Source organism: Ambystoma mexicanum, chromosome 6p (genome assembly GCF_040938575.1).
Source record: "Ambystoma mexicanum isolate Mex_15411 chromosome 6p, UKY_AmexF1_1, whole genome shotgun sequence".
NCBI classification, from domain to species: domain Eukaryota; kingdom Metazoa; phylum Chordata; class Amphibia; order Caudata; family Ambystomatidae; genus Ambystoma; species Ambystoma mexicanum.
Window position 1 is genome coordinate 78,950,159 of NC_090935.1, and position 144,179 is coordinate 79,094,337.

Sequence of the window (144,179 nt, forward strand, 5' to 3'; positions counted from 1 at the left end):
CACCGAGAAGATAATGCCGTCAAGCCTTGAAGGCTGATTTGATGGCTAACAACTCTTTATCGGTAACCGCATAGTTTAATTCGGGGGCTGAGAATTTTCTGGACCAAAATGCTACTGGATGAAGTTGACCGTTTTCTGGATCCTTCTGGGACAGGACAGCCCCCATGGCTAAACTGGATGCATCAGTTTCAACTATGTATGGGAGCTCGGGGCGTGGATGCTTTAAGACAGGTGCTGACGTGAATTTCAATTTCATTTCTTGGAAGGCTTTTTCAGCCCCTTCGGTCCTCAAGAAGTGTTTGTTTTTTCGTAAAAGTGCTGTGATGGGGTGTACAACATATGAGAAGTCAGGAATAAATCTGCGGTAGAAATTAGCAAATCCAAGCATGCTTTGCACCCCTTTAACTGAACTGGGTGATGGCCACTTGAGAATTGCATCCACCTTTCGAGAGTCCATTCAGACTCCTTTTGAAGTTAGGATAAATCCAAGGAATTCAACTTCTGTAGCATGAAAAGCACATTTTTCCAATTTTGCATATAACTTGTACTGGCGTAGTTTCTCAAGGACTGCACGAACGGGCTTAACATGGTCTGATTGTGAGGAGGAGTACACTAGAATATTGTCTATGTATACGACAACACAGACGTCAATGAGTTAACGAAGGACATCGTTCATAAAATACTGGAAGGCTGCTGGTGCATTGCACAACCCGAAGGGCATCACCTGATATTTGAATAATCCGTACTTGGTGCGAAAAGCAGTCTTCCATTCGTCGCCCTTCTTTATACGTACCAGATGATATGCCCCTCGGAGATCTAATTTAGAGTAGATGCAAGCATCTTTTACTTGGTCTAGTAGTTCGGGGATCAGAGGCAATGGATATCGGTTCTTCACCGTGATCTGGTTTAATGCGCGGTAGTCTATGCACGTTCTGAGGTCACCTTCCTTTTTGGGCACGAAGAATAAAGCTGAAGATGCAGGGGACTTAGATGGACGAATGAAGCCATTAGCAAGGTATTGGTCCAAGTATTGTCGTAGGTGACGGTTATCGGGTTCCATAAGGGCGTAGATTCTACTGCATGGAGGTTGTGCACCGGGTATGAGGTCGATTTGACAATCGTATGATCAATGAGGTGGTAAGGTGTTTGCCTGTTCTTTTTGGAAAACATTCTGGAATTCTTGATATTCCTGAGGTAACTGCATGATGGGATTAGCGACTGTGGCCAGGCTTTTGTTCAAGGTTTTTTCCGGGTAACAGGTGTGTGCACACTCCGGGAAGGTTACTCTCTTCTCTCGCCAATCAATACAAGAATTATGTGTTTCCAACCAAGGTATCCCCAGTATTATTTGGAACTGCGGGGCTTTGATTAAGTCAAACACAATAGTCTCTCGATGCCCATCTTGACCCAACAGTGTCATCTCTGTGGTGGAATGAGTTACAGGCCCAGAGGCAATTTCAGTTCCATCGACTGTGGTGATAACATCCGAAGTGGTCTTTTTGCAGAGAGGTAGATTCATCCTAGAAGCCAATTCGTGGTCCACATAGTTTCCTACGGCCCCGCTATCAATGTATGCCCTAACTGCGTGCATATGTGATGGCTGCCTTGGATCAATAAGGACCTTGGTATGATTAGGTGCGAGGTCTCAGTGTCCTTCTTTAAGCTCGGCAAGCGGACCTCTACGCTTGTCGGGCGTGGTCGTTTCCCGAATCAGGCTCTGTTTGATTTCTATCAGCAACTCCGACTACTTTCTTGGATGGTTTTATAGGTCAATCCCGTAGCAAATGTCCTGAGTCCCCATAGTACAGACACAACTGCATCTGTCGTCTCCTTTCTCTTTCTTTTTGAGTTAAGGGTCCCTTAACCCCCCCAATCTGCATTGGTTCTGATGCATCTGTTCCTTTGGGAGTAACATTGGGTTTAACCAATACCCGATTCTCAAACTTAGCTCGATCAGCTTTTCTATTCTGAAGTCGGTGGTCTAGCTGGACCACTAGGTCTATATATTCTGCGCAATCCTGAGGTGGGTTCACAACTTGGGCCAAAACATCTTTGAGTTCACCCCGAAGTCCACGATGAAACAATGTAATTCGCTTTACCTCGGGCCATCTGGTTTCCACCACCAACCTATTGAAGGTTGCGATATAAGTTAGCAGGTCCTGGTTTCCTTGTTGTAGGGATATAAGTTTGTTATCCATGGCCTGTCCCTGTGAACGTCTGGTGAATAATCTTTCCATGCTCAATTGAAAACCCTGAAAATCCTGAAGAAGAGGGTCATCCTGGTTGACTAATGGAATTGACCAATCCGCTGCACTGCCACTAAGGTATGACAGTACAAAGGCTATTTTGGCTGGGTCATTTGGAAAAGCTCCTGGTCTGCATAAAAAGTGCAAGCGACATTGGTTCATGAACACGGCGAACCTTTTCAGGTCCCCAGCAAAGCGTTCGGGTGGAGCTAAAGGAATGCTCCCTGGTAGAACCACTTGCACAGGGCTGTTCGATGAAACAGGGGTTGAATTCCCCCCAAGTCCAGGTAGTGGTGTTTGCCCGGCTTGGTTTTGCAGCAGTTGTCTGGCAAGATCATCAGTGCGCTCCTTTGACACACTCAGTTCTCTCCTGAGGGCATTAGTTTGTTGGCGCCCGGAGTGCACTTCTGCCCTAAGTTCTCCTAACAATTGAGCTAGTTGGTCGGTTTCTGAGGTCTCCATTACGCCCGGGTGGGGATTTGTATATAGGCTTTGCGTTCTGTTACGCTCACCTGGTTCCCACAGGGGCGTCGATCGGACCAGGACATCTGCGGTCTCCACCAACGTGATGCGTAGTGAAGAGATGACAGTCTGGACTGGCCCACCTGATCTTGTCTGCTGGACTCGTAGAAGTATTCTCCTGCAAGTGGAGAAAGGGATTTAGCCACCCGTGGACTTTAGTGATGGCCCCCAACAGTTCTCGTTCTCCCCACTAATCACCTCCGATATTCCCTTTTTGTAACCTCACCTTATGTTTTTAAATGATGAGCTCTCCATCCTGCATGGCATGCAGGGGCGCGTAGATACCAGTTACTTCACTGGGTTGAAGGTACTGGAGGAGTTCCGGAGGAATATTGACTCCAGTGTCTATAAATTTCAAAGAGTTCAATATGTCCGATGTTCACTCTTGTTCTATTCCCTCGTTAGGTTGCAGCTGGGTTCAAAAGAATATTGCCTGGAGGCAGCTGATGGCGTTCAGGTAAGAGTCTGTATTACCAAACACTGTCCGGTAAAAGTTGCATGAGTTTAACTTGCTGTTTTCTCTCCCTTTATAGGTGCGGCATAGGAAGATGCAGCAAATTAAAGAATAATACCTCTGGTGGTAAAGCAGGTAAGCCCATGGTGGCAAAGAGATTGTCCTTGTTGGTTTTCTCAGCTCACCTTGTTATTCCTTTTGTTTTCCCCCCAGGTGCTGGGTTTCGACTAAGAAAATGATGAAGGGAGCGCCGAGTCGAAAGATGCGGTGGACTGGTGAGTATAACACAGCGCTGCTGCTGGTGAAGCGACGCGTGCTGAAATAATGTCCTTTCAAGGCTCGGAAATGTGCTGGGTCCGGAATCAGGTAAGGAATCAAATAATGTCTGTGATCTAACCTCTTCTCCTTTCTTTGCCTTTTGTCTAGGAGCTCCGGATTCGAGGCGGGCGTGGCAGAAGACTGGATGCTGACTTGCAGACACGGTGAGCATCACGCTGCTGGCTGCAGAATAACGCAAAGGATGGGCTGCTGTTCGGGCATGGTTTAAATAGCCTGCAAAGTAGTCCCAGGTAAGAAGTTCCCCAGAACCACACCCGAGTGAAAAATAGTTCCCGTAATAAAATAGTCCCATCCAGGCCTCAAGCTGGCTTGGACTCATTTGCAGCATGGTCTGCATAAGGTAAGTAAAGTCTATGAGCCTGGCGCCTATGGCGCCAGGACTGATTTCTATGATGAGCCTGGTGCCTAAGACGCCAGGACTGAATCCAAACAGCCCCCAGCCGGGGCTGTTGGGGTTTTAATGAGTATCTGGATGCCTGCTCCCGGGGCTGATGGACTCGATCCGGATGCCCGGGGGTAGGCATCATGACACAAGTTAAGGTAGAAAAGAAACAAGCTAGTGGTGATCTATCAATAGTGGAAGAAGGGCGATTGTCACCAATGGATCTACAGGGAACCAGGCGAGGAAACAGTGGGGATCAGATCCCTGAGTCTCAGATATGGTGGGGAGTGGACGGTTTATGGGCCTATGTTTTAGGGAGTAGCTATTCCTTGAAGAGGGGGGTCAGATATTGAGGGGACGGAGGTTCCAAAGTCATGGAGCATAGACAGAGATGGCATGTCTTCTGTTTTTTTCCTTCTTACACCGAAAAATTTCAAGTCTGCCCATGTACTTACTTCTGGTGGATTGCAGGCCTCCGCAGATGATGAATTTATTATTGAGGTTGCTTGGGGATTTCACAGTGACAGCCTTGTAGATGATGCAAATAGATTTGACAATGTCAGTAGCTTGCAGTGGGATCTAGTTCAGTTTGATAAGGGTCTGGTGGTGTGGTCGAATTTGTGGAGTCCTGTGATGAGTCATGCTGCAGCATGCAGGACACATCTCATTGGAGCCAGGGTAGTCTCTGAAAGGTCTTCCAAATGGACATTGACGCTATCCAGGTGGGTGAGGACCTTCCTTGCTATATTTTGTTTGAAGGAGAAGTATACGTCAATGGAGGAATACATTTGTATAAACTGGTGGTGATTAGCAAGGTACACATTGAACCAGCTGAGGACGATCTCACTGATCTTCATGCAGAGATGTAGATTGTCGGTGAGTGTCTGGTGATATACTGTTTCAAATGCTGCTAGGAGGTCAAGGAGAATCAGTAGGCAAGGATGATACAATGCTAGACAATCAGGCTTCTTCATCAAACACAGCACAGCAGCAGCACTACTGGATATAAAAATCCAGATGGATAACATCCGTGACTTTAGTAACATAGGCATCTTACTTTTACTTGACCTGTCCACTGCGTTTGATTTGGTAGGCCATGACAATTTATTTCTTGCTTTCACCCAATATTTCCACCTCTCCCCAGAAGCCACTCTCTGGATCAAATTGTTTGTATAAGAACATTAGAGTGTTCATCGGTGATGAGGCAGCAGACCCTATTGCACTACCGTAAGGTGTCCCTCAAGTCTCTTGCCTCTCACCCATACTCTATGATATATACACAAAACTACTATTGATAGCTTTAGACACCATGGGCATTATCTACACAAACTTTGCAGATGACACCCAGATATCGATACCCATTACAGAGGACTACAAAAAGCACACCGCCACCGTCAATAAAATGTACGTGATCATCCAAAACTGGATGGCCGCCCATAGCCTATGTCTTAATGGTGAGAAAACTGAAATTCTCATTGTGGGCTCCCCTGCCCACTTTAAATCATTAGATATCAGCTATTCTGCCATAAACATCGATGGCACCACCATCTCAGTCCTGAAACAGATAAAAACGCTAGGCATCTACGTCAAGGCCAACCAATTCATGACTAGGCAAATAAATGAATTTTCATCTTCCACAGCCTACACCACAAAACGTATATCACTCAGCTGGAAATTCCTCTCACTCCAGAACTGTTTAACACTAGCACCCGCCTTGATCCTTTCAAAACTAAACTACTGCAACATTCTCTTGTTGGGCACCATGACAACATCCCTTGCCAAATTACAATTGTTCCGGAACAAAGTGTTACGTGCAGCATTCAGTCTAAATCACATCTCCCACATAGGAAAAGAAGTACATTGGCCGCCAGTCAAAGCAAGGATCCTCTTTAAAACCCCTACCCAGACCCACAAGTGCATTCAGAAGGATGCATTGCCTTACTTGAATAACAGTGTGACCCAAAATATGCTACCTCGAATTTTAAGATCTTGCAATAGCACACATTTGAATGGTCCTCACTATAAGAGTAAAAGGGTGGGTAGCTCCAGCTTCCCCATAGCTGCACCATCGCTTTGGACCACTCTGCTGGCACAGATTAGAAGCGAGCAATCTCACCAAACTTTCAAGAAAAAGATAAAAACTTGGCTCTTTGACAAATTTGACTAATGTCCAAATTTCACATTGTAACTGATATACTGTTTTTATGTGTTTTTCTGCCTCATGTAACCAAACTGTTTGCAATAAGTATTCTTGTGTAACTAACATTGTGATACATTCTGGGTTTGGGCATTTAACAAATTCAAGAAATAAATAAATGAATAAGTATATCCTAAGCAGGGGTGTAATATACAAATAAAAAAAATCCCTAATAAACCAGGAGAAGTCTTTAGACATCTAGTGCTTGGTGGAGATCTCCAGGAACACTTTACATATGACACCGACTAGGTAAGTACGTTTCAGTGTGACTTGTAGGAGTTCCAGAGTTGAGAGAAGTGTTCCATTGGAAAGAATAGTGAAGGTCAGGGATATCTGTGTCTATCCACATGTATACAGAAGATTGCAATCCACTCCAGGCGTAACAAGTGTAGACTCAGAAGATTAGATCCAGTGGAGGGTGACGACCAAGCAACCACAGGAGCAGAGAAGCAGAGCAGGATTTGACCATCAATCGTAACCAATCGGGAGATGCTGTAGAAGGGGACCTTAATGTTTGCTGGGTCAGGACTGCCTTCATCACTTGCCCATTAAATGTGAAAACAAATAAAATGATTCCTTGTAATTCGTATCACCAAGACCGGAGCATTGCTGATCGCCACCTTGAGTTCCTTAAAGCAAGTTGCCATTTCTTCAGACCACTCTATTGGACCCTCCACCTTCTGTGCTTCCTTAAGACCCTGCAGTAAGAGCCTCATGTAACTAGAATCAAAAATCCACAATCTAAAATAGTTACAGAACCCAAAAACCGCTGCATTTGTTTCACTGTGACAGGCTGAGGCATATTCTGAACTGTGCTGGCTCTCGCTGGCATTACCTTACCTGCGGTTGATCTCACTTGCCCCAAATAACCTACGTCTGTTTGGCAGTACTGCAATTGTTCTTTGTCCACTTTGTACTGCTTCTCCGCATGCAGTGTGAGCAGCGTTATTTAATCTCCTCGACACTGCTCCTCTGATGTGCTAATAGACGAAAATTGTCCATGTACTGAATTACGGTGCTGGACACATGTAAATTCCGAAATCCATTTCAACCACCCTGTTAAAGACACTCAGAGATTCACAGTGCGCTGTGAGTTACTGAGAAACAGGGTGTAAGGAGACTGATAAAAATGCATTTTTTTAAATCAATCACTGTGAAGTGGGTCGACCCAGTAGGATTGTTACAGAGAATGGTAGCAGGATTTGGTACAACCGGAAATTTAGCCTCAACAATGTCATTGAGGGGGCGAAAATCCTGGACCATCCTCTAGCTGGACCCCTCTGCTTTCTTCACAGGCTAGATGGCTGTGTTATATGGGGACACATAAGGTTGTATTATACATTAAAGGACTCGTAAATCCTTTCGTCTGCCGCTCTAGAAATGAGGTACTGCTTAACCCATTTTATTTGCACTGCTCCAACACCCTTTAGCAGCCCCACATCATGAGGATTGCTGATCGAGAAATGGTCTGGCACCTTTCCAAATCCTCCTTCCAATGTGGCGATGTATTTCTAACGATGAGCCTGATGAGTGGTAGTTCCCTTTGTTCTATCGCTGTCTGGAAAGGCACCTCAATCTCAAATATCATCACTCCTGTGCCTTCAGTGTATTCGAACAATAGCTCATCAGGCAAGTCCCATTAGCAATAAGGTTGGATCAATGCACAGCACTGTGCAACACCCTCTGCATTCCTCATCTGTGCCTGAGAGAACAACCCTGTTCTTCTTGATCACTACTGCCTCTAAAAGAATCATAACAATGGTGTCTGGAGTTACTTCCTGTGACACAAAAGGCCAAAACAAAAATTCAATCGGTACCCGCCATGTCTGTTTTATGATCGCTGAGACCCAACTCAACAAAACCACTAACATATAAAGAAAAAAAGTTGAATGCACAGGCACCCCACTGATCGCGCTATCACTACAATATGCATGCAAACGTTCTGCTTTCTTACCGGATACAAATCTCGAGTTGAGCATACTATACCTTCCTGTGTGAAGGCAATCGACATCCACAACATGCTCAAGAGGTCTCTACCCTGAATCTTGCCAGGGGACATGTGCAACAAAGGGGCAGATACATTTTGTGTACCTATCTTGATACGTAGATATTCAGTATAAGGAACCGACAGGATAGTCCCAGAGAATCCCTGTGTGTCCATCATTTTGTCTGTCAAGGGCAACTCACCTTCCTTCGTTTGTAGCCCATGTGTTGACCATGAATGAGAATATTTTGTCACCTGCCTGCACACCTATCCAGCAATCCTCTTCTGGATCAGTGGTAACAGACAGACTGGACACATCAGAGACCCCTGTGATCTGTCCTATCTCTGGTACATATGATCAACTGGGAGTGAAAAAGGACTTTCTTCAAAAACACTTGATCCAGTGTAATGATCAACTGCACTGTGGGGTAAAGTCTTTTTCTACCATGTCTGTGCCAGTGCATGTGCTGGCATGGTTGGTGGGATCGATTAGGTCTGTGCATTACCACTCGCTGGGTTCTGTTCAATCTATGCCTGCTGCGATTGCACAGAGCCTGGGGAATATGACGGGACTGTGATTGCATCTGTGGAACTCACATGTTAAACTACTGTGACCTGTCTCAACAATCTCTTGACACGTGTCCCAACCTTCTGCACAACCAAAACTGAATTCCATAGAACATCCAACATTATTTTCCATTGGCCCATTAAATCGGGGTCCTATTCCTCCATACCAGCCCAAATGACCCACTTCCTCACGGAAATCCTCCCCTGCCCCTCAGAAACCCTCTCATTTGCCTTGGACTGGGGGCTTACCCGTCTATCCAACCCTGAGTCATACCCAATTCACCCTGTCCCTGCTGTCCCAATTGCCTGTGCTGCCCCTCCATGGAGTTGGTTATTACTTACCCTTTTCGGAACAAGCTTGGCCTCTGTCTTTTGTGAAAGTTCTATACTATACAAGTGCTGGAGGGGGCTAGGGAGGTAAGTGCTACGGGGAGCCAGGAGGAGTCCTCAGACTAAGTGCTAGTGTGGGTGACTCTCAAGGATGTGATGTAGAGCCATCAGGCAGGGGCCCACAGGGGCAGTGCAGTGGTATCAGGTGCTGGTATCAACTGCATAAGGGCCTGGTATCCTGTGAGATTCATGAGGACCAGACCACTGATCTCAGCAGCAGTGGGGGTGATTAGCAGGGAAGGAGAAGAGGGAAAGAGGTAGAGAAGAGCAGAGTGTTGAGCAGTTTCCAGAACTTAAGGTGATCTGGCTCAAGTCTGATAGGGGCAGGAGGGTGTTCAAAAGGGAGGTTCCAGCTGAGGAGAGAGACCTGCCTGCCCATTCTCTGCTTGGAGAAGCGTTCGACAATCAAAGAGTTGGAGTTAGAGGAGCTGAGGGCTCTAGCAGGGGAGTATTTAGGGAGGGAGAGTTGGAGATAGCCTGGTCCCAAGTCTCAAAGAGCCTTGTGGAAGATGCAGAGAATCTTGAATTTGATACTTGCAGCCACTGTGAGCAAGTGAAGAGCTTTTAGGACTGGAGAGATACGGTCCTTTGGCTTGTGGCCAAGATTATGTCTTGCAGCCCCATTCTGGATTAGCTGGAGGGGGTGTAGGGAGGAAAGAGGGAGATTGCGAAAGAGGCTGTTATAGTCCAGCCTAGAGAGGACTAGAGTTCTGGAGACTTTGAGCTTCTGAGGGAAGGTGAGGAAAGGGAGAATGCCTCTGAGGAGGTGGAGCTGGACATGGGACTTCTTGGTAAGGTCAAAAATTTGAGGGGTGAAGGAGAGAGCGGGTTGAAGATGACCCCAAGGCTTTCTGCTTCACAGGATGGCAGATGTAGAGGTCCCAGAGAGGGTTACCAGACGGTAGGAGGAAAGGAGAACGCTGGCGTCCCAATGAGGAAGATCTCCATCTTACATGCATTAAGGCAGAGAGCTTAGCTGCACAACATGCCTGAATGTCAGACAGACAATCAGGGACGAAAGAGGAACAAGAGGAGGGAGTAGATGGAAGTTTGATGGAACGCTGTGTGTCATCAGCATAGCACTGGAAATGAGGAGAGAAGGGGTATCTGGATACATAATCCGCAAGTCGCCACATACCTGCTCCTTGTAATTATTAAAAGCTGCTCCATTGTGGGCATTTGTTTCCAACTGAACTCCTAAATCCCCCAATCTCCTCCAAAGCTCATCTGACCGCTCCCACATTAGGGCCGTGAATAAGCTCTTTATGTCACCTATGGCCAACATGACACTGGCAGTGTTTTTCTCTAATGCATAAATACACTTCCCTTCCCCTGCAGTGAGGGAAGGGAGTGTCTTCATCAAGTTATTATGGTCCATGTGTGACCACAGGATATAATACACCTTTCCCACACTCGTCTGGAGTAACTGAAACTGAGTTACACCCACTTTCACTGGGGTTTGCCTAATTCTCCCATTCACCTTTGTCTCCTACTCCTGTTATTCCTTCCCCTGACACTTCTACATGCATGGAAGCATACTCAGCACTACCATAGGGTCTTGGCTCCCATCCTCCCTGCTCAAATCCTGTACTCATGGAACTATTTCTGTTTTCCATGTCTACATTGACCTACTTGATAATCAATGTATCCAACCTAAGAAGAACTTGCCCATGCCTCCACCTTCCTCTACATCCTTTGCCTGCCTCTTCACTTCCCGCGCTTTATTTCTTTGCTGCCGTAGCGGCACTACCTCTTCTTCCGCTGACCTTGGCGCTTCTTTCATTTGTTTCACTCCTGTGTCTCTACCACCTTCACAGACTATCCTATCCTCTATCCTAGCAGGAAAAGTCCTAAACTCCTTCTCCCTCATTTTCAATCCTTCATTCACTCTTCTAGCTGCCTACCTTATCTAGCTGCCTACCTCACTCTCACTCACTCTTCCACCCTTAATTTCTCTGCTAATCTAGCAGTCTGGGGAGTTATTCCCTTTCCGCTCCCCATTCTCAGCCTTTCTGTATTCCTAACCATTGAAGGATTTACCCTTACCCTTTCCTTACTGTCCCATTTTCTAGGAGTCATAGCAGAATGAGCTATTACCTGTGTCCGTCTCGCAACCACTGGAGTGGCCACTGGGTTCAAACTCGCGGTCTGTATACCTTTCTGCAGGCGATAAAGGATAGCACCCATGTGGGGGCAGTGTGGAAGGAATCCCTGCATCCTTCTTGTCCATCCCTTCCTTTGAGTCTTTAACACTATGGGCCTTTCCGCCCTTTTCATACATCCTTCATACCTCTAACATGTTCAACCGCTTCTCTAATTTTGAGCCTCCTAGGTAAACAACTATGTAGGTTATCTTTTTAAAATTATTTTATTTATTGTTGTGCAGTTTGAATATAGATCTTTATCAAAAGAAATATCCAATGCCATAAATCCATGCAGTGTCATAATTCCATCCACAATATCCATCATGATCCAGAAGAAAACTACTTTAAAAGATCTGAGATATCAATTAATCAAAAAACCTCTTTCAATAAATGCATCAGAGAACTAGTGATTGAAAGACATTGAAAGACATTCCCCCCTGTCTAACAGTGACCAGAACTCTTTCTCATCCAGGGAGCCACATGATTCCACGACCTTGATCATATGTCTGGTCCTTAAGTCTGTCAGGCCCTGACAAAATAGCGTCACATGTTTTAATGATTCTTCAATCTCACCGTTATGACAGAATCAACACCCCTTTTCAGAAGTCTTTCTGTAGATCGTTAACAGCTGATTAGTGGGGTACAAGTCAAATCTAAATTGAAGAAACCGATCCATGCAGTTTTGGGGGTGATGGAAAGATACTTTGGGAGGACCCCATAAGATTTCACTTCCTCTGCTAAACAACCCGCCTGTGATGTGAGTTTATCTCCTCAATTGTACAGATCCAGTCACTACGCCATAATTTTTTCTTGACTTTGTTCAGGAAATTGCACAATTCGTCCCCTTCGGACTGTAGGTCACTCAGAATCTGATGACAACATTCACACCACTGTCTCATAAGTACTTTGTCAGCTCTTTCTTGTTGGACTTCAAGATTTTGTATGGGACTGCTGGCATGGTGATCAGGGTTTTCTGGAAGAGGAACAGATATTTCCAAGCCACTCTTCCCTTCATTGAGATAAGACCCAATTCATACCTTATCAAAGTATTCGAGATGATGTGTGGCAAATTCCCAATTTTCCTCCAAAAGGAAGCCTCTAGCAAAGAGCAAAGTCTCCATGGGATCAGTAAGAATGCCTGTGCTCCAAAGGTCAATGATGGTACAACCTTTAGGCTATAGAAGTCGACAATTGGCTTGATTGAAAATTTTCCATACTTACCCTGGATCCTTTTCCCCTGTCCCACCAAGCTCTTCAGCCTAGCTTTAAGCTGTATTTGTCTAGGCTGGTCACAAACGCAGTTATTAATCCAGGTACCCAGGTAAGTGATCTCTGTCGTGACTCCCAGTCTTTGGCCGTCAACAAACCATTTGCTAGTTGGTCTCCCAGCTAATTTTTTGGGGTCTAAAAGACATGATGCTTGTCTTCGAATGATTCATTCTGAGGCTGTTTTGAAGTAAAAGATTATTCAGAGCTATCAACAATCTCTGAATGCCAGTCAGTGTTTTGTCCATCAGCATAATGCCGTCCGCATACAGGAGCCTAGAATGCTCTGAACCCCCCTATCGACGGGGGGAAGACATGCACTGTTTTCAAGTGCTCACCTGGGTCCGAGATAAAAAGGCTAAATAAGGTTGCTGCTAGCAGGGAGCCCTGCTTTAAGCCCCTAAACATTGCAATAGTTTTAGTGAGGGTGCCCTCAGCATTAGCCGTATTTGGATGCTCGTAGAATCGTAGATAGACTTGACAGCCAATGACAAATGGGAGAGGCATTTCCAATGTTCCATCTTTCTCCACAGGAGCTGGCGGTCAACACTATCAAAGGATTTAGACAGATAGATCTTTGTCTTCCCATTAAATGCTCAAATGGGTAAAGACCGTGGTGTTCCGAAAGGGCATCTGGAAAAGTTAGGTACATAGTTAGTTGGATGGGGACGATTGCTCCTCCACACGTCCTCCACTAAAACATTCCCTTCTCTGCGAGTAAATAGCGTGGTTCAAGACTGATGTTGCTCTCATGGAGGTAGAGTCCCCCAGGATTTTGATTCTCATCTCATCTTTTTCCATTGCCACATCGGCCGGGTTCTTCACCACTGATGATTTACGTGGTCGCTTCAGTTGATAGTCACGTTTCTTCTTTGTAGTAGAATACGTATATATCGTTTCTGAATGAGAAAACTAGTTAGAGTGGTCTGCTGCACTGTTAATGTTTTGTTGATACGCCGCTTTGCCTGTCTCATCCGAAAAATCCACTGTGTCATAACCAATGGGCAAAAGCAGATGTGCTGCATCTAGCATAAGACGTTTCACACTGCTAATTTTCAAGTGTAGAATTACTGTGTCTAAACAGCCCTTTTTGGGGAGCTCCACAATACGAATGTCATCTGAGTTCAAAGAGTGAAGAGTGTGTAATTGATGTAGAACCAACACCACATTTGCATGATTGAGAACAAAGCAATCGTCGGCTGTCCAAAGTCTAGTCAATAGGACCGTGTGTGATGGTTTAGCCTCAGACTGGGTTTTCGAAATTCATCGTACTCTGGGTACCAGATTATTTTTTAGGCACCCTCTAATTGGGGGGGGTCATGGACCATTAGTTCGTCTTCAAAGCTTGCATTGTAGCTCTCTCTAACGGGCTCCCAGATGAAATTGGTTTGCCATTAGAGATAATTTTGTCACGTCTTTCCTCCAAAGTAAAAAATTGGGGTTGGGCCGCTCCATGACACAGATTCCCATTAAGAGGGACATTGGAGGGGAAAAAAAGCAAGATCCAGCTGTTGTACTGGAAGAGAAGACAGACGAGCATCCAAGTTTTTGCTTTGTTCTGTCTTGCTCATAATCTTGAGTTAGCCAGCTAGAGGAGAAGAATCTGCCTCGTCGGATTCTCCTTCCTCTACAGAGTAAGTGGTAAAGTCTGTGCGTTCCGTCACTGACTCATTGGCCTGTGAGGTTTCATACAAGTGATATTTCCACCTGTCCCCTTTCTTCGATGCTGTGGCATCATCTCTGGGTCCTGACACTTGATAGATGTATCATTCAAGCTATTCACATTGTTGTTATATGGGAGTGAGATCTGCGGCTTCTCCAACTGTGCTACCATTAAGGTGACTCTAAATAGAATTTAAAATAAATTAGCAGGCCTTCCTCAAAGTACCCCTAATTGTGCTCTGTGCTTAGAACCTAGTATTTCTAGTATAGTAGCCCAAGTGAAACTAAAGTATGTTTGTTACTTTCTAAAGGTATCCCTGGGATACTCGGAAAATTCCCCTTTGAAGAAGGTGATGGGGTAATGATGGGGTCCTCAAATACACTCGGCACAGGGATGGTGGTAAATTATTGGCCAGTTGGGGAATATTTAACACAGATCCCAATCTGCATTACTCTCGGCCCCACCTGAATAACATTGCGAAATAGAGAGCCCTACGGAACGACCAAGATCTCAGTATACAAAAAGTGAGCACTGTCCACCTTTAAACTCTATGCTGACCTACACGTCAATACAGCACTTGGTGATGAAATATCTATCTATATAAGTTGCACTAATAAAAACCTACGAAATGTAATGATTTTTTTTTTTTTAAGGGGATGTCATGGTTAAGTTGCACTAATAAAAACCTATGAAATTCAATGAAAAACCTTTGTTAAAGGGACGTTATGGTTACAAGTAAAACGACAAAAACCCTGAAATTCACTGGTTATCGGAAGCAAAGCAACCATAAATTGCGCCGCTACTGTGCCCTGCTAAGATTAACACCCAGGACATCAAAGATGACATCACAAATGTCCACGGGGAGCAAAGTTATAAGCCGCCGATGCCATGTAATAAAAGTGAACATTTGTGGGTGGCTGGGTTTCTGGCAAAGTGTTGTTTCTTACACAATTCCATATTGTTTCACCAATCTGCACCAAATTTTCTATAGTTACTTGTTAGGACCCTATGGACAATACTGGCTAAATGACATTTGGAAACCCCACCCCTTTCTCCAGGATTTCAGGACAAGTCAACATTTGTTTGTGAGTTTGTGAGTTTGTGGCTTGGCAAAGCATTGTTCCTTATACAATTCCACACCGTTTCTCCAATGTTCCCCAAATTTTTAATAGTTACCTGTTAGGACCCTCCAGACGTGACTGGCTACATAACATTTGGACACCCCACCTTTTACCTCAGATTTCAGCACCTTCACCCCTGATACAGTTGCATGAAATCGTCGAAACATCAGTGTGGCCGTAGATGGACCGGTCCCGACATGAGGAACAAAACTCGAGGTCCCATCATGTTTCAAGGCCATAGAATGCACGGCTGTATTGTATTGTATTGTATATGGATTTATAAAGTGCAACAAAGACCTGGTGGCATCAAGGTGCTAAATCCTGAGAGGGCAAGGCAGCGACCAACATCAAAACAGCAATGTTTTAAGCTGTTTACAAAAAGTGGAAAGAACAGGGATGCCCCGTAAATGAAGAGGAAGGGCATTCCACAGGGAAGGAGCCAGCACAGAGAAAGATCTCCTACCCGCACATACACGTTGGACGCGAGAAACAGACAGCAGAAACTGGTTAGATGAGCAAAGCGGTCTCTTTGATTGGTAGAGAGTTTAGCTTGGATAAATTCAGCCCCGGCAGAGTGAATAGAGTGAACAATACATACAATCTTAAAATTCACCCAGCTTTTAACTGACAGCCAGTGAAGGCAATGTAGGAGATCACAAGTATGAGACAGTCTGGGAGCATTAAGGGCAAGCCTGGCTGCTGCATTCTTAAGAGTCTGAAGGCACTGTCGTAGCGCCTTTGGCTGACCAAGATAGATTCCGTTGCAATAGTCTATTGACCCCATGATGGAAGCAGTCACAATTCTGGCCCTTGCCTCATTTGAGAGAAAAGGAAGAACCTTCTTCAAGATATTTAGTTTGGCAAAATCTGTTCTTGAGAAATGTGCACTGCAATGCACCCCAACGAACTGCACCATGCCAGGATGAGGCAACAGGTGGGGAGAGAGCACAGAAGGTCCCAGTATGGAGCAGCACACCAACTCGCGCCTCCTCCAATGCCTGCTCCGGGGTATGTCAGCCAGTCACTTGCGCCCATTCTCAGTACAGTTTACATTAGGGTGCACAGCACCTCAAGCGATAAGCAAATTGAAACAGCGACCTACAGGATCATTGATTTTCAACAACTGAACAGTGTTGTCATGTCTGTCTACAGAACCCGTTCGGAGAACGGGTACTTTTGCTAGTGTACTATAAAATCTGCAGAATGTAGGAGATTGGTACTGATGACCAGGCTGAACTTTAAAGTACAGAACAGATTGGGACCAGTCTTTGCTAGATTAAAAAGTTATTGTAACACAGGATCGTTTGAGAATAGCAGCCATTTCATAGTGTTTTGTACAAGCTACTCTGACCTGGTAGGGAATTTTTAAATCCTATCTTAGTAGAGACAGTGCTCATTTCTCTGCCTTGGGCTCCGCATCTTTAGAGGCACTCGACTTAATATTCTTCCTGCCAGCTCTGAAGCGGCTAATCTCGAGTATTCTTCTGATCATCTCCTATATGAAAAGAGAATCGTGTCTTTAATAGAATGAAGACTACCTGCGCCATGTGCTTGGGCAATCTTCATTCTATGTCAAGTCCGGAGGCAAGCATTATGCTTGTTCAAAGCTTTCTACCACAGCTGTGACAATATTAGACATTGGCTTAAAATAGAAAGTCCTGAAAACCGAGTCGCTTGACCAGTCTGCTGCCTTCATGATCTCCTGCAGTGGAAGTCCTGCTGCAAAGGTTAGGGAAGCCATAGCTCCTCCGGTCGAGTGAGCCCCAAAAAACTGAAATGTCTATTCCTGCTAGGGCCATTATCTCCTTTACCCATCTTTCTATGGTGGCTGGCGCTATTGCGTTATATGGTTTTCTGTGCGATATCAATAGTTGTTTGAAGCTCTGTGGTCTTACCGCTACTGTTGCTGTCCCATAGCACTTAATGCACTGCGCTACACATAGTTTTCTATTTCTTGACAAATATTGATATGAGATCACTTTGGAGTTAGTCTTTGTACGCTGTGCAATATTAAACGCTATACCCTCTGGGTAGAACACTTTTCTGTCACCCTCTAAGGCCTTTACATCTGACACTCTTCTACAGGATACTAGGCCAAGGAGCGTGGCTAACTTTCCTGATAGCTGTCTTTCCGAGAGAAGCTCGTTCCTTGCCCATTGTTCGAACAGCTGTAAGTTTCTGTTGACATCCTATAGGGATGAATATTTTGGTTGGGGAGGATTTCTAACTTTCACCCCCGTTATGAGCCTAGCTACTGCTGGATGCTCCCCCACTGTGGCTCCATCTACCAGCTCGTGTCCGGCTGAGATTAATGACCTATATACTCTGACTGTTCTGAAAGCTCTGCCTCGCTAGAAAATGTATCACTTGTACTGTAGGTGCTGAAAACCCCTCCTCCTGCATCATATCTCCCAGGCTTGCCAAGCGGAATTACAGTTCCGAACTTTGGAAGGGGCCCATGATACTTTGATAAGTTCTGCAGCCTCCTCTGAAAGTCCTGGCAAGCGTCATGTGCGCCTGAAACTCTGCAAGCTAGTAGTGTTAGCATTTGATCTTGTACCAGAGGATGCGGTGCTCCCGACGATCGGTTAAATCTGCCCTGTGAGAAATCCTCTGGGGAAATCCATGGCAAGTTCCATCCAACTAAGCTTGGGATTTCCATTCTGGTGTCACTATCACCAGCTTCTCTTTGTCTCTGCATACCTTTGCTAGTGCCTTCTCCAGCATCGCAAAGGGGGGAAAGGCATAATGAATCTGGTCTCACCATGTCACGATCTGTTAAGGAGAATTCTCCAATTGTGCTAATTTCCCTTACCTTTTGAGACCCCCAGCAACTTTTCTAGATTTCTAGGATTTGATTTTTTACCTGGAAAGAGTGGGAGTCTTTTATTTTCTTACTTTTCCATGTATTTTGTGTGTGTTTTACTTTTGTGTTCTTTGGTAATGGAGTTTTTAAAACAACCTCAATGGCATCATCTTTTTCTGTGTGTCACACAGCACCTTCAGTACAGTGGCACAGCGGTGTCTTTCAGACTCCCCAAGGTTTGAATACCTTTCCTGGTACTGACTACTGTCTCCCAGGGCATGTAACTTTAAATTGACTTTACTAGTCTCTTTAAATTTACTGACCCAGCACACCCTATTTTACTTTAGAGTGCTGGAGGGGTTGCTTAGTTTCCCCTGAGTCAAAACACGCATGTAACAGTAAAATGTTACCTTTTCCTATTTTAAATGGCTGGTGGCAGTGGCTTAGATCAACCACTGTGATTTTTCGTGACCGCTAACAATGGTAGCTCAAAATCAGGGGTAGCCATGTTTTTTAATATGGCGCCCCAGACTCCAGTCATCTTTTATCACCATTTCTTTTAGGAAAAGTCCTTCTTGTGTTTGTCTCTGCGTGCTAAACCAGGTTTGGTCCCTTTGTTCGTGCCCTTTGGTAGGCGTCACTGCCGAAGCACTTTTCTGGTGCCAGAGTGTCTGTGGTGGACAGGATGTGAGGGAGGTGCGTGAAACGCCCTGTGCTTAGTCTCCTAGGAGACCTAAAAGCACTCTGGTGTGATTGGCCGCTGGCTGTCTGGCAAGGATAGCCACCCTGCTGTGTGAGTGACAGCCAGGCTGAATGAATGGGGGGAAAACTGTTTAAAAGCAGGTCTCTGGGACTTGGAAAGCAGAGTTGACCACTGGAACGAAAGAACTCAAGCGGAGAGGAAGTAAGAGGACTGCTGCAACTCCTGGATGACCGTTCAAGTCCTGCTGCAGGTCCAATTGCCTGAAACTCTGACAACAGAGAAGCCCTTCAAATTTAACTTCTTCCCTTGTGTTTGGTGGGAACAACCAAATCGCAAGCCACCTGGACACTGTCCTATTCTGGTTGAATTTTACTATGCATATTACATACTACGCTGTTGATCTGAAAGGCAAGAAAGACACACATCAAAACACACGTGTACAATGTAAATAGCATGCACAGAACCTAAACAACGTGCTCACTTGTTGCAACAGAGATATTAAGAGACTGCAAAGTGCAAGGGACCTACTGCAGCGCACAAGAGACATTGTACAGCAAACACACTTACCTTCAGGCACCACGTGCACCGCTGCTGGTCTGGGCAACCCAATCCAGTGAAGAAACTGGAGAACAGAGCCTGTGCAACATCCTGCATACAGAGTGAATACGAAGGTGAGCAGGAGTCTAATATTGCCAGTCAGCCTACCCTGTGGGGGGTTACCACAGCAGGTGGGGGAGAGTAGCTGCACAGTCATTTACCCTATATTGTTCATCCTTAGGTTCACCCAGAGAGAGTCCTACATTCATCTCCATATCCCGAGAATCCACCAAATCAATCTCAACTAAGTATAGTCTTTCAGTACAACAGAGGGGAGAGAGTGGTTTGCATCTAGCAGCACTACAGTCACCTACTTCGGCGTTCTGGACCAGGCACTCCTGCAGGGCACCAGAGGTAAGTGTTACACCCCAGTTGTGCAGAAAGGCATTCATCCCTAGAGCCTCAGGGTCTAACCTCCAGCTGAAGTATTTTGCTAGTTGGGTGTTCAGTCTCGAGGCAAACAGGTCTGTGTGAAAAGGTCCCCATCTCTGTTGTAACCTCTCGAAGACTGACTTGTGTAGTTTCCAGTCACTCGAGTCTAGTAAATATCGGGAGTTCCACTCCGATATTGTATTCAGAGCTCCCGGAAGATATTCTGACCTGACTGATATATTTATCTCTAGGTAAAAATGTCAGAAATCCTTTTCTAGCTCTGCTTGCATCTTGCATTTCATGCATCCTAGCTAGTTTATGTATCTTACTGATGATATGTTGTCCATCCGCAGCAGAAGACAGCTTTGCGCCTCGACTTTGGTAAATGCATTCACTGCGAAGGAGCCCGCTAGCAGTTCTAGGCAGTTGATGTGCAGTTCTAGTTCCTCTTGGGACCATTTTCCTCCTGTCTCTGTCTGCTTGCATCTAGCTCCCCAGCCTGATCTGCTGGTGTCTGATTCTACAATGAGTTCTGGCACGTCTACGAAAATGGCCCTGCTGTTGCATGCCTCCATATTGTGGAGCCACCAGAGAAGCTGTGTCTTGTTGTCCTCGTCTAGTGGCATTAGTTGATGGTATCTCCAGCCTTTCTGTAGGTACTTGATCTTTAGCCACTGAAGGGCTCGATAGTGTAGGGGTCCGGGAAATATTGCCTGGATAGAAGCTGCTAGGAGTCCCACTATCCTGGCTAGATTCCAAAGCGATATAATCGGATTGTTGAGAGCTGCTCTCCGATCCTTCTTTATGGACCTCATCTTTGGCGCTGGGCGCTCTAGTGTCCATTTCCTTGTATCTATCTTGAAGCCTAAGAATTCTGTCCTCTTGCTCAGGGTCACGGCAGATTTATCCTTGTTGACCAACAGACCTAGTCTTGTTATTATAGACATTGCCCAGGGTATCTAATCTTTCTTTGTCTCCTGCCATGAATGGGATGTCGTCTAAATAGATGATCATCTGAATTCCCTGATCTTGGAGCGTGGCCGCTAGGGGTCTCATGAGCTTGGTGAAGGCCCACGGTGCCAACGCTAGGCTGAAAGGTAGACTCCTGAACTGCCATATCTCTGTCCTCCAGACAAATCTCAAGAAGGAACAGTATTCTGCTGCTATAGGTATCATTCGATATGTGTCTTTCAGATCTAGGTGTTCCAGCCGGTCGTCTTTTCTGAGTACATTTCCCAATAGATAGGTTCCCTCCATCTTGAAGTGTCTGTATACTAACCAACTGTTTAGTTCTTTTAGATTGATGACTGGTCGCTCTTTGCCTTTGCGGTGGACCAAGAACATGTTGCTCAGAAAATTTGCAGTGTGTGAGGTTGCATACTCTCTATGGCATTCTTCTACACTAGAGCTTTTATTTCTGCGTCTAACAATATGCTCTCTTGTTGTGAGATGTCCATGCGTGGTGGGGGGGTCTTTGCGTCTCGGGAGTCTCTAGGAACTCCAACTATGGATGGTTTGCAGAACCCATGCGTCAGAAGACAGCTTGCGCCAATTGTCTATGAAAAGTAATGTCCTCCCCCCTACTGAGGGTACATCACAATGCACTCTCTCCCCTGTGGTATTTCCTTGATGCCTGTAGTATCCGTGCACTCTGCGACCTCTGTAGCCTCTGCCTCTGTTGGGCAAAAAGGCGTCCTGTTGCCTTGATTCCCAGTATTGTGCTCTAGGGTGTTGGAGCCTTCTGTTTGAAATGAATCGGCCAATCAAACGGCCTCTGTATCGACCGGCCCCTGCTTTTGGGGAAGACTTTCCTGATGGAAGCTTGCGCTTCTCTAAGGCAGTGAATGTTCCTACAAATGTATTCATCTCTTTTACAAATGCGTCTCCAAAGAGCAAGCCTTGTGCTCCTTCCCCTGCCTTATAAGAGGCCAGGTCTCCTAACTAACAAGATTTTTAAGAGCATGGTTCTGCGTCTTTCAGATGAAATCACGCAGTTCGCATTCCAGCGCATGCATACTGCCCGTTGTGCCCAGCCTCCTATAATGTGTGGGTCTACAGGCCTCGTGTCCTTAGCTCTTTCTGCCGGGTCCTTGATTTTTGCAATGGGCCTGTCAGATCTAAGAACGTATCATGGCATGATCTCCAGGCGCGATCCATAGCTTTTCTGGCATCTTTCCCAGCCTTGGTAGCAAAGTTGAGCATTTTTGGATCCAGTTCCGGTATATCTGTCACTTTCCCCGTAAATTCAGGCCTTGGGCATTCTGCCCTGAGATAGAATCTAGTCTCCTTTTCTAAGGGTTTTTGCATTTTCTGTGCCATGTGTAATGCCACTCTTTGCGATAGGGCCCAATCAGTGGACCTGGTGTTAGGCAGAAACCTGTGCAGTTCCCTCTGGGACCACTGCAAAAGATTTAGGACTACAGGTGTTTGGCAGTAAACCCACTTGGTAGCAGTCTGTACCCCACAGATTCACTTGGTAGTTGTGGCTGAGCAGTCAGACTTCCCTCAAGAAGAGTTAGGCAGTTTGTGGAGTATACAAAATAGGGCAATTTACACAGTAGAACAAGCAAACACGGAACAGAGCTTCGGTGTAAAGATATATAGTTATTTATTTATAAAAACACATCTATGGAAAACACACTGGCACTAATACGGCAAACAACTTCAACCACAATTATTATAAGTAAATCAATCCCCCTAACAATAGTTCGACAAGTCTAGGTTCAACGGCACCACTTATTTGCAGACAGAGGTGAATGCTTTAACCTAGATGGCACTCTAGTATTCGTTAGGACGGGAGAGAAAAGGCAGGGTATGAAATCAACTCGGTACAAACACTTTTACGAACAAATGCAAGGCAAGTAAGGCAGGGTCTACTGTAGATCGCAAAGTTCAGAGGCCAGGCCCACTCGGGGAGAGGCAAGGCGAAATGTTCCAAAAAGTATCACAGTGGAAATGCACTTCGAGTCTTTGTCGCAAATTGTTATAGAAAGATGGGACCAGTTCAGAACAGAAAGTTAAGAAGGCTTGGAGGCGACCCAATGGAGAGGCGAGGATTAAGACACCTCACGCTAACCGACACAAGGGAAGCCAGGCGGACACGGTACCTTGTATGTGGAGAGACAGCTCCGGCGGGGGCAGTTGTTCCTGGTGGTGGATGCAAGTCGGGGCTTTGCCAAGAGAAGAGATGCTCTCGTCATCGAAGGAAAGTTGAAGATCGTTGCACCACCAGGGAAGAGACCAGCCGCGCAGTGCTCCGTCACAAGGCACCACCTTTTGGTTGCGGTACGGGTTAGTGTCTATCCGGTTGCCGGGGTACTCAGCACGGGCAATTCGACCACTATGCCCTGGAAGCGAAGAAAAAGCAAAGGGGACTGGTTGTTCACACCAGTCAGGGGAAGAAGACTCTCCAGCCGGGAGATCTCCTCTGTCGTTGGGAAGTGGTGAGTCGGTTCAGCAGGGCTCCACCGGAGGTGTCGTCGTTGCAGGTTGGCTCAGCTTTACCCTCGTCGGATTCTTAGGTCCTGTGGCGACTTCTGAAGATCCAGTCCCAAAAGCGCTGCTTTTATGCAGAAAACCCCCATTCATTCAGCCTAGCTGTCAATCAAAACACGCTAAGTGGTGAGCGGGGTGGCTCACCACTTGGGCCAATCACACCAGAGTGCGACTTGAGTTGGCAAGGCAACTCAGTCCAGGGTGCCTAAACCCCCTCCCACACCCCCTGTGGTACCCAGACAGAATGGCACCACTTTGGAGGGCCTCTGTGCAGAAGCCCGCCAAAAGTGGAACAAAGGGCTCAACCTTTGGTTTAGGAGTCACAGAGGCGAACACAGACGCCATTTTAAAAACCGAGTTCTGGCAGAAAATACCAACCGATAGATTTATATAAGATAAATAAACCGGTGGTATGATAGAGATTAACGAGAAAGAGTATTAACCTCCAACAATGGGAAGAATCCCATAGAGTTAAATTCGGGGTCGAATATAACAAGTAGTTTCCACTGCCACCAGCCAAAACTCGACGAGGGGGGCCGGGACAGTGCCCCCTCGAATAACAGACCCAGGAGTAATCGAATTACCCCTACTAGTACATCCACAATAGGATGGTTTGTACTGGTTCTGTTAGTAAATTTAGGTCTAGTAAAGCCAATGGTGACTTTACATGCCCTGGGAGACAGTAGTCAGTCCCAGGGTATGGAGTCTATGATGGGGATCCTCTAGGATTCCCCAGTGTTACGGCACGGAGGGTGCGGTGTAACACAAATAGCAAAACATATGAGACCCTATGGAGTAAAAGACCCCATAGAACACATTGACATTCAAAGGAATTAACCACATTCATGTCCAAGAGTGGGAGAAAAAGAGTCTCACTCTTGGCAGGATGGAAAAAACAAACTCCAGAAATCCAGCAAAGCTGCTGGGGGACTCACTAGGTTAGGAAATTCAGCCTAAACATAGAATTCTCCCTATACATCTGCATGCACATTGCATATTCCTGTCAGAGGAGATGGTTGGATAGAAATTGAATCTGGCTGATTTCTGCAACTGTAAAAATGTAAAAATAGCGGATTCCATGGAAATCAAAGTGAATGCTGTGCACGGTGTATGTAAATGTAGCGCAGCATTAACTAGTATGAACAAACATGCACATGTAAATAATGCACAGAAACCTCAGACTACTCAGTGTTGTGTGCATGAGTTCTACAGACACATGTGAACAATCAAAGTAGAACAGACGTGTAATCGTAATCAGTCCTCAATTTGCATCATGCCCACATTTAAAAATGGAAATCATTAGATATTCTTTTGTATCTGAACAGATGCCATCACCAGGACAACCCTAAGCCCCAGGCACCTATCGGAGACAACTCTGACACTGACATGCTTCCATCACACCCGCTGACGTCATGCCAGAGATATATGTATGAACAAATCAGGAGAAATCCACATGAAATCTGGAAATCGCCTCTAAAATGACGGCTTGCAAACACCTCATTATGGCATTTGGTGAAACAAGAGGGACTGCACAGGTTTATTTTTGCATTTTTAATTTATTTATTTTGCATTTTTAAGGCGCTAACACAGCCCACTGGCATCGAGGCGCTGTCACAGGAATTGTTTGTTTTTTAGATGTGTCATTTTTTTTTAAAATCTTAGTTGCATATTTATGACACGCTTAAACACTGTGTTGCTTCATGTCGTCTTGCTTCCAAGGCAAGCTCGTTGCCACTGAGCTATCCGCCTGGGACAGGAGTGAATCAGTTTATGTTTAGCTGTGACAAGACTCCATCCACTAATTCATTTTCAACTTAATCTACAGAAACGTCCAACTTTGACAAATCTGTTGTTTATCAATTTTTGCTGACTAATTAACCTCCACATTGTATCAGTGTAAACAATATCCCACTTGGAAGCTTGAACATCCCGGAACAACCCGTTTCCAAATCCATGATTAAGTCCTCCTAGCTCACCAGGACTCCCATATCACTGCCCTCATTCACTCCAAAGGCAAAGACTGACCTCATAATCTCTGACTTCCACTCGCTCACATGCCACGTTCTTTCTCCCCTGGACTAAACAGGCCATAACACTGTGCCTTGTTATTATTGAGTGTAAGGCTCATTCTCATCAGATTTAAACCTCAGCTCCTCTGCTACCTCCACCACCTCCATGAGGCTCACACCAAATCACTCACATGCCAGGTTCTGTCTCCCCTGGACTAAACAGACCATCACACTGGGCCTTTGTATTACTGAGCACAAGACTTATTCTCGTGAGCATTAAGCCTTGGTTCCTGCACTCCTTTCACTAACTCACTCACATGGCAGGTTCGGTCTACCCTAGAGTAAACAGGCATTTCCATTACCGAGCACAAGACTCACTCTCAGGAGCTTTCAAGCTCGGTCCCTCCTCTCTCTCCACTCCCTCCACTACCTTTATGGGGATCACACCACCTCTCTCCTGTTATTTTTCAGAAGCTCCTGCCCTTCCCCCAGCAGATTCATGACATCACAAACATTTGCACTTCCTACCCCGCATCCCCATGTGCATACATCTTCTAAACACACCACACAGGGTTTGGACCACTTTACCAATGATCTCACATAGTGTCTGGGTTAGTGCAGCCTCCTTGACTTGAACAGGTATTCATTGGCAAGATGCACATGTCATGTTTGCTCTGCAGCTGCTTCTGTGCTGAACACTATTTACCTTCCATGGCCTGCGTTCCTGACTTGGTCTCTCAGCAGCACTCGCAGCTCCAGGTCTAGGGTCAGAAAGATACATGTCATGTAAGGCGTGTGCCATTGCATAGACAGCCATGTAAACCCTGTGTGTGAATCGAAAGTTGAAGACATCATAGATGGGCGAGTCAAGACTTTGTAAGGTCTCATTTCCAGAGCAATAGGGAAGGTCTGATATATATTCAGCAGTATCTTGGTGCAGGTTTTCTCTATCCATCAATTTACACTTGAAAGCCTCCTCCCATAGATCATCAAAAACATCATAGTCTTGAAACATGGATAGTTTAATATCATAGAGAAACTCCTTAAATCCAACTAATTTTCCATTCTTGATTGAAAACGACAGGCTACCATTAAATATTTGCAGGTACTTTTCAAAATGATGCTCTTTAAATGACGACACAGTCACTGATGCAATCCAGGTTTTATGAGGCACATCCTCCCAATGACGATGTAGGAAATACTGCATCATTGATGTACCTGTGCCGGACAAAATGATCACCTGCGCTGTGGCCTTCCGAATGGCATTGATAATGATTTTCGTTCTTACCACACCAGCGTCATTCATCTCACTGTTAAACCTATAGGTAAACTCGACACAGCCTCCAGTCTGGGTAATCACCTTCCTCAGTTCTTGCACTGCTCTCTCCCCGCTGTCATCATCAGAGGTCAGGATCCCAACCCAGGTCCAGCCAAAATGTTCTAACACCTGGCCGATTCCAGCGTAATGTGAGCGCTCATTGGGGACAGTCCGGTAAAATGATGGAAACCCATTGTTCTCAGTAAGGAGAGGATCCAGCGCCCCATAACTGATCTGCTGGAAAGAGGAAATAGTTAAAGAAACGAGGGCCTGAGATATGTGGACAATTAAAATAGAACAACCGTCCTCTGCAGATTGACAATTATAAAATGATACCCAGAGTTTTAGCAAACCTGAGTCATGGCAAAAAGGAAACACAACATCTAAGTTTGCAGAACACGGTATGGACACAATCTTTATTAATACATTAGACTTAACATGTTGCATATTCTAACCTCTGAAATATGAATAGAGCAGGAAAGCAAGCAAAAGATAAAGGTGCTCTGTTCTCAAAACACGTGAAAATCCTCATAATCACAGAAGGATGACGGCTGCTTCTTGGAGATATTTAAAAATGTAGAGAACAGAGACATGGAATAGAAATAGCCATACATGCAATCACCTTTCTTCATCAGGCACAACAAATAGTGCGTGTCCTTTTCATAAATATGGCAAGAATGTGCACTGAAGTCCTTTCTCTATTCCTCTTGCCTCCAGTCAATATCATTTGAGCAGTCAAAGCAGTTGATAGCTGTATGTCCTCTCAAGATACTTTGGGCAAGAGAATACATTTTGATAACTAACACATGTAAACCCAACTGTTTGGGCTTTTGTATCGCAGCATTGCTTTCTCTCTATTCAATTATGAATGTCAAAAGTGCTCATCCAATGCCAGGAAGTCAGGTCACCATATGCCAGGTATTCACATCAAATGGCGGTCACTGTTTGGGCTTTTGTATCTCAGCATTGCTTTCTCTCTTTTCAATTATGAATGTCAAAAGTGCTCATCCAATGCCAGGAAGTCAGGTCACCATATGCCAGGTATAAACATCAAATGGCGGTCACTCAGATGATGCTATGCCATGTAGTCCACTCTAATGCTCGGAAATTCACCATTTGCCATGTATTCACATCATATGCTAGGTACTGGGATGGTCATATGCAATGTCTTCACATCAAACGCTTGGCACTGAGACATTAATATGCCATGTATTGGTATCAAATGGCAGGTACACAGACAATAATATGCCAATTTTCCACAAAAATGAAAGGTACTCACATCATCACATGCCGTGTATCCCCATGGCATACTAGTTACTGAGATGATCATATGTCATGTAGTCTCATCAAATGTCATCTATGCAGAGGGTCATATGCCATTTATTTCCATGTAATGGCCAAGTGCTCGGATTATTTGCTAAGTCTTGTCACCAGGTACACCAGCAACTCATGTTGGTGTGGCATTTGGATTTGTAGAGCACATACTTCAGAGGAGGTATATTGCTGTCAGGAGCAAAACATGTATGACTAGAATGACACAAAGATGGCAGGAGCTGAAAGCAAGTGGTAGGGACAAGGGAGCGGGAAAGTGTTCATTTTAAAGCTGCACATAAAATGATCTGTAGGTGTTCTAAGGCCTATGAAGATCAGAGTCTAAATGATTGCCACCAGGCTGGGGAAAGCTCTTCGGCACCCGCTGACTGCTCTGGATATTGGGATGAAAGTATGTGCTGGGGGGTAGATCTCAGCTTTCCGGACGCTGAAAGGATGGCAGCCCAAAAACGGAGAAAAAAACAATAAAAATGACAAAATAACCACTACACCTCTCTGCAGGGAAAAGCAAGGTTTATTACATGCAAAAATGGTCTCAGGAGGTCCCATAGAACCAAACTGACATCGAGCTTGTCTTATATCAAGACATTACACCTTATATAGCAGAACAAACTCAGATTAACATAATAATGAGGACAGCATAATCCCACCACCCTCATTGGCTACCACCTAGGGAACATGCTAATTCCCCCTATAGTTCCTTGACTGATTGGCCATATCTACACTACCCCATCCCCTAGATACGTGGTCCCCTACATCCTCACCGTAAAACCCTGTTATATGATTAGTGCGTTCTTATCAAAAGGTTCAAAAATTTGGGACCATCACTTGATGTGCACCCTCCTGTTCCAGAAGCGATATAAGTACCTTGGCGAGGCCAAGCCCTGCTTTTAATGAGGCATTGAGGCTTTCTCATTAAGCCAGATGCCATGCCCCACACAAATTGCACCCCTGACCTTGTTCTAAATGTATTGGCATTTCATTCCTCCTTCTGTCCCGATTCACAAGACCTTTCAGACACAGCTCCACCGTGATCTCCTGCCAACCCCAGGTGCCCAGGGATGACGTGACCAGGGCACCACTCTTGAGTCTGAATTCTGAGGATTTGTTTGCTTAAATTCTGTGTCTATGTGTAATTCCCATGGGGTGTCCGCCCCAGGATGAGGGCAGTAGTGTTCTAAATCTTTGCCTGGCTCAATGGCATCACAGAGCCTCTTGCCCTATTCCCATGAATGTGTCCTTCAAAGGGTATATCCCTTCCTGCTCTTTCACCAACTAACATTCTATTCCCATCGCATCCAGATCACACAGCTGGATCAAATGAGTGCTTATCTGTGCACCATGGGTGCCTCTGACCTCGGTTTCTCTCCCGGGGAAGAGGAAAAGGAATTTGTTTTTGGAGCTGAACTAACAGCCACAGCTCCACACCAAAGCCTGCATTATCATCTATTCATTGTGTGCTCGGAGTTAACATTGAGAATCGCATTACTCCTGTCACTTGTACCACACTGACCTCGCTTCTACCACACTACCTTACTGATTCCATCTTTCACCTCTGTCTGCTTTTCCCCCATATCGCATATCAAAACATACTAATTATACAACAACTAAACACTGGGTCTAAAATGCTGCCCTATCTATACCCTCTGCAACCGCAAAATTAATACATGTGTTGCTCTTTCTGTGTTGCTATATATGGGTATCTAAATGACTTAACTAAGACAATGTATACGCTGTCTGCATTACACCTTTCACTCTGCTCCCACAAGGTTGCTCTCTAATAGGCTTTCCTCAACCTGAACCTTTTTGCCTGGTTTGACGCTGTACGCGTATCCCATCAACGGCATACACTGCCTAAACCTATTCTTCAAAATGGGAGGTTCTTGGTGACACATTGTCTGATGGACTGTGCACAGGGCCTTTATTTTAATTATATTAGCCACTGTCATTCAATTCAAGGGGCCACAGATCCAGGAGGGTGTAGAAATCCATATTGTTAATAGTCTTGGGGAACCTCTATTATATTATATTGAATACGTCAGTCGGCTTGCAATGAAAGTATCAATCAACTAGACAACTCATCCTTCATCTGACCTCCTCCAAACGGTAGAGAGTGTTGCACTGAAACGTACATAGCCACATTCTATGCCTGGTATTTCCCTGAAATACCAGGTTATGGCATCATGTACCCGGCATTTTAATCAAAATATACAAACCTTATCATGTGACATTTATTTTCATCAAATGTCTAGGCGCTCAAATCAAATCAGATATTTCTATGAATTGCCCAAGTATATGGATCAATGCCAGGGCTTAACATTGTTCCTATCGACTACCAAGAAGTGCTATTATCAAAAAGTACAAATTCTGAATTCCAAATAGTCATCCTCTGCCATGAATTGCTGCATAATACCTACTTACATATCTCAGTCCCATTCAATTCCCAGTCACTCACCAAATTTGACAGAATAGCATGACATATAAAGGCAATTTCCCCTCTTACTCCTTTCAAAGTTATATCTATCAAATAGCAAGGCCCTCACCACTGTCAAAGATTGCGATCCAATGCCCAGGAAATGCCCACATAATTAGGTACTGATCCCATTTTTATATATTAGTATAAACTGCTAAGGAACAAACCATATTCCCAGCCATCACCATCACATTCTGAAGTACACTGTCTGTTTGGTGAGAGTGACATCAAATATTTCTATTGAACATTTTCCAAAGTCATCCCTCACTACAAAGGTGCCAGGTTCTATACAATAGCATTGTTATGTCATTCCATGTTATTAGGATTTATGCCAGGCACTGCTGCCAGATGCATGGTCTCCAGGCACCCTTGTGAATCTGAAGAGAGTGGGTGCATTTGGTTAGTTGGGTGAAGAAGGAAAATTAAAGATAGATGTTGATTTATGTTTATGTATGCAGACGTGACGTACCCTTAGATATGGATACATGTGAGTTTATTAGGTGTTTTAGGTCAAGAACCTGGAGGTTTAGTACATACATTGCTTTTAGAGGTGTATTAAGAAGTTGTATATAAGTGGCTTGGTGCTATTGCATGTGTTGGGTTTGAGCGCAATGTGGTAAGTGTGCAGTGTGTGGATAGTCTGTCGGGTCAGTGAAGGATGAAGTGACACATAGTAGAGCACATACACTTTCTATATTTTATGGCCATCCAGGGATCAGTCACATCTTGGTGCAGTATACAGCACAATAAGTGGGTGAGACATGCATGTGATTTGGGGTTGAGATAGGTTGGCACCCATAGTGCTGTCTGCTCTGTTTGGTGGTGATAGAGTCTGCATTGCCGGCCCATTAGATATTGTATTTTAGGAGTGATGCTGCTGTTATGTTTGTACCAATTAAGGTTTGCATGCCCATAGCCGCTAGCAAGTTGGTGCTGAGTTTCAAAGGTCCCTGTTAACCCGATGGTCTGCACTAATCCTTGGTTGACCAATGCAATGAACCGGAGGGAATGGGGGAGAAGCCAAATCAAGATGAATTGCGCAGATGTTCTGCTGAACTTGCAAAGCTTCTAGACTCTTTGAGCGCAGTCACACAGGCCTTCTACTAGCTATGAGCGGATGACTATCCTGGTGCCATTTCTGCTGGAACTGGTTGGTCCAACTTAGTTGCAAGCCACCAATGCCTTGAGACAACAGACTATGATCTGTTCAAGATCCTGGCATGAAAAGGCCAGGACATTGGACAACAGAGGGTGAAGAGTGCCAGGGTCCACAAGCTGTGCCTGTGCATTCAATCATCTGAGGAGCTACCAAGATTCTCAACACCCCGGAGGGTCCATCACCTGGTTCCTGCATGAACTAATGTAGCCCCTTCTATTGCTCTCCTGCAAGTAGAACCTGCATAGAGTGATACACGTACCCCTGTGAGTGCATTAACAGTTAGAAGGAATTTTTGGTGACTTTTGTTGCCATAGAGACATGAACTGTGTAGATAATTTGGCCAGGTTGGAATATCTGAGGAAAATCTACCTGGGAGGTTCTTCTGTGCAGCACTGATCCTTTTCTGAAGACCTAGCTTACCTGCTGAATTCCTACCTCCCGAAATGTATCGGAACACTGCAGCTGCCATATCTGAATATACATTGAAGGCATGGGCTTAAACTGGACAGGGATACTAACAGTGAGGTTAACACAGGTTTTCATTAAATAGGCCCAATAGTTGAATGGTGTTGCTAATGAAACTTTCAACATAGGATTTTCTGCTGCCTCTGAACATTTAACGTTTACTAAGGGAGCTTTGAAGCTAATATGAGCAAATTTTAACTGTCACTATCAAGAGGCAGAACAGAGAGTACCTTAACGAAACAAGGAGGAAAGGGCACATGCCCCATATAGGGAACCGTTGTGGAAAACCAGTACTCAGTTAAACATCCTAAAATTGTGTCCTGTGAGCGTGGGTGGGACATGTGGTTGCCATTTTTGGTAATGGATTGTGCCTGACTTTGAGACTGAGACTGTATAGCCGAAACCAGTTATGATTGGTTCTTCAATGATATCTAGATGGTGTCCGGGTGATTTTTACTTTGGATCCAATGACCGAGGAAGCTTAAATTCAGCAGCCCTTATGTTATTTGGTGTCTGCCAACAGCTTAGAGATACAACCATGTGTTTGGGAGGAATATCAGAACACAACTCTCAAGATTTCTATTTACATTTAAATGATTTTCTCTCATTAAGTTGACATGACTAGGCTCATGTCCCCACTCATATGGTCCAATCCCACACTTCTCGTAAAGGAACAGGTGGTCTCCAGGGGGGACACCACAATGTTAAATACTCATAAACTGATTTATTGTTTTTATTTATTTATTGTGTTATGTCTTGGAACACGAGTACAAACATAGATGGCATTATACAGGATTTGTGCAAATTGAGTTGAAAACAAAGTGCAGAAATGCGGAAAGTATTCAAACTATTCAATCACGACAGTACACAGCCTTTGCATTGTATCAATAGATAACAAATTGATCAAATTTGACAGAGTTCAAGATATTCATAAAATTGTTAAAAGTATTAAGAAATTGCAGTAGACATGGCAAGTAGCTTTTAAAAACTAGTATGAAATAGCAATAGCAAGAATATTGACACAACTAATATTAGAAATGTTATTTCCTTTTACAATCCTGTGCCAGAATTCGGCTGGTGTTAGGTGTTAGTGGACAAAAAACATGTATAATATGTGAAAATCAATTCTGCCATACTTATACTAAAAAAGCAGCAAACCAACAGATGTTTTAAAGATTTAATCTCTTATTCTCACAGAATCTACTGTACTTCTTCGATCTCGGATGAGAAACTTCCTGATTCTCAAGATTTTATTGGTGGGAAGAATATTTAATCTAAATTAATAAGCAGTCGCCTTTTAGGGCCAGGAAATCTATTAAAGTATTTCTGAGTTACAACAAGGTGTTTCTCTATACAAGTGCTACATTTAAAAAAGCTTGAATTTTGAGCACTCTTCTATGGTGATACAGTAATCTTGTAACCATCATGTCTTCTTTAAGGACAATGATTGGTTAATTAGACATTGCTCTGTTCCATTTAGTTCACTAAATTACAGAATTGCTTTCATTCCTTTAGGGTCTGGTCAGGAAGTTCATGTTTCACGTTGCCGAACAATGTTCTATGGGGTAGATCTAAACATGTTCTCTAAAGTGACAAGATTTTCCATATGACTGTCAGCTCAATGGATAGAAGACCAGGTTCAAATGTAATAATATAGGCAGGGACTCGCTTCGGAATGTTACAGACGTACCTCCCGAATGTGCCCTTGACTTTCCTCCACTAGGTGCTTGGTAAAAGTAAATAAGTGGTAGCATGGAAAAGCTGCCGCATTTTCTATGCAATCTTTTAGCTTGGATTGCCAGCTCTAAGGTTTTAGCATGAGTTGTATCTTGTATTTAGCCTCCCACAGAAGACAAAGCCTAAGTAGGTAATCTGATTCACAACTTCCAGTTTTTCCTCTATCAAGACCAGACACATTTTTTTTTTAATTAGAACTAGATAACAACATGATTCCAGATTTTGTTGAATTGATTTCCAATTAATTTTTTTATGTAAGATTCCAGGTCTGTCAACTGGTGCTGACGCCCAATTGATGTATAGTCTAACACAACCAGATCATCTGCATAACTAGCCAAGAAACAGGGGAAGCCCTTCGTGTCAAAGGAAATGATCTATAAATGCTATATATACGGTTTGTTTTTTGGCCCTAGATCTATTTGGAAAATTGGATAACATGAAGCCATTCAGAGGTGTCCCCATTCCTTTCCTAAACTTCACTTTTTGGGAGTCCACCCATCCAGATTGTGTAGTCCATGTTTGTAGTTGTTTCAACAGAAAAACAGAAAAGATTTTACTGGAGACACTGAGTAGGGCTATCAGACGATAGTTTTTCGGGTCACAACTATCACCTTCGTTAAATATGGAAACCAGATGAGAGATCTTCCAAGAGGAGAGTGTGGGCCCTAACAATATAATGCATTCAAACAGATCAAATAAGATACAAGACTGTAGCCCATCCATTCCTGGAGCTCTTGACGGTTTTAGTTGCATAATTATTTGTAAGATGTCTTCCCTTGTGAAATCTAATTTCCACGTAGAGTTGACCAGATGTAATGAACAACTATTATCTGCTGACTGTATTGAATATACAGAGCTAAAATGGATCCAAACTCCCTTAAGTAAAAGGGTTAATTCTCTATTAACCATTTACCAGAAATTGGCCAAATTATTTGATATCAGGACTTCCAGCATTAATTCCAAGTCCTGCTGGACTAAATAGCACTTGTACGTTCTCATCCAGTTTGTGTATTTTTGCATGAATATCCTTTTCATTCTACTAGCCTCCCTGCTAGGCCGTAAAGACCCCACATATGGAAACTAAGGCACAATCACCTTATACTAGTGACACGACAGACACGAGGTTCGATTTTCCAAACAAGCCTGGTTTATTTCAAAGCATTCTCAGTCGGCCAACTGGGGTCTAACTTATCACAATGTGTGTACCCAGACCTTGTGAGACGCAAAAGGGGCGAGCAACGCTCAACCAACAATATATATATACATATCGTTTAATCTTTGAAGGCAATTCAAACTGCCCATAATGTATCTTTTTAGGCTAGGGTTCAGTGATTGACAATCATGACAATTATGACACATTATGACAAGTCCCTATTCAGTCTCAATATACTTATTCTAGGCAACAGTTGCAGAGATAGCTTTTTATTATGGAGAACATAAAGCTCTCACTTCAGCAAGGATATCATGTTCGTAGGAGAGAAAAATTCTGTTTCACGTTATCTAGGTGTCTTTATTCATGAACCAAGGGTCAGACAGTTTTGAGGCAGAAAATACCAGTCTCCGCGAAGGAGTACCGCTAAAAGAATATAATTCATACTTTAACTGCCTCTTGCTACAGCGTTTGTAAGACAGCCGGCACGTGGGTCGCTGATTAGATACAGCTTCTGCTCGCCTCCAAGGACTTTGTGAGGGAGGAAAACAATGTATTTTGGTATCGTCTAGCATTCCTGTCTGGGTTGATCTTTCAACATGCAGGTCGTGGCCTTGCACCGTTCATGAGTGTGAAACATAGAATACATTTTGCAAAGAGTTTTTATACAGAAAGTAAAAAAGCAAATTGCGGATATTTCACAAAATGGACATCCTTCGGTTGCATTGAGGATTCTGCGTTTGCGGTGTTTGTCACATGATGCGATTGGTTATACATACTATATATATTATAGGGTCTTTTCTGGTCTAACATCCCCAGGATGGATTCCCCAAAGCTTTCTAATGTCCTGCCTTAATTTTCTTTTAACCTCAGACTTTTTATCAAAACAACGGGTTGTATTGTTAGAATTAGTTTGTTTTACGTGTTTCAAAGTAAATGTACAAGGTTGAGTCAGATGGTATGATATGCGATCTCCCCTGTGGTTCAATGTGATGTTATCAGAGCTCTTAGGTCTAGGTATCTCTACTTTAGCTGTTACCCAGGAAAGGCAAAGAGCTTAATGATTACTTCTATTTCTATGCATAACTGCTACCCAGGAACAGCCTCTAGAAAAGAGGAAAATGGTAAACATGTAATCGAGTATAGCTGCCACAGACCCCCTACACCAAGTGTATTGCGAGGGCACACCACCCTTTAATTTACTGTTCAGTTTTTCAAAGCCCCGTACATTCATCAGTTGCAACCACGTTTCACCTCGATCACTGGAGTTTTTATGCTGGTGTGCAGGGTTACAATCATTGCTCCTGGAATTTTTGTTAAATAACAGTTACGGTCTCCTACCATCAACATGCTATTCCCATTCTCAATATATCTTCACTCCTCAAATACTTTGATACAATTCTCATATGAGTAAAGCTCTGCTACTAGCAGTGGATTCCAATAAACATCAATAAGTAAAGCTGGCCCTGTCCAGGGGTAAGAAGCTTTAACCAGTGTAGCTTAACCACTTGAACATAAGGGGAAGGCTCCGGGCATATAGGTGTGGCTAGTCTAATTCCATTATGTATTGCAATTAAGAGCCCACCATAAGGTCTTCCCTGGCAAACCTTCAAAGCTGGGTTCAGGAATACTGTGTACTAATCTTGGAGGGGTTTATCCCTTAACCAATCTTCCTGTAGCAACAGAATGGCCCTCATTACAACTCAGGCGTTAAGGGTTAACGCTACCGTTAACCCTTAACGCCTGATTCTGATTTTAACGCCTGCTTTTATCAGGCGTTAAAATCCATGGCGCTAACCCGCCATGGTGCTAATTACGCCGCCGTAATTTACGGCGGCGCAATTAGCGCCTTCCCCACTCCCATTATGCCCTATGGGGCAAAAATGGGAATGGGGAAGGGAAAATGGGAAATGGGGATTTACCGCCCCACTCACCTTGGAATGGGCCAGTAAATCCGCCATCCACCATGGTGTAAACGGAGTTTACACCATGGTCGTAAAGTTGGTGCACTTAGCACCAAGGTTGTAATGACCTCCCATATCTAATTTCCCCAGATGGAGGTCATCTAAATGAACCCCAAAGATGTTCCAGGAAAGGATTAATGAATTGTGCTTGCTAAAGACATGGACCTGTGTTGAGCACCATCGACATCGGCACATGCAATGCTTTTGTCAACCATTTCCAGTTTTGGGGATCGGGTGCAATGACATCCTCAGAGCTGGAGCCAAGTAACACTTTTCTACCAAAGGCTACATTGTTATCACAAGTTATTGCTAACAGCAATTTATTTGTTAACTTGAGAATGTAAGGCCGCATGTCATTTCTATCCTTAACTTCCACCAAATCATACACCAACACAAGTAAAGTAGGAGCAGCCAACAATAATGTGTCCACAATTATCTAGATCGTATATGAAGAATAACCTTGTCCATTTTGTAGCCCTGTACGAATTCCATCTAAACTATGTCACTAGATTGAAAAATCTCAAACAAGGAATTGTGTCTAATGATACTAGTGATCATATTATCAGTAGGTAAGTGTAGCGCAGAGAAGAAGAGAATGATTTGTGTTCCTTCGCCACAAATGTAGTTCCAGGTTCCTTTGCCAGTTTCTGCTAGGGTGTACACATCCTTTATATTCTCATATCCTAGACAAGTAATTGTTTTAACTCTCGGAATACTTTCCACGAAGCTAGATGGCAGAGTAACAAGTGCGTGTTCCTCAAGAAAGTAAATGGATAGATCATGAAGTAGATGGATACTGGCTGACAAGACCATGCATGATTATTCTACTAGAATGGTAGGATAGATATACGTGAAATAATCAAAGGTGGAAACACCACACCAGAATGTTGCCAAGTAGAAAGCTTTGCATTACCAAAATGTCAAATCCCGCTTTCTACCTACATGTGACCCCTGCTCCATACTTACCTTCGCTTACCTTTGCTTGTTGCCACTTAACTTCTCTCCCGTCCAATCCTCCTGATGCCCTTCCCCTTGCACTGTTTGCCTCCTACCGCTACTGCCTTGTGTGGCACTGTGACACAGTCCTTTTCTTTTGTTCAACTTATTGCTCGCTGCACTACTTCCGTAGGAAGTGGGGGACTCCCCCTGACGCCCAGCCCCTGAATTCCATTATATCGAACATGGGGAAGGTGGACACCACCGCAAGCTCCTGTTCATGAATGCACATTTATTGTGCATTCAGCATTTTCTATTCATCGTTTTCGGTCAATTGGGGCAGGATCTGTAGAAGGTCTTGCATGAACTGGTGGAATAGTTGTTGCCAATTTGTAGGATTTCTTTTGAGATTGGGGATCTTCTTTTACTCTTTGCCCCTTCATTTCTTTATGCTTAAATGAGGTTGCTCAACTACGAGCTCTTATTAAAATTTTGGGAGAGTGCTTTAATATTTGTAGACTTTTTCAATTGTGGTTGAGTCTGTTGACGAGAATCTTTGGTTTTGCCTTTTTGTTCAAACATTGCATGTACCTCTTTTGGTGAGATAATAGATTGAACTTGTGCCTCTAGGCTGAAATTCCTGGGCATCAAGGTAATCAAGCAGTTTAGCAAGGAAGGTATGAATTGCTTCACCAATACCAGTGATGTATCTATAACCGCCCTCCTGGTCAGACCATTGATTTGATTTAGGATATCAAAGCTGAGATCTGAAGTAGGCTCTTCCCCATGTTTATCAGTCTCCATATATGTGTTACTGCTTATAGCTTCACCTTTACTTCACTCCAAGCTTATAGCATCTTTTTTAGCACCACCTCCACGAGTGCTCCTGCTATAGTGGTCCACAAGCAGCAAAGTCACTGAAGCAAAGTGGCTTTGCAGATGACTGCACGTTACCGCAGCACTTCTGCTCTGAGCACCATGCTGAGTGCAACCTCCACCGAGTGCTCCTGCAATAGCGGTCCTCACACAACAAAGTCATTGAAGCAATTTTCCACCCGCACTTCCATGCCACACACTGCGCTGTGAGCAACTCTTCTAACACCACCTCCACAGAGTGATCCTCCAAAAGCGGTCTTCACGTAACAAAATGATTGAAGCAAAGTGGCCGTGCAGATGACTGCACATCCTGCTGCACTACTGCCCAGCAGCCCCAACCCCTGGAATCCTCCTGCCATTTAAATCACTGATTGTGATACTTGCAGATTTGAATTTATTGGGGATAACGCAAAATACCAAAATACAGTGGAATCTGGGCTAGATTACACCTGTGCCACCAGCAAGTGACAAGTGAAGATCTTTAGGGATTCATTAAGAGCAGAAGTATGAGCTACTCAGTTTAGTTTTCTGCAGGCATCTCAGCATTGCCCACAATTGCCTACCATTCCATTCCACCACATCTCGCAGCTATAGCAATGTGTGCATGCGTAATTGTCTGATGATGTGTGTACATATGTATGAAATGTGCTTGTGAAGTGTGTGTGTGTTTATATATGAGGAGATGCATGTATGTGAGTTGGGAGTGGAAGGGATGATGACTCTCTGATGGTGAGTGAGGGTGCAGAGACTGCTGCTAAAAGCATCTGTCACCTTCACTGCCCACCTTGTTCTTTATGGCTGTGCTTGGGTTGATCTTTAGGTGTAGTGAGGCAGATCTTGTGTCCCTGATGTGGGTGCACTTCCTGTTGCTTAGTGCAAAGTAATTGCCAGATTTTTGTTTAATAGCATCGTTAACAGGTTTGAAGATTATTCTTAGTTCTAAGGAAAGATATTGCAGTGCTTTCAAGGCAAGTGTGATGGGACACCAAAGCTTCAATAGGGAGATTAGTCTAACCACCTTATTTTTGCAGTAGTTGCAAGTGGTAAGTTACAATACCCTAGGAGTCATAGGATAAATGTAACCATCATGCAAGGGATGAAAAAAAGGATCCCTGGCGTGTGAAACCATGCCGGGGGTCACTGAACAAAAACAAAAAACTAGAGTAAAGTAACCTAGTACGTGATTAGGTGAGTGTCACTTTACTCTAGAAAACAGAAAATAAAATGTTAGAGGCATGAGCCGAGCGCTGTGTTCATAATGGTAAAAACCCCTTAAGGGTTTGCAGGTGCTCCACACCGCCACCGTCACTTCCCGGGCCTTCATTCTGGCACTCATCTGACTAACAGGGGAACGTCTGTGAACACTGCCAGCTTCCCAAGGTGTCCAACAGCTACGCTCCGTCCCCAGTCCCATTAAATGAATGGCGCTCCGCCACAGCAAAGGAGCGCTCAATGTGTTTAGCACTCCTGGACTGTGTATAAATTAAAGGGGCCCCCCTTGTCAGGCAGCCCACCAGAACTCCGTAGGCCAGACATGGCCCAGGTTGAATAGTGCTCTGGGGCCCCCACTGTTGCACACAACTCTGGGCTGCATCTGTCATACTCAGCCCGGCCAACTTAGAATAGGTTTGGGGACCATACACACTGTTGCTGCTGCTGCCGGAATTCCAGAGCCATCACCAGCTGAGAGAGCGTAAAGACCTAGAAAACAATAAATAATAAAACAGCAGCAGTGACATTTAGACAACATAGGTAAGGTTGCCTGAGAAGTAAGGTGTATATATACATATTGTTTTTTTTAATACAGTGCACTATATGGACTAGGCTTAGTTTGATTTGTATATAGTTTCTTGTGTTTTCCTTTTAAACATCTACTGGGAGAAGGCAGCATACGATTCAGAGACTTTGATGTCATTTGTCTCCAGGAGACGTGGCTGCTTGTCCAACCAACCATTGAGGGTTTTGTTGTCCTTATCAACCCAGCAACAAAAGGACCAAAGGGTAGACCAATGGCGGGCCTACCAACTGCAATTAAGGAAAGTTGTGGTATAAGAGTAGTATGGACAAAGAACATTTCATCATTAATCCAGGTCAACCTGCTGGCATATCAAACCGGTGAAGAGGATGCCATGAGGCGTATCCTTTTGTGTAGTCTGTACTGAAACTGTAACGACCCAGCAGCCAAGAACTTCATGGACCAGTTGTCGGAGAAGGTTGAAGCTGCTATGATTGACAACTTGTAATAACCTTATAAAAATTAAGCACTTTATCTTTTGGCAATTTTGAATGACACCTACCTTCTCTTCAATCAGCCCTCTCGGGATAGAAGCTAGAGGGAATTACCTGAAAATCCCTCTTAAACCCAGCCCAAAGGCTAGGCTGAAGTGGAATCTCCAGGGGAAACCCCGAAGGGAAAAAACCCTGTGATGTGCTGCTGGAGAGCGTGGATTCCTGTAACGACAGCTGAAGAAACACGCCTTTGGGAATGTTGTCTGTAGTCTTATCAGGTAAAGGTAAGTCTGGGTCCCGATTTCTAATCCAGAAGAAGGGAAGTAAAAGAGGAGGAGGCTTACCCTGAAGACCTATTCCTTTTTAGGCTTCTGTATTTCTATCTGATGGGAAATGCAGACCGGTTTCCTATTGCCAAATACAACAGATTTAGAGAATGTAATAAGATACCGTTCATAATAGAAGTTGTAAGAATTGGAATGGATCTTACCCACAGGAATTAGCCCCAGGGAGATAAGGATAAGCACAGAATGAGAGGCTAACACTAGTAGAAACCGAAGGCAGAATGTTGCGTTCTAATGGGCGTTTATACAAAAACAAGATAGAAAAATGAGAGACCTCCACAAGAAAGCCGGATTCAAAGTTAGAAAGAGAGGAATCACTACTGGTAAACGTAGCTGTGTAAACAGGAAGGTTTCGTCTACTCGATCCGGATGCAAGGATAGCGATGAAGATTTCTACAGTTCAGAACAAAGGAAGAAGTAAGTGAAAGTGAAAGTTGGAATCAGTAATCTATGATAGCTGAAAATAGGAGAGAGCAAACTCATGATGCGCAGCGCGACTCTAAGGAGAGAAGCAACGCGTAGGACCGAAGCTCCAGCTGCCGGATATTCTTTTCCGGAAGTCGGGGGCGGGGCTACCCGCGCGGTCCGGTGAACTCGAACAACTGGTGTGCTGCTTGCAGTTTCGGGTACATCCATGTTGGAAGTTCCGATTCCGAGTCGAACAGCGGGAAGTGAAACCTGGAGACAAGGAGCAGCGGTAACCAAGTGGACAGCTGTAACACAACTCCATCTTGAACGTGATCTTATGTGGGGATCTAAACATTCACTGTTTCAATAATTGTAGTGCTCTCATAAATCACTATGTGAGTAACTTACAAGAAGTTGAAAAGAGTGGATTGTCATTAATGAAGGAGTTCTAGTTGAGAAATATCTCATTATTAAATGGCATAAGACCGGGGGACACTCCGCTAAACCCCACTTGGAAGAGAGGGTCTGAATCCAACCTTCTATATTATTTCCTTGCCTCCAATAACTTTCATTCCAGAGTAGTGGCCTTGACGGTCATGGAACCCCCACAGAGAGACCACAACATGCTGAAATTAAGCCTTGAATTGGGTATGATTACAAAGTTTTCTCCAGATGGAGATACCCAGGATTTACAGCCAGGAAGGAATATACTGAGATTACTGAGTAATCATGTAACAAGATTATCAAGAGATCTAAGAGACAATGACAGGCCGGAAGACATAGATTATACGCAGTCTACAGTGAAAAATCTGGCCCAGGAAGACCTAAGAGATTCTGCCACAAATATAACTTTGACCCATAAGTTGATACAAGAAAAAGGGCACTAAAAAGACACAAAGAGCGCATAAGAAAAATCCTTCCCTGGTATCGTATTCAGCTGTCATGAAAGCTAGAACAGCGTACAATAACTGGTTGAAGCAGCACAGACAATCCCTAATGCAATTGAATGCAGAACATATGCTGCAACTGGTTGCACCCAAAAACTCAAGGGAAATGTGGCAAATCTTTAATATGTTGGATGGCCCTCAGCAGAGTCTAATCACCAACCCTATTTCAGCAAAGGATTGGATGGACCACTTCTCCAAGCTTTTCTCAAAGCCCAACTCACAAGCTATGAAGGCTGTAGAAAATTCATGTTTAAACTGGGAGTTTGAAACTGACAGGGACGATATCCTTGCCCTAATCAGACCGTCCAGCAATTCCAGAGCTGCAGGTCCTGATGGCTTTACAAACTTGACATTAAAACAACATCCAGAGGAATGGGCAACTTTTTCACAACTTGGACGAAATCTATCATTGTACTGATCTTCAAATCCTATTGGGAAGCTTTTTGCGGCCTGGATTTTGAATCATCTCACGGCCTGGAGTTGGGATTCCAAACTTCGGGATGGCTGGCAAGCTGGCTTTGACAAGGGAATTGGAACATTGTTGAACTTTTTTCTAATCAACTACCTGAAATTGAGAACTGTAAAAAAGAACAGTAAAAATATATATCTTGCATCAGTGGACTTGTCACAAGCCTTTGACTCAGTCAATAGAGAGAGGCTTTGGCAGAAGTTAAAGGACTAGGGTTGTCCTGCTGATTTACGCGAGGCTATGGAGGCCCTTCACAACAACACAAGTATACAGATCAAACTAAACCAAAAGGGTGACATGTCAAACTCCATTACTACAGGAGTGGGCCTCAAGCAAGGGTGTCGATTAGCCCCAGCTATCTTTAAATTGTATATCTCTGACATGGGTGATGCATTTACGGATATTAGGTGTTTTCCACCATGTATCGCGGGCTCCCCAATGAATAGATTGTTGTATGCAGATGATGTCATTCTTTTGGATGAAACTCCAATTGGGCTTCAGTGCCAATTGGATGCCTTGTCACTTTTTCTGTCTTCCAACGCTCTAAGAGTTAATGCTACCAACTCAACGGTGCTCATTTTGCGGAGGTCAAGGCGCAAATCCAGGAAGCTCTAGGGTTGTTACATAAACAGTGACCAGATTCGAGAGACAACAGAATTACTCTACTTAGGTATACAGATCCACGCAAGCTATAGTGAAGTAGTGCTGAGGCGTAAACTGAAGATGCAAACAGCCCAGGCAAGACTGATCAAAAACAGATGTAGCAAATTTACTTGGCACCCTTGCTCCGGTTTTACACCATGAAGGTAGTTCCTATTGTGACCTATGGGGCAGAGTGCTCTCTCCAGCCGAGTTGGAAGATATGGCAAATTCTAGAGGGTCTATTCTGGAGAGCTGTACTTGATCTCCCAAACTGTATGCCTATGGCGTTGAAAAGAAAAGAGTTTGGCGGTGATAAGAAAAGAGTTTGGACGGACTTCTCTCATCACTTATGTCAGCTGTAAAACTCTATACTTTTATCGCAAATGTTTGCTGCCTCTTAAAACAGAAAAAGAGCCTTTACTCATTGAATGGAGCACCAAATGCTTGGGATTGTTGGATTCAATCTACACTACAGAGAAATTACTCATTGAAAATCCAGATTTCGTGAAAAAACAGCTGTATGAGTATGACTGGATCGAGTCCTCTGAGCTGGTGCAGTCATCTAAACTTTATGGAAAATACTGTGTAGCTCTAAACAAGCGTGGTTTAACTCTGTTGTATTTGAGTATGTTTCCTTTGGCTATGTTGTGACAGCAAGTCTTTGCTTTAACATCTTTCCGACTAAAGAAATTCTTGAAGCCAGGAAACTGGAAAGTATGAGAAACTATGAATGCCGGCTCTGTGGTCACCCAATGGAAGCACTTTGCCACCTCATCAATAGCTGTTAGAGCATTAAGGACATTTGATGTAACCTATTAGGCAGATTTTTGGTAAACAATCGAACTCTAACAAAGAAAGATGTTTGGCTACAATTGCTACAGGGTTCAAGGCTATCTGTAATTTTGCCTTGTTAGAGATGGCATCAATCATTTTAAAAAAGCTTGACGGAGAGAAGTGACAAAGAAGTTTACTTTTGTATAATTGGACAGTAGGAGCCGCTAATTCTGTTCGGCTATAGTTTTTTTTCTTTCTTTTGTTCTTCTCTTATCTTCCACCTTCTTTTCTTTCTGTAGCAATTGGTTGAAATGGTTGTATCATATGCTTTTATTGTTATGGAATTTCTACTGAATTTAAACTGTAACTGGTAAAAAGCGTCTTTTGAAGCTAAATGCTAATAGAAAAATAAAAAAAACAAATTTGTGTCTTGTGTTTTCCCTTTTTTTTGAAAAAAAACATTTTTTAAAACACTACTGGTGTACCAGAAGTTAAAATATAACTTAGAGAACCGTACAACAGCATTCCTTTGTCTGATTTTCCTTTTGTGTGTCAGATACTATAACCATGTGTCTTTCTCCCCTTGGGGTATTTGGGGATACTGTTCTATCCTTCTAATTTGCCTACATTCATCACCTTCAGAGTAAGGCTCACCGGGGTGTTTTTGAACACAGGACCGTGGGGATTGGAGATAGTTAAGAGGTGAGTCAAATTATAAATAAGGCATACAAGATATATTGTGTGCCCCCATACACCTGTCTCCCAATAAGATGTGTAATGCATCACCCTGTTACATAATGGCTTTGGCTAATTAATTTTCAATCAACTTTTCCAGGTATGGCATTACTTATTTGATTATGCCATGTCCCAATTTTCCAAAACATTTTTATATAATGCCTTAAGCCACATAGTTAACTTCACTCATGAGAGTGAGTGGATGATTCCAGAAGATAATACATTATTAACACAACCTAATTATTTCAAAGCCCCTTACCTGTGGATATTTATAAAGTTTGACAAGTTGAGCTATTTCATAAGATGTTACTGATGAAATGTCTCCAATGAAACCAGCCAATATACTTTTTATGTGACAGCTGTAGTTTGGAACAGGTTCTCCTTTGTTTGAAAGTATGCTCAGAGTGCCCAGAATAGTACTAGTGACACTGGAGCAGGAGTCATATATTTCATAACCCAATGTGATGTTTGGTAAGATGTCAGGGTTGTGGTTGATCTCCTTTGTGGTGAAGACAAAAGCCATGAGGTGCCGAAGATAACTGAAGGATGGTCTGAAAGTTACAAGATTAGATATGTTGAATAAGTTAAAGAAGACACATATCCAGTCAGTTCAGTTTAGCCTGTAACAGGCAGTGGGATACACCATCATAGCAAGAATGCACAAGAAGTTTATCAACACAAGTGCTCTTCACTGGGTATTGTGTCTATACCATCATAATAAGGAGATTTCACATATACACTGTGCAGTCTTGTTTAACCAATTTTCATAGGTGCAATGTGCCCAGGCCCAGTTTACTGTGCCTTCCGGATATGAGAGGCCTTCCCCTCATTAATTGGCACAAAAAAAGATGTATTTACAAGCACTCTTTCATGACCAATCAGTTGCTAAGAAGGATATGATACCCAGTGAGTGTGCATTAATACAATGCTAATATGGCAATTCATGTGTCTACTTATTCCTGTGAACGGAATACATTCTTTAGTAAAGGATGTTCACATATATATGATTGTTCTTCTGTATCTGGTAGACTTTTCTCAATCAGAGACATAGAAGTTGAGTCACTTCAATGATCCAGAGATGAAAGTGAAACATAAAAACAAGTAGAGGTCCAGTGCCCCCCAAATTCTCTCCCTCGCTTCCATCACCAGTCTATGTATATCATCTTTCTTAGTAAAAAATACTTTTTTTGTGACTGGGGCGTGGGTAACGTCTTAGGACTTGGAGAAGTAGAGTGTTGTTGAACACTAATCTATTTTATTTTTTGTGACTCCTATATTGAGAACTGCAGCGATCAGGATTGACTTTGGAGCATAGTTTGCAGCTGCAAATTGCACTTCTAATTACTTGACTGATAAGTGTGTGTTGGATTGTCTTGCAGTGATAGGGGTATATAGAAGCAATTGCACCACTAGGGTCCCACCTTCCCAACACATCGGCCGTGGAATGATTACTCCATGAGTGACAGTAACTTTCACTCAGCCGTGTATATCAACATCAATTCAGGTATAGGGGAACATATTTTACCAGCATTTTTGAAGAAACATAAGAGGAATATATTGCATAAATCACATAGAGATGGTTATGTCAGCCCCCATGAATGGGGTAAATCAACATACAACCTTCTACATTCAAAAGTGTGTGATGTTAGTAACATTGGTGATTTAGGCAATCATGAGTCAATTTCTATTTATCATGACACGTCTGCACTTAATCGTGTTTCTGGGAGTAGAGAAACACGTAAGCGGGTTGATTCCTGATGTTAGTGTGTTATCAACCCCCATCTTCAGGACGCTATCAAACGTTAATACTAGGGTCGATGCACTGCCATTTCTACCTAGAAATACAAAATAAAAATAAACCCGACAGTTAGGATGTGGGTAAATGAAAATGACAGATGTATCATTTTGAAATGAAGACTAGAAGAGATAAATGAAGTTTCTCTTTGGTTTTCAGCTCTGGATTTATTCAGACGCATAATTTCTATGCATAGCAATTTTTGAACTCACTCCCACACCAGAAAGAAACTACAAGAGTAGCAGGTCAGTTGGATTATTACTCCCCTTGCTGTGTGCCATAGCAAATATTTCTATGAGTAATATACAGGTATCCAGGTTTTAAAATATGGTTTTTATTTTTATTTTTATTTTTATTTCTAGGTAGAAATGGCAGTGCACATGGTCCAGTGAAATTGCTTTTATATACATTTATCTCCTCAATCAAACTATTCCCTGAAAAAAAGCAGAAAAATCTCTGCTCAACACTTGAAAACCACATGCAGTGATAGGGGTAGAGGAAGGAGCTTATGACCTTGTAACTGCAAAACACTGTTTCATGTTAGATTGCACATTCCTGTGTTTGGGCACCACATTTCTAATAATAACAAAATGCATATCTAGTGTAAACCTGGGTTACTCATTTAAAAGTCATTTTGGCTAAGTGCTCCTCACTGAGCATTACTGACCCAGTATGAATACATTTCACCCCATTTCTAAAGTGTCTGACATAACAACACCCTCCCAAAGTGATGGACTTGCTCTGGCGATGGACTCTACTGCACTGAGCATTCTGTTAAGGAAGGAGGGGGCTAGTGCCATAACATTGGTCCTCGTATTGTCTATGCCACATACCCGAGCCCACCCACCTCCATTACTAAAAATGGCAGAATAATGTAATGGTTTAGCCTTCTTAATTCACTTCAAATGATGTATCCCCACAAGCAAACTCTAGATGAGCCTCAGTATTTGAATGAGGTACAAAGTCAAATTGCTTGAGCAGAGGGAACTTTTCACAGTTTTTGTGAAATCGCTCAAATTAAATGTTGGGAAAAAATGTAGTTTAATATTAAATACGGCCAATGAGTAGGATATATTAAATGATATTTGGGAATGTCCTCAGGTGCTCTGAGTAAAGGATAATAACTGGCTGGATGCCTCCCACATTATTCCCCAAATATGAATCTGTCAGTGGATCTCCTACATGTCTGGCCTGAGGAGTCTTTGGCTAAGACATTGTTACATTTGAAAAACAATCATTGTGAAAAAACGATGATAATTGCCTTCCTAGAAAAGAAGGTAAAGGTAGTGTGGCTATGACTCCTCTCCATTAAAGGTAGATACGTCAAAGCCTGAAAGTTAGGATGGAGTTGGAGCTAAGCACATTGCCTCCCGAATTTAAGAAAACACAGGAAGTAAAAGATCATCTGAATGTTGATTTTATTATTTACAATGCATACTAGACTCCACCAAAGATCCTGTGAATTATAAAGTTAGTGAAAGACTAGATTTTCCTACAATCAATCACAATACTATATTGCTGGGCATAAAGGGAGCCTTCATTAAGAATGAGTCTATTACACAGAAAAAGGAAGTCTGTGGGTCTTCCATTGATGGTCCTTCTGCCTCTTAGTTTATGACTGGTAACCAAAAGGGGGACGCGGTTACCAAATGCATTATGTTTGTATTAACACACCAGATGCAAAGAGAGAAAAAGAGAAATGTTAATAATTCATTTGAGAGTTTAAGTTAATGCAATCACCAATGTCATTCATAAAGTACAAGAAATGGCCTATCAGACCATTATTGAAGAAGTTGGAAAAATCAAAATCAAGAATGTTAAAAGTTGCAAGAACAAAGCATCATGTTTTGAAAACCCTAGGCAGAGTTGTTATAATACCTCCTTTGCAAGATTATAAGGACTCTAAAGAAAGAGGGATACATGAAAATATACTATGGTAACAGACTAGTTAAATCCTGATTCTTAAAGTGTTACTGGACTACTTGGATCCAACATACTTAAGACATCTGATACTGTGACATTATGTCAGGATTTGAAGCTGCTATACAATTGATGAGTTGATAACTAGTTCATTTGGACCCTTACTCAGTTTAAAATCTGGAGCATTTACCAGAATTATGTGATCCTCGTTGAGGGCAATAAACATGAATTATTTGCACAAGCTCAGCAGAGGAATCTAGGGTTATTTAGTGAAATCCTTCTAGAAAGTAATGTGTTACCATTAAATGATTAAATGGAAGCTTAGTGTTTAGGTATCTTCTCAGTACTCCTCTTGTGACAGTAATTATTACGGGCAACATTAATTTCTTATCAATGTTAGACAAGGATGTTGTATTTGTATTTGGCGATTTATATAGCGCATATCCCAAACAGAAACCTGGCAAAAAATTGCATCTGGGTGCAGGTGATATGTCGGCAAAGAAAATTACCAGAATAAGCTGCTATATCTTAAATAAACAGATAGGTTTTCTATTTTTCCTGAACTGCAGCAAAGATTTAGCTTTGCAGAGTTCATTTGGTAGGTCAGTCCAGGCCTTAAGCCTTAAGTTTTTTCTTAGATTAACACAAACACTGTTCAGGTTGATAAACTGTGGTTTTTGACCCCAGATATGTCGGGGCTGTACCTTGGATGTACCTAAAAGTCAAACAGAGGGTTTTGAACAACACCCTTTGTTGTACAGGCAGCCAATGGAGTTCTCTCCGGGATTGAGAAATATGAGAACGTCTGGACAGGGACAAAATCACCCTAATGGTTGCGTTTTGTGCAAACTGTAGGCGCTGCATTTGTTTCTTAGGAATACCCATTCACTAATCTATCCTGATAATAGGATCTTGTTTTATTATTCCTTAATTGTAGAGTTCATTTTGAATGTCTCTCATGCCATGAGGCACATGTAGCCCTTATATTGCAACATAAAGAGAGTAGTGTAAAGGATGTGTCCCTCAATCGTTCCTGGATGAGTGGCACTAGCTTGCAGTTGTTTCCTGTCCCAAAGAATACATTAAAAGAAGCAATTACTGCAGCTGGGGAATCTATTGGTTGCTCATCAGATAAGGGGCTATTATGGGCAACTAGCAGAGGGGAGAAGGTCCAAGTAAAGGGTGCTAGCTTGCCGCAGCCCTTCATGGCTCTTCAAAGCAATATTCTGACAAGCTTTTTCCAGAGGTTGTAAACTGTGTGAGCTGGGATATTCCAGAGACCAATAATGAATTAATCCAGCATGACATTGATAATCATTTTAGAATCTGCAGGCTAGGAACTTTTTTGTGGCTTACCCGGTGAAGGGCTAAGCATCATGGCATACAATAAAGAGGAAAGCAAAATGCCTGTACTGGACATGTGATTAGATCCTGCAATGGTGTCTTTAATGATGGTTAATTCTGTTGTGGGAAAGCTTGTGTATCAAATGCTGATTAGACTGCTTAGTTTATGTGGCTGTTACTAGAAGAGATTCTGATGTTTCACACTGAATAGCTCCAAGTACCGGTGATTCAGGAGGTGATTGTAATGGACAGATCTACCGACTTCTTGCACAGAAAGTCAAATGCATAGAGGGGATCACTGAGCCAGTGTTCCTAAACAGGAAATAGGAATAATGTTGATAGGGAGCATGGTAGAAAACACAATTTGTACTCTGGCAATATTCAGCAGTGTGGGTGAAAGCAGAGTCCCGGGGGTAACCCTGTGAAATGACATGCCTGATGGCGCGTCCTTTAACAACGTACAAGCAAAAGTGTGGGATGCCTTGTAGAGAACCTTCCCAGATACCCCCGATTTACACTTCGTAATGCAATGCACTATGGGGGATGAGGAAGATGCTGCACAGTACACTCTTCGGGTGCAGGAGATGTGGCGGCGGAGACAGGCACAGCTTGGGACCAATCCACCTCTCTTTTTTACTTCATCATCAAAAGAAGCCTCCCAAAGGAGGTACAGAAGGCACTTTATAACATAACTGGGATAGAAGCCAAGGGCTGGCCAGAAATAGAAAGCATTATAGTACATCATTGCAGGAGGATCAACGAAAGGGAAAAAGAAACGGAACAGAGGAGGTTGGCAGAGGAGGTGAAATTAGTACAGAGCAAGTTTGTGAAGGTCGCAGCAGTTACAACAACGCCATCCCCGGAGCAGCAGAGAGAAGAAAGGGAGGTGTCTGTTGAGATCCAAGCTAGAATGGCAGCAGCATGGGGAGACAATGGCCAGGAACAGTGGGGCGGAGAGGAACGGTACGTTGGACCCCACTGACAATGAAGACCAGCAACAGGAAGAGGTGGGTACAGAGTACAGCAGGGAGGAGGAGGAGAATATGGCAGACAACGGCCCAGAGAGGGTGCTCTGGGACAGTTCTGGTCATGTGGGAGGTGGGGTCATTTTGCAAGGGAGTGTTGGAGTAGGCCTATGGGACATTACCAAAACAACACAAGATATGGCAATGACCAGCAGCCCGTATGGTCTACCAATGGGGAGCAATGGGAGTGGCAAGCAGCAAGATAGCAGAACCCCACTAGGGTAGAGCACGTTCGGACACCCTCTGCATTGTATGCAGAACCGCCCAACACAGCAAAACCAAATAGCACACACGCATGCAAATAGATTCGCCACTTGCACTAATGGCACCCCATCTCCATATCAGGGAACGTGCATGCTCAGTGACCACCTCTTCACGTGCCCCGGGAACACATACCGACCCCAACTAGGACAGCCCACAGAGAGCACTTGCATGTCCCATACTATCTAATACCATACGACCAGATGAGGAACCCCTGGTGGGGGCAGAGATAGGGAACAAACAGTTCATCTTTATGGTGGACTCGGTAGCGTAAAAATATTGTTTGCACAAAGGCAATTTTCTGCTACTTGGCAAAAATCTCAAGATGCAAGGGTTCTCTGGGGCAGTGATCATGGTTCCATATACAAAAGATTTGGATGTCAGCATAGGGGGCAAAACGGTGCGAGCACCCCTATTGTATCATGAGTATTCTCCTATAAACTTACTGAGGTGAGACCTATTGTGTAAGTTGAATATGACCATTGCATTCACTGAAAGAGGAATAGTGTGTTCCACCCCAGGGATGTGTACACTCTGAGCAATGTTACTGATACAGACACTAACAAATGAAATTATCTTGCGAGGAGTACCTACGAATGTGGCCATGTTTATTTATGGAATACAAGTGTTAGCACGAGCAGTGCCCAAGATAACACATAAAGAATGGAAGGTACCTTCTGATTTTGTCTTTTGCTCAGTGGCCACACCTCAGATAGTGCCAGGGACAGTGATGTCACTCAATTTACAGGGAGAGCAAGTTTCAGCAAAACGAATTGTAGCGATTGGCATAGACACACATGGGTGCTAGTGGAGAACAGTATTGTGTATTGATCCAAACATTGCATTAAGGGAAATAACATATGAAGAGCTGTTCACTGACAACGACTCTGATGGAGAAATTATATTAGAGATTTGTATGCCATGTGATATCATGATTAAGAAAGAGAAGTGAAAAATCCCCTCATGGCTGTTGTCAGTGCACCACCATCTTTTTGTGACGCGGACTTGCAACACGTGCCATCACATTTGTAGACCACAAACCCACATGATGTAGGGTAACTGAGGGAAATTACCTCAATGAAAATAAAGTTGAAGCAAGGTGCCATGCTCCTAAGCATTAAACAGTACCCCTTGTCCAGAGAAGCAGAGGCAGGAATATGAATTAAAATACATGCCTTAATACAGCAGGATATTATTGTCCTCACTAATTCCCCAGGCAATACCGTGATTTATCCGATTAAAAAAGCAAAAGGAGGGGCTTGGCGTACGATCCAGGACCTCTGCCCCCTTAATGATATCGTCCAAAAGAGTTCCTTCTTGTCCCCAATCCTGCGTCCATTCTATGCAGCATCCCAAAAGAGGCAACACACTTCACAGTGGTGAACTTGAAAAATACCATTTTCTAAGTACCTGTCATGATTCCTGCCCCTCATGTCCCCAGCCCTTCAAGATGTCAGGCTGGAGCCAGGCCACAATCTCCTACATGGCCCTCAAGGGCCTCTCCATCCCTCCAAAGACCCACTTGAAGTCAGTCTTGGCGCTTGTGGCACCAGACCCACTCACTCCTATAAGATAACATTGGGGATTGGACTTGTAGTGCATTGTTGGGGACAAGATGGATGCCCCCACATATTTCGGTTCCCAGAACTGCATGTGCGGTCTAGTATTTTGGGTGTGGTTCAGCCCAGAGACACCTAGGATACCCAGAGACTATTTAAGCCACACCCAGGCTGAGAAACATGCTTTGCGTTTTCTGCACCTGCAGCGTGACACTCACCGTGTTTGGATCGGTCACCATTAGGCCTGCATCTTTCTTCTGCGCTCAGCTCCTGCAAGAACACCGTTAGGAACAGCCTTACCTTGCGGCGCTTCTGCCCATCATTCATCACTCCTCCTGTTCTGCGGACATCTTCGGTGGTGTCATTCCCATCCCAGCACGCCACTTCCTAAGGAAAAGGGAAAAGAACAGAAAAAAGGCATTAGTAAGCATTCTGCAAAACTTCGCTTATTTTTAAATACTGTACGAGCTTCAAACGCTTACCTGAATCTCAGCCGATCTGGGGGAACTCTGTCTCCGGAAATTCTCATCCATCTGCAAGAGGGAAAAGACACTCCAGGTTAGCGTGGAAACATCTAGAGGCGCCGCATACCGCGCTTACCCACTGCATTTGTTCTTCATAACCGGCATCTGCGCTAAAAACGTTGGGGCACCTAAAAGACACAGAAAAAGAACTCAGTTCAATGCAAATACTAAAGGGGTGCATGGCGTATCGCACTCTCACTCACCTTCAGCGCTACTCATCTCAGCAGCACGCCGCCATCCCCGGATGCTGTCCATCATCTAAGGAAGAAAAGGAACGAAGTTAGAGACCTGTTCAAAAGCCTCATTATACTTACCTGTCGGACTCTTGCCAGTGAAGTAACTAGGCAGCCACGAGCCCGCATCAAACAATGCGCCCCTGCACTGAAAGCAGGACGGAAAGCACACTATTCAAGAAAACAAGGTGAGCTGTGGATCAAAGGGAAGGGTTGGACCCCGGGGAAGAAGGGGTTCAAGCACACAGAGACAATAGGGAGTTAAACTCTACCAATCCTTTGTTTCAGGCCCAGTCTCCAGTCGAATAGCCTCCAGGGAAGGGTTTGAGGTCCTAAGAGGTCAGAACAGGCTGAGTGACGTCCCCGTGGATACCAGGTGAGCGTTACAGAAGGCAAAGCATCACATCAAAATCCACCTGGGCATCATGGAAACGTCAGAAACCGACCAGTTAGCCCACATGCATGTTGGGGCAGCTACGTTCCGAAGTACATGCCGCCAGACAGGAGACCAACACCCTGAGGAGAGAGCTGATAATAGCCAAAGAACGCACTGATGATTTAAGCCGGTAACTTCTCCAGTCACAAGCAGAGCATGCACCATTGCCGGGAAGCGTGCCCTCGATGCCAGCGCCATCAGCCAATTCCGTTCAGATAACCCTTCCTGGGGCAGTTCCGTGGCCCCACCCAAATGATTTACAGGGGATCCCAAAAAGTTTGCAACGTTCATGAACCAGTGCCGCCTGCACTTCCTTTGTAGGCCAGGGGCCTTTCCGAATGACCAATCACGGGTCGCTTTTGTGCTATCCTACCTGAATGGTAGTGCCGTGGACTGGTCTGTACCCTTTGTGGCCCAAGACGATCCTTTGCTGCATGACTTCAGGGGCTTTCAGCAGGAGATGGAAAAGCTGTTTGCCTGTCCTACTCATGGGCAGGCATTAGAAAACGAACTTCTGTCCCTACGCCAAGGGAATCAAGACCTATTAACATACATAGCCACGTTCAATAGACTTGTAGTTGAAGCAGAATGGCCAGTGGAGAAGTGAACCACGTTATTTCATCAGGGGTTGCGGGGGGAGCTCAAGGATGTTCTCGCACAAGTAGTGAACCCCCTGAAAGACTGCTCAGAATTCATTGACCTTGTTGTTCAACTGGATCATAGGTTGCAGGACCGAAGAACAGATCACACCAGACTGGACCCTCGCCCTATGTATGTGCGTTCAAAGGACAATACTGCCCGAACAACGGAAGGTTCAGAAGAACCAATGCAAATCGGGTGGTCAGATCCCCCTTGACTGAAGCAGAAAGGGATAAAAAGAGCAGTTATGTCTGTATTGTGGAAGGTCAGGTCATTTCCTTAAAGAGTGCCCTGTGAAGCCACCGAGGAGGACGGTAGGGGCCACGGACAAGGAAGATACCATCAAGGAATCGGAAAACTCCCCAGCCCGGCAAGTGTAGGGGTCCACTTGTTGAGCGAAGAAAGTGAACTACAGACCTCCCATTTTGTGGTCTTGATCAATCACCAACAACCATCTCGGATGCACGCAGTAAGAGCGTAAATAGACAGTGGAGTCATTGGGAATTACATCGGCCAGGATCTTGCGGCAAAGATGGGGCTTCCGTTACGTCCTAAATCAACCACTGACACTGTTCCACTGACGATGGCACGGAAATAGCTTCTGGTCCATTATCCCAATGCACTGCAGCTTTAACCCTTCTGTGCCAGGATGGACACCGACAATCTATCGTTTTCGACCTCATTAAGGCACCCCAGTTCCGGTTGATTTTGGGTATGCCATGGTTGGTAGCTCCCAATCCTCCAATCGATTGGCGAGCAAAAGAATTGGCCTCTCCCGAGACTTGCGCCCACATATGTTATCGCCAAGAGAAACAACCAATAGACACCAGAACCTCCACGCTTGCGACTTTCACATTCGGCACCCTACCAAGTGAATACCAGGACTTTCAAGATGCCTTTCAGAAAGAACGGGCTAATACCCTGCCACCGCATAGACCATACGATTGCCAAATTGACCTGCTACCCGGCACACAAATCCCTTGTGGGTGAATTTACGCACTCATGGAACCAGAAAACCAGCACCTGAAGGCCTATCTTGACCAATACCTGGCCAACGGGTTCATCTGTCCCTCGAAGTCTCCAACAGCCAGTCCTCTATTCTTCGTACCGAAAAACGAGGGGGACTTGAGAACATGCATCGACTATCGCGCACTGAACCAGATTACAGTAAAAAATTGCTACCCCCTGCCACTGATCCCTGAATTGCTTGATCAAGTCAAAGATGCCCAAATCTACACAAAACTAGACCTGAGGGGGGCATAGCACCTTGTTCGTGTAAAACAGGGGGACGAATGGAAAACCACTTTTTGCACCAAATACGGCTTGTGCGAATATCAAGTAATGCCCTATGGCCTTTGCAACGCGCCTGCTGCATTTCAATACTTCATGAACAATGTCCTATGGGAATTGATTGATGTCTGTGCTCTAGTGTACATCGACAATATCCTAGTATATTCTGCATAAAAGCAGGACCATGTTAAACACGTCCGATCCGTATTGGAGAAACTCCGTCAACACTAGCTCTACGCCAAGCTCGAAAAGTGCTCATTCCACGTCTCTGATGTGGAATTCCTGGGCTTTATTCTCATCCCGAATGGATGTACACAAGGTAGATGCTATACTGAACTGGCCATCCCCAAATTTATTCAAGGGGGTTCAAAGTATGCTGGGTTTTGCAAACTTCTACCGCGGGTTCATCCCAGGAATTTCACAAATCGTCCATCCCATCACGTCATTACTAAGGAAAAGCAACAAAAAGTTCCAGTGGACAACAGAAGCCGAGGAGGCTTTCCAGGAACTCAAAGCAAGATTCACATCTGCCCCAATCTTACTCCACCCTCGCCCTGATATCCAATACCTGGTGAAAACGGACGCCTCAAGCATGGCTAAGGGAGCCGTCCTCTCACAAAAGGACCCTGAAATGGCCCAGTTACACCCTGTTGCCTTCTGGTCACGTAAATTCACACCCCCTGAACTCAATTACGCTATCACAGACAAAGAACTCCTGGCCATTAAGTCAGCCTTTAAGGCATGGCTGCACTACCTCTTGGGCGCCAGACACACAATCACCGTAATAACTGACCACTGGAATCTCCAGTACCTAAAAACGGCAAAGGCCCAATCCTCACGACAAGTACGTTGGGCTCTTTTTTTTGCTGAATATGACTACATGATTACATTTTGACCAGGGGTGAAAAACGGGAAGGCCGATACCCTTTCCCATATGGGGGTTGAAAAGCAAGGGTATCAGACCTCTGACCCAATAGCAATCATCCCGATTGACAAGCTCCTAGGAATCACAGCAACCATAACTCAGAAAGAATTACATGAAGAAATCCAAAACCTGATGAGTCCGGAGCAATTACAAGCGTGGAGTGCACAAGGAGAACATTACATGATGAAAGATCAGTTGCCCTACTTCAGGAATTGTTTATTCTTACCAAACCAAGAACTGCAAGAACAAGTCATGTCTGGTTATCATGATTCCTTGATCGAGGGCAACCCCGGAATAGCTAAAACCCTAGCCAAGGTAAAACCAAATTATTGGTGGCCCACGTGGCGTAATGACATTATAAAATTCATCCTATCTTGTGGAGTGTGTCCTCAAAACAAGTCATCCAAGCGGAAACCGGCTGGGCTATTACAACCATTGGAAATCCCACCAGCACCCTGGCACACGTTGTCCCTCGATTTTATTACTGACTTACCACCCAGTCAAGGGTTTAATACTATTCTTGTGGTCGTGGACCTATTTTCAAAATGGCACATTTCATTCCTCTTAAGGGGTTGCCAAATGCTTCCACTCTGGCAAAGGTATTTCTTGAAGGCATCATACGGCCTCATGGGTTTCCTTCAGTTTTGGTCTCAGATGGAGGTACTCAATTTGTATCTAACTTCTGGAGAAAATGCTGCTCTATGGCCCAGATCGACATCCGGCTATCCACCAGTCACCATCCCCAAACGGATGGTCAAACTGAGAGGACAAATCAGACACTCGAGCAGTATCTGCGTTGCATGTTACATCAAGCTGAAGGAAGCTGGTTCGACCTATTATGGATAGCTGAATATGGTTATAATAATTCCCTACACACCAGCACTGGACAGACACCCTTTTATACCATGTATGGCAGGCACCCACGTACTTCTGAGTTGGACGTTCCTACAACCCTGGAAATGCCAGCAGTCAAAACCTTGCACACGACCATTTCTCAAACCTGTAAAAGGGCAGCTGAACACCTACTTCAAGCTAAGAATTACCAAAACAAGTTTTCTGATCAACACTGAGCAAAGGCCCCCAACTACCAAGTGGGAGACTCAGTCTGGCTGGCGTCTAAACACGTGTCCATTAAAGGAGCCTGAACTTTCCGTCCAAGATACCTGGGTCCATTCACCATCACCTCTGTGATAAATCCTGTGGCGGTCAGACTAGCTTTGCCGCCAAACATGCAGATTCATCCTGTGTTCCACGTGTCTTTCCTTAAACCTGTTCAACCTGGGACCCGGGTAGCAATGCCACCGCAGCCAGTAGTAGTCGCTGGGGAGCCAGAATTCGGAGTTAAGGACATCCTAGATTCAAAGTACGTCAGATCCAAATTATACTACTTATAAGACTGGAAGGGGTACGGTCCACAAGACAGGACATGGGAGCCTTATGAGTACATCTATGCACCTCGCTTGCTTAGACGATTTCATCAAAACCATCCAACCAAACCAGGACCAGACAGAAGAGCCACCTTGAGAGGGGCCTTGGGGGGAGTACTGTCATGATTCCTGCCCCTCATGTCCCCAGACCTCCAAGATGTCAGGCTGGAGCCAGGCCACAATCTCCTACATGGCCGTCAAGGGCCTCTCTATCCCTCCAAAGACCCACTTGGAGTCAGACTTGGCGCTTGTGGCACCAGACTCACTCACTCCCGTAGGATAACATTGGGGATTGGACTTGTAGTGCATTGATGGGGACAAGATGTATGCCCCCTACATATTTTCGTTCCCAGAACTGCATGTGCGGTCTACTCTTTTGGGTGTGGTTCAGCCCAGAGACAACTGGGATACCCAGAGACTATTTAAGCCACACCCAGGCTGAGAAACATGCTTTGCGTTTTCTGCACCTGCAGCGTGACACTCATCCGTGTTCGGATCGGTCTCCAGTAGGCCTGCATCTTTCTTCTGCGCTCAGCTCCTGCAAGAACAAGAACACTGTTAGGAACAGCCTTACCTTGCAGCGCTTCTGCCCATCATTCATCGCTCCTTCTGTTCTGCGGACATCTTCGGCGGTGTCATTCCCATCCCCGCACGCAGCTTCCTAGGGAATTATCCCCGGCCCCGTTTTTCTTTTTGTTTTTTTTTCTTTAGGTGCTACAATGGTGAAAAGGATGTCCTTAACTAATGAAATACCTCAGATAGATAGAAATAGAAGTAGAATAAGTGCAACAAGGGCCTACAGATATGACAGTGGGCTCTATTTTGTAGCTATTATATTTAGTATTGTAATGCTAGGATTAATGATATTTTGGGGAGTGTCTTTTATTGTGGGAGATAATAGAAAAGGGGGGCGGGAGAAAGCTAATTCAAGAAGGAGGACACCTATTATGGGACGGAATTAAGTTAATATGGAATAACACAATGCTCCCCCAACCAAAATAACCTCGACAGCAGAAAGAAATGTATTCAATGAAAGTATAAATGTATTTTATGAAGACGATGTCTCAGAACAACCAATAACGTTATTACAGCCTACCTCATAGCCGCACACTGTAACTACCTCATGGCTGGCTCAAATGTATAATGTGTTCCCTACAATTACTCCCTATGATATGCCAAATACCCCTTATTGGCAACAAACTACTGACCCTAGTTGAGAGGTGAAATTGAAATTAATTTTGTTCTATCGTCCCTTGTTGCCCAGTGCATGAAAGACATTGTTTACCTCAAGTAAAAGTTCTTTGGGTTGGAAATGTAACCACCAACAAAATAATAGAAACAAAAGGCAAACAAAACAATATAAATTGATATTGATATTGATATTTTATTTCTATCGCGCTCGTACACAAGTGTTTCAGAGCGCGACAAGGCAAGGGATGGCAACGGGGAGAACAACACATTGGTTTTACTAGGCCCAGTGACATTGAGAACATGCAAGTGCATGGGAGAGGGGGAGGGGAAAAGTGCAGGGAAGGGGGAGAAGTGGAAAGTGTGAAGCAGAGGAGAAACAGATAAATAACAATAAATAAATAACAAAGGCAACAAATGGTGGTAGTGCAGCCAGCAATTTTCAAGCACTAGGTTTAAGGCAGCAGACAGGGTAGGTCTGATAAGTGCAGGAAGAAAAACGGGGGGTTGTATGGGTACAGATACACACCCCAGTGCAAGGGGTGGCCCGGAGGCAGTGCGGGAGGGTGGCAGGATGAGCAGGTACCTGGGCCCGCAGGACAGAGGGAGGCCAGGTGCACGGTGCCAAGAGAGGACAGATCAGCAGGGGAGAGGGGGAGCAAAGGCAGAACAAAAGAGGAACGTCTTGAGGTGCTTCCCGAACCGGAGATGGTTTTCTTCAAGTTTTAGAGTGGCAGGGAGGCTGTTCCAGAGGGAGGCCCCAGCCAAAGACAGAGATCTACCCCAGCTCGTTTCTTTGAAAAACGACTGACCCTGAGGGAGTTGGAGGTAGAGGAGCAAAGAGCTCGAGAGGGGAGGTATTTGCATAGGGATAGCTGAAGGTATTTTGGACCCAGGACCCAGAAAGCCTTGTGGACAATGCAGGGGGTTTTGAATTTAATCCTTGTATCCACTGGGAGCCAATGGAGAGATTTCAGAGCTGGAGAGATAGGAACCCATGGCTTGAGGCCAAGGACAAGTCTCCCAGTCCTGTTCTGAATTAGTTGCAGAGGGCGGAGAGTAGAGGCAGGTAGATTTAGAAAGAGGCTGTTACAATAGTCCAAGCTAGAGAGAACCAGAGTTTGGGATATCATGACCTTCTGGGGGAAGGAGAGGAAAGGCAGAGTACCTCTGAGGAGGTGCAGTAGGAAATTCGACTTTTTAGAGACCTCAGAGATGTGGGCGGAGAAGGAACGTTTGGAGTCAAAGATGACCCCAAGGTTCTTAGCCTCGCAGGTGGGGGTAGGCAGAGGGCCAAGGGAGGCCGACCAGAGAGTGAGGGGAAAGGATGGTGAAGGTGTGCCGATGAGGAGGATTTCTGTCTTGATGGCATTCAGACAAAGATCATTGGCGGAACACCAATCTTGAATGGCAGTTAGGCAATCAGAGATGAGAGAGGGAGAGGAGGTGGCAGAGGGCAGCCTGAAAATGAGTTGGGTGTTGTAAGCGCAGCACTGGAAATTTGAGCAGAAAGTGGCAATGCAGTGGGCGAGAGTTGCCAGGTATTGGTTGAAAGGCCAGGGCGAGAGGTTAGACCCCTGAGGAACACCACAGGTAGAGAGGAAGATAGATGAAAGGAAGGACCCAAGTTGGACCTGGGAGGGTCGATCTGAGAGGAAAGAGGTCAGCCAGGCCAGAGCGTGATCAGTGATACCCAGGTTTTCACAGAGACGGTAGAGCAGGATGGTATGTTTGACCGTGTCAAAGGCAGAAGAGAGATCGAGGAGGATGAGGACAGAGGGAATATTAGAGTCAAGGTTGGAGAGCAGGTCTTCACGGATGTTCAGGAGAGCAGTTTCCGTGCTTCTGGCAGCTCTGAAGCCAGACTGGTGGTCATGGAGACAGCCAACAGAATTGGAATAAAGGTTAAGCTGAGAGATGGCCAACTTTTCCAGGAGTTTGCTCAGAAAGGGAGTAATGGAAAATGGGCGATAGTTAGCTGGAGAAGAAGGATCATCTGTGGGTTTCTTGAAATAGGATGCACAAAGGAGTGCTTCGGAGGGGAGGGGAAGGATCCCGAGGCAAAGGAGTGGTTGCAAAAATCAGCAAGAGAGGGTGTCAATGTGGTCCTTGATGGTTTTAGAGGAACAGGGATGAAGCTGTTTTGACGAGGCTTTCATAGATCGGACTTGTCTAGTGACCTCATCATGGGAGAAAAGAGGAAAGGACGAGAAGGATGGTGGAGGGTGGCTAAAGGAGGGTCAGCAAGCACAGATGGAGAGGTGAGAGGAGGGGTGTGGGTGGAGAGGGAGGGCAAGATGTCCTGGGTTTTTTAAATGAAGTGAGAGGCAAGGGCATTGCAAAGAGCCTTGGAGGCAACAGGAGGGGTAGTGTCACAACCCTTACCCTAGACCCCCTCTGGCATGTCCACTTGGCAGGTAAGGTCAGGGTTCGGGGCTCGATTAAGGCCTTGGAGGCCTGGCATCCATTCCCAAGACTCTCTTGGAGTCAGTCTTGGCACCGGGCTCATATTCATTGTGGAGAACATGTTTGAAGGGGAACTAAGCTATGCAGTATAGTGTTTTGGGTGTGGTGGCCTGGGACTACTTTACCTGGACTACTTTGTTGCGAGGCTATTTAATCCACACCCAAGCAACTGAGGACGCTTCGCGTTACTTTGCAGACTGCTCCCTGTGTCCTGTGATACCCGCAAGCTTCAGAGCAACGAGCCTTCAGAGGAGACAAAAGGAACATCATTGATAGAATCTTACCTGCAATCTCCATCCTGTCATCTGCTCTCCAGTAAACAGCTTCTTCTGGGCACTGCATACCTACCGGAACAAAGCAACCTGAAAAGGAAAAGGAGAAAGACAACATTAGAAAAGGCATACTCCGGCTTTGCTTAAGCAACGAACATCATAAGAAGCTTACCTGGCTTGTCACCTCACGGCCGGCATCACTCCGGAGTTCCACACCCGCTGGAGAAGGACTGCGACCTGTAAGGAATAGATGAGACACAGGTTAGCAACGGCAAGACAAAGCAGCATAGCAAATAGCACATTACTTACCGCATTACAGCGCACATCTCGCGCCATCATTTGCCGGTGGTGCTCAAACCAGCCAGTACGCTAAGCCGAATCTCCTGCATGCCTAGCGAGAAAGAAAGGACATTATTAATCACAAAAGAAAGGCAGGCAAGAACAAACAGCGCTATACAAAAACTGCTGCAATAAGACCTACCTTAAAGGCTCTTGAACGGGCACGCGCCAGTGAAGTAACTTGGTTGACCACACCCACTGAAGACTACTCACCCCTGCTAGAAGGTAGGCCGGAGAGTACGCCTAATAGCACAACAAGGTGAGGAGAGGGCCTAAGGGCTGAAGCCAAAGGGGTGGTGGGAGGATACTTACCTGAGTCAGCCAGTCTTTAACCCAGCCCTCCTGTGCTTTCAGGCTAGACTTCCTCCGAAGACACCATCCGGAAATCGGGAGAATGTTCCGGCGACCAACCAGCACTGAGTGGCATCCCTGTGGATACCAGGTGAGCTTAACAGGTAGAGACTGCAACAGGGTTGGCCAGTTCCTTGCAGATTTTAAAGAGTTCAACCTAGTTGTTAGATGCCGCAGAGACACAAGCTTCAATGTGGGCTCTCTTCTTGCTTGGTGAGGACAGAGAGTCGGTATTGCCTTTGTAGCAGGTTACAGGCCAGTTTGTCAGAGGATGAACAGGAAAGTCCTCCATTTCCTCTCAGCCATGCTACACTTACGTTTAAGTGTAGCTAGGTCAGAGTCATACCAGGAATTGCACTTGGCTTTGGAGTTCAAACGGATCCTCATGACAGGGGCAAGAGCATCAAGCGAATCAGAAATTGAAGAGTAGAGCAGAGACAGGGCTGTGTCAGGATGTGAGACAGCCAAAGGTGGAGGGGGGGGGAAAGTGGCGTCAAAAGCCTCAACTGACACACGCTTCATGGGCCGGATGTCCGAGAATGTAGGTGGTAGTGTTGGGGTAGGCTTGGCTTGGGGGGAAGAGAGGGAGAGATGAGAGGAGAGGAGGGAGTGATTGCTCCAAGAGAGAGGAGGGGTCGGAGGGATGGAGAGGGGGAGGTCAGAGGAGATCAAGACATCAAGTGTGTGCCCTGCAGACTGAGTCAGGCCAGAGGGGAGGATGGACAGGAGAGGGAGTCGCCGAGGTCACAGAAGAGTACAGATGAGGAGCAAGCAGAGTCTAAATGTATATTGAGGTCACCGTGGCGGAGGAGTTGAGTGGTAGAGGACAGGAGGGAGGAGGAGAGGTCTGCCCACTCAGAAAATAGGCCGGTAGATGGTAACCACAGTAAGAGAATGGGTAGGCGAGAGAGAAAGCCTACAGACAAGGCATTCAAAAGAGGAGTAGGTCTGAGTGGGAATTACAGAGGCAGGAATCCACTCAGGAAAGATCAGGGCTACCCTCCCACCAGACCGGTAGGATCTGGGTGCTGACAGGATCTTGTAGCCATCAGGCAGGAGAGTGTCAAAGCTCGTGACAGAGCTGGCCGTGAACCATGTCTCAGTAAGACCAAGGACATCAAGGTCTAGTTCTTCAAGGAGGTGGCAGATGTCAGAAGAGTGTTTGACAGCAGAGCGAAAGTTGAGATTGGCAATATGAAGAAGGTTGCCAGCCTTAAAAACCTTCTGGGGAGGGGTACAGATCCGAGGTATGCCCTGCGGAGGAGAAAGAGCCCTAGTAGGGGCAGAGGAGGAGCAGGAGAGAGGGGGCAAGGTAGCCAAGGGGGGAGAGGAGGGGAAAGCAGGAGATGAGAGGAAATTGATGAGGCGAGGGAAGCACTTATCAAAGAGGAGGAGATTGGCCTGAGGGCCTTGGACCAGGACAGTGCCATTTAGGTAGACATTAATGGTGACTTTAGGGGAGTCGAAGGAAGCCTTAAGAACTTCCCAGCGAGTGCCACTATTAATGGGTGAGGAGGAGATAGGGCAGAGCACAGAGACCTTATGAGGGGTCCATAGATCTGGTGAAGGAACGACAAAGAGGATGTCGGTAAAGGTCTGTCTGGCGGAAGCATTGGAGTAGGTGTCGGCAATAGGACGACCAGGGTTAGAGGCCAAGATATCCTTTTTGAACTTCTTCCTACCAGACTTAGTGAGAAGGGAAGGATAGTAAATGGAGAAGCAGTTGGAAAAGATAGGAGAAACAGAAAGTGCCATTGGGGTGGAAGCGAGGATAGGATGGAGGTACTGGGGGGCTAAGGCAGGTAGGTGTGGGACAAAAGAGAGTGGTGAGATCACTGGGCTGGAAAGTTACAGAGAAGAAACAGTATAAAAGAAAAATACAGAGAATTTCGCAATGGGCAGCAAGATTTGACTTTTTAGCACAAAGCAAAAACAGCAAGATTTGACTTTTTAAAACGAAGCAAAAACACCAAGATTTGACTTTTTAGAACAAAGCAAAAACAGCAAGATTTGACTTTCTAGCACAAAGCAAAAACAGCATGACTTTTCAATCTTGGAATCGGACGTTAGCAAAGGGTTTTAGGAAGCACTGCATATCAGTATAACAACATGGGAGTAACAAGCAGAAACAACAGTGATAGTCAAAAGCAGTAGGAGTGAGTCCATAAGGAGGGAACTAACCCATAGTTCTGGAGGAAGCAAAGTCAATGCAGTCCGGATGTCTTAGAGGAGTGAGGTGGCAGCATCGTTGTGGTTAAGCTGCAGGGAGGACCCCAATTAGCGTTCCGGAAGCAGACAGGGTGCAGACAGGGGCCTTAGAGTGGGCTTTTACTGAGAGGGCCAGCTAAAGCCTGCCGGTCCCTGATTGGATGGAAGAAAACACTCAGCAACCAATGGGAGTGTAGCACAGGAAGAGGTGGGTCAGCACAGCCTGCCTACACAACAAAGATAACCACGGTGGCCCTCTTGGACGGGCCAGAAACAGTCAAATAAGCAGGCAATAGTGAGAAAAAACATGTGCTTTCAAAATAGCAAAGCAGCTCCAGGTATTAAAAAGCTCAAAAAATGGTTGCACAATGAAAATGGCAAATTAAACAGTCCTTTCCAACAATTGTATGCAAATTTGTTTTTTTTGTTTGTTTTCCTTCTCTTTTTTTCTAATTTCGATTTTTCAGGTTCAATAATCCCCCTGGAGGTGCAGTAATGCACAGAAAGTGCACCTACCTAATGCAATGGTCAGCAGCCAGGCACAAACTCCACATGTGCAATAAAACAACAGATGGCCACGAGGGTGGAAACAGGACCTCACTCTCAGTGAGAAGCAGATGAAAAACAATATGATGCTTATAATGGGTTGGGGTTGGACAGAATGTAAAACGTACGTCATCCAGGACAGTCGAATAAATGGTACATTGACATGAGTGCAACTGGGCGACAAGTAACGAATGGGAGCTATTATGTTTGCTCCCTGATCTCTCACGCATCGGGGACACCTAAGATTTTAGTACCTCATGAAACCCCCATTGTGGAAGCACAATGTCTCGTTCATCTTGCACTATGTAGGATAAAAGCACTTATCAGGCACACACAATATATATGAAACTTCTTCCACCTGATTTCAGAATAGGCAAAAAAGGAACTCCACCAGAAAAATGTTTTAAGGAACGCTTCCTGGTAATAGAAGGAATGGGATTTGCAGAAAATAAATAGCAACAATCTTACATTCATGTGCAAGGCAGAGGGTTGTTGGGCTTATCAAACAAGTATGGACTGTTCATGTCTCAAAGCTAACATGGGTCACTACCCTGGAGAAGCCAGATCCAGTATGAGCAGAAATATAAACTTTGCTTTAAGATGTACCTATGGGCTCTAACACACATTGCAACAGAACTCTTGTCCTTGCTGATCTAAAGAAAGGAAGGTGGCTCTGATGGACCAATACTGGGTATGCGGCAAACAGGCCTACCTGCATCTCTGCCAGCATGGAACAGTGATTGTGCTCTGGTTACGCTAGATTCTGCACTATTGGTCGTCCCTGAAAAACATATAGTAGGGGACACGGTGCAACATAAACTGTCACTCCCTGAGTACAAACTCTTCAATTCAGCAGAGACATTCTTTGAATCACTGATCCCCACTATCCAGGCCCGCGCAAACGCCAAACGGCTTCAAATCGTGAGCTGGGAACTAATGCAACTGGCAGATGACACTGAAGAAGGGTTCAATACCATCAAGTTGGAGTTAAGAGCACTGAGACTAATGACAATGTAGAACAGATATGTGCAAACCTACTCACAGCAATGGAAGGTGGTCTTTGCCGAAAAATCAGGAGTGCATGTTGCACATTCGTGCCTTTGTCTGACGCTGAGAATGGAACCCTTTCGCATGTCATACAAGCAGTGCAGGAACTAGGTGTAAGAATGAAAACATAAGGCAGTGTGCAACCGACAGACTGGTTTACCTCGGCATCCAAATGGGTTTCTTCCTGGCGTGGGACTGTGATTAAGATGCTGACCCCCTCATCATTTTCCTATTATTGATATTTTGTGTGTGGCTTTTGACATGGGTGATCATCCTCACCTTCTAGCCTCTCTCTCTTCATTTGGGATCTCTGGCTCTGTCCTAAACTTGCTCCATTCCTATTTCTCTGATCGCTCTTTCTCTATTTTGTTTCATGGTAAAACCTTACCCCCTGCTCCTCTGCACCATGGTGTGCCGCAAGGCTCAGCCCTTCGGCCTCTTTTCTTTTCCTTGTACACTGTTCCTCTTGCTGAAATCCTTAAACCCTTTCACCTCTCGTGCGACTTCGATGCTAGTGATACGCAGATCTTCTTGCCTTTTTCTACTTTATCTGATGCGGTACACAGCAACATCTAAGCCTGTCTCCAGGCTGTACAATCATGGATGCACTCCTGCTTTTTTCATCTCAATCCGACTAAAGTAAACTATTTTGTCCTTTCTTCCAGAAATTGAAAAAGGACGACTAAGCCGGAAAGGACACGGACATCCCAGACCCGAGAGGATAACTCCCACGGCACCTGGACGGGTGACACCGGATAGATTGGAACACAGGCGGCACGCACAGAGACTGAGTCATCCATCCCAGGCAATCCCACCAACACTTTTGCCCGCCCTTTAGTTACCGCCAGGTACCATAGTAGCGTGGAATTGTCAAGATATTGACTATCACCACACTACCTGAGAGGTTGACATAGGCAGCTGCACTAGCCACAGGAGTAGGAAGGGAGGACAAGGGGAGCTATGAGAGAGCATGTTAGAGGTGGGGCCAGAGGAGTAAGGAACCCTGTCTACCAGTCGGACCCAGATCAGGACAGAGCCGCATCAGGGGAGACTACGCAAGCCGAGTGCCTCAATTCAGGATAGAGACACAAACTAACCAACCCTAATGAACGATTTCCCTTTCTGCATACACCTCTCAAACTCCAAACCAAAAACAACCAACCTACAACACAACAAACTGCACAGACTTCACTACATTGCAACAACAAAACTAACACACACATAGTCTTGCACAACGTACACAACGACTACCGGCCGCAAACACCCCAGGCCCAACCAACGGACCCACCGGGTTGAGGCCGCCAACAGCACATCACTGCTCTCTTGCACTTTTTCCTGCTTTCTCCCACTAACTCAACCTCCCCTCCTCTTTCAGAGCCGCCAGAGCGCCAGGGGACCACTCCGGGGGTGATAGTGCGCGGTACAAATGTCCTTTAACATTAACATTTACCCCATTCTGTTTATCTCCTTTCCATATCTCCTCATCTCCGACTTCCTGGAATCTTAGGGGTCACTGTTGATCCTCCATTTCTTTCTCCTACATGTCCAACACAGCAAGGGCCTCACACTTCAAGCTGTTCAATATACACATAACATAACAAGTGTATTTGTAAAGCACAAGTTCATCCACAAAGGGGCATCTTGGTGCTTATAACAGGTTTTTATTGTTACCCAACTTAATGGTACTGATTTTATCAACCTCGAAAGGATGAAGGTCTGAGTGGGCCTGCCGGGGTTTGAACCTGTGACCATGAGGTCAAATACAGGCCCCTGCAGTGGATGCATTAATCAACTGAGCCGTATACATAAGGTTTGCTCATTAGTATCATTCCATGCCCCTAAACTTCTTATTTCGTCCCTCGTATTGTCAAGACAGAAAATACTGTTCATTTCTGCTTATAGGTCCTCCTGCTTACAGTCTTGCCACTTTGTGCTTGATCTAGAACTCTGGCATTTGTATCCTTTTTCTCCTTCCTATGCACTACACTCTATAGCCTGGCTATCGTTTGAATGCTGCTTGTTGTTCCACTTTCTGTGCATAGTGTTTAAATCCACGGCGGTCTGGTTTCCTCATTCTTAGCATCTTTGGTTTCCCTCTATGTTCCAATGCGCGCTCTACAATCTGAATCTCTTTTTCTTCTCACAAGTCCCAACCATCATTGTGAAACCTTCCATTTTCAATCTTTCTCTCTGCTTGCTGCTAAGTTCTGGAATGGTTTACTGCTTTCTATCCAACCCTTCTTCTCTGTCCTCCTTTCCCTTCTCTCACTCGAAGCTCATTGTGATGAATCTGATGGAGTCATCTCTGATTCCCAGCGTTGACCTCCTCCCATGTGACCGTGCAGCCACTACCTGATCCTGACCCTCAGGGTGGCTATACGAGGGAGGATTGCATGTATGGAGACAACTTCCTGGGAGATGTCATGGCTTCATCAGATGAGGCATGGTATTCCCCATTTTCTCTTGAAAATAATCCTCCGAACCTACACAGCAGGGACCCCCCATAGGCATTTCCTGCCCATCCCCTATGACTCCCCCTTCCATTTCTCCCCATCTCCTCGACAGATATGCTCACCACCTCCAACGCTGCAAAGCCTGAAACTGCTCAGGCGACATCTGCTCTGCCAACCTCGTCAAGATATGCGCATACCCCTTTGCCCCCACCATTGCTAAATTTATCAACGCATACTTCAATTCCTGCACAGTTCCCAATTCCATCAAAGAAGCCTGGGTCACACCTCTATTCAAAAAGCTTTCCCTTGACCCCACCCTTCCTACCAACTACCACCCAATCACAATGGCACCCTACTTCCTGAAAATCCTGGACTGCACCGCCTACTCTCAAATCCGAACCCATTTAGAAATAAACAACCTACTTGGCACCAGACAATCTGGTTTCAGGCCAAGACACAGCACTGAATCTGCTCTCCTCGACCTCAATTAGGAGCAGTTCATTCCGGCGGATGCAAATGGCCAATTACCGGGAACAGCAGGGCCGTAATGACCCAGTAATTGCCCATTCGCGGGTGCCAGAATTTTTCAAAGGTTTGGCGGCAGCCTACAGATTTTACCGCCAAACTTATAATGAGGCCCAATGTGTTTCAAAGCACTTCAAGGCTAGGGAGGGCCCAAGGTAAGATACAATGACATTCTTACAGGCAATGAACAGTAAGGATGTGAAATTAAATATTGTACTCGGCCTGACAACATTTCCGATAGTGCAAGAGCTAAGACATAGATAAGGAAGGGAGGAGGAGAGTGGGAAGGAAATGGAAACAGACAGGCGTATTAGGCCTGACGACTTTTCTGGAAGAGCCGGAGAAAACAAAAGGTGAGGGAGAGGGGTGCAGAAAGGGGGGGAGGAACAAAACAAGCGACTAACGTACTAGGCCTGACGACATTTCAGATAGTGCTGGAGGGGTGCGAGGGGTGGGAGAAACAAGTAAGATGAGGGGGGAGGAGACAGACGAGGTTGCTATCATAGTAGTTCCAGGGACAATTCTGATAGAGTAAGTGCATAGAAGAAAGTAAGGGGAGTGGACATGAGGGGATAGGAAAACAGAGAAAGGGATAGGAGGAGTCAAAAAGAGTGGAAAAGCAAGAGGGCAGAGTGAATACAATTGCAGAAGTCACTCGTAACACATAATGTTGCAAGCATGGATACAAGATGAAGATGGGAACAGCATGATTCAGGGCCACAGTGAATAAATGAAGTCCATAAAAATGAAATCCAGCATTGGCCAGCATTCCTCAGTGATGGTGAAACCAGAATGTATCAGGACATACTCCTGCAGAAGTATGCTAGAGGGGGTAGGACGAGCAGGGTAGAAGAATCAAGCAAAACAGGCAACACCTCTGTGCAAGAAGGGGGGGCACAAGGGAACATCACGGGGGACCAGAGGGGTGGGGATTGGCTGCGGGGACTGAGGAAGTAAACACATGTTGGTGCAAGCTTACCTGCTGCCTGGACAGGGGTTTAGGTCCTGGGTCCTCCTGGTCCAAACAGGTCCAAACAGGAATTGTCCTTTTCTTTGTCTGCCCTTCGCTTCGGACGCATGGGCGAGAGACGCCCTTGATCTAAGAGTTAAGAGCAGGAAGGCAGAGGTAGGGCTAAGAAGGTGAGTGGTGCTTAGGCCAGGTGACCAAAAATCCACTTGCACCTGCTCCCCATCTGCAAAGGAAAAGAGGCTGGAGGGCTCCTTACGTAGGGAAAAAGAGCACAACCAGGAAGGCACCAGCTGGGCGGGGCTTGCAAAGTGGGGAAAAAGAGCGGCAACCAGGAATGCACCAGGTGGGTGGGGCTTAGGCCAGGTGACCAAGATCCACTTGCACCTGCTCACCATCTGCAAGGGGCTGGAGGGCTCCTTAAGTAGGGAAAAAGAGCACAACCAGGAAGGCACCAGCTGGGCGGGGCTTGCAAAGTGGGGAAAAAGAGCGGCAACCAGGAATGCACCAGGTGGGTGGGGCTTAGGCCAGGTGACCAAGATCCACTTGCACCTGCTCACCATCTGCAAGGGGAAAGAGGCTGGAGGGCTCCTTAAGTAGGGAAAAAGAGCAGCAACCAGGAAGGCACCACGTGGGCAGGGCTTGATAAGTGGGGAAAAAGAGCGGCAACCAGGAAGTCACCAGGTGGGTGGGGCTTAGGCCAGGTGACCAAGATCCACTTGCACCTGCTCACCATCTACAAAGGAAAAGAGGATGGAGGGCTCCTTAGATATGCTACTAGTGTCCGGCAAAATGGCGGAAAATTACTAAAAAGGTGTGAAATGGAATATACATCTATCTGACCGCACGCCAGTGGAAATGCATCTAGGGCTTCGATTTAACACAAGTAAGAGTTGTTCGTGGAAGATAAATGTATTACTGTTGGAGGAGGATGAACTTGTTGAGATAATTGTCAGTGAGGCAAAACATTTTATTGAGGAGAATCATACATGGGATATAGATGCTAGAACAGTCTGGGAAGCCTTCAAGTGCACAAGGCGAGGTTTATTAATAAGTTTGCTGAGCAGCCGGGATATTGAGGTAGAGGCATTGGAAAAGAAGATTAACCCTTTAAGTGCCACCGACGATCCGGCTCATCGGTGGAAACCGCTCCAGGTTGCTCGTTGGTTTTGGCACTCTGTTTTGCTCGATCCCTGCAAGGCAGGGATCGAGCAAAACTGTAATCCAACCCCCGGGCTATGTGAGAGGGAGGTCCCCCCTCACTACCAGGGGGCTGGATTACCTTCAGTTTCACGTCGGCGTGCGTAAAGCACGTTGGCGTGAAACCGAAAGTAATTTTCACTGCATCAGCCATTTCGGGCTGCTGCAGTGAAAATACAAGGTGAGTCTTCACCTTTCTCTGCCTCCATCTCCGGCAGTATTTCAAGCTGGAGATCGAGGTGGGTATCGTTGGAAAGGGGAGATTCTCCCCTTTACAACGATACCCATTGTGTGGCATTGCTGCCCGCGGATTGGGCGCAGGGCGTGCAATTCGTGGGCAGCAATGCCACCGGATCAATGCAGATCCGTTTGTGATGCTGGGAGAGGACACCCGTGGGAATGCACAGAGGTCTGACTTGCGCGAAGCGGCCCAGAATTTATTACCCAGATGCCCAGACAAAGTGAACATTGTGTTTTTTCCTGGATTCCCACGGGTGTCCTCTTTTGGGAAATGCATGGGGTTCCCTGTTTTCCTTGCTGGCTTTGACACCCAAGCCCAAGTCTGTAGATTGCCCATATGAACAAAATGGTCAGTGGCAAAAGGCTTGGGTTTACCAGTGGGTTACCCTTTTCCTTTTGCGCCCCTGGTAGGTGCACCGACACATGTGAGGTACCGTTTTCATCGGGACCCACTGTCATCCACAGGATGGTCTGAGAGAGAGATCTGTCAGATCTCTCAGGAGTTTGATTGGAGCTCTCTGTGAGCCCAGAGAAGGAGGTGGGACTTTCTCCTGTCAAATCTGTTCTACAAATCCCTGACTACCTGTCAGTGGTCTGGGCCTTGCCATGTTTCACAGCTTGGCTAGGTAAACTATTCTCAAGGCTTTGGTGAACCTGGACAGGTTGCCATACAGTTTCCTGTGAATAGTATGGTGGATTTTATCTTGAGAGATAACATTGGACCCCTGCTTATGGCTATAGAGTGGGAGCCAGAGAAATCTGTGTGACTCCCTACCCTGTGTCAAAGCAGCCATTCAAATGGCTTCAGTGAGGATGGCCTAGTGTCTCCTCACCTGACCCCACATCAGCAAGGTGAGCTGGAGAGATTTGCTGAGGCAATCTCCCCTCTTGTGGTCACTGACAGCCTTTATAACTGGATGGTGGGAACCAGATTCTATACTGGGAATAAGTGAACCCACCAGGATTGGGTGATGTGGTGGTTCAGAACCAAGACAAAGTTCTGACAGTTGGTGTGAGATCCACCCTACGTTGGAACAAAGAGTGTCTGAGGATTCTAGCTGTCAAGAGTTCAGCTCTGAGGAATGGGAGGGATATACACGTAAAGCCAGTTTCAGATTAAGTATGGACACTATAGCTCTGGGTTCTGTCCCCAGTCAGATGCACACTCTTCAGTAAAGGGTAACTAACACCTTAGTGGGTCAGCTCTGCATTGAAAAGTACAGAGGCTGTTATGATCTCTCTGCAGGGTATGGCAACATATCCCTTTCAGTCTGTGCTGAGGAGGAGACAGCAGTTTCGGCCTTTTCAGAGCCCTACTTCAGTATAAGGTCTTCTGGATTGGTGGCTGCAACTGACACCTGTAAACTGAGCTTAGCCCCTGTTCTGAATGGGAAAATGGATCTCAGCAATACATGTCTGGATGACATGGCAGATTCAACCCCCACTTATGAGGAATTGGGTCTGACTCAAGAGACTGGGTGTCAGGACCTTCATCAGGCCAACGTGTTCAAAAAGACAGCCACGTCTCAAAATGAACAGGAGCCATTGGCCTTCCTCATGCATGAAGTTGGTGTATGTGGGGACAAGCTGCAACCTCTTGTCAGTCAAGTACAAGCCCAAGTTAGGACTTTCCTGGGTCTCACTGGGAAATACAGGAGTAAAGTGACAGCCTATAGAAATATAGCTGTCCCTCTGACTGCCCTCACTACTCAAAGGGGACCTAAAGATTTATTTTGACTCCTGAGTGTGAAAAGGCCTTCACTGGCCTGAAAGAATCCCTAGGTCAGGCCCCTGGTCTAAGGGCACCTGATTTAAAGAGAACTTTCATAGTGCAGACAGATGCATATGACACTGGGATAGTTGGAAGACTTTCACAGCTAAATGACAAAGGTGAGGAACACCCTATATGTCTAGTCAGCTACCAGTTTAGGAGTGGAGAACTCAGTTGGCTCCAGGTGGAAAGGAGTTGCTTTTCCATTGTATGGTGCCTTAGGAAGTTGAGGTCCTACCTCTATGGGACTCACTTCACTGTGTATGCTCCCCCTCAAACCTTGAAGTGGTTGATAGATGTTAAGGGAGAGAATCCAAAGTGGCTCAGGTGGATCATGAGTCTTCAGGCCTTGAACTTTACTATTGGGCATAGGCCAGATCCCAAATGTAGCAATGTTGATGGGCTGTCCAACAGGGTTAACCGACTGGAACAGAGGACCCATCCAGGGATGGATTAGTTCCCCCTGTCCCTTGGTCTGGGGGGGGGAGTGTGTTAGGAAAGATTCTCTTTACTGCACCTTTCCTTCCATCTTTATGGAACCTCCAAACTTTTTGCTTTTATTTTTCAATCTGACCTGTACTTTTTGCAGTACAGTGAAGCCTTAAGCTTCACTGTACTAGCCTTTGCTCACATGTTATGGGGAAACTGATATGTCCTTAAGGCTATCAGTACTGGGAAACAGTGTTTCGCTTAGTCTTGTGACTGTGTTGCTACTTGTGGTTACTTTTGTATCACATATGGCAACTTTTTATCATTGCATAGAGCAGCTTACACTGCAGTGCAATGGGGTTCATTTTGTTTTTCCCTAGACTAACACTCAAAGGATTTTCTGGTTATTCTGAGGTGCTTAAAAGATGGGCTGGTGGCAGCAGTGACTTTTCCCCACTATTTGGGGAATTTCGTTTTAGCTTAACTGTGTTTACCGTGTTTAACTACTTACTGTGGCTACTGGCCAAACATGGCCGTGCCACTAGGTTTTTCGCCCATTCTTTTTGCATCTTGCTGTTTAGCCTTCTTCCTGGCCACAGAGGTCAGAAAGATCCTTATAAGGACTTCGAGTGCCCGGGAAAGCAGGAGCTTTTGGCGGGCTACTGGAGGGCTTTGCGTGTTTGCAGGCAGGATGTGGGCTGGGTCAGTCTGACCCCAATACACATCCCGGTTTCTGTGTGTCTGAGTGGTATGCATGAGTGTTCCCGCCAGTGGACCTGATTGGACCACTGTGGGGTGTGGGCTAGATCTGCCATTGGCTAGTGGGAGTTTTGACTCCTACCTGGCTTTTAGGATAAGAAGAGGGCCCCTGCATGCAATTCTCAGAGATCCTGGAAGAACCTGAAGGAGGCAAGAATGAGTCCAGCTGAGAAGACCCGCAAAGAAACCTGTAACCTGTCTGAAGGAGGCCTGGCAACCAACTTCTGCTGTAGTCCTGGTGTAGCCCTGTCTGTCTCTTGATCTCCAGTAGGCCTGCGAAGGTGCTACAACCCCTGGATTGGAGGGACCATCCATTCCCGAAGCCTACTCGGTGCCCAGCACAAAAACCGCCTTCGGTAGTACCTGGGAATGATCCTGTGGCTGACCAGCTTTGTTTTTGGGCAACCGGGTTATCTTCGTTGCCGTTCCAAGTTTCTGCCTGAAACTTGCCACACCCTCAGCTGTCACTGCAAGGACACCCTCTGCGGAATGTTGGCATCCTAGCTCCAAGAGGACTCGAAAAAGACCAGAAAGTCAGAGCGCAGCTACTGAGTCCTGCTGCATCACTGTGAGCGGCGTGCACGGTCCAAAACCTGCGTTTCTGACCCTCCTCCTGTCCCGAGAACGGTGCTGCATTGTTTGTTTCTGCATTTCTTCATCAAGAGTCCTTGCACCAGCAAAAGATCCTTACCGGAGAATCACACAAACCTGCAACCCGTGAAACTCGTGGACTGCGGAATTTGGCAGGAAAAGCAAACCAGGACACCCTTGCTTTGTTCTGGAAAGTCTTGGGAAGATTTGGCATGAGAGGGGTAAGTTATTGAGCTTTTAACATACCCCTACACTCCCATTGTAAGTCAATGGACTTATAATATGCTTTATCTAAAACCTATTGGCTTTGCCAATACTTGCCTTGGCAAGACTTCTAACTGTTGTGGGACATTTTGGACATTGTCTATCTTGAAACCTGGCTCCAAGAATCCATCACTGGACCCCAGAGACCCTACCTACATTTTCTCCTGCCTACTGAGTGCTGTATCTTTGTATCCTGAACAATAGGGCACAAGGCCCCAGGCAACTTAGGGTTGGACAATATTAGTTAGGGGTTAATTCTCTGTGGAACTTTTTGTGTTTAATACTCATCTATTCATTCCCTCGCAGGAGTATCTTGAGTTGTATTATGCACTTGAACCTGTGATTGTATATATGTATTTTAGTTTGATGGTATTGGTTGAAAAGTCTACATGCTTGTGTTCATTTTTCTTATAGTGTATTTGGCCATAATTAAATAACTGTATTTTTATACAGCCTTTCTAAGGGTAATTTGAGACTCCGATTGTGTGACCTCATTGTGGACCCTTTACAATCTCACCCCTCTGAAGATCTTAGCCTAGACCGCCTGTCACTGCTACCTTAAACTGGTTTGGATACAGCTTCCCAGAGTTGCCCCTGTCACAATATAGGTTGGCCTTCTATACATCTTTCGACCAGGCCAGATTATAGGAAATCAGTCTTAACACTCCGGTCATCTTTTTTCGCCATTTCTTTTAATAAAGGTGCTTCTTGTGTTTGACTCTGCGCGCCAAACTTGTTTTGGTCCCTTTGTTTGTTGGCCTTTGGCGGGCTTCAGTGCTGAAGCCCTCCTCTCGCGCCAGGGTGTCTGGGATGGACAGGATGTGAGTGAGGTGCCTGAAACTCCCTGTGCTTAGTCTCCTAGGAGACCTGAATGCACTCTGGAGTGATAGGCCGGATGGCTGTCCGGCAAGGACAGCCACCCTGTTATGTGATTGACAGCCTGGCAGGAATTAATGTTGTAAAACTGTTTAAAAGCAGGTCTCTGGGACTTGGAAAGCAGAGTCAACCATTGGAACGAATGAACCGAAGACGAGCTGAAGGAAGAGGGCTGCTGCAACTCCTGGACAACCGGTGAAGCACTGCTGCAGGTCCGAATTGCCTGAAACTCCATTGACAGAGAAGCCCTTCCAGGTTAACTTCTTCCCTTGAGTTTGGTGGGAACAACCAACTCGCAAGCCACCTAGACACTGTCCCCATCTGTTTGAATTTTCATCAGAGTGCTGTTGAAAACAGGATAGCCAGAGGGAAGGAAACCAGCTCATGGACTTTAAGGCACTCACACCTTAAACCGACGTCTTGCTAAAGCTTTTTCCCTCATACCTGAACAGTGCAGGAACCTCCCGACGTCCTCCTTCTTGTCCCCACAACAGAAGCTCAGGAACAGCGAGATCTGCTCAAACTGCCAGGAACAACTGCCTCAGCTACAGCTCTTCTTCAAAATAAGGTACTGTGCAAACGCAGTCCGGAAATCATTTTGGCCATTGCAAAAGTTTGTAGAAACTTTCTCAACTTCGAAGGCTTGTCCTTCCTTAAAAATTCGTCAAACTTTTCGCCTAGCCAAATTCTTCTAAACTCCATGGCAAACACGTAACCGTTTACAACCAGAACTGTGCTATCCTATACAAAGACTCTGAACGATTCACTTTGGCCCAGGCCTATGAACTGATTTGCTGGTTGTAGTTTACTGAAACCCTTTGCCTGCCTATGCAAGTATTTGTGCTGTCTATTCTTATAACCTTGTCTTTTTTACCACTTTTTAAAGTAGCTCAAGTGCCATTTTGCTCCCACTTCAGGGGGGTTGAACTTGTTCATTTACTTACCGGTTGTGAATTTGTGGTTTATTAGTGTGTAACATTGAGCTGCTCTTGCTAGTGTAATATTTTAAAACTGTGTAAATAAATGTATATTATTTTACCAAGAAACCTTGAGTAAGTGTTTGTTTGAATCACTGTAATTGTTGGTCCTTTGTGTAACTTGTTCTACTGCTCACTTTACTCTTGAGATAAGTCTGGCTGCTCATCCATCGCTACCACTTTACTGTGTAGTACAGGCTTGTACCAAAGGTGAAATTTTACTTACACTACGGGCCTCATTACACGGAAGGCGGTGGTCCATGGCGCTATTAGCGCCATGGCTCATGCCGGTAAAATACCGGCACCGCCTTGGCGGAAAGGGGATTTACCGCCCCATTCCAAGGTTGGTGGGGCGGTAAATCCCCCTTCCGCCATTGCCCTTCCCCATTCCCATTTCTGCCCCATAGGGCTCTATGGGAATGGGGAAGGCGCTAATTATGGCCCCACAATTTTGCGGTGCCATAATTAGCTCCGAGGTCCCTTAGCGGGTTGGTTTTTAACGCCTGCAAAAAGCAGGCGTTAAAGCACCAACCCGCTAAGGGACCTCTTAGTAAGGCGGTAATGGTTAACGGTCACCGTTACCATTAACGGTGGCCGTCAACCATTACCGCCTTCCGTGTAATGAGGCCCATAGTCTTAATTGTGTGTAGTGTTCCCAAAGGGTACTGCACATGATTCTGCCTAACACTGGTAAGGATAAAGTATACGTGTTACATTTAGAGTGCTACTCTTACCTTTGTTCAAATAACCCTCACAAGGCTAAGCAACACTAGAGAAGCAATTGTTTTATCATGACTGATATGAAAAGCTACAAACAGGAGACCCTAGTCACTTTACCAGTTGATCAATTGAGAGATATGTGCAAAGCTAGGAATCTCACTGTAAAAGGCAAAAAGGTAGAATTGATAGAAAAGTTATTAGAATACCAAAGTCTGAGGAGTGGGTCTGAAACCCCCACCCCTGCAGCAAGTGTGGAAAATGTTGATGAGGAATATAATATGTCAGAGCCCAGCTCTAATATTCTGGATGAGTTTAGATGAAGCAGAAGAGTCTCAGAATGTAGGCCCTGTCTTACCACTACCTGCTAATAGGCCTCAACCTTTGACCACAGGGACCCCATCATGTCCAACACTAAGGGCCTCATTACAACTCTGGCTGTAGCTGTGCCGTTAAAAATGTCACGGCTGCCACCGGAGTTGCATTTTTTCAGGCACCCGCGAATGGGCAAGAACAGGGTCATGCCGAGCTCAGCGGACCCGATAATTGCCTATCTGCGGGTGCCGGAATCAAGGGCCTCCCGATCCCCATTCTGCCCCATAGGGCTGAATGGGGGTGGGGACGTCGGATGCACCGGCACATTCAGAGTTGTGCCGGTGAATCCGACGTGCTCTGCTTGCGGGTGCTATTACACCTGCCAGGAAAAACCTGGCGGGTGAGACGGCACATAGCATGGCAGTCCGGGAACTACGGTACCGGCATGCTTACGGGTGTCATAGTTCCCAGACCACCATGCTCGTAATGAGGCCCTAAGTCCTGAATTTGTCTCTTTAGAAAAAATGAGACTTGAGTTAGAGTTTAAAAGAATCCAAGCTTAATCTGAGAGCAAACACCAGGAACCTAAACTCATCATGCACTTGAAATGAAAAAGTAGTCTCTTGAAACTGGTTCTCTCCCAGAGTCCTCTAGTACTTCCAGCCCTAAGAGGCCTTGCATGCCCAAAGATGTAGTGAGTATGTATGAGGTTAAACGTGATATTTTGGATTAGTTGGCTGCTTTTGAATATAAACATGGGATTCAAGACATTACAGGGAATCAGTTGATTCCTTGGCTTTTTTCTAGGAAACCCCCTATTGCAACTGATGTGGTAATGGAGTTGGTGGATATAGACAGAAAGGAGTATGAAACTGTGAAGCTATCTTTGATAGCTAGATTTGGGAATACCCCTTCTCAGTATCTTAAGAGGTTTAGAAGCCTCAAAAAGTATGATGGTACCCCTTGGGATACCTGGGTGACTGAATGTTTGAAAAACTTAGATGGATGGGTTAAGGGTTACAGAGTTAACACTTATGAAGGTATGACCAATCTGCTTATGTTGGAATCTATGATGCCTGCTCTCCTGAGCTGAGACAGCACTTGGCTGACTCTAAGGAAATTGATCCAAAGAAGTTAGCAAGGGCTGCTGACTAGTGGGTTGTCAACAGGGCTACTTACAAGGATTCTGGGACAACTCAGAAGAAGGATGAGGGAAGGCAGCACAAGAAAGATATGAACAAGAATTATAATACTGCCACTCCAAAAGAGGGCCCTAAACATAACAAGGGTAAGCCACAAGGGAAACCAAATCAGGCTAGTGTACCTCCCGGTGCCAAACCAGAAGGAGGACAGAACAAACCCCCATTCATAAAGACATTCGATAAATGTTATGCTTGCGGGTCATTTGACCATGTGAAAAGGGATCCCAGATGTAAGGGTAAACCTTCATGGGTCCACACTGTCTCCTTAGCCTTCTCCCCAGAGGATGAAGTACCAATGGCAAGTGGAAACTTTCATTTACTGACTGAGGATCCCATGAAAGTCTCAGCCAGTGTTTCTCTAGTATCCCTGGGTCTGTGGGAACAGCAGAATTTAGATGTGTATAACTCTATTCCAGACAATACTAAAGAGTATTATAAAGATAGTATTCTTGTGAATGGTCAGGAGACCCCTGCCATCAGAGACACTGAGGCCAGCATAACTGTAGTTGATGAATAATTTTTCAAGGTTGATGATGTTGCTACGGCACCAAAATTCCTAACTAAGCTTGCTGGAGGCCCTGTCCAAATGCTTCCACAGATACCAGCTCTCATCCAGTGCATTGACAGGACTTTCAAGACACCTGTAAGTGTGCTGAGTGAAGTACCTGGGAGAGTCCTGTGGGGAATGACTTAAAAACTCTTGGAGTTGTATCAAGCACCTCCACGCCCCCAGCAAAAGGAAACAAGAGCAGTCTAGGAAGGCCAGAAAGAGTACCTTAAGGGGCTCTCAAGAGGAGATTATAGAGGAAACTATAACTCCCAGTCCACAGGATTTACTGACTGCAATTTCCAAGAAAATAGAGGAAAAGGGGAAACCTAAAACCTCCAGGAAGAAACCAGCCAGCACTCCTGTGCTGCCAACAAGGACATCCCCGAGAGGACTGTCCAAAGTCACACCTGTGACTCCTTCACCAGCTGAGGCTGAGTGTGTGGAACAACCTTGTGTGGTTGAATCAGCTGCTGAGGAATCAGAGTTGGAAGAGGACCTTGCTCCTGTTGGAGATCTGGATCCTGCAGACCATCGTGAGCTGCAGTCTTTACTGGCAGAGGGTGGACCCTGTAGGACAGACTTCAGCAGAGGTCAAAGAGAGTGTTCTACTCTTGAAGGTCTTTGCCAACAGGCATCATCCCAGCTGGATGGGCAAGAGCCTGGGAAGCATAGGTTGTACTGGGAAGATGGTCTCTTCTACAGTGAACAAACTGAGTCTATTCCAGGGGACTACAGAAGACGTGTAGGGCCTCTTGAAAGCAGACTCCAGTTCCTACAGTTAGCCCATGAGATACCTTTGGCTGGTCACTTAAGTTTTAAGGAAAGGCTCTTTTTATATTTGTACTGGCCTAAGTTGGGGTCTGATGTAGATATGTTCTGTAGGACCTGTCACACTTGCCATACCTCTGGCAAGAGTGGTGGGAGTCCCTGTTGAGAGGGTAGGAATCGACATTGTTCGTCTCTCAGACCCTCCAACATCTTCAGGAAACAGGTTTATCCTGGTTGTAGTAGACCATGCTACTAGGTATCCTGAAGCCATACCTATGAGAACTGTTATGGCTCAGGCTGTGGCTAAGCCCTACTTGGTAATTTTACCAGAGCAGGTTTTCCTAAAGTTATCTCTGACAGGGGATCCAATTTTATTCCCACTACATGCAGGCCATGTGGATAAAAATGTGGAGTAACTTACAAGATCTCAACTGTCTACCATCCTCAGACAAATGGATTGGTAGAGAGGTTCAACCGTACAATGAAGAGCATGGTAGGTGCTTTAGAGGAACCCCTAAGAAGAAAGTGGGACCTTCTACTGCCATGCCTTCTATTTGCTTATCGAGAAGTCCCTCTGGAGAGAGTCAGATTTAGTCCCTTTGAACTTCTTTATGGCCATCCAGTTAGAGGCCCCCTGGCCCTAATTAAGCAGGGGTTGGAGAGTGCTCCTTCCCCCATAACAGTGAGATTCACTGACTATGTGATAGGTCTCTGGAGGAGAATGTCACACATGATGGCAGAAGCATCAGATAACTTAAAAGCAGGTCAGGCTCTAGTAAAGCGTTGGCATGACCAGAAGGCCAACATGGTTGAGTTTTCTCAAGATCAGCTAGTTCTAGTTATGGTACCTTCAAGGCAGAGGGCATTGCAGGACAAATGGATAGGACCCTTCAAGGTTGTGGGTAAACTTGGAGAGGTCAACTATCTGGTGGACTTAGGCAATCCTAAGGAGGCTCCCAGAGTTGTTCACACCAACCGTCTAAAAGCTGATGTCTCAAGACCAGAAGTGGGAGCCTTGCTTCTAGCTTCATTCAGGGCGGGGAGGAGAGTGAACCTTTACCTGACCTACTCAGAGGCCAGTCTTTAGATGAGAACATAGAAGGGGTTAATCTCTCTTCTAATTTGACACCTGAACAACAGGAGGAGTGCAAGTTTCTGTTAAATCAGTTTGGCTACCTGTTTTCAATATCGCCAGGCTTGACCCCTTGGGGCCAGCATGATATTCAAACTGGTGACTGTTTACCTGTTAAAAGCAGAGGTTACAGGATTTCAGATCATGTAAGATCCCACATAAAGGAGGAGGTCAACAAGATGCTTGATCTCAGGGTAATAGAGCCCTCTACCAGTCCATTGTTGAATCCAGTTGTTCTACTACCAAAGGCAGAATCCAAGGAGTTGAGATTCTGTGTGGACTATAGAGCTCTTAATGCAGTCACCAAGACTGATTCCCATCCTTTACAAAGAACAGATGAACTGGTGGATAAACTTGGTTCAGTCAAGTACCTCAGTACATTTGATCTCACTTCAAATTATTGGCAAATAGCACTGACAGACCATGCCAAGGGGAAAACTGCATTCTCAACCCCAGCAGGCCTCTACCAGTATAAGGTAATGCCTTTTGGACTAAAGAATGCACCTGCTATGTTCCAAAGGATGGTTAATCAAGTCCTGAATAGGATGGAGGACTTTTGCATGGCATACTTGGATGACATTGCAGTGTTCAGCCCTACTTGGAAAGAACATGTTGACCACTTAGGATATTTTTTGCAGGCTCTTGAGCAGGCCCATCTGACCATAAAGGCTAGTAAATGTCAAAATGGTCAGAGTAAAATGGTCTACTTTGGACATGAGGTAGGAGGAAGTGATATCAGGCCATTGACTAGCAAAGTACAAGCTGTACAAAACTGGGCCACCCATACTACTCAACCCCATTTGAGAGCCTTCCTAGGCCTCACTGGTTACTATAGGAACTTCATAGAGAACTATGGGAGCATAGATTCTCCCTTGAATGTGATCTCTTCTCCCAAATTCCCCAAAAAGGTCAGGTGGAATGAGGAGTGCACTCAAGCATTTGAAGGCCTAAAGAAAGCCCTTTGTCAAGCTACAGTCCTAAGAGCTCATGACTATAAACAAACCTTCATTGTGCAGACAGATGCTTCAAATACAGGTATAGGTGCAGTTCTGAATCTGCTGGATGAGAAAGGTAGGGGAGCACCCCATTTGCTTCATCAGCAGAAAGCCGAAGGAACCTGAGACAAGGTGGGCAACCATTGACAGAGAATGTTTTGCTATTGTGTGGTCATTGAAGACGTTTAGACCATACGTGTATGGATCTAATTCTGTGATTCAGACTGACCACCAACCCTTGAGATGGTTGATGCAAATGAAAGAGGAAAGCCCTAAACTACTGAGATGGTCAATCAGCTTGCAAGGGCTTGATTTTACCATTGAACACAGGTCTGGGTGTCACCACCAAAATGCTGATGGTCTCTCCAGGATGTTTGACTGACTGGAGTAAGGAGATTAATCCAGGAGTGGATTAAATCCTCCTGTGCCTTAGTCTGGGGGGTGGGGGATGAGTGTTAAGGAGAATTCTCAACATGTGCTAATTTCGCTTACCGTTTGAGACCCCCAGCAACTTGGCTGGATTTGATTTTTCTTTACCTGGGAAGAGTGTGAGCCTTTTTTCACACTCTTCCATGTATTTTGATGTGTGTTTTACTTTTGTTTTCTTTGGTTATGGAGTTATAAAACAACTCCATAGGCATCATCTTTTTCTGTGTGTCACACAGCACCTTCAGTGCAGTGCCACAGGAATGTCTTTCAGACTTCCCAATGTTTAATTACCATCTCTGGGACTGACTACTGTCTCTGTTAGGGAGAATTCTTATAAATGGCTGATTTCCCTTACCTAATGAGTCCCTCAGCAGCTTTGCTAGATTTCTAGGATTTATTTTGTTCACCTGGTAAGAGTGTGAGCCTTTTTTCCCACTCTTACATGTGTTTTGCTGTGTGTGTTTTTACCATACCAGTGCAGTGACACAGGGTTGTCTTTCAGACTTCCCACTGACTCCATTTTTCTGGGACTGACTACTGTCTCCCAGAAACATGTAAAGTTGCCATTAACTTTATGTGGTCTCTTTAAACCATGACCCAGTACACCCCATATTACATGGAGTATTGGAAAGGGTTAATTCCTATCCCTTTTACGTCTGTTCTTCTTGGAGCACTGTTTCACTCCCTTTACATCAAGACTTGGCTGGTGGCAGTGGTAACTACCCTAACTATTCTACCATGGTTATCTTATATAACCATGGTATTGTTTTAGGCTATTATATTAGCCTCAAAAATAAACCTGCTTTATTTTGGCTCTGGCTGGGTTTAATCACCATTTCTTTTTAAGTCTTTCTCGTGTTTTACTCTGCATGCCAAACCATGGATCATTCCTTTGTTCACCGTCTTTTAGCGGGCTTCTGCACAGAAGCCCTTCTTATGGTGCCTGAAAGTCTGGGTAGGCAGGATGTGAGGGAGGGGTCTTCGGAACCCTGCCATGTGTTCCCTTGGTAAACCAAGTCGCAATCCTGTTTGATTGGCTGAGGGGACTGTCATTGCCAGGACAGCCACCCTGCTGTGTGATTGACAGCCAGGCTGTATGAATGGGGGAAAACTTCCCAAAAAGCAGGTCTCTGGGACTAGAAAGGCAGAGTCGCCACTGGAATGAAAGAACCAACAAGGAGCTGATGGAAGAGGACCCCTACAACGACTGAACCAACCGGTGAAGCCCTGCTGCAGGTCTGAATCTTCAGAATCTGATGACAGAGAAGATCCTCAAGGAATCTTCTTCCCTTGAGCTGGTGGGAACAACCAGTTTGCCCAAACTGCAAGCCAGGTCCCCTCCTCTGGTCGAATTCGCTGTACAGAGCTACAGTGGGCCGGATAGCCGGGAAGGTCAGACCCTGCTTGAGTTTTAAGGAGCACACCTTTTATTCGTTGTTTGGCGTTGCTGCTGGTTTCTTCCCTGGGTAGTGCAGGACCCTCCAGTCTTCCTACTTCTTGTCAGTCTGACAGTCGCTTCAGGAACCGTGAGCCTTCAGGAACTACCAGGATCGTCCGCCTCAGCTACAGCTTCTTCTCCTTTTTAAGGTACTATGCAAATCTGGTTGTTCGTTTCTTTCAACCACGGTGAGGTCTTGACCCGAGGGCTTGTCCTTCTCTTCTCTTTGAAAAATCCTTTCTGTCAAATGACCTCGTCCAGAATCCATGGCACAAACTTTACTGCAAACTACCCTGAACCGTGTGATCTTGAGCAAAAGACTTTTGACCCATTGACTTTGGCCCTAAGCCTTTTCTACCTGATTCTATCACTGAAGTTCCTCTTGTTCAATTGCCCTGAATACTTACCTGTTGGTGTGATATAATTTATATTAACTTTGTCTTTCCCTCCCTTTTAAATTGCTGGAGTGCCATTTTGCTCCCACTTCATTTTGTGAGTTTAACTTGTCTGGAATTTAAGGGAAGTGGTGTGGTGTATTAAGAATGTGATTTTTAAACTGCTTATAAGAGTGTAATGTTATACATCTGAAGAGTAAAATAAATGTATATGCTTTTACTTGAAAACCTTGAGTCAGTGCTTGCCAGAATCATAGTAATTGCTGTCCTTTGTGTTACTATCTGATACTGCTCACTTACTCTAGAAATAGGTCTGGCTCCTCAGCCATCGCTACCACTTTTACTGTGTAGCACAGGCTTGTACCAAAGGTGAATTTGTACTGTCACTTGTAGTCTTAATTGTGTGTGGTGTTCCCAAAGGGTACTGCTTATAATGCTGCATAACACTCTCCCAGAGCATGTAAAGTTAAATTGACTTTACTAGTCCCTTTAAATTTACAGACCCAGCACACACTATCTTTCTATAGAGTGCTGGAGGGGATGCCTAACTTCCCCTGAGTCAAAACACTCATGTAACAGTCAAATGTTACCATTTCCTATTTTAAATGGCTGGTGGCAGTAGTTTTGATCAAAATACCATGTTTTTTCCCGACCGCAAACAACGGTAGCTAAAAATCGGGTCAGCCATGTTTTTCAATATGGCGCCCAAAACCTATCTGAAAAAACAGACTCCGGTCGACTTTTTTCACCATTTCTTTTAGGAAAGGTCCTTCTTTTGTTTGTCTCTGCGGGCCAAACCAGATTTGGTCCCTTTGTTTGTTTGCCTTTGGCAGGCTTTAGTGCTGAAGCCCTACTCTGGCACAAGAGTGTCTGGGGTGGACAGGATGTGAGGGAGGTGCTCGAAAGTCCCTGTGCTTAGTCTCGTATGAGACCTGAATACACTCTGGTGTGATTGGCCGGCTAGCTGTCCGTCAAGGACAGCCACCCTGCTGTGTGATTGACAGCCAGGCTGGAATGAATGGATGAAAACTCTTTAAAAAAGCAGGTCCCTGAGACTTGGAAAGCAGAGTCGACCACTGGAACGAAAGAACCGAAGATGAGCTGAAGGAAGAGGACTGCTGCAACTCCTGGACGACTGGTGAAGCCCTGCTGCAGGTCCAAATTGCCTGAAACTCCATCAACAGAGAAACCCTTCAAGCTTAACGTCTTCCCTTGCGTTTGGTGGGAACAACCAACTTCCAAGCCACCTGGATACCGTCCCCATCTGGTCGAATTTTCATCAGAGTCCTGTTGAAAACAGTATAGCCAGTGGGAAGGAAACCAGCTTGTGGACTTTAAGGCACTCACACCTTAAACCATTGTCTTGCTAAAGCTTTTGGTCTCATCCCTGGGTAGTGCAGGAACCTCCCGATGTCCTCCGTCTTGCCCCAATGACTGAAGCTCAGAACAGCGAGTTCTGCTCGAACTGCCAGGAACAACTGCCTCAGCTACAGCTCTTCTTCAATACAAAGGTACTGTGCAAACGCGGTCTGGAAATCTTTTCGGCCATTGCGAAGGTTCGTGGAAACTTTCTCAACTTCGAAGGCTTGTCCTTCCCTAAATATTTGTCAAACCTTTCGCCTAGCCAAATTCTTCTAAACTCAGTGGCAAAAACTTAAATGTTTACGACCAGAACTGTGCTATCCTATACAAAGACTCTGAACCATTTACTTTGGCCCAGGCCTATGAACTGAATTGCTGGTTGTAGTTTACTGAAACCTTTTGCCCTGCCTATGCAAGTATTTGTGCTGTCTATTCTTATAACTTTGTCTTTTTACCCTTTTTAAATGATATGAAGTGCCATTTTGCTCCCACTTCAGGGGAGCTGAACTTGTTCATTTACTTATCGGTTGTGTATTTGTGGTTTATTAGTGTGTGATATTCAGCTGCTCTTGCTAGTGTAATTTTTTCAAACTGACTGTGTACATACATGTATATTCTTTTACCAAGAAACCTTGAGTAAGTGCTTGTTTGAATCACTAAAATTGTTGGTCCTTTGTGTAACTTGTTCTACAGCTCACTTTACTCTTGAGATAAGCCTGCTGCTCAGCCATCGCTACCACTTTACTGTGTAGTACAGGCTTGTACCAAAGGTGAATTGTACTTACATTTGTAGTCTTAATTGTGTGCAGTGTTCCCAAAGGTAACTGCACATGATTCCGCCTAACATGATTTGGTGGTACTTCCATTGGATGCTGAGAAAGCCGTTGATCAGGTAAACCGGAACTACTAATATGATGCACTAAAAAAATGGGTCTTGGGGAAAGTTTTATAAACTGGATAAAGTTATTATACTCGGGTCCGACGGCAGAAGTAAGTACGAATGCCATGAGATCAGAACACTTTGAACTACAATGGGGTACCAGGCAGGGTTGTCCTTTGTCACCCTATCCGCGATTGGGTCCAGGACCATATTGAAATCCCCCCCCACCACCAACATCCCATGAACAAACAATTTCAATTTGTCCTTCACTCCCTCCCAGAATTGCGCCTGGCCCTCATTAGGGCCGTACACAACTGCCAGAGTCAGAGGGGAACCCTGCAAAGAGCCCTTTGCCAGCAGATATCGGCCTCTGGGTCCTTCACCGTGGCTTCCACTTCAAAGCCAACGTCCCTTGCTAGTAGTATGGCTTCCCCCCTTTTCTTGGTTCTGTGGGATGCACTGAGGACCTCCCCGATCCCGCCCCCTCACATTTTTGGTTCCTTCCCCCGGGCCCAGTGTGTTTCCTGAAGAAAGAGCAGGTCAAGCTTTGTCCTCCTAAATTCCCTGCAGACCAAGGATCTCTTGGTTGCGGTGTTCAACCCCTGCACATTAAGGGAACCCACGCCCAGGGCGGGCAGATCCTCAGCCATTGTCTATGATCAACATCGTACTGGGTAGCTGGCTCATGGCACTTTTCCTTTCCTGCTCCTTTTGTGTTACTACCTGATCTCCCTTACCCCCTCCCCCTGCCCCCCAGGTGGGCCTTAAACCTGTCCCCAACTGCCCCCTGGTCCCTCCCCCGAACTGAACAACCCCAACTGTTCCTTCACCCTCCACCCCCCACCCTGGCATCCATCCAAATAGTTCCACCATTGCTGGTAATCTCCGCTCCTCCCTGGCCGGGGTCAGTGTCTTCCCTGTCCGTCGCCGGGGACGGCGGGTTCAGTTTCTTAAATTTCAGTGGACCAGTCTTCTTTCTTCTCTCTCCTTGTGACCTGCATTCCCTGGCTCCTTCCGCTGCGAATCCTGTGGGTTCTCTCCGAGGGGCCGGGTCCGACACATACCCTTGGATGGCTTCCCTTATGTCCTCCTCTGTAATCAGGGTCGACCGTTGGCCCTCATACTCGAACGAGAGGGAGAAGGGATACCCCCATCTATTGCGCACCCCCTTCTCTTTTAACATTTGTGTCAGGGGACGGCACATCCTGCGTTTGGCCAGCGTGTATGAAGAGAGGTCCTGGAAAATGGACACTTGTGCGTTGTTATAGGTTATTTCCCGTGCCTTTCTGGCCTCCTCCAGAACCTTTGCTTTCTCGGAGTAGTAATGAAAGCAGACCAGGATTGACCGGGGGCCCCCAGCTCTGCCCCCCGCTCTATGGACTCGGTCAAACGTTGGTTCAGTCGTCATCTCGTCCGAGAAAAGGAGGGTGATGATGTCCCTCACCGTCCGGTTCAGTTCTCTTTCCGTTTCTCCCTCCGACTCCGGGACCGCAAAAATTCTGAGGTTGTTCCTCCGTTCCCTATTTTCAAAGTCGTCCATTTGCCTGGTCCTCTCCTCGTCTCTTTTTTCTAGCACAGCTATTCTCATGGACATGTCCATCTCTTGGGTCATTGCTGAGGACTGGTTGGTCTCCAGCTGCAACAGTCTGTCCTCGACCTTGTCCACCCTGCGATCCATGTTCTCCATTTTCTGGGCAATGTCCGCCCGCATGTCTCTGATCTCCTGCAGGACCGAGGCAAAGCCCTTTTCCATTGTAAGGGTGGGCGGGGGCGAGGTCTCAGGCAGGGACATTCTAGTCGTCCGATCCAGGCCGCTAATCTCCCTTCTGGCATCCTGGTAGCGATACTCCTGGAGGGTTTGGGGCCAGCTCATCCGATCTCCCTATCTCTCCCTCCGGTCAGTGGTCTTCGGGGGCCAAGACCGATGATCCTGCTGGGAGACCGCCCTCGCTCCTTCGGGCAAAACCACTCCGTGTGGGGCTATCTTTGAGCGGACACACGCCCCACCAGTCTCCGGCAGGGGCCTCACACTCTCTACACGCTCTTTTTCCCGCTGCTTGTGCTCGTCTGTCCCCGTGACGGCGATGAGTTTCAAATTTGTGATCGGATGAGGGTCCAGGCCTTGCCCCCAGGGGCGGGGGGCGCAGCGCCCACAGCGTGCTGGTTAGGCCATGTTTTCTTCTGAGTTCATCTCCAGGCGGGCACTCGCCCTGGGATGGAGCCCAGGGGCCACCACCTGTATAAGTCTCACACCTTCTTCACCGGCCGTGCCCCGCTGTTGTCCGCAGTACACCGCTCCGATGGCCCTCGCCAGGGTCCGTTGGTCGGGGTCCCGGCGCCCCTGTTGTTCGACTCCGTGATCGGGAGCTCGGGTCAAGCAGGCTGCTTCACCTCTGGCTGGATTGGTTGGTACCTTCCCCCCGTGCCACAAGGCCCCGACGGTGGAGTCCCCGCCGAAGCGCCGGCGTGCTCTGTGACCGGAGTAGGGTGGAGGGGTCAGGCGCGCTTGCAGGCCTCAATGGCTACTGCGTACCACGACTCCCCGTGCAGCTCTGGAGACGGGCGGGGCCTCCCGCAGATTCTCTCGTTGGGCCGCGGGGCCTCGTTATTAGGCGTCCGAGGGTCTTTCGGTGTCGCTCTTTCGCCCGGGGGGTCTCCCGGGATTCCCCGCCACTGAGAACCACAGCTGTTTCGTGGGGGGGATGCGGGGGGGGCTCAATCCCTCAATACGGCCCTGTTTCGGCGGGAGCGGCGTCTTCAGGCAGCCATCGCCTGTGCGCCCCCTGGTGGCCTCCAACTTTTTGTCTTTTAAGTGTTACGTAGGAGATTCTGCCAAAGCGTCCAGCCAGATGAGCTTGCACTTCCAAGAAGCTGAGAGTATGTGGATGCTATGAGACAAGTGATTGTGGATTATTGTCTAGTCTGACTGCCACCAGTAGAGCCACTTTGAACAATGGCCAGGATGCTGCCCCTTTGATTCTCTTGCAGGAAGGGTAACACTTCCCCCAGGACACAGGAAGTCCCCCATTACCTCCTGGGAGCTAATGACTCAAAGGCAGCACTGCCTTAAGTCTTTCCCACAGCTGTGTGCTGACCACTGGAGTCTCTTTGAAGTCAGCAGGCATGTCACATGGCTGTGTTAGAATAGAGTGATGAATCTGATTATTTCATCACTTCTTTCCCTGTGTTAACCTCCGCCTATGTGGCCAGGGTACAGAAGCCACTACCTGATCCTAATCCTGGGGTGGCTATATGAGGGAGGATCACCTGGGGGGAGGCAACCCTCAGGGGGGGGTAACACAACATAATTAGGAAATGTCACATACCTCCTTCCTTAATGGCATATTGCAACTCTCGCCCTCAACCATGTTCCAGGTCTACTTCAGGTAATCCCCAACATGGCACAAATAAAAATATATCAACCAATGAGAAAAGGAAGAGGCAGAGAGCAGTAATGATCACTCCAAAAAAGTTCCCATACCAGTTTCCTCTACATCACATAAGGAATAATGTGAAAATGACTAAGAAAAGAAAGAGGGATCACTAAGATCGGTAAGCCCATGCTGTGGTCTAGTCTTTGGAAACTGTTCAATCTTGCAGTGAAGTTTAAAACCAGTGCAGCTGACAGCAAGCAACAAGAGCTGCAGATGATGAACTGCTTGGTGACCTGCATAGACACAGACTAGTACGCCGAGGTAGAGGACACAACAGGAAATGGTTGTCGAGGCTGACCCATATTGCAGAAGAGGAAAACGGAGTACAGATGACTCACCGCACGAGAGCGCAAGGAAGCATTAATCGTATACAGATACAGCATGTGCACAGCTGCTAACAGGACACACGCCGAGCCAGCAACCTGAAGGGAACCGAAGCAGAAATGTGCAAGTGACACTAAAAGCACCTGGTAAGCCCAGGATAAACGGAACGGTTTACACCACTCCAAAGAAGCAACACGCCAGCAAAGTGAAACCTGTGAAGAAGCTAACACACCTGTAAGCTGTGCCATGAAGGGGTTGTTGAACCTGGACCTCAAAAGAGAAAGCAAAATAATTGTGAATGAAAGACAAATAAAAGTGAACACACTGGGAAAAGGGGCAGAGGACCATTGTATGAAAGAGAGGTGTATTAATGAAACAAACACTGTTAACCAAGGAACAATTCATCACCAACAGTGGGCAAATATCATTTAATGGATAAAATGAAAACTCATTGTGTCAAAGCCCTGACAGTAGAGTATACCAGGCAAAGTTAAGTGGGTGTAATACGTTGGAGCAGGAAGAGTATTTCAAGGAAAATCCATGCCTTTGAGATTGTCATAAAACTCATTGTGTGAAAGTCCTGGCAGGAGAGTACACCAGGTGAAATACAGCAGCGTGTTCGTGAACAACACTCCTCCTCTACAACAGCACTTTCATTGGTGTACTTTAGGATCCTTTCTAAAAGGTATGTGACGTATGCAACAAATACACAGCTGTAGCGGTAGTCATAACACAGTCTGCCCCATGAAGTCCTCAGCTTGTCTCACGCTTTCTCTGCAACAAAATGAAGTTATAATCCTCTAGGCAGATAGAACATATTTTACAAACTATCTAGATATCATGCCTTGGAGTTAGCTGTGTCCTTGCGCACTATCCATGCTGATGACCGAAACAGTATTCTAGTCGCAGCTCTGCTCTTTTCAAATAATCTCCTTTGTTTTTTAAAGTAATCGAGTTACAAAATGATTCTTTCTTTTGGGCCTCTTTAGCAATCTGAAATCTGAAAGTGGTTCCTTCAGCACCACAGCAGACCCAACACAACTTGAAATAAGAAGTCGATAAGTACCAATTAAAAGAGTAGAACGGGCCATAGCCTCCGACATTCAGCACACGGAATTCAGACTTACAATAAGGTACTTTACATGTAGTAACCTTTCTTTGCCTACATTAGTTACAGTACACTAAATAGGGCCTCTTGCTCCCACAATTTCAAGATTCCCCTTTATTTCCCACAGTGGGTCTCTCAAAGGCTTGAATAGCCTTTAAGTGACAATAAGGTTCAGCCCACCCGTCCTGCAGGACCTTTTCGTGTTTGGAATCAAAAAGCCACACGTTTTATGTACCACTGTCCATGCTACAGGGTGAGTATTACGTGGTAATTTGTTCACTAATCCAGTAGCAGTTATGTCTTTCAAGAATGTTCTTTGTGAGATAATGTATGATTATGTTCTAATGAAATACTGATATATACATGTATCTGCCTACCTCCCCTTTTAGGGCTATGAAGTCCATTTGCCCTGAGGAAGGCACAACATAGACGCTGCTAACTGTTGGCAAGCCGAAACGTTTATTTAGTGCCCACTCTCTGGAACAATCATGCATGAACACAGATTAAAAATGTCTAGATCCATGAACTTACACATTGGCAGATGAAGAGTATGATAATATATTGATCATGAAAGTGAATAGACAGGCGAATCAGAAAGGTACACAAAAATAGTTTTTTCTGAGACTGCGAAAAAAGAGTCTACCATTTAGGCACATTAATGCTTGTGTTTTACATGTATCTATGTATCTTCCATTCATCTATTTGCATTTATGTACTTTTCATTTTTTCAAAAATAATTGTTATTATTTATGTACTCACAATCCCTTTGGATATATATGTAATTGTTAATTTTTTTTCTTTTTTTTACAATTTTCTATCTTCCGATTGTTATTAATGAAGTAACTTCTTCTGTATTCTTGCACTATTAAATATGGCTAAACTTTGGACATGTGTGTATGTTTTTCTTGCATGTGACTCCTTAGGAGCACAGAATAATTAGGAATTCTAATGAACAGTTACAGTGAATTGGGCTGTTGCCAGTGTGGGTTTCACTTTTTCTTTGTTTAAGAATGTATACTGCCCCAAGCACATGCTCACAACAAGGGGCAACTCTATCTCTGTGTTGTTTTTAGGAATACTGTATACGTAGGTGCAGAAAATAAAGAAACACATGGGACCCCAGAATGCTGAGGCTAGGGAAACACTTGAAAGTAATGGAACAGAATTAAGAGAACATGGATTATATGTAATTTCAGCTAGGAAGCATGAAAGTGGCAAACTGTGGAAATTGGCAGAATGTATATTCTACCATGAACACTTATGTGTTGTAATGGGCAGAGCAGCACCACAGCCATGATGAGTGATATGACCAGTAGAGCTGTAAGTTAATGTGATTAATTGGCAGTAAAGCTGTGACACTAACCTCCTGCCTGAGCCAGAAGGCTGCCCAGTGATGGGTGACACATCATGCATGAGGGCTAGTACTCTTGCCTGAGAATTGCAAGATGGTAACAAAGGTGCCAGTCATCAGAGCATGGCTCACTCTGTATGATGGAGCGATCCGCTGCCGGCAGAGATTGTGTCACGTGGGTGACCTGATGCAGTATTGCATAGCATAGCATAGCATAGCATAGCATGCTGCTGTTAAATCCATTCCCCTCAAGTTCAGAATATGTTCTGTTGGGAAGTTCATTATTATTGTACACTCTGCAAATCCACATAAAATCCCCTAGACCTCTGTGCTCAGGGACAGGAATACGCTACCGCTGCTCCCTTTTCTTTCTCTGCAGCTGAATGGAAATACACTGGTCTCTGTTGCTGCTGCTGCCTTGGTTTTATCACAGGATTTATTGGCTGCATTTCCACTATATGATCTCACTCGCCTCCTTAAATCAGGCTTCACTACTCCACAGCAATTCTGAAGAACGCCTTGAGCTCTTAAGGCACCCATAAACATCATCACAAGGATGGCGTAATGAAGTGCAAAATATATCAAATTATCACTAGCCTATATTTGTACCCCTCACCCCCTGCATAGAATCCTTTCCTTGCTTCCAGCTGCATCTCCCATGGGCCAATGCCTATTCTGTCTCTCCCTCCCACCTTCCTCCTCCTGCTATCATGTTTTCCTTTGCTCCCATCCCTGCCTTTACCCTTAAGCTACCATTCCCATTCTATCCTGGACATCCCAAGACAGGGCCTTAATACCCAGCTACTTAGAGCACTATAGTGGTAGCGGGTGCACTATAAATTACAACTGAGTGCTTTACAGGGAGAAAGCCATTACCATGAGGGAGAAATGATTCCCCTGTAGGTGTAAGGTGCCTCTTTCTTAGAAAGAAGTGACATTTTGGAAGGACATTGACAGCCAGACGAGGATATTAGTTGCCTGGATTCAATGATTCAGAGTCTCCTTTTAAGAATAGGATGTATAATGTCTCTTTTCAGCTTGGTGGGCACTGTCCCCTGAGGAAGTGACTTAATATTTGCTCTTGTTATTCTGTGAGGGATCCTGGGCTCTAGGTTTATGTCTTTCACATGATCAAGATCATTTTTGGCCATTAAAGAAATATTTGCTTGTTGTGATCTGATGTTAGCAGAAGAGTGTTTAGCATGTGTCTCTGCATGCATACAGGGATTTAGTCAATGTGACAATGGGCAGACAAGTAGTCAGAACAATACATGCATTAGGCTAACAGAAGCTTACAGAATGACATGATATAACTGTGTCATCCCTTTGAGATCCATTACCATTATCCTGCTAGAATGGAAAATACCTGGACTGGGCTAGCGCAACCTTACAGAATGACATGTATTAACCTCCTAGCTGAGCCATCCCTTCGAATTCCATTACCACTATGCTGCTACAATGGAAAATACCTGCATTGGGCTAGCGCAAGCTTACAGAATTAAATGTGTTAGTCTCATAACAGAGTCAGCCTTTCGAGATTCATTGCCACTAGCTTGTTAGAATGGACAATACTTGGATTGGACTAGTGCAAGCTTACAGAATGACATGATATAAATGTGTCATCCCTTCCAGATCCATTACCACTAGCCTGTAGAATGGAAAATACCTGTATTGGGCTAGCGCAAGCTTACAGAATTAAATGTGTTAGTCTCATAATAGAGTCAGCCCTTCGAGATCCATTACCACTGGCTTGCTAGAATGTAAAACACATGCATTAGGCTAGCAGAAGCTTACAGAATGACATGATATAACTGAGTCATCCCTTCGAGATCCATTACCACCGCCTTGCTAGAATGGAAAATACATGTAATGGGCTAGCACAAGCTCACAGAATGAGATGTATTAGCCTCATAACTGAGTCATCCCTTCGAGATCCATTACCACCGGCTTGCTAGAAACATTCTTGGCTGTGTGTCTGGCTAACACAGCACTTTCCTTACATTTTTAATTGAAGAATCATCATTCAGCAGCAGACAGCAGCATTCCCGGCTCTCAGATACCTCACCGCAATGAAGAAGATTTAGAGAAAAAGACAATGGCCCTCATTACGACCCTGGCGGAAATCGTGGTGCAAAATGCACCATGGAGCACGGCGGAAAGCTGCCGATAGCGCCATGGGGGTTGGCGGATTTACCGCCCCATTCCGACCTTGGCGGGGCGGTAAATCCCCATTCCCCATTTTACCCTTCCCCATTCCCATTTTTGCCCCATAGGGTATAATGGGAGTGGGGAAGGCGTTAATTACGCCACCGTAAAATACGGTGGCGTAATTAACAACAAGGTCCCGTAGCGCCATGGATTTCTCCGCCCGGAAAAACCAGGCGGAAAGCGCTCCATGGCGCTACGGGAACTCGTAGTAGGGCGGACGGGTCCGCCGCGAATACCGCTGGCGTAGACCCACTCCGCCAGGGTCGTAATGAGGGCCAATGACATTGTTGCCAACAAATAGAAAAGGGAATGCTTTCTTTTAATATGATTTAATATCCGAAGAACTTACAGCATACATGTCGCCAAATCAGGTATTTTTACAAAGTCTTGCATCTGAGGCACATTTAGCAAATGCTGCTGCATGATTCCTCCCAGCATGACGTCGCCCTCTTTGCGGTAGATCGGCTTATTTCCACGTTGCAAGACACAGCCCGGTGCACTGTTTGCAGCATCCCATGTGGTGAATTGGAAGGATATAAAGAGCATTGTAAGGCAAAGCCACATCTTTAGTATACAGGATGTTGCCTTTGCAACATTGAAGTGTTGCAGCTGTGTCTTAGCTGTTTCACCCAGCAGGGTGAGATGAAATCTAGCCTTGAATCCGTCCACACCCGTGCTCTTGCCACCAGCCTCCAAGCTGCAAGAAATAAAGATAGAGAAAATGCCTTTTCCATTTATTTATTAAGCATTTGTATGGCGCCTATACATCAAAATAGTGTGTCCAGGCACCACAAGACAAAGGGGGGTGGGGGGTAAAATAACAATAACGGTGTGACTAGTCCTTGTGAGATTTGGATTGCACAAGTGCAGTAAACAGGAAGTGCAGGGAGATGGGTAGAGGGAGAAGTGTAGGGGGGAGGGAGGTAGGGGGCTAAGCATGTGCTAAGGCAGGCTCAGGAGGCAAGTGCTCAGGGATGAAGGGGAGAGGGTCAACTAGTGTGAGGGAGGGGGGTGCACCAGACTCAGTAGACTAGTCAGGGAAGGGTGCTAGAGAGCAAGTGCTAGTAAGGGGTGGGCTCACTGGTCGAAGGAGTGCCTGGGACTAGCAGGGGAGGGGGAAGGCAAAGTTGAAAAAGAAGGTCTTCAGAAGCTTCCAGAATTTAAAGAGATCCAGCTCAAGATGGAGAGGGGCAGTGAGGCCACTCGAGAGGCAGGCGCCTGCCAAAGAGAGAGATACACCCCCACTCTCTGTTAGGAGGAGCATCTGACCTGCAGAGAGTTATAGACCTATAAGACCAAAGAGCTCTAGCAGGGAGGTATTTAGGGTGAAAGAGATGGATGTAGTGAGTTCACAGTCCCCAGAAATCCTTGTGAATGATGCGGGTGGTATTGCATTTGATCCTTGCAACCACAGGGAGCCAGTGCAGAGATTGTAGGGCTGGAAAGCTGCAGTCCCTGGGCTTGAGGCTGAGAACAAACCTTGCAGCCCTATTCTGGATTAGTTGAAAAGGGCCAAGGGAGGAAAGAGGCAGATTAAGGAAAAGGCTGTTACAGTAGTCCAGCCTGTAGAGAACCAGAGCCCTGGAGACGTTTAGTTTCTGGGGGAAGATGAGGAAAGGGAGAATGCCTCTAAAGAGGTGAAGCTGAAAGCGAGATTTCTTGACAAGGTCAGCAATGTGGGGTGAGAAGGAGAGGGGGGACTCAAAGATGACACCCAGGTTTTTTTGCCTCACACAAGGGTGAGGGGAGGGGACCCATGGAGGGCAGCAAGACAGTAGGTGGTAAGGAGGGGGCATAGATTGTTAGACACACACCATGCATGAATAGCAGTCAGACAGTCAGGAATGACAGAGGAAGGAGAGGAGGGAAGCTTAAAGGAGAGCTGTGTGTCATCAGCATAACATTGAAAATAAGGAGAGAACGTGGAGATCAAGAGGGCGAGAGGGGCAAGGTAAATGTTGAAGAGCCACGGCGAGAGGATAGAGCCCTAAGGGACGCTACAGGTGGAGAGGGAGATGGAGGCGATAAACGGGCCCAGTTGTACTTGGAAGGGCCTATTCGAGAGGAAGGAGGTCAACCAATCCAGTGCCGGGTCAGTGGCAAAAGAATGGTTACAGAACTCAGCCAAGGAGAGAGCGAGAGAGACAATATTGCAATTGATAGTTCTAGTTCTCTTGTATGTAAACAGATGTTCAAATGATATTACTGCAATATGCAGATATTGCTCTATCCATCCTAAGATGTCTTCCCTGCACCTTCACCTGAGAGCCAAAAGCATCTCCAACAATGAGGACGAACTAAACAGGGGCAGAACATCTAAATGTATCCCATATCCTACTCCAGCATGTCAGGTACACAAATGTGATTGCATTGGGCCCACATCCACAGCTTCTCCCTGGGGCATTAGAGGGATGTCATGTCTTGGAATTGGACTTGCATCTCACTATAAGTCCTCACAGTTCAAAAGAAATGGGTAAAAAGACGTCACCCATTACGTTCCCATGCTCCTTTGGACCAAAATGTTTCATACAAATCTCCCATAAAGAGCGCTAATGCGTGTTTCCACTTAAGAATGGATTTTAAAGAAGGCCCTGTGCATGGGTGTCATTGCACTTAGTTACAGAAATGACAGACAGTTAACAACCGTGTGGCAAAGCTAGTCACCTAGCAAAGCACAAAGTACAACATTTTCTGCAAGATTGAGAAAGATTGACAGTTTTTGCATGTTTTTACGCAATGTCTTCAATGGTGTCATGATTGGTAATGGACCCGCCTCTTCTCGCTTCACAGGAACTATATTAGGCACTGGGTAACCCAGGGAGAGGGGCTGACAAACACTAATGTGAAGAGCAATAGGCAGTAATGAGTCCTTCTCTAAACAGAAGCAGTGCTCAGCAACAATTATGCACAACAGTTACAAGTTGTTAATTATTATTATATTATTTCCTTCTGTCAATTTAGTTTTAACACTTTCATAAGCATTTTTCCTACAAAAGTCTTCTTGGAATTTGGGAAACAGGAAGTGACAAGTGATTAGGAGAGGAAGCACACCTCCAGATGCTCTATAGCTCAAAACATGTACAATAGAAGATGACATGTTGCTATTTCTGCCAGTAGTAGTAACACTAGTAGTGTCCGTGATCCTAGCACTACCATCACTCCTTCTAGTACTGTCAGCGTTATTTCTAGCAGTGATAGCATGTTTCTAGAACTGCCAGAAGTAATAACACTAGTAGTGCTAGTGATATTAGTACTGCCATCACTACTTTTAATACTGCCAGCATTATTACTGCCAGGGTTGGAATGCTTCTGGAACTGCCAGTAGTAGTAACACTAGTAATGCCAGTGATATTAGTACTGCCATCACTACTTGTACTACTGCCAGCATTATTACTAGCGGGGATGGCATGTTTCTAGAACTACCAGTAGTAGTACAACTAGTACTGCCAGTGATATTAGTACTGCCATCACTACTTCTACTACTGGCAGCATTATTACTAGCGGGATCGCCTGTTTCTAGAGCTAGTACTAGCAGTGACACTAGTACTGCCAGTGATAGTATTACTGCCATCACACCACTACTACTGCTAACATTATTACTATCTGGGATGGCATGTTTCTAGTACTGCCAATAGTAGTAACATTAGTAGTGCCAGTGATACTAGTACCAACACCACTACTTCTATTAATGTTAGTGTTATTACTAGCAGGGATGGTTTCTTTCTTGTAATGCCATTTGTAGTAACACTAGTAGTGCCAGTGATGCTAGTACTACCACCACTACTTCTATTAGTGCCAGTGTTATTACTAGCAGGGATGGTATGTTTCTAGTACTGCCAATAGTAGTAACACTAGTAGTGCCAGTGATGCTAGTACTTCCATCAATAATTCTACCCTCCCAACCTTATTACTAGCAGGGAGGCGATGTTTATAGTACTCCCAGTAGTAGTTGCACTAGTAATACAAGTGATATTATGACTGCCATCGCTATTCTACTACTGCTAACATTATTTTATTTATTTATTTTAATATTTGTTTCTGCACACAAAGCCCTCCGCCATCTAGGTGCTAGTTACAAAAGAACGTGGTACTTTGGTGAAGTGCAAGAATAGGCATAAGGATAGAGAAAAACATAGTGTGTGTACACCGACTGGCAAAGCATCAGCTCATGTTACAGGGGGCTACATCAGACAGCATATGAGTCAAATAGGTACAGTTACACAGACTGGCAAAGCCTCACCTCATGTTACAGGGAGCTACATCAGACAGAATATGAGTCAGACAGGTACAATTACACAGACTGGCGAAGCCTCACCTCATGTTACAGGGGGCTACATCAGACAGCATATCAGAAAAATAGGTACAGTTACACAGACTGGAAAAGTCTCACCTCATGTTACAGGAGGCTACATCAGACAGCATATGAGTCAAATAATGTACAGTTACAAGACAGGCAAAGCCTCACCTCATGTTACTTGGGGCTACATCAGACAGCATATGAGTCAAATAATGTACAGTTAGAAGACAGGCAAAGCCTCACCTCATGTTACTTGGGGCTACATCAGACAGCATATTAGTCAAATAATGTACAGTTAGAAGACTGGCAAAGCCTCACCTCATGTTGCAGGGGGCTACATGAGGCAGCATATGAGTGAGATAGGTACGGGTGCACAGACTTGCAAAACTACACTTCATGGGGAGAGTGGTAGCAACCAATAGGCTGCCACACAGTATAGACTCTGTAAGTAAGTCCCACTAGTAGTTGCAATAGTAATACAAGTGATATAATGACTGCCATCACTAGTCTACTACTGCTAACATTATTTTATTTATTTATTTTAGTATGTATTTCTACACACAAAGCCCTCAGGCATCTAGGTGCTAGTTACAGATGAACGTGGTACTTTGGTGAAGTGCAAAAATAGGCATAAGGATAGAGACAAACATAGTGTGTGTACACAGACTGGCAAAGCATCAGCTCATGTTACAGGGGGCTACATCAGACAGTATATGAGTCAAATAGGTAAGATTACACAGACTGGCAAAGTCTCACCTCATGTTGCAGGGGGCTACATCAGACAGTATATGAGTCAAATAGATACAATTACACAGACTGGTGAAGCCTGACCACATGGTACAGGGTCTACATCAGACAGCATATGAATCAAATAGGTACAGTTACACAGACTGGCAAAGCCTCACCTCATGTTACAGGAGGCTACATCAGACCACATGTGAGTCAAATAGGTACAGGTTCACAGACTGGCAAAGCTTCACCTCATGTCACAGGGGGCTACATCAGACAGCATATGAGTCAAATAGGTACAGTTACACAGACTGGCAAAGTCTCACCTCATGTTGCAGGGGGCTACATCAGACAGTGTATGAGTCAAATAAATACAATTACACAGACTGGTGAAGCCTGACCACATGGTACAGGGTCTACATCAGACAGTATATGAGTTAAATAGGTATGATTACACAGACTGCCAAAGCCTCACTTCATGTTGCAGGGGTCTAGATCAGACAGTATATGAGTCAAATAGATATGATTACACAGACTGGCAAAGCCTCACCCCATGTTACAGGGGGCTACATCAGGCATCACAGGAATCACATAGGTACAATTACTCAGGCTGGCAAAACCTCAACTCATGTTACAGGGAGCTACATCAGACCGCATATGAGTCCAATAGGTACAGGTACACAGACTGGCAAAGCTTCACCTCATGTCACAGGGGGCTACATCAGACAACATATGAGTCAAATAGGTACAGTTACACAGACTGGAAAAGTTTCACCTCATGTTACAGGAGGCTACATCAGAAAGCATATGAGTCAAATAATGTACAGTTACAAGACTGGCAAAGCCTCACCTCATGTTACTTGGGGCTACATCAGACAACATATGAGTCAAATAGGTACAGTTACACAGACTGGCAAAGTCTCACCTCATGTTGCAGGGGGCTACATCAGACAGTATATGAGTCAAATAGATACAATTACACAGACTGGTGAAGCCTGACCACATGGTACAGGGTCTACATCAGACAGTATATGAGTTAAATAGGTACGATTACACAGACTGGCAACGCCTCACCTCATGTTGCAGGGGGCTAGATCAGACAGTATATGAGTCAAATAGATACAATTACACACACTGGTGAAGCCTGACCACATGGTACAGGGTCTACATCAGACAGTATATGAGTTAAATAGGTACGATTACACAGACTGGCAAAGCCTCACCTCATGTTACAGGGGGCTACATCAGACAGTATATGAGTCAAATAGATACAATTACACAGACTGGTGAAGCCTGACCACATGGTACAGGGTCTACATCAGACAGCATATGAATCAAATAGGTAGAGTTACACAGACTGGCAAAGCCTCACCTCATGTTACAGGGAGCTACATCAGACCGCATATGAGTGAAATAGGTACAGGTTCACAGACTGGCAAAGCTTCACCTCATGTCACAGGGGGCTACATCAGACAGCATATGAGTCAAATAGGTACAGTTACACAGACTGGCAAAGTCTCACCTCATGTTGCAGGGGGCTACATCAGACAGTGTATGAGTCAAATAAATACAATTACACTGACTGGTGAAGCCTGACCACATGGTACACGGTCTACATCAGACAGTATATGAGTTAAATAGGTACGATTACACAGACTGGCAAAGCCTCACCTCATGTTGCAGGGGTCTAGATCAGACAGTATATGAGTCAAATAGATATGATTACACAGACTGGCAAAGCCTCACCCCATGTTACAGGGGGCTACATCAGGCATCACATGAATCACATAGGTACAATTACGCAGACTGGCAAAGCCTCACCTCATGTTACAGGGAGCTACATCAGACCGCATATGAGTCAAAAAGGGACAGGTTCACAGACTGGCAAAGCTTCACCTCATGTCACAGGGGGCTACATCAGACAACATATGAGTCAAATAGGTACAGTTACACAGACTGGAAAGGTTTCACCTCATGTTACAGGAGGCTACATCAGACAGCATATGAGTCAAATAGGTACAGTTACACAGGCTGGAAAATGTTCACCTCATGTTACAGGAGGCTACATCAGACAGCATATGAGTCAAATAATATACAGTTACAAGACTGGCAAAGTCTCACCTCATGTTACTTGGGGCTACATCAGACAGCATGTGAGTCAAATATTTACAGTTACACAGACTGGCAAAGCCTCACCTCATGTTACTTGGGGCTACATCAGACAACATATGAGTCAAATAGGTACAGTTACACAGGCTGGAAAATGTTCACCTCATGTTACAGGAGGCTACATCAGACAGCATATGAGTCAAATAATATACAGTTACACAGACTGGCAAAGTCTCACCTCATGTTGCAGAGGGCTACATGAGGCAGCATATGAGTGAGATAGGTACGGGTGCACAGACTTGCAAAACTACACTTCATGGGGAGAGCAGTAGCAACCAAGAGGCTGCCACACAGTACAGACTCTGTAAGTAAGTCAAAATAAGCAGTGAGCATAGGAGGAATGTCTCACCCACGTGAGTGCCATTCTAAAGGCACCCTGAGCACAACAACGAAAATGGATGCACAGATGTAGGAGCACTTAAGTTCAATTTTACTAGCAGGGATGGCATGTTTCTAGTAATGCCAGTAGTCGTAACATTAGTAGTGCCAGTGGTTCTAGTACTACCAACAATACTTCTATTAGTGCCAGTGTTATTACTAGCAGGGATGGTATGTTTCTAGTACTGTCAGTAGTAGTAACACTAGTAGTGCCATCAATCATTCTACCCTGCCAGTGTTGTTAATAGCAGGGAAGCAATAGGCATAGTACTCTCAAGGAGTAGGTACACTAATAGTGCCAGTGATACTAGTACAGCTGTAATAAAGATGCAAGTTTAGCGCAGTAAAATAGAAGGCACGTTTCAGCTGTGAGAATAGCACTGTACAAGGGGAGGGGGTTCCTTTTCAATGGTTCTGACATAAAACCTATAACAAAACTAATTTAGAAATACAGTGGCACTGTTAATTATAATTAAAACTAACGGTAGGATGAAATATGGCAAATAGGCCTCAAAAGCTTGCTTTTGCAGAAAATGTGTTTGCGTATTAATGCGTGACACAGCTGCAGGGGCTTGTACTGTTTGCAGATTCCACGATCCCAGGCAAGCAGTGTATGAAGTAAACAAGGTTGTAATTTTTCGAGGTCATAGATTAAAGCTCACAGTTTTTGTTAGCAATCAATGTGTGCATGACCATTTTATCATTCAAAATCACTTGTAAAATACGATTTTCTAATGGTGCTGAGATGAACCACGGCGGTTTCAAATTGTACATTTTGGCTGGGAAGAGGGCTAGCGTGTTCACAATGTGCAACATTTGTATAGCAGTGCGTCCATGGTTCAAGCCTCGGCCTGTGACATGGTGGTAAGCGGTCTCCAGGAGAACGGAGATGAGACGACAATGGCAGGTAAATAAAGTTCTGCTGATCGTTTCAAATGTTTCAATGAATTATCTTTGTGTTGTGAGAATTGTATGCTTTTCTATAGGGGTTCGAAGTGCGAAAGCAATCAGCTTTGTGTGGGAAGATTCTTTCATGTCACACGATTACGAATACTAATAACTTTGCATTGTATAAATGTTTTAACTTTAGGGGGTGTTTGTTTGACAGTGCATTTTCATGCAGTTCGGTTCCACGATCTGTTTGAATTTGCTCTCCCAGCTGTGTCTAGTGCCCTGAATAAAATACTGTTACTTCTTGCACTGGCACACACTCCTTTTTGACAACTTTTTGTTATTTCTTGGTGAGTTTTTTGAGGCGACCCTCAATACAAGGTAATCACTACTTCTACTGCTAACACAGAAAGGAGGACAGGGTGCGTTAGTCAGGTAGCGGGAAGACAGATGCAGAAACCTTTGGTGTTGATGGATCAAGGATGTAAGTACCCATTACTTTTGTGTCAATACAAACATCTCTAAGTTGTTTGTGGTTGGTACCGACTGGGCAGGTTAGGCATATGGGCATCACCCAGATTGTGGAGTGAAAAATTTGACAGCATGTTTGTTGATAAAAGATGGAAAGTATCTGAATCTGTTAAGTACACTAGACCTAGGAGTTCATCTCTAGGAGTGTGGGAGGTGTAAGGATGCAAGAATTTAGTAGTGAAGTGTTAGTTGACGGGTGAGGGGGTGGAGAGTGGGGACATGGGTGTTGTCACTTCCATGCTCTTTGTGGTAGATTTCACTGAGATTAAAGGTGTAAACCAGTGATGGTACACAGTGTTTAGTCAGTTGTTATTATTTTTGTTTGGTTGGGAAACCAAGTCTTGAGCTGTTTCCTAAAAGTCAGGTGCTTCTCCTCCTGGCTTAGAGGTTTGGTTAGGGTGTTCCACAGTTCTGTTGCTAGAACTGAAAACGAGGATCTTTCTTTCTGTTTCTTTTTGAAGTTAGGGACTAGCACTGGTGCAGCATTGCACTAGTGATAGTCAAGTCCCGGGCTATCTTTCACGTAACACCAGCAACTGAAAAGCTTTATGTTCACAATAGCATCTATTTGTAGATTTCTAATGTGAATTACATGCCGCAATGCCAGCCCAGCTCTTCTGAATCCACTCAGAACTTATCATTTATGTATTTATACAATTTTTGTAACGCCCAGATCTAAGGGTATCATGGCGTTTGGTATACTAGCAGGAACATAAGATATTCAACAACAGACAGGCAATAGTTATGCTTTAAGCAAATTGAATATTCGGTGTTCCTCATATTTATCAAACAGCCAGGTTTTTAAAATGGTATATGACTGTTAATTTCTGAGAGCCGGCGGTGGTGTGTTCCAAGGGCGGGAGCAGTGACACAGAAGCTAATGCCTCCAGCTCTTTTGCCCTTGAAGCGTGGGATAATCAGCAGATTGCTGGAACGCGATTTTAGAGTACGTACTGGGATATTTTGTGAAATGCAGTCATTGAGGTAAAGACAAGGTTCTTTGTTGATACACTGGCGGGTGTTAGGGAGAATTCTCCAGAATGGATAATTTCCCTTACCTACTGAGTCCCTCAACAGCTTTGCTGGATTTCTATGGTTTTTTTTTACCTGGTAAGAGTGTGAGCCTTTTATCCCACTCTTACATGTGTTTTGCTATGTGTTTAACATTTTTTGTGTTCATTGACTGTGGAGCCTCACCTACTCCACATGCATCATCTTTTTACTGTGTGTTACACAGCACCTTCAGTGCAGTAACACAGGGTTGTCTTTTAGACTTCCCAATTCCGACTCCATTTTCTGGGACTGACTACTGTCTCCCAGAACATGTAAAGTTGCCATTGACTTTATTAGTCTCTTAAAAATCCACAGATCCAATAGAGAACTGGAAAGGGTTAATACTTATCCCTTTTTGTCTGTTTCTCTTGGAGCACTGTTTCGGTCCCTTTTCATCAAGACTTGGCTAGTGGCAGTGGTAACTTCCCTATTTTTCCTTCCGTGGTTTTCTTAAATACCCTTGGTATTGCTTTAGGCTATCATGGTAGCCTCAAACTTAAACTCACTAGACCATAAATGTTTTTATACGGTTCTGGCTGGGTTTATTCGCCATTTTGTTTTGAAAATGTCTTTCTCGTGTTTTACTCTGCGCGCCAAACCAGGTTTGGTTCCTTTGGTCACTGTCCTTTTGCAGGCTTCTACACAGAAAGTCTGGGTAGGCAGGATGTGAGGGAGGGGCTTTAGGACCCCTGCCATGGGTTCCCTTGGTAACCCAAGTCGCACTGCTGTTTGATTGGCCAGGTGACTGCCCTGCCAGGAGAGCCACCCTGCTGTGTGATTGACAGCCAGGCTGTGTGAATGGGGGAAAACTGCATAAAAAGCAGGTCTCCTGGATTGGAAAGGCAGAGTCGCCACTGGAACGAAAGAACCAATGAGGAGCTGACAGAATAGGACCCCTACAACGACAGAACTGCCCAGTGAAGCCCTGCTGCAGGTCAGAATCTTCAGACTCCAACGACAGAGAAGATCCACCAGGAATCTTCTTCCCCTGAGTTGATGGGACCAACCAGTTTGCCCAAACTGTAAGCCAGGACTCCTTCCTCTGGTCTAATTTGCTGTACAGAGCTACAGTGAACCGGATAGCAGGTCGGACCCTGCTTGGGTTTTAAAGAGCGCACCTTTTATTCGTTGCTTTGCTCTGCTGCTGGTTTCTTCCCTGGGCAGTGAAGGACCCTCCAGTCTTCCTACTTTTTGTCAGTCCGACAGTCGCTTCTGGAAACGTGAGCCTGCAGGACCTGCCATGAACGTCCGCCTCAGCTACAGCTTCTTCTCCATTTAAAGGTACTGTGCAAATGCGGGTGTTCGTTTCGTCCAGCCGCGGTGAAGGTGTGTGGAACCTTTCGGCAATCCGAGGGTTCGTCCTTCTCTAATCTTTAAACTAACTTTTCTATCAACCAACTTCGTCCGGAACTCTTGGCAATTAACTTTGGCCCTAAGCCTTTCTGATGTGATTCCATCACTGTAGTTTCTCTTTCTAGATTGCCATGCTTACTTACCTTACCTGTTGGTGCTGCTCAATTTTAGTCTAACTTTGTTTTTCCCACCCTTTTTAAATTGCTGGAGTGCCATTTTGCTCTCACTTCATTTTGAGTTTAACTTGTCCAGAATCTATTGGGAGTGGTGTGGTGTATTAAGAGTGTGATTTTCCATCTGCTTTACTTTAGTGAAATGTTTTATAGCTGATGTGTAAAAAAATGTATATTTGTTTACTCAAAAACCTTGAGTAAGTGTTTGTTTGAATCATAGTAATTGCTGTCCTTTGTGTAACTTGCTCTTGAGATAAGTCTGGCTGTTCAGCCATTGCTACCACTTTACTGTGTAGTACAGGCTTGTACCAAAGGTGAATTTGTACTGTCACTTGTAGTCTTAATTGTGTGCTGTGTTCCCAAAGGGTACTGCATATAATTCTGCCTAACACTGGTGTACAGCGGTGAGGGTCAAGTATAGTAATTACACTTAGAGTGCTGCTATTACCTTGGATCAACTAACCACAAGGCTAAACATCACTAAAAAGCAATATTAATCATGTCTCATATGGAAAGCTACAGTCAGAAACATCTGTGTAGAAAAAGGAATCTCTCTGTTAAAGGCAAAAAGTCTGAATTGATTGAAAGGTTGTTAGAGAAGTCTGGAGGGTGGGTCTGAAATACCTGACCCCTCAGGAAATGTGGAAAATAATAAGGATGATAATGTGTCCATTATTGATGAGTTAGAGTAAGTAGATGTGTCTCATGATGTAGGCCTCACTGCTCCCTTACCTGCTCAACAACCTCAACCTTTGTCCACTGGGACCCCACCAGGTCCTACACTCAGTCCTGAATTCATTGCTCTAGAAAAGATGAGACTTGAATTGGAATTCAAACGTTTAAATGCTCAAACTGAACAAAAACACCAAGAACTTAAGCTCAGAGAAATGGAGTTGAATCATGAACTAGAAATGAAAAGGTTATTTCTTGAAAATGCTTCTCGCCCAGAGTCTTCTAGTTTTTACAGTCCTAAGAAACCTTGTATGCCTAAAGACATTGTGGGTATGTATGAGGTTATGCTTGATATTTTGGATTGGTTGGCAATGTTTGAATATAACCATGGGATTCAAGGTCTTACAGGGAATCAGTTGCTTCCTTGGCTCTTCTCTAGGCTACCCACTCTTGCATCTGATGTTGTAATGGAGTTGGGGGAGGTGGATAGGATGGATTATGAGTATGTGAAGCTAGCCTTAATTGCTAGATTTGGGAAGACCGACTCCCAGTACCTTAAGAGGTTTAGGAACCTCAAAAAGCATGATGGTACCCCTTGGGCTACCTGGGTATATGAATGGTTGAAAAACATAGATGGTTGGGTTAAGGGTTACAGGGTAAATACTTATGAAGGTATGAGGAATCTTGTTATGTTGGAGTCAATTTATGATGCCTGCTCTCCTGAGCTCAGACAGCACTTGGCCTGGCTTGGAGATAGATCCAAAGAAGCTAGCTAAGGCTGCTGACTAGTGGGTTGCCAACAGGGCTACTCACAAGGATTCTGGGGCAACTCAGAAGAAGGATGAGGGAAAGCAGCCAAAGAGAAATAACAAGGAGAATTCTAATACCTCCAATCCAAAAGAGGGCCAAAAACAGCAACATAAGGGTAAACCACAGGGATAACGGAATCAGGCTAGTGCGCCATCTGGACCCAAACCAGATGGAGGTCAGAACAAACCCCCATTCATCAATACATTTGGGAAATGTTATATTTGTGGGTCAACTGACCATGTGAAAGGGGAATGTGTGAATCTTCAAGGGTCCACACTGTCTCCTTAGCCTTCCCCAGAGGAAGAAGTACCTATGGCAAGTGGAAACGTTCAGCTACGGGCTGATGAACCCATGAGAGTCTCAGCTAGTGTTTCTCTCGTGTCCCTGGGCTTGTGGGAACAACAAAACCTAGATGTCTATAATTCCATCCCAGATAATACTAAAGAGTATTATAAAGATAGTGTTCTTGTGAAAGGACAGGAGACCCCTGCCATCAGAGACACTGGAGCCTGCAGCCTGTGGTGAATGAATAATTTTTCAAGGTGGAGGATGTTGCTAAGGCACCCACATGCCTCACCAAGTTAGCTGGAGGCCCTGTGCAAATGCTTCCCCAGTTAACAGCTCTCATCCAGTGTAATGATATGACTGTCAAAATACATGTTAGTGTGCAGAGTTAAGGGGCTGGGAGAGTTCCGTTGGGTAATGACCTGAAACCTCTTGGAGTAGTGTCAAGTACCCCCTGACCTCCCAGTAAGAGGAGACAGGAGCTTACTAGGCCTGCAAGGGAGAGAACGCTGAGAGGCTCTCCAGAAGAGTTGATAGGCAGTGTGAGGTACGACCCTGTATGGTTGAACCAGTTTCTGAAGAGTCAGATTTGGAAGAAGACACTGATTTGTTTGGAGATCTTGACCCTGTTGACCACCCTGAGCTGCCGTCTTTACTGGCAGAAGGTGGACCCAACAGGGCAGACTTTAGCAGAGGACAAAGAGAGTGTCCTACTCTTGAGGGTCTTCGACAACAGGCTGCTAACCAACTTGATGGGCAAGAAGTTGGAAAGCATAGGTTGAGCTGGGAAGATAGCCTCTTCTACAGTGAACCGACTGAGTCGGTCCGGCTTGTCGCTCCATGTAGCGTGGGATAGTTGAGTTCCGCAGGACCATGGAATCATGGGTTGATCCAGGAAATCGGGCACAGCAATGAGTGATTATCTTGTTGGCGTCACATACCATTTGGACATTGATGGAGTGGAATTGCTTCCTGTTTCGGTACACTACTTCATTGTGATGTGGGACCACCAATTCCACATGGGTACAGTCGATTGCCTCGATGGAACTTGGGAGGCCTGCCAGTGCATAGAAGCCAACTTTGGTGTGTGCAAGCTCCTGGCAGTCCGTGGCATGAATATGTGTTCAGGTGCATGCTTCAGGAAGGCATCAAGTACCTGGTTCAGCATGCTTGAGAATACTGGTTATGAGATGCCATGCATCTGCCCCACCGTATGCTGGTAAGTGTCTGTGGCCAGGAAGTGGAGCACAGTCACCACCTTGAGTAGAGTGGGGATGGCAGTTTGGATGTCTATGTGTCTCACAATGTCATTGTGTATCATGTCTACAATGCTGGTTATGGTATCCCGGTCCAGACGGTGCAGGGTGTGTATCTGCTCCGGGGTGAGGTTAAATGGATTGGCTCTGATCCTGGGGATTGGTGGGTGCCTCTGTGGTATGATTAGGTGCCGTGGTGGTGCTTGCTGTGCCTGTATTGCCCTCCCCCTCCTCCTCCTCCTCCTGCGTCTCCTCTGTGCTGCCTGCTGCTGCTGCGCTGCGATCATGTCCTCCAGCCCATGTAATGCTGCTAGTATTGAAACCATCTTGGTGTGAGAAGGGGTGTGGTGTGCTCCTTTTGTGCTGCCTGAGTCTCCATTGCCTCCACCTGTGCTGATTGTGTACACCTGTGGCAGGTGGGAACACTGCTCAGTTCTCTTAACGGCTGGTTCGCGATGGCGGTATTAGCGCCATGGCGGTAAGGGGTTTTGGGTGCTTTTCCATGCCGCTATTGGCACGTCCGCCTTGCTTGTGATGATGTGCTAATAGCGGCATGGCGTAAATTACGGACTCGAGGGTCGCGCGCCCGCAGACTTGCCGCTATTAGTGGCACCTGGCAGTCGGAGGTGACGTGAAGAAAGCCAAACCTTGTCCCCCACAACATAGGAAGGTGCCACAGCCCTCGGTCTATCAGCCGCAGACTTCGCCGATGCTTGAGCCTCGCGAAGATGAGTGAGCATCTGGGCATGGACAGCCGACAGGTCACGGGCGCATGCAATCGCAGCAGGATTAACAGAAAGCGTGAAATCAGGAACAGGCAAGGTACGGGGGTGCTGACCATACAGAACATAAAAGGGAGAAGAGCCAGTAGAAGTGTGCAAAGAGTTATTGTATGCAAATTCAGCAAGGTGCAGGACACTTAACCATGATTGTTGATACTGTAAAATGAGACAACGTAAATACTGTTCCATGGCCTGGTTCACCCTCTCAGTCTGGCCATCCGTTTCCAGATGGGCGGCGGATGAGAAACGGGAATCAATGCCCAGGAGACCTGTGAGTGCCCGCCAGAACCGAGATGTGAATTGCGGCCCCCTGTGCGAGATGATAACCGTGGGTAGCCCAAAAAGACAGAAGACAGATTTAAAGAAAAGGTCGGCCAGGACTGGGGCGGACAGAATGCCAGAACAGGGAATCAACCGAGCGACCTTAGATAAATAATCCACCACCACCCAAACTGTGTCGAATCCCTTGGTTCGAGGCAAATCTGTCACAAAATCCATCGAAACTGTGTGCCAGGGTCTAGGAGGTACAGGTAAGTGATGTAAGAGACCTACTGTGCGCCCCCGGCGATTTTTACACTGGACACATATTGCACACGTGTTCACATAGCCTTCAACATCGCGTTTCATGGAGGGACACCAACACCAACGTTTGAGGAGGTCCAACGTCCTCTTTTGTCCAGGATGTCCATTAATGGCACTGTCATGGGACCATTCCAAACCGAGGTTGCGGGTGTCTGCTGTTGGTAACCATAATTTATTCTGGATGAAAGGTAACCCATCATGAAATACCAGATCCCACTCAGAGACTTGTTCAGGATGTAGTGAAACCCATGTACGAATCGATTTCAGTAGTGGTAAAGGAGGTGTACATAGACAAATGACATGTTGGTCTAATAGGGTTTCAGGAAAAACGGGTAGGGAGACCCTGCCATGGGAACGAGACAATGCGTCTGCCTTTCCATGGGACAAGCCCGATCGATGTTTGATCTGGAAGTCGAAAGCTGCAAAGAATAAATGCCACCACACCTGCCGGCTATTGATACACTTGAGCGAATCCAAATCTTGGATATTACGGTGATCGGGAATGAAATGCCACCGGATGTAGCTGACCTGAAAAGGGACAATGCTGGGATAATACTGCGCCAAGGGCAAATGAGGATGCATCTGCTTCCACTATGAAAGGGAGTTCTGGATCGGGATGTTTTAGAACGGGGGCAGTGGTAAATGCTGTCTTTAATGCATCAAAAGCTGTCTGGTGTTCACACAAAAGGCATCTTTGGGCTGATTAATGCAGTAAGGGGAGTTACAATGGAGGAAAAATCCTGAATAAAACGCCTGTAGTAATTTGAGAAGCCCAGAAATGATTGTAATGCCTTGAGGTTACTGGGCTTCGGCCAATCTAACACAGCACGGACCTTGGAATGATTCATGGATAGACCCCCGGGCATAATATGGAATCCCATGAATTCCACACTGTCAGTATGAAACTGACACTTCTCAGGCTCAGGCTTTGTGAGAAAACGAGAATATCATCAAGATATACCGCTACACATACATCTAGTAAGTTTGTTTGTTTGTTTATTTGTTTTATTTATTTGTATAGCGCTCCGGACCCGTAGGTAGATGGGCGCTTAAGGAAGTGGCTCCACGCATGATATATACATTTACATAGTACAGCAATTTACATAAATTACATGGTGCAACAGTTTACATATAATATAGGCATGGTTGCGGCCTTAGGGAGTTGAAGACCTTAGAAGTTGAAGGTAAATGCTATTCTTTGTTCAGTAACCAGCCAATAACATGTTTCCTAAAGATCGGAAAGGACTCAATAGCTTTAATGTTGAGTGGTAGGGTGTTCCAAAGTTGGGAGGCAAGCACTGTGAAACTAGCACCTCCTGCTCTTTTTAGGGCAAATCTAGGCACTGACAGGCATAGGGAGTTGGATGATCTGGTGGTTCTGGTGGCAGTGTTTAAAGTAAATTTATTGGTGAGGTACGGTGGGGCTAGGTGCTTTAAGGCCTTGTAAGTGAGGCAAATGGTTTTGAGGTCAATTTTCTGCTGTATGGACAGCCATTTACACGCTTTCCTGGTTGTGGAAATGTGCTCTCGCCTTGGGATGTTGAGTGCTGCACGTAGCACATTATTTTGGAGAACCTGGAGTTTGTTGATTATGGATTGGTTGGCTCCTAGGTACAGGCTATTGCAGTAGTCCAGTTTGGACTGAATGAGGGCTCTGGCCAGAGTGAGGCAGCTGTTGGAGGATAGGAAGGGTCTGCTAGTCCTAATTAGCTTACCCGTATAGGCAGTGGCTGAGGCGGTCGCGTTGATTTGTTTTGAGAGGTTGGTGTTGGCATCAAGGTGGAAGCCTAGGGTTTTCACACTCTTAACTATGGGGGGGGGGGGGGGTATTACCATCTATGATAATGTTATTGTAGCAAGGACTGAGTTTTGACAGGTTATTGGGAGAGCCGACCAGAAGGAGCTCTGTCTTCTCATCATTCAGGCATAGGCCGTGGGTGGCCATCCATGCCTGAATGATGTTGTTAATCTGTGACGTCTGCATTGTAGTTGCCCGAGATGGTGAGGAGGATCTGGGTGTCATCGGCATAGTTAGTGTAGGTGACACCCAGACGGTCCAGTTTGTCGAATAGCGGCTTTGTAAATGTATTATACAAAGTGGGGGAGACACAGGAGCCTTGTGGGACTCCGCATGTGATAGAGATACAGTCCGTTGCTGCTGTTGTGGAGAAAACTCGCATGGTTCGATTCGCCAGGAAGGATTGTATCCATGAGGAGGCAGAGGAGAAGTGGGCTGCGATAGATAGGTGGCTGCGGAGGATTTCGTGGTCGACTAAATCGAAAGCCGCTGAGAGGTCTAAGAGAAGTAGGATTGCGGCATTACCTTTGTCTTTGATTTCATCAATCTGGCTTTTGAGGTCAACCAGAGCGGTTTCTGTTCCGTGTTGAGGTCTGAAGCCAGATTGACGTATAACTAGCAGTTGGTTAGATTCTAGGTACTCCTGAATCTGGATGTAGGCGACTCTGTCCAGGATTTTTAACAGGAAAGGGACAGTGGTGATGGGTCTATAATTTGTTGGTATGGCTGGGTCTAGTGATTATTTTTTTAAGAGAGGGAGAACCCAGGATTGTTTTAGGTTGCTGGGGACAGAGTTGTTAATGAATGAAAGGTTAATTAGCTTGGTGATAAAAGGGGAGAGGTCTCTGGCTGCGTCTTTTATTATCTGAGCAGGACAGCTGTCCCCTTTACAGTTAGTTGGTTTTAAGGAAGTGATGATTGTTTGGACTTCTAGGATAGTTACTTTCTTAAAGATGAAGCCTATATTATCTTTGATAGGAGTTGGAGAGCTAAGGATAGGTTTAGTGGTCTTGTTGCTGAAGGGTTGTTGACGTTTATCCTCAATTTTGGTTTAGAGTCCTGTAATTTTGTTGTGGAGGGCGTTCTGGAGGCTGGTGCACCAAGGTTTATCCTTTGAGCAGGTGTCTGGAAGTGGATTTGGGTTTTCTAGCTTCTTTAGTATTTTAAATAGTTCTTTGGTGGAGGAGCCTGCCTGGACAATCCTAACGTTACAGGCATCTTTATTGGTGCAAATTATCTCACTTTTATATAGCGCAGAGATGTTCTTGAGATTGGATTTGTTTTCAGATGATGGGTTAGTTTTCCTTAAGAGTTCTGATTTGGCCTTCTTTTTCCTAAGTAGTTTAAGTTCGGGGGTGTACCACGAATTCAAGTGGCTTATTGGCTTGCTTGTGCATAGTTTCAAAGGGGCAATGGTATCAATGGCAGTGGCCATGGAGTTGTTGAAGGTGTCAACAAGTAGATTTAGATCAGCATTGTCTGGTAGAGCATTAAGGGTGGGTAGGACCAGGGGTAATATGGCTTCGGCAGTGATGTTGCGTTTGTTTCTGGTTGGGCAGGCTGGTGGCATGGGGCACTTTTTATGAAGTACACGGTTGATGTGAATTTCGAGTGGGATAAGGTAATGATCCGTCCATGTGAGAGGTTGGGGGTCCTTACAAGTGGTGTTACAGTTAAGAGTTGCTACCCAGTCGATAATTCTACCTTTCTGGTGAGTCGGTGAAGTACTGAGTTGAGTGAATCCATGCTCAGTTAGGGCGTTTGCTAGGGATGTGGCTGGGGTGTCCTTGGGGTCATTGTAACCAAGATTGAAGTCTCCAAGGATAATGGTTTGTGCTAGTGGCTTGGAATTTTCAGTGACGAGCGCAGTGATGTCTTCTTCGAAGACTCCAGGAGGGCCTGGGGGTCTATATATAAGGGGAAGAGTGATTGTGCTTGAGGGAGAGGTTTGTAACTTGACTGTAGTAGCTCACAGGATTTAAGTGATAGGGTGGAAACTAGTCTACAGCCTAATAGTGATTTAGAGATGATCGCTATGCCTCCTCCCTTGCCATTAGGTCTGTCAGCTCTGAGGATGGAGTAATTGACAGGAATAGCTAACGATAAATGTGGTCCTGATGCCTCGTGTAGCCATGTTTCCGTTAGGGCAAGGAAGTCGAGATCATTGGTTAGAATGGTGTCGGCAATTTCTGTGGGGTGTGCGGCCAGGGATCTGACATTAAGTAAGGCTCCTTTTAGGGGGAGTGGTTCAGGCTTATTGGGGGTTTGTAGATTCTTCTTAGTTTTGGTGTTGAGTTTGGCAGGGTGGTTGCTAGTAGTGAGGTGGAGCCTAGTGCCTAGTCTATTGTTGCAGGCTGTGATATCCCGGTTTGTTGAGCATAAGGGTTTTGGAGATTTCAATGTGGGAGGCACAGTGTGGCTTGGGGCACTGAGTCTAATATGATTGGGAGTTTTGTTAGAGGTAGTATTGTCTAGGGAGCTATTGTCTACGGAGGAGGTATGGTGAGGGTAGTGGTTAGGTGGGAAGGGCGACTGGGAGGGCAGGAAGGGATCGGGTAGTGCCTAGGACATCCAAGATTGGCTAGGCCATCGTTGAAGGTTATGAACTTGTTGCCGCTACAGGGTACATTGTTCGGCATGATGCAGAAGGGCAATATGATGAGAGTAAGCCAGGTGATCATGGTCTGGGCGCAGGGTTGCAGTACAATGCAAGTCCAGTACACTTTTAGGCTAGGTTGCAATGGGGTGATGCCTAGATAGGAGAGTACACTCTAAAGGTTAAATGCCGTGAGGCAACAACTAGGCGTACATGCTAGGTAGGCCTAGGTGGGCACATAGAGACACATAGAGATGATGCACTAAGTGCGAAGATCAGTATGGTGGGTGAGAGAAATGGGCTAATAGGGGCTTCCCCTATCAATAGTTAGGCAGTAGGGCATGGGGCAGCCTGGGGCTGGGAGCATCAGAACATAAGCAAATTGGCATAGGCTAAATGCAGTGGTCCCACGTGGGCAAATCAACAAAGGCTAAATACAATAGTCTAGCGTGGGGCAGCCTAGAGCTAGGTATAACAAGATACAGGCTATAGGGCAGAAGAGCATACGCAAGGTTTATAATCCAATATAGAACCATCTAAATCTAGTATTCATGCAGAATAACGAGATTTTCAGGAGGTTTTCGATAAGGGCTCTTCTGAAATTCTTCCTCCACATCGCCCTTATGATTGTCCCATTGACATAATTCCTGATTCCATTATTCCTTTGGGATGCATTTACTCACTGTCTCCCTCAGAGGAACAGGCTCTCAAGGAATACATCCAAAAGGCCCTTATAATTGATCACATACATCCTTCTACCTCCCTGGCGGCCAGCCCTATTTTTTTTTCCCAAAAAGGAGGGCGACTTACGTCCCTGTGCGGACTACCGCCGTTTAAATTCCATCACCATAAAAAATCGGTATCCTATCCCTTTGATAACCCTGTTGTTGGATAGATTAAGTCACGCCACTGTCTTTACGAAACTCGACCTCCGTGGAGCATATAACCTGCTTAGGATTCGCCCCGGAGACGAGTGGAAAACTGCCTTCTGTACTCGTTATGGGCTTTGATCCGGGCAAAGCGCTGACCCAGCAGAGCTGCGAGCAAGGAAGGATGGAGGTAGCAGGTAAGATGATGATGCTAACGGTGTTCTTGTCTTTCTGCAGATTCTGGATTCTTCCCGGCTCGAGAGTAAGCTGGACACGGTGAGCGTCACGCTGCTAGCTGCAGAGTAACGCGAAGCGTGTAGTCCTGTTCGGGTGTGGCTTATATAGCCACTGCCAAGTAGTCCAGGTAAAGTAGTCCCTGGCCACCACACCGAAAAGACTAGACCGCATTTAAGCCAAGACATCGCAGCGCAGCTCGCAGCGCTTACTTACCACTTCACAGCGCTACTGGGTGCCATCATTTACCGGCGAGGCCCAGTACACCCAGTTCGCCACACAGACGCTCCGCACATCTAAAGAGGAAGGAAAAAGACATTGTTAAACTGAGAAAGGCATGCAAAGACGATAACGCAACAGCCAGCAATAAGACCTACCTGAAGACATTATTCGGGCCGCGGTCAGTGAAGTAACTTGACTGCGCCCGCCACGACAAACAACGCGCCCCTGCCCAGAAAGCAGGACGGAGAACTCGCCAACTTCTACAACAAGGTGAGAAGAGGGCCCTTAACGCCCCAGCCACGTTTCAACGTTTCATGAACGAGGTATTCCATGGTACTCTGGAACTGTATTGACTCCAGAACTTTATCGACACACAAGTAAGACTGATGCTACACAGTGATTTAAAAACATTATTTCATCATGCTACTCCGGCTCAATGATAGCACAATCAATTTACTGGCTGCTTCAATTGTACACTTAGCATAACCATGCCAAAACGCCATACGTTCCTTAGTTAGGCACATACCAGCATTTTCCATTGTTATCTTTGTCTAATAATGTCTTGTGACCTACATGCTGCATGCCTGTCACCCTTGACACCTGTATTGTAAACTACATGTCCCATGATCCTTGGGATGGGCCATATCCAAGTGCGAGAGCACCCATCCGGCAACAACTATGGAGACATATATGTAACTAGCGCCATGAATAGATGGCGAGACACCATGCCTAGATTGCCTGTACATAAACCTGCAGGAGTGCAACACTTCTGGTGGCAATACACACCTTCCAGGCGTCGGCACGGTTAGTCCTATTTATATTCACACCATCAAACAGAGTCCCGGCCGCCCCAGAAGGAAATTAAATACCCACTAACACTAGTGATTACGAGGCAGGCAGAGACGTATGCAGCAGCCGCAGCACTGGTAACTCGATTCCACACGTACAACTGATGGTACGTTTTTGTCCAACTCTATTGTACCCATGAAATGCGTGGACGGACAATTGAAGCAAGCAGAGTAGTATGCAAGAGCTTAGTGTATGCATCCACCTGGAATAGTATATGACGGGTCGATGGCACATGTTTATGTCTCCACAGTTCGAGACTGGACGCAATTGGTAACTTAGCTGTCTTATTACTTACCTGAGCGCGAATTACATGACGCGCTCAAAATGGGTTATCCGATTGTGAGTATCCTTTCATGTATCCTATTTGAACATTGAAGCGAACAAGGTTATACATTTGTTACACACAGGTCACCCTATATTGTCTCTTTCTCTGCAGGGAGATGCACAGTACGAAGTGGTCCTTATACAAATCTATGGTCACTGTGTTAGATTGAAGGCTAATATCAATGACGCAGAAGATGTCAGACTTATGAAATAGTAACCAGTAAGTGTACACTCTTTACTTTGGTCTGTGAGATTGATACAGATATGCGATAAGAACGTAAACACACCAAATTATTGATTGTACGTATTGTGTTGATTTTTGTCACTCTGTAGGTATATATATTACTACACTGAACTATCCAAAACTGGGATTTCTTCCCCTTTATCAAGTCCCCGTCTGCTCTATTGAAGTGGAGGTGAGTCTTGATATATAAGAACTAAACAGTATATGTTGTTGGTTACATACATTAAATGTGTTTTTAAGAAATTAAGATGACATGGTTTGAATTGGTCATAGACAGTAATTAGTTTATCTATATCCAATTTTCTTGTAGAGATTGAGAGGCTCACCCATCCTATCCAGAGACAACTATCAGTTATTAGTGTTTTTTTTTTCTTCGTCCTGATGGAGGTTGGCTAAGAATATCGAGGCGAGGGTTTCACCGCCTATGAACTACAACCGAAACACGTGTAGACAAGCAACCCGCTGTAACCATACAGACGGGCACATCGTGAACGACACAAGAGTGCTGGACTTTATTATTTCTTAAAAAAACGGTGTTGATATTTGGGGACAATCATTACCCCTGTTTCAAAATAGGTGACAATAGGAAGATTGCTATGCATGAGTGAGGTATGAATGTTGTATGATGGGAAAAGTTGTTTATAAGATGAGCCTTTTCTACATATATATGGAAATCATCCACAAGGACACATGGCTTTTGTTATGTGAAGTATTTATTGTTTATGTGCAAAATAAAGACTATGGGCCTCATTACGACCCAGGCGACCACGGAATGTACGATGCCGGTAAGTGACCGGCACCATACATTCCAGGCCGCCCTATTACGAGGTATGCAGTGGGTCCTGCTAAGGAACACCTGGTCAGACCAGGCGTCCTTAGCGGGACCCGCTAGCAGACCAGGATGCTAACAACGGGCCCTCCATTAACAGGCCCGTTGTTAGCATCCTCCCCATTCCCATTGAGCCCTATGGGGGCTCAAATGGGAATGGGGATGTACTGGGACCGGGTCCCGCGAAAGGGATTTTCCAGCCCCTCCAAGGTCGGAATGGCCCGGTAAATCCCCTTTTGTGGGACCCGGATGTGATACCCGGCATGGGGTTGCCATGCCGCTAAAAGCGGCATGGCTACCTCCATACTCGTAATGAGGCCCTTTATATTTTGCTTATATTTTGGAAAATTGAATGATATCCCTGTCATCTCCTGTCTAGTGGTCCACATTCTACTTTTGTTTATATGCATGTTTACCTGGAGGACCATAGACAATATACAAGTACCCTTATATTCTTTGGGGGCTACAGCCTAGAGACTACAAAAAAATTCTGGATCGAAGTCTTGGCGACCACTAAAGAAGGAGTAGGAGAAAATCATATAATCTGCCACATTGTGTGGACTTTTTTTTTAAATAGTGCAAGCTTAATCACTTATAGGTACTCCAATGTTTGCAGATAAGTAGAGTGATAGTAAGTTGTTTGCCAACTTTAGCAAAAGATTGAAGCAGGGATTTTGACATCACTCTACAATGTCAGAACTTGACTACACATCTTCTAAGCTTTACTTGGTAAAAATATTTAGGTTTTGGATTTCAAGGCCTACATTAATACTGCCTTATATAGTTTACTTGAAAAAAACACAAACTGCAGATATCTGACATGTAAATACTTATGGAAAGGAAAAAGCCAAAAGAAAATCAGTGCAGCTTTATTTTTCACATCCTGAAAGGAAAACGAAGGGCCAGAATTTAAATGAACACAATCCTGAAACATCTCCTATTTACCAATATTGTACTTTTCACTATGTTTAGAAATGCAGTGAAAGAAGTTTGTTATAAACTCACTGATATAGAGAATAATGTTATGTAGGGGTCTTTATTCCGTTACCCCCTTTATCTCATTGGTAAGCAGATACAGATATTCTAAATATCTGGTCCTGTCTCAGGTCTTTCAGTTGAAATGACTCGATGATCACACATTTGAAAGGCTTTGCTGGTAACAAAAGAAAGGTTTTGCATAGGTAAGGTTTTGCCTGCAGACCCAAGGACACTGTTTGTGTATCTCAGACTCCTTGTGACTTGGGAAATCGGCAGCGCTTGCCCCTCCAGGCCGAGCCGATTCTAAATGTGGCACAGGAAGAAAGGAAGCCATTCAGAACAGCTCTCTGTGAGCATTTGAGCAACATGGACGCTCTTTTAAATGAATTAGTAGCAGGCATACAGATGATTTGCATTTTACGTTTCCACCTTTGGGTTAACCTAACCGTAACATAATAATTAAAAAGAAATCCTAAAAGCTTCTTTTCTCTAAAACGTATCTTTCCAATGCAGTGCACTTTAAATGCGCTCACCTTGGAATTCATGTTTGCATATTTAAACCATCCGTCATGTGAGGATCCCAACCAAAACACTTTTGTTCTCTCTATGTCGATCACCTGTGTATGTGCGTTCCTTTTTTAACATTGATGCTATTTTAGAGGCATATTGTTTGGAGAGATACACTTGTCCACACTCTGGCAAAAATATTGTGTATTTTATAGAGTTTCTCTGGTTGCAGCAAGGCTAAATTAACACTTTGCATCACTCCAACCCAGATGCTTTTGGTGGGGGAAACCCGCACATTTAAGCAGTTTGCTCACTCGCCAATCCACTTACTCGCCCATATAAGTGAATGGGCATTCACCCATCAAATGAAGAAATTGGGTGTCTTCACTGGCCCAGGAGCCACAAAAGGCTGTGCGCTTTGCCAGTGTCACATTGTACTACAAGTTGCATTAACTTAATCTTTATCTGTAGGGCACTCCAGGTACGTCTGGACTAAGCACAAGTATAGCTAAGTGACAAAAGAAAAAATCCATGAGAAGTAAGCAAATAACACATGCAGCTTGTTAACTCTAAATCTGGAAGGTTGCAGATTATTCATGAAAAGGGCATCAGTGCCAGGTTATGCTATCTTGCGTTTGTATAGTGCCTCAAGCCATATGTTATGGCGCTGAAGCGCTGTGGTTGGGTGTCCTTTCTGGGAGACACAGTCAGAGAGGCTAAAAGAACAGTACATGAGGCGGGAGCAGCAAGGACATTTTGTGTAGCTTATTAGAGGAACTACAAAGATAGAAAATTGTCTCGAGAAACCTTGAGCTGGGAAAGCTAGAAAAGGCTATGTTCAAAGCTGGACCAAATTAATCGTGGCACTTGGCTATGTTATTTTATTTTATTTATTGAACATTTGTATGGCGCCTATACAGCAGAAGGTGTATCCAGGTGCCACAAGACTAAGGGGGGAGGAGGATAAAAACAGTAAACCCCCTACTAAGCCTTGTGACATTCGGATTGTGCAAGTGCAGCAAACATGAAGTACTGGGGGGCGTCGAGGGGGAGGGAAAGGGCGAAGGCAAAGAAGAGGGATGGGGGGATGAAGGGGAGCCTGGAAGCCAAGTGTGCAGGGGACAGGCTAAGGGCCAGCTAGTGCATGGGGGGTGGACCAGACTCAGTTGTCAAGTCAGAGAATGGTGCCCGAAGGCAAGTGCTATTAGGAAGGTGCTGAGGCAGACTGGTCAAGGGAGGAACTGGCCCCTATATAACTCAGAGGGGAGCAGGTGGCCAACAGCAGCAGCAGGGGGCATTAGCAAGGAAGGGGCAGAGGGAAAGAGGAAGAGAAGCGGAAGGTCTTGAGAAGCTTCCGGAACTTAAGGAGATCCGGCTCAAGTCTGAGAAGGCCAGGGAGGCCATTCCAGAGGGAGATCTACCTGCCATGCTCTACTTGGAGAAATGTCTCACCTAAAGAGAGTTCGAGTTAGTGGACGGAAGGGCTCTAGCAGCGAGGTATTTAGTGAGGGAAAGCTGGATGTAGCATAGTCGCAGGCCCCAATAAACCTTGTGGACAATGCAGAGGTTCTTGAATTTGATCTTTGCAGCCACCAGGAGCCAGTGGAGAGATTTTAGGGATGGAGAGTTGTGGTCCCTGGGCTTGAGGCCAAGGATAAATCTTGCAGTCCCATTCTGGATTAGTTGAAGAGGGTGGAGGGAGGAAAGAGGCAGATTGAGGAAGTGGCATTTTCAGTGATCCAGCCTGGAGAGAACCAGAGCTCTGGAGACTTTGAGTTTCTGGGGGAAGGCGAGAAAGGGGAGAATGCCTCTGAGGAGGTGAAGGTGAAAGTGAGCCTTCTTGGCAAGGTCAGCGATATGAGGTGAGAAGGAGAGAGGGGAGTCGAAGATGACTCCCAGGATTTTTGCCTCACAAGAGGGTGAAGGGAGGGAGCCCAAGGAGAGCAGCACTAGAGTAGGGGGAAGGGGGATTGGGGCTCCAATCAGAAGGATCTCGGTCTTGCCGGTGTTAAGACAGAGACCGTTAGAAGCACACCATGCCTGAATAGCAGTCAGGCAATCAGGAATGAGAGAGGAGGGAGAGGTGGTAGAGGTGGAAAGCTTAAATGAGTGCTGGAAGTGAGAAGAGAAGGTGGAGATCAGGTGGGCAAGAGGTGCAAGGTAGATATTAAAAAATCATGGTGAGAGGATAGAACCCTGAGGGACGCCGCAGGTAGAGAGTGAAGTAGAAGAGAGAAAAGGGCCCATTTGAACTGAATTGTGATCACTGCTTGTCATGCCTGCAGGGTTTCATTTTTATTTGGAACACTGCTCACCATGCACGCTTGCCAAGCGCGGTCACAATTACAATTAAACCCTCCTGATATGCTTGCATGTCGTGGAGGGGTTATGATATGATATGATGGTTATTTATAATGCGCTTAGTACCCAGAGATTTCTAAGCGTGGACCTGGGGATCGAATCTGTGTTGCTCTGTGTCACCTTTCTTCCAAGGTGAACACATTGCCACTGAGCTATCCTCACGAGACCCGAGAGGTTCAATTAAATCTGCAACACTTTTTACCTTGAGTGCATGCTAAGCAGTGTTCTCAATTGAAATTAAACCCTGCCCGACATACTTGCATGAGCGTAGGGTTTAATTGTTATTGTACAAGCTGCGTCTCATGCAAGCTTGGCAGGCAGCATGGACAATGGATCCCTATGAAGTTTGCCTGCTTTATGCGGAATCCGTACACTTTTAAGAAAAAAATAACATATAGGATAAGATGCCGAATATGGCATGGGAGAAAAAAAACGAATGTAAAAAATGTCAATCAAGGGGGCCGGGGGTGTCCCCCTCTACCCTTTATCAATATTCTGGGCCGTGGGGGTTGCGTGGGTGTCCCCCGCTTCCATAAAAAGGAAAGCGTCGACAAGATTGCACTTAGGTGTGTGCTGCCAGAAAGTAAGTGGTAGCGGGGCGGGTGGTCCAAAATGTCTGTGGAAGACAAAACTGGAAGTTATTTTCGAAAGAATTACTTTCAGTTTTTTCTCCCTCTGCCATTTTGGAATCGTTCATTTCTCGGTTATCCCTTTATGCTGGTTTATAAATATGGAGGACTCATAGGGATCTCCAGCATTTGTGCCAGCATGAAAATCCATGCCAGCGCTATGCAGAAGCATTTGTATGGTGGAGAGGAAGGGAGGCAGTGGAGAGTTGCATTCCTCCCTCCTCTCTGCCATACAAATGACTGTAAATGTGGCATGAATGGACAGCGTTAAAACCTTACTCAAGGCTTTTACACCTTTCGTTTACATTGCGGTTTATTGGAACGGGAGCTATTATGTGTTTAGTGACAGAGACGCTTGGCTGTGTATTTTGTCCAAAGTAGTGGGAAAAAAGGGTACGTGTCCTGGGCCCCCAGCAGAGGAAGAGCTCCCAACTGGCTACTTTATTTAAAGGAGTCTGTGCCCACTGTTTGCAAAACATAAACAACGTGTCAAGATGTTGTAAGCTGCTGAGACTGTGTCTGGCTGTTGTTCACAAGTGCGTTACAGTCTGATCAACGAATCGTCAAATGTATTCTGTGTTCACTATAGTACATACATTTTGTGTGTTTACTATTCAAAATTGGTGTGTCGCCAACGATCTCTGTTTAAATGCCAACAAGACTGAGATCCTCCTTATTGGTACACCCTCTCCATCTTTTCCTCTCACTCTCTGGCCAGCCTCCCTTGGCCCTCCTCCTGCCCCTACCTGCAAAGCTAAGAACCTCGGGGTCATCTTTGACTCCACACTTTCCTTCTCCCCACACATCTCTGATGTCTCAAAAAAATCAAACTTCATATTGCACCTCCTTAGAGGTACTCTTCCTTTCCTCACTTTCCCTCAGAAGCTCACTGTCTCTCAAGCTCTGATTCTCTCTAAGTTGGACTACTGTAACAGCCTCTTTCTAAATCTACCTGCCTCTACTCTCCGCCCTTTACAACTAATCCAGAACAGGACTGCGAGACTTGTCCTTGGCCTCAAGCGCTGGGATCGTATCTCTCCAGCTCTGAAATCCCTTCATTGGCTCCCAGTGGATGCAAGGATTAAATTTAAAACCCTTTGTATTGTCCACAAGGCTTTCTGGGGCCTGGGTCCAAAATACCTTCAACTATCCCTCCGTAAATACTTCCCCTCTCGAGCCCTTCGCTCCTCTACCTCTAACTCCCTCAGGGTCAGTCGTTTTTCAAAGAAACGAGCTGGAGGTAGATCTCTGTCTTCGGCCGGGGCCTCCCTTTGGAATGGCCTCCCTGTCACCTTGAAACTTGAGGAGAACCATCTACGGTTCCGGAAGCTCCGCAAGACCTTCCTCTTCGCTTCTGCCTTTTCCCCGCTTCTCCCCTGCTGATCTGCCTTTTTCCCTCGGCACTCTGCACCTGGCCACCTTCTGCCTTTCGGGCCCAGGTACCTGCTCACTTTGCCATCCCCCTGCACTGCCTCCGGGCCACCCCTTGCACTGGGGCCTGTGTCTGTACCCATACAGTTCCCCACCCACTCTTCTTCTGCACTTATTAGATACTCCCTATCTGACTAACCTAGCACCTTTGCCTCTTACAGGCAGCACTACCACTGCTAACACTTAATTATTTATGTACTTACTATTTATTTTGTTTCTCTCCTATGCTCTGCACTTTCCTCCTTTTTCCCTTCCCCATGTACTTTCCCCCTTTTTCCCTTCCCCATTCACCTGCGCGTTCTCAATGTCACTGGGCCTAGTAAGATTGTTGTTTTTGTTTTGTCCCCTGTTCCCCTCCCTTTGCCTGGTCACGTTCTGAAACACCTGTGTAAGAGCACGATATAAATAAAATATCATATCATATCATATCATTTACTACATCACAACTCATGCAGTGCTTTTACCTTTCTACCGGTAATATATTGATCACATGCAATAATAAAAGTTGAAATGCATCTTGATAAGTTTGACTACCACAATGGTTGTGAAGATAAGATTGTTAAGTATTCCTTGCAGAGATCTGTGCTCATATGCCTGATTACGGTACCACATTCCAGGAAGGTCAACTCAGCCTTTCCTCAATCTGACGTTGATAAACTTGAGTGTATGTATACTTTGGTGATAGTAACACCTATTGTGCTACAAAGCAACCTACCTGCAACAGACAGTGATATTCACGAAAATGAATATATAATCGGTAAGGTTCAAATCTATAGCTCAGTTCCTCCAAATGAGGATTGGCAAAACTCGGCATTTACCCCAATTTTAGAGCAGGAAGTGTAAATCAGAAATATGGTTTAGGCAGCCAAGTTTGAGACTGTGGAATCATAGTAGCTTTGCCATAGGAAGATATTTCAGCATCCTCACCCGTAAGGGAGGATGACAAGTTGCTCAATGTCCTTGGGCTTAAGGTCTACCAAAACCAGTGGTCCAAGTGTACGAAAAGAAGAAGTGGAACTATGTTCCATGCTGGCATTCCCCAGCTCCCCACAAACCCCATCGCTACGGTCACTCCCATGGGCAATCCAAACCCCCAAACAAACACATATGCTGTTTAGGGAATGTTCAGTGCAGTGCACTGAAGTGCAAGTTTCAACTTCTTCCTACACTTTTATTTTAAAACAAATCCATTCTGGAAAGTTTCTTTTTAAAATAAGAGTATCGGAACAGTAAAACCGCTCCCAACCACCACTTACCAAAACTCATCCTTGCTGCTGTCCCATGCCAGCTGTATTGCACTGCTGGACACATCTGATGGAAAGCCTTGGAAAAGCTGCCCAAATTTAAGAAGATCCTCTCTACAGACAAGCAGGAGGCCTTTAGCTCTGGTTTCGTGGTGCATGACAGGTGGCCTAGGACATCTTTCAGGGGTATTTGATAACATTAACTACTCTGCAATGGGCATGTGGGTTGGGTGTGCTTATATGAGGACTACTAAGTTCAATTCAGATGGCATGATAAGATCTTGGATGTACTCTTTGAGGGTGTTGACGGTTTTCACTCATCCATGGATAAGATATTATTAAAAAAGAAAACCTGCACTCAGACTGCACTCGCCTCCTTCCTCTCCACCACCTCTGAAGCCAAACAGAAGCAATGACAAACTGTTTCATCCACATTCATCTCCTGTAAAGTGGTGGATCACTTTCTATCAGGAGGGCAATGTCTTAAGACCCATTTTTACTCTTGGAAGCCCTTTGTTATTTTTGCCACCCTCTTCCTCCCCATCCTCCCTCTGTAAGGAAGGCATGGTATCAAACAGTGAAGACAGACACACAAATGATCAGAGTTCAAGGGTGTTTATTGAACTTCAAAAGCTCAGATGAGCGCTTATCTCACCCTAACTCTAAGGATGGGAGCAAGCTACAACCATCAAAGTAACACAGTCCTAGTGGAGTCTTGTTGAAATAAAAAGGGCCTATACTAATAAGCCTATTTCCAATCCTTACTTCTAAATACAAATGGTGTGGGAAAATGATGTATGCAAAAGCGAAGAGGGTGTTTAAGTAACAATATGTCAGGACAGATAACTAATAAGCTCCCCTTCCCCATGTTTCAGCATGGGACAAGGTGTCACACTTGAGCAGGGAACACACTCTAGCTTCTTTGAGCACCAGGATGCAGTTCAAAAATCAAATGGGACTTTCTGTGATAAAGTCTCTCGTTCTGCACAAATCTCTCGCTCGCAGAATGTTATGGCTTAACAAAACAACACTAGTTTACTCTCCTGAAAAGTTCACTGTTCTTTGTTTTCAGGTATAACATTCACTTTGGGTCTCCCTCAGCCGGGCTCAAACCCTCTTCATACACAATTTCTTAACGGGTCTCCCTCGATCGGGCTCAGAACCACTTGTGATTAGCAACCCCAATAGGCCTCCCTCAGCCAGGCTCGGGACTTGGTAGGGTTCACTTTAGTGACTAGTTCACTTATATCGAAGACTTTCGATTGTGCGAAGGATTTTCCTCAATCCCTCTCATGATCACTTCGATTTTCTCGTATCAAATTTTCATTGGTCGTTATTCAAATATCAATGTTTTCGCTGCTGTGTTTCTTGTGAACACAGCTTTCGCCAGAGACCTTCGATTGAGCACCCACGTGGTGCCGGACCACTCTGCAAACTTGTATCTTTTGTTTCTCTCATAAACTGTACAACACACTTATCAGCTTTCCATATTTTACTTGCGTCTTGAGGATACATTGTTGCCATTCGTAACCTTAATTTAAACACAGACCAGCCTTGTACAGTTCCTCCAGACTCACCAGCTGTGTTCAAGGTTCTGCTTTCGGCTTTGATCTGGGAGCCAATGACAATAACACAGCAGCTGCTGTTCCTCCCTGACTCGGCCAGTCATGCAGGAGGGCCCCTGGTATCTCGGACACACAGAATATTATTCTTTTGGTTCACTTCCTGGCTTTTACAAGTGCTGCTTTCAAATCCTCCTGAGTATAACGATCACTTGTCGAAAAGCTCAAGGGCATCTCCCTCCTTTCTCTCTCTTCTCAACCTGTCGTCTTTCTCCATCGATTCAGCTGCGGCCTCGAAGATACTGCTCCTTCGGGTGCTTACCTCGCTCAAAATGTGATCTTGTGCCCCGCCTTTTATCCGTGGGGGAAATTCAATGGAGATCAGGTTCGAGTCATTTACAGCGATTGCCTGACTCTGCATGACCATGGTAATGAGACATGTCCGGCACATTGTTCGGGTACTAGTCTGTTTTCTCCCATAGCAGGCTGTCTGTGTAGCAGTGCTAGGGAAGGGGGTCTTACAGTCCCCAGATATCCTACCTGTAGGGATGGGTCAAAGGGATTATAGGGACGATACCGCGTCTCGCCACAAGGAGTCCCATTCCCACTCCTGAGGGCCCCTCACCCAGGTGATCCTCCCGTACAGGTCCACCCCCAGGAACTGGATCCAAAAGAGATGGCCATGTCCTGGCCACATTGATGACAGATCCCCAGGGACTAGTCGGGGAGACACCTTCTGGTTTCTCACACCTCCCACCATCTTTTTCCTCCAGCCAGGGAGCCTCATCTATCTAGGAAATTCATGTCATCCTCACAGCTCTGGAGCTCTGGCTCACAAAGCTGTGGAGCCTGTGGCAACAGTAGAGATTAGTTTTGTGCCTTAGAACATGCCCTTCATGCAATTCAGGCCATGTCCGCTTTCACTACCATCGATAGAGTCAAGGTGGTACCCTGCACTCACCCTTCGTTATACCCAAGATTTTGCAGGATTTCCATTTCAATCAGGATATTTCTTTTCTGATTTTGTTTCCCCTAATCCTTTCATCCTTTCATGGTAGGCACTTAGTCTTTACCTTAACAGGACCCATACATTTCGGGCCTTGAGTGGTCTCTTAGTACTATTGTATCGGATATTATTGCGATCACTTGACTTTGAAGTCTACCATAGTCAGGTGGATTATTTCTCACATAAGTGAAAGCTACAAGTGCATAAGTGTCAAATGTTTACCCAGTCTAACGGTCTCATGCATATGCTTTGAGAGAAAACAGTAGCTTCTGTTGCCTTCCAGTGCTAAACTGAAATTGGTCTCATCCAGTGCTGCCTCGTGGGTATCTCCTGTCAGATTCGGACAGGCAGTCATGCAGAACCTCTTTGGTTAGGCAGTTTAGTTCCCACACTCCACTCCTCTCAGGGTCTTTCTGCTTAGCAATCTTCCACAAGAATGTAGGAAGGGGATAGGACATACAATTGAGTATAAATTACTCACCATATTGACTGCTGTACTCCTACCACAGTCCCCGTTCCTCCATATGCATGTGGGAACTCCTATCTATAGAGAAAAGGGGACTATTTGGTAGGAGTACAGTGAGTAGACTGTATTTTTTCTACCCTTACGGTTCTTCAGTATCAATATATCGGACTTAGCTACACTCATCGTTATTCCGTTACAATCTACATATGTCAGCAGTGTGTTTAGTTTCCTTTGCAATCTGATGGGCTTTCGATCCAGAATAACTAAATCGTTGGCATATAGCTTCCAACCCATCAGACTGACATTTATTCTGGGAGTCTGGGAGGAATGAGAAACCAGAAGGTGTCTCCCCGCTAGCCCCCGGAGATCTGTCATCCAGGTAGCTAGGACACGGCCATTGCTTTTGGATCCAGTGCGAGAGGATCTGGGTGAGGGGTCTTCGGGGAGTGGGACACCGGATGGTAAGACGCAGTATGGCCCCCCTCTAACACCTTTACCCCATCCTACCACGTAGGATACTTGGGAAGTTTACCCACCCCTTTCCTTCACAAACACTTTCACACAGACAGCCCACTCTGGGAGAAAACAGACTCAAACCCGAGCAGTGTATCTGACATGTCCCGCTACTATGGTCAGGCAATTAATGGTAACCACTCACACCTGACTTCTATTAAGCTTCCCCACACGGATAAAAGGCAGAGCACGAGAGCACACTTTGAGTGAGGCAAAGCACACAAAGGAACAGCAGTTTCGAAATGGCAGCTGAACACGCAGAGAAAGACGGAAAACCAAGAACGTTTCGCTAATAGGGAAATACCTTGACCTTTCCGGCAAGAAACCATTACTTTAAAAAATACCTGTTGATTAGAAAGCATATGGCCAAGAAACCAGACTGAAGAATACTGCATTATGTGTCAAAGATACCAGAGGCCCTCCTGCGTAACTAACCAAGTCGGGGATTATTAGCAGCCAATGAGGTACCGTCCTTGGCTGCAAGATCAAAGAAGCGCCAGAGAGATCAACACAGCCAGTGAGTTGGGGAGACTGATGTAAGACTACTCTGTGTTGAAGTCAAGGTTGCAAGCAGCAAGGAATAAACAAAAAACTTTGAGAAAGAAAGATACAACACCTGTGACTGAGTGGTCCAGCACCATGAATGTGCTCAATCAAAGGTCTCTGTAAGGTAGCCCATCAAGAAGTGGCAGAAACAAAGATTGCTAAGAAAATTGTGTGAAGTGAATTGAAGTGGTTCTGCAATGGTTTAAGCAAAAACCTAGACGTTATATAGTCCGAGCCCGAACAAGGAAGATCAAATATAAATATTGTGCAAAAGTGATATGAGACCAAACAAGGGAGATCCATGGTTTGAGCCCGAACGAGGGAGAACAAGGGGTAAACAATGCAGTAGAAATGAGTCCAAGCCTGAAGGAGGGAGACCCATGATGAATACTGGAAACGAGAACTTGTGCCTGTGAAAATCCTGATAAAAAAAGAACTTTGATGCTTGTTTGTTACGACAGGACTTCTGCAGTAAGACACTGTTATTGGAAAATAGGCTTTAGGCAGAAGACCCTGATACCTATGCTTTGAACTGTATCCTCATGGCAGAAAAGCCAGAGTGTGTGCAAAGTTTGAACATGCCTCCTTGCCCTGTGCTGAAAACGTGGGGAAGAGAAGCTGACTGCTCAACTATCCTGACATATTATTTCTTTAACACTTTTCTTTTTGCATACACTATTGTCGCACACCATTTTACATTTAGAAGTCACACCATTTTGCATTTAGAAGTAAGGATTGCAAATAGGTTTAGTATATGCCCTTTTTTACATAGAATCGACTACGACTGCGTTATTATTATTTGATGGTCATAGCTTGCTCCCATCCTTGGATTTAGGTATAGATGGGTGTTCAACTAACCCATTGAAGTTCAATAAACACCCTTGAACTGTGTTCACTTGTGTCTGTCTTCAGAGTATGATACCATGCCTCCTTACAGAGGGAATGAACCTTGTGTGTCCATCACCTCTCTTAGGTCTAAGATAAACAGATTAAACAACAAGGGGGCCAATGGGTAACCCTTTTTTGCACCTTTGTGAGTACCAATCCCTCTCGACAGAAGGCCTGCCTGGTTCAACCGGACCTTGATCATAGTTTCCGTATGTAGGGCCTTGACAACCAGAAGGAGTTCAGTTGGGCATTTCCATCTTGACAGTTTTGTCCACTACAGCTCTATATCTATGGTGTCAAATGCCTTGGCCAGGTCTACAAAAGCCAAGTAGATCTTGCTCCATCCCTTATTGCTTGTAAGTCAGTGCTGCCATTGTTTTAGCTTTATAGAAATCGACCAGTGGCTTGATTGAAAAGCGGCAGAGCCGCTTGAGCTGCCAACAGCATGTCCCATGCCGACAGTTTTGTCCACATCAGCTCTATATCTATGCTGTAAAATGCCTGGCCCATGTCTATGAAAGCCAAGTAGATCTTGCTCCCATCCCTTATTGCCTTAACTTTCAACAGGTTTAGCAAATATAGGTTTAGGTTGCAGCAAACCTCCTTCACAAATCCCATTTGATGACAATCAAAATTTCAAGACCCTCTAACCTCGTCCCTCAGCCGCACCAGCACCGAGTCAAAGATCTTCCCCAAAACATCAAGACGGGCAACAGGGCGATAGTTCTTAGGATCTGCCCTATTGCACTTATTGAAGACCGGCTCCAGTATAGTCTCTGTGTTCTTCAATATTTGGGCAAACAAAATCAGGCAAAGGTTGGCCCACTCCTCTGGGGCGGACTTCAGCATGCAATTGCTTCACCCAACCTAGGACCAGGGCCCTCATACTACTGGCCTTCTGAATCATCATAAGGATGTCCTCTCTGTCAAAGGGGATTACCCACTCACTTAAGTCAAACAGTAATGGGTCAACAGTTCTTCCCACTCTTCCAAATAACCCACCATAGTGTTGAATAAAATCTGCTTCCCCCACTACATTGCTCTATAAGGCAGACTGTGGAGTTCCCATGTTGTTCGAGGCCTGCCAGAACGTCCTAGTGTTTTTTGTGGATAACAATTTCAGCATAATCTCTCTGCATCGTGTTGAAACAAAATGGTCTTATGGGAGATGAGCCTGTTCTTATATCGTTGCCTTGGAATCTTACTACTCTCCATTTTTTCCCGATCCGATAGACCAGCAGTGTGTCTAATGGCCTTCTGCATCAATATTTTCGAGAGCAAGATCTCACTATCATATGAGTGTTTTGGTTTAAAACCCAATCTCCTATTTTCCAACATCACTTCCGTAAAGTCAGACAGAACCGGGGTGTAATCAACTCCCACAGAATAATGTTCAATTGCAAGTAGATCTTTTTTTGCCAATAAACAAATGTTGGGGGAAGTGTTTAGGCGAAGCCTGTTCCGCCCTGACTCCACCCATACTACCTATTTCCATATATCAATTGACATCTTATTTCCAATAGGTCATGATAACTGTTGACACTTTGACCCATATCTTCTGAAACAAAAAATGTGTTGCTAGTTGGAAGCCTTTTCTCCATGTGGTACCCCAAAGTGTGCCCATTCTACATAGAACATTGTCTTTCTTCAATCTCCCAAAGCCACACTTCTGATCTATTCTCTTTCCCTGTCCCTATACTATTGAAGATCCTACCTTTACCAACACTTGCACCCAAGCAATCAATATACATATCCCCACACAAAATAATCAAAGCGTCCGCCATTGCAACATTAAACCCATTATTCCTAAAATCACATTAAAAACCAATTTTAATCCATTTAAAACACAAAATTCATCTAGTAACCTCCCAAACTGCCTACCCTTTTCTACAAAAAAATGTAAAGTTTCTTAACCATTAAGGTCTTCCTGAATCCTTAAAAACAGTTTGTTTTTTGATTTGCTAAAATCAATGGAAGAGATTCCCCACTCATCAGAAGTTTCCACCATTCCTCTGCAGTTAACGTGCTCAATCTCGTCAAAAACCTAGCAAAATGTCTGGTTCTTAAGTCCCTATGAGCTGTGCAATGAAGCAAAAAATACGCTAGATATTCAACTGAGCCAATTTTTGTGCAAAAAGCACATTCAACATTCTGCCCAATCTTAAAGCCAAGATCTCTTTTGTGGGGAATAAATTGAACTGAAGCCTCATAAATTGCGCTCTGTAATAAGAATTCAGGAAATGTATTAAATAATTTGGGTTGGAACCTGCCGACAAGCTTAATATTTTAAACTGTAAAATAGTTTAAAGGCTCTCCTCTCCTACTACTGTCGAGATCCAATCTGCTCGCCATAGTAACTTTTTTAATTTTTGTTTGAAACAGTGTGGTGCCGATCTTGTCAGAATTTGATCCCTACCCGATAGCATTTAATATCTTATCATCTGAAAAGGAAGAGGTGATGACTCTGAAATACACTTCCTAAACAGGGTCAATGATTTCCAGTCCAACACTGCTTTTAAATGAGGTCATACCCAGTTCGCATCTAATCACCTGTATAGGTATTGACCTTGGTAACCCAAGGGTTCTCTTCCAGAAAAGACCATCAGCCAACGGCCATATCGAATGTCGCAAATAAAACATTTACTTCGACCTGTAAGTCAGCGCTGCCATTGTCTTAGCTTTATAGAAATCGACCAGTGGCTTGATTGAAAAGCGGCAAAATCGCTTCAGCTGCCAACAGCATCTCTTTTTTTTTTTTATAGTTCCTCGGTATTGGCCTCAATCCTTCTTGGGTTTATACAAACTCCTAGGTACTTAAAGAGTCAAATTGTTCGACTCTTAGACAGCCTCTTAGACAGCCCAAGTACCATTTGAACGGTATCGTAAGTCACTGACATTTTTTGCCGAATACTAATATCTAGTCTTGGAAGAATTCACTTCAGCTCGTTTTCCTTAGTGTACTCCTCCAGCTTTGCCAACTGGCACTGGAGGCCATGGCTGCCTGGTCAATCAGTACCAGGTCGTCTGCATATAAGATATAACTCAATGGAATGTCATTAAACTTTGGGGGGAATGACGCTGCCTTGTTCAAGGTCAACCCTATACCAAAGATATAGAGTTTGAAAAGAGCCAGAGCCAGGGGACAACATTTTTGAGCCCTCTAAAAGTCGCTATTTTATCCGACAACCGGCCTGCTTTATTCAGTCATACCTTTAGAGTGGTTCCTGTTTACAGAGCCCAGAGTTGGTTCAATAGTTCCCCTGGGCAACCTCATCTCTCAATTTTTTCCCACTCACATGATCAAAAGCTTGGACTAAATCAACAAAGGCCGCATACATCTTAACACCACGCTGAAACACCCTGCCCTTGTTTAAAAGATGTTTAAAAGAGCTATGTTCAAATTTGTTCCCATGCCTTTTACAAAGCCGGATTGATATGGGTCTAGGTGGCATGATTTTTCTGCCCATTCATTCAATATCTTCAATAAGCAAGTGCCATAAATCTTGCCCGTTACATCCAGGAGGGCAATAGGGCGGTAGTTTTTTGGGCCCTCCGTATTGCCCTTCTTAAATATGGGAGCAATTATAGTTCATGATTTGTGTGTAACCCGGTCATGTTTGATCCTGCCAAACGATTATGGAACTAATCAAAAGGGTTAGTCCTTCAGGAAACCCTGGCCCCCGATTATGGCTCCTGCTTAAGTATTGCATTTGTGAGTCCATCCTGGTCCGGAGTCCTTGAAGGACTCACTCTTTTGATTAGTTCCCTTATCTCATCTTCATCTTGTGGGATTGACCAGGTTCCAGAGCCACCGCCACACTGCCCTGCACATAGTCCAAGTGTGCTGAAGAAAGGGTTTTCAAATGCGTTACCCAGGCGAGCACCAGAGACCCCATTTGTTTGTAGGGAATCCTGATTCGTCTTAATCAGCTTGATCACATTCCAGGTTTTGCCACTGTTTTTTACACATTTTTTATAATTTTTTACAAATTGCCTTCAGCATCTCCTCTGAATTACGCTGGAGCGTGGGCCCCGAGCCAATATTTACAGGCATTCTTAATCTTGGTTTTCTCACAATATCTGCGCTCTGGACTTGAGCCTTTAAACTTTCTTATTGCTCTTTTTTGCTCTCTTTTTTTCTCTGCCACCATATCATCACACACGTGGTGATAATTCCTCTGGGCCATAGGGCGGTCTTGTTTGTTGACCCGAAACCTGTGTAGAATTGGGAAGTAATCCAACTGGGGCAGGGACAAAACTCCCATGTGTTGTGTTCATGGGTTGTGTTCCTCTACTACATATTGGGCTACAAAACTCTCCACATTTTTTTTTGTCATTCTAAGTCTACAATGTCCACATTCAATTCACATGCACCCCCTCCTTCTTAGCATTTTCCCACCATTGGAATTTCAGCAAGATGCGATTGCTGACTGAGCTCTTCACCACCTCAATGGTAATTGTAAGTTGTGTGGGGAAACATCAAGAAAACATTTAAAAGACATCACGATCGCTAGCCATGCAGTCCAGGCTCAGAGAGTTAAGCACTGTAGGCGCTTCGTTGAAAAAGAAGGATGGTTAAAAACTGAGGTCTTTTGGGAGACTATCCACGGGACATGAAACACTCCTTTCTGTTGAAGTTTTGAGAATGCTGAATGATTTAAGAACATGTCACTGTGAAGTGTGCTACCAGCACCCATCTGTAGGGAACATGCTAACTATTTAAGGGTGCTGGACAGCGCATTCGTACGCTACGGTTCAGCAGTAAAATATATGTGCAGGTCACCTTTGAGAATAAGGCGGCTTGTGCATTTCTAAAAGTAACGCAAATTAAGCAAGTGCCTCCTCTGCATTACTTATGTGAATCTGAACATTAGTATGTACTCAATAATCCTATGTTCATACATGTGACCATACAATGGTGACCATTCTCTCTCTCTGTCTGTCTCTCTCTCTTCTCTCTCTCTCTCACACACACACACACACACACACACGCTGATAGTTTAACTCTGGACTGCATCCCACTGTCCACAAGTAGTAACAGGAACAGGTGTCTGCTGGCTCTGATACTTCCCTCACATATGATTCATTGTCTTGAATAAAAGGCTCTTTGTAAAGGGGTGTGAGCCACTGTTTTGCTCTTTGAAAGAGGAAGAAAGAGCATAGGTGCCAGCCCTGCAATAAACATTAGTGTTGGGTCGTTTCTTCACAAAGCTAATTACCAGGAGAAACAAAGCTCTGCACAGAGCACAGATGTAGGCCTCATTTCTGTAACCTGATCAAGCTGTATTTGATTTCTTAGGGTACCCCACTAGAGTCTTTGGGCGCTAAGTGGTTAACGGCGCCGTAAAAGGCTGCAGCGCCGTTAACCACTTAGCGCCTTATTATGAGGTCCCTTTGCGGGACCCGACCTGAACGGCTGGTCTAGACCAGCCGTTAAAGTAGGGACCCGCAAAGGGACTCTCGAGGTAAGTATGGTACCGCAATTTGCGGTACCATACTTACCGCCTCCTCCAGTTCCATTGAGCCCTATGGGGCAAAAATGGGAATGGGGAAGGGCCAATATTCAATGGGGAATTACCGCCCCGCCAACCTTGGAATGGGGTGGAAATTCCCCATTGAACATTGGCGGACTCGTTACAATAGCACCATGGTTTAGCGCCGGTGTTGTAATGAGGACCTTTGTCTGCACATGTACAGGAAACCTATAACTGCTGTCACAGACTATGGCATTCTGCACCCCATCTGCCAGGGGGCTCCATGTGTATAGAGCCCGACATTGTGTAATGTAATTTGCTAGACACAGTGGCAGACATATGGCAATTTAGGGATTTTAACTAATAAAATAGATATTCACCAGCATGAGGAAAGACATTCACATTCCCAGGCGGAGTCGTACATCCCCGTCTTTGATAGTTGAGCTAGAGAACTGTTGCAAGAAATACATTTTTGTGATTCTGTGTCCAATGTGTTTTTGGCATGTAAAGTGTAGTGCAAAAGAAAACTCATCAAAAATGTGAGTGTCAAATAAGCAATTCTGTGAGTGTGCTCACTCCGGATAGTCTAGAGACACGCTTTACAGTAGGCATCTACACCATAACTATACATACCACAGAAGAAACAACAATTTCATATCTGCTGACTCAGCCCATAAGGAAAGGAAACGTGCAGCTGAGGGAATGCAGGGGGTGCACATCCCAGGTGGCCGCTCCATGGTGCCCATCTCAGGTGAACCCCCGATGCATTTCATCATTTGACAAATATGTTTATTTAATTTATTTATTTATATACAGGAGGAACAATGCGTTTTGATCACAAAGGAACGTACAATAAATAAGAAATCAGATTTAACGGAAGCAGTGAGCTTCTTACAATGGGGTGAGTTAGAGAGACATCCTGCCCAGTTTTTGGAGGGCAGTAAATCGAACAGTCACCAGGAACAATACATAGGTGGACATATATAAAGGACAACAAACAGGACATTTTTAAGTGCAGATAGGCGGTACGATCAGCGGTGCTCGGGTTGTGACCATGGTGGGTGAAGTCATAGAGTGGAGACAGAGGACGTGAGGGACAGAGGCAGGTTAGAGGAGAGGGTAAAATGTTAGCTAGCATGCAGATGAGAGGTAGGTTAAGAGGGTAACTCAGAGATGATGAGGTAGGCCTTTAGTTTGCTTTTGAACACATTTGTGTGGACTGTTTCTCGGATGTCTGGGGGATGAGGATTCCATGCAATTCGAGCAAGAAGAGAGAAGGAGTGGGAGCGAGAGGAAGCACAGGAAGAGCGAGGAGCCACATGGTTAGTCGAGGAGAAAGAGGGAAGACTACGAGAAGGCTTGTAGAGTTGTATAGTGGAGGATAGATTCAGTGGTGCCTTACCATTGATAGATTTCATAACCAGGAGAAGACATTTTAATATGGCCCTGTTTTGCATCATCAGCCATCCAGCCAGGTGATGGTACGCAGAAGTAGGTGTAAAGTGAGGGAGTTCAAAATGAGTCTTGGTTGCGAAGTTAATGATCTTGTCAAGAGGACAGAAAGCATAGTTGGGGAGACCAAAGAGGATACTGGCACAGTAGTCCTGTTCACAGAAGACAGGAGTGGTCAAGCGAGGCTTTGCAGAGTTGAAAGGAAGTTGGCTCCTTGATTTTCCTAATATTTCCGAGGTTAAGGCAAGCTGCTGTTCCAGTTTTGGAGATGAAAGTAGAGACAGTGTGATAAGGGTAAAAGATGACACAGAGGTTTCTAGCTGAAAAAGAGTAGGGGATAGTGTCAGGTGGGAACTGGATAAGCAGCGGAAGAGATGAGAGCAAGCTTTTGGCCGGGATAACGACGAGCACCTCTGTTTTGGCAGAGTTTAACATCAGAGAGTGGGAAGCCATCCAATATTTAATGGCATCGAGACAGTTGTAAATGTTGGTAGAGAGATCAGAGGAGAGTTCAGGAAAAGGCAGTGAAGTTCCAGATAGAAAGTGTGGTCTTTGAATGTAGATGGGGTTGATCCAAGATGGCCACAGGAAATGATGTCACTGATCCAATATGGCCACTGGCAGTGAAGCTCTAGACAGAAGGTGAAGCCAAAAACCATAAGGGATGAGACACGCTTTTGTCACCTGATCACCTAGTCCATCAATGGTTAGTCTGTCTGATGTTGTCCCTGGTGTTGCTGGGATAAGGCGATTTCTTCCTGATTGCTGTTCTCAGAGGAGGCTGTTGTGGTCTTCGTCTGGAGATGGGGTTGATCCAAGATGGCCACAGGAAGTGATGTCACTTATCCAAGATGTCCTCAGGAAGTGATGTCACCAATCCAAGATGGCCGCTGTAAGTGATGCCACTAATTCAAGAAGTCACTGGCAGTGGAGTTTCAGACAGACAGGGAAGCCAAAGTCCAGAAGGGATTGCACACTTTGCTGAATAACATTTTCTAGTAGATGGTGCTCACTAACAATGGTCTATACAAAAATAAGCTCTTGACGTTGTCTGAACACAACAAGATATTTTTACGCTTTTTGCAAAAATGCCCAAGGTACATTCAATTGACCCCAGTTTTGTCTCTCTCCCTCACACTGCTATATGTAAAAAGCAAATCTTGCATGCAATTAGGTTGACTTAAAGGTGCAGGATACAATATGATATGATCATTTATTTATAATGTGCCTGCAAACAAGTGTTTATAGGAACAACAAGATAAGGGAGGAAGGAAGGACAGAGGGAGGACAAGAGAAACGATCTTACTAGGCCTTGTGCATTCTGATCGTACAATTGCGGGGGAGGGAAGGAGGGAGTTTAATCGGGGAGCATAGCTCTGAGAAAGCGTGGAATTAGTGCTGGGGAGAGGGAAGGGGTTGTGCAAATATGGGAGCATTGCTCTGAGTAAGTGCGGCCAGGGCAGCACAGCTCTGCGTAAGTGCAAGGAGGCCAACGACTGTAGGAGTCACAGTTACAGCCCCCTAAAAGTGGGGTAGGCTCAGATACGGTAGAGGGGAGACTGATCATAGAGGAGTCACATACCCAGTGAGACTCTGAGGGTAGCCAAGCAACCAGTCGTTGTAGCAGACAAGTAGGTCAGAAATGGAGGGGGAGAGAGAGAGACAGAAAGAGAGAGAGAGAGAGAGAGAGAGAGAGAGAGAGAGAGAGAGAGAGAGAGAGAAGAAAGCAGAGGAGAAAATAAAGGTATTGAGCTGCTTCCAGAACTTCAGGTGATCCAGATCAATTTTGAGTGGGTCAGGGAGGCTGTTCCAGAGGAAGGCACCTGTAGAGGAGAGAGATCTACCACCCGGTCTCTGCCCAGAGAACCGTCTGAACCTCAGAGAGTTGGAGGTAGCTAAGCGAAGGGCTCGAGAGGAAGGTCTTTTGGAAGAGAGACTTGGATGTAGTGCAGGCTCCAGCCCCAGAAAGCCTGGTGGACGATGCAGACAGTCTTGAATTTGATCCTTGCAGCCACCGAGAGCCAGTGGCGAGGTTTCAGAGCTGGAGAGATACAGTCTCTGGGCTTGAGGCCGAGTATAAGTCTTGCAGTCCTGTTCGCGATTAGTTTCAGGGGACGGAGAGTGGAGGAAAGCAGATTGAGAAAGAGGTTGTTGTGGTAGTCCAGCCTAGAGTGAACAAGGGCTGTGGAGACAGTGAGCTTCTGGGGGAAGGTGAGAAAAGGAAGAATACCTCTCAGGAGGTGCAGCTAGTAGTGGGCTTTCTTGGCAAGTTCCGTGATGTGAGGAGAGATGGAGAGAATGGAGTCAAAGATAACACCAAGGTTTTTTGTCTCACGGGAAAGTGAAGGAGGAAGGCCCAAGGAGATTGTCCAGACTGAGAGAGGGAAAGCGGGAGCAGGGTTCCCAATGAGAAGGATCTCCGTCTTACTAGCATTTAGGCAGAGATCAATAGAGGCGCACCAATCATGAATCGCGGATAGACAGTCAGGAACGAGCGAGAGAGTAGAGTAGGCTGAGAAGAGTCTGAAGGAGAGCTGAGTCTCATCTGCATACCACTGAAAGTTAGAGGAGAAGGTAGAGATCAGGTGGGCCAAAGGGTCACGTAGGCATTGAAGAGCCAGGGTGAGAGGGTAGAGCCCTGGGGAAGATTGCATGTGGAGAGAGAGGCAGTGGATAGATTGGACCCAAGTTGGATCTGGGAGGGTCGGTCTAGGAAAGACGATATCAACCACATCGAGGCTTGATCCGTAACGCCCAGATTCTCTGGGAGTCGATTGATCAGGATGGCGTGATTGACCATGTCAAAAGCAGAGGAAAGGTTAAGGAGGATGAGGACAGAAGGAAGGCTGGAGTCAAGATGAGAGGGAAGATCTTTATGGGGGTTCAGGAGAGCAGTTTATGTGCCTCTGGCTGCTCTGAATCCAGAATGATGGTCATGGAGACAACCAACAGATTCGGTGTGGAGAGTAATTTGGGATATGGAGAAGATTTTCCGGGAGTTTGCCCAGGGAAAGGAGTGATAAAAATCAGGCGATAGTTTGCCGGACAGGTAGGACCGGCAGAACGCTTTTTGAGGAAGGGGGGTGTACAAGGGAGTACTTGAGGAGAGAGGGGAAAGATCAAGTGGCAAAAGAGTGATTGCAGAAATCGGTCAAGGTTGGAGAAAGGGTGTCAATGTGGTCCTTGATGGTTCTGGAGGAGCAGGGGAGCACCTGTTTGGATGACACTTTCATAGATTGGACTTGTCTACAAGCATTGTCATCTGTTATCAGAGAGAAAGAGGAGAAAGAGGAGAAAGGAGGAGGAGAGTGAGAGGCGTCCAGAGGTGGGCTGAGAGAGGTAGAGGGAGAGGAGGAGGAGAGCAATGACAGGATGTCCTAAGTTTCAGTGGGGAAGTGAGAAGCCAGGGCCGTACAGTGGGCCTGGGAAGGAAGAGCAGAGGTGGAGACTGCAGAAGATTGACTAGCTCCTTGTAAATTTAAAATAATTTGGTTGCATTGTTAGCGGCCACTGAGACACAGGCATGGATTTGGACTCTCTTCTTGGACAGAACAGAGAGCCTGCATTGCCTTTGGAGCATGCAGCAGGCCAGTTTGTCAGAGGATGCATCAGAAGCCCTCCACTTTCTCCCAGCCACTGTGTATTTGCCGTTCAGGGCGGCGAGGTCGGAGTCATACCACGAGTTGCACCTGGAGGTAGGCTTCAGATGGATTCTCATGACAGCGACAAGGATGTCCAGTGTGTTAGAGATAGAAAGATGCAGGATAGAGGGGCTGTGTCAGAGTGTGAGTCAGCCGCAGGAGTAGGAGGAGCAGAGAAAGTAGAGGCAAAGGCATCCACTGACACATGCTCCATGTGTCCAATGGCCAAGAAGGTAGAAAGCAGTGCTGAAGTGGGCTTTGCCTGAGGGACAGACACTTTCAAGTGAGAGAAAAGCAGAAAGTGGTTGGTCCAAGAAAGAGGAGTGGTACAAGGATTAGAGAGGGGGATGGCTAATGAAATTAGAACATCCAAGGTGTGTCGGCATAGGTTTTTTGACCAGAGGGTAGAATGGAGAGAGAGAGTGTGCCGCAGTGGTTGTGGATGAGCCCAGAGGAGGGATTAGAAGCATTGAGGTGGATGTTGTAGAAGCATTGAGGTGGATGTTGAGGTCTCTGAGAAGGAGAAGTTGAGAGGTAGAGGCAAGGAGAGAAGAGGAGAGGTCAGCCCACTCTCAGTGGAAGAGGGCAACCTGGCCAGATGGCCTGTAGATGGTGGCCACAGTCAGAGAGAGATAGAGAGCCTGGGGACCAGACATTTAAAGGAGGTGCAGGCCTGCATAGGAATGACAGAAGCAGGGATCCACTGCATATCGATCAGAGCTAATTCACCTCTGGGACGTTTGGTTCTGGGCTCGGAGAGGATCTTGTAGCCAACAGGGAGGAGAGTGCCAAAACTCATGACAGAGCTGGCTGTGAACCATGTCTCGGTGAGAGCGAGGACATTCAAGTCAAGTTCTTCGATGAGGTGGCAGATGTCAGAGGAGC